At 47.8% G+C, this 120,472-nt stretch overlaps 1 protein-coding gene across 1 annotated transcript; it reads right to left on the reverse strand.

Moving 5' to 3' along the window:
* Nucleotides 1–21,678: 21,678 nt before the first annotated feature.
* On the reverse strand, nt 21,679–107,808 carry LOC141074916 (C-type lectin domain family 2 member G-like; the record flags this gene model as incomplete). Its single annotated transcript, XM_073562225.1, has 4 exons — nt 21,679–21,860; nt 83,860–83,963; nt 89,480–89,628; nt 107,755–107,808. Coding segments are annotated over 4 exons (416 nt in total), but the record flags the coding sequence as incomplete, so codon positions are not given.
* Between the last annotated feature and the right edge of the window lie 12,664 nt (nt 107,809–120,472).

A 120,472-nucleotide genomic window follows, 5' to 3' on the forward strand; every position in this document is an offset into this window, starting at 1 on the left:
TTTACCAACCAATTAGCCAAACTGCGCTTCTGTGTCTCCATCACCCCACCTCTTCTGGGATCATTGAAGGTCTCAATGAACGCAAGTAGAGATCATGGTAATTGTGAGAATTTGGTACAAATATAGATAGAGTAACATGCGATAGACATAATAAAGTATGACCTCAAGTAACCCGCGATAGTAGCCATGGAGAGAAAAAAAAGGTTCTGTGTCCAAAGTCGTAAAGTTCCCCAATAATCAGATCCCAGCAGGCGCCGATCTCTCACTTCCTCCAGGTGTGGACATTTCAGTCTCTGGAGCTGATAATCCAGAACTTATGCAGAGATGTACAGTGAAGACAACATGGGTCTTTCATTCTGGTAACAACGAAAACCTAGGATCCATGCGCAGAATGGGAGAAGATGAAGTGGATGCAGGAGAGCAGAGGTAGAAGCAAAGTCTGCAGACTACACCGTCACCGAAAACATAAATGCTGCAGATCGGCTGTTACATCCGCTGATTGTGCATCTATGGAGCTTTTCCAATGGATCCGTCCACATCCCAAGCATTTAGAGAGATTAATCCACCTCCCGAGCATCCAGGGAGATCCGTCCACAACCCGAGCATCAATGGAGATCTGTCCACAACCCAAGCATCCAAAGAAATCCGTCCACCTCCCGAGCATCCATGGAGATCCGTCCACCTCCCAAACAGCACAGAATATATCCAATCCCCAAGTGTAAGAATAGTGTAAGTTTTGGCTGCAGGCCTCACAGTTTAGCGATATCACCCGCTGTCATGACACAGTGGGTACGGAAAGTATTCAGACCAATATAAAATTTTCACTCTTTTTTTCATTGCAGCCATTTGGTAAATTCAAAAAAAGTTAATCTTGCACCCCATCTTGACTGAAAATCCCAGAAATGTAGAAATTTTTGCAAATTTATTAAAAAAGAAAAACTGAAATCTCACATGGTCATAAGTATTCAGCCCCTTTGCTCAGTGTTGAGTAGACGCACCTTTTGAACTAGTACAGCCATGAGTCTTCTTGGGAATGATGCCACAAGTTTCTCACCCCTGGATTTGGGGATCCTCTGCCATTCTTCCTTGCAGATCCTCTCCAGTTTCGTCAGGTTGGATGGTGAACGTTGGTGGACAGCCATTTTCAGGTCTCTCCAGAGATGCTCCATTGGGTTTAGGTCAGGGCTCTGGCTGGGCCAATCAGGAATGGTCACAGAGTTGTTCTGAAGCCGCTCCCTTGTTATTTTAGCTGTGTGCTTAGGGTCACTGTCTTATTGGAAGGTGAACAGTGATAAGCGAGTATACTTGTTGCTCGGGTTTTCCCGAGCATGCTCGGGTGTCCTCCCGAGTATTTTGGCATGCTCGGCGATTTAGTTTTCGTCGTCTAATCTGCATGACTTGTAGACAGGCTGAATACATGTGGTGATTCCCTAACAAACAGGCATTCCACACATGTATTCAAGCTGTCTAGCAGTCGCAAATCATGCAGATGAGACGACGAAAACTAAATCTCCTAGCACGCCAAAATACTCGGAGGACACCCGAGCAATGAGTATACTCGCTCATCACTAAAGGTGAACCTTCAGCCACGTCTGAGGTCCAGAGCACTCTGGAAGAGATTTTCATCTAGGATATCTTTGTACTTGGCCGCATTCATGTTTCCTTCAATTGCAACCAGTCATCCTGTCCCAGCAGCTGAAAATCACCCCCATAGCATGATGCTACCACCATGTTTCACTGTTGGGATTGTATTGGGCAGGTGATGAGCAGTGCCTGGTTTTCTCCACACACACCACTTAGAATTATCACCAAAAACTTCTATCTTCGTCTCATCAGACCAAAGAATCTCATTTCTCATAGTATAGAGAGGAGGAGAGGACGTGATAGAAGCTATGGACCATGTGTGCGTAGTTTATAGAGAGGAAGAGAAGACATGATGGAAGCTATGGACCGTTTGTGCTTTAATGCATAGAGAGGAGGAAAGGACATTTTGGAAGCTATGGACCATGTGTGCTCTGGTGTATAGAGAAGAGAAGACATGGTGGAAGCTATGGACCTTGTGTGCTCTGTGTATAGACAGGAGGAGAGGACATGGTGGAAGCTATGGACCATGTGTGCGCTAGTTTATAGAGAGGAAGAGAAGACATGATGGAAGCTATGGACCGTTTGTGCTTTAATGCATAGAGAGGAGGAGAGGACATGATGGAAGCTATGGACCATGTGTGCTCTGGTATATAGAGAAGAGAGGACATGGTGGAAGCTATGGACCGTGTGTGTTCTGTGTATAGAGAGGAGGCGAGGACATGATAGAAGCTATGGACCATGTGTGCTCTGTTTATAGAGAGGAGAGGACATGATAGAAGCTATGGACCGTGTATGCTCTGTGTATAGAGAGGAGGAGAGGACATGATGGAAGCTATGGACCGTGTATGCTCTGTGTATAGAGAGAAGAGAGAACATGGTGGAAGCTATGGACCGTGTGTGCTCTGTGTATAGAGAGGAGGAGAGGACATGGTGGAAGCTATGGACCGTGTATGCTCTGTGTATAGAGAGAAGAGAGGACATGTTGGAAGCTATAGACCGTGTGTGCTCTGTGTATAGAGAGGAGGCAAGGACACGATGGAAGCTATGGGACGTGTGTGCTCTGTGTATAGAGAGGAGGAGAGGACATGATGGAAGCTATGGACGTGGGTGCTCTGGTATATAGAGAAGAGAGGACATAGAATCGTAGAGTTGGAAGGGACCTCCTGGGCCATCTGGTCCAACCCCCTGCTCAAAGCAGGATTCGCTAAATCATCCCAATCAGATGTCTGTCCAGCCTCTGTTTGAAGACTTCCATTGAAGGAGAACTCACTGCTTCTCGTGGCAGCTTGTTTCACTCATTGATCACTCTAACTGTCAAAAAGTTTTTTCTAATATCTAATCTGTGTCTCCTCCCATTCAGTTTCATCCCATTGCTTCTAGTCTTTCCTTGTGCAAATGAGAATAAATACATGGTGGAAGCTATGTACTGTGTGTGCTCTGTGTATAGAGAGGAGAGGACATGGTGGAAGCTATGGACCATGTGTGCTCTGTGTATAGAGAGGAGGCGAGGACACGATGGAAGCTATGGACCATGTGTGCTCTGTGTATAGAGAGGAGGCGAGGACACGATGGAAGCTATGGACAATGTGTGCTCTGGTGTATAGAGGGGAGGAGAGAAGATGGTGGAAGCTATGGACAATGTGTACTCTGGTGTATAGAGAGGAGGAGAGAACATGGTGGAAGCTATGGACAATGTGTACTCTGGTGTATAGAGAGGAGGAGAGAACATGGTGGAAGCTATGGACAATGTGTACTCTGGTGTATAGAGGGGAGGAGAGAACATGGTGGAAGCTATGGACAATGTGTACTCTGGTGTATAGAGAGGAGGAGAGAACATGGTGGAAGCTATGGACCGTGTGTGCTCTGTGTATAGAGAGGAGGCGAGGACACGATGGAAGCTATGGACAATGTGTGCTCTGGTGTATAGAGAGGAGAGAAAATGGTGGAAGCTATGGACAATGTGTACTCTGGTGTTGTGATGTACAATGTCTGCAAGATATGTTTTCTGTTGCAATGTGCTAACAAATCCTCCATTTTGTGGGAAGCTGCCTGCCAGTGTCTCAGTTACATTGCACACTGCAGCAGCTTCCCTTCCCCCGAGTGCCATAAACCAATTTCCTGTCACCCCATTTGGCTTCTCTCAGCCTCAGCTGAAAGAGGGAAAAAAAGTGCGGGAAAGGAAAAAGGTCTTTGTTTGAAATAAAGGTTAGAAGTAACCCTTTAAGAGCCTGCCCTGCGAAAACCGTACCAAGTAGAGATATGGAAATCATATTTTTGTAACCTGAGCGGTCCCAGCTTCGATACCGCGTATCTTTCGAAGTTCTACCCTGTCCAGAACATGAGATAGGATTTGCGCCCAAATGGACGGTCATATCGCATAGATGTTTGATGTTTTCTTGATAGGCTCATTACGCTGGGAAACATGATACCACTGATGAGTCCATACCAGCTTCTCCCATAAAGTTATAGCTAATCTAAGTTTTGTAGCCAAAACATAACTTGGATAAGAGAGGTGGGATCAACCCAGAATGCACCTCTCCGTGATGTCACATAGGAAAATCTATAAGGCATTCCCTGGGCAAACCAGCTCAGAAGAGCTCGAATCCTCGTGCTGAGCAGAACCCAGATGAGTGGAGACGTGCAGCTCCGCCTCCACCCCCCTTAAAGCCACATGGGATGCCTAACAACAATTGACTAAATGTGAGTGTACCTTCTTCTTTCATCCACTTTGCTTTATACTTGTCTAATGTACATATTTTATGTCTCAATTTTATAGCAACTTTTATCTGTAATCACTGTCCTCTTTCGGAAAATAAATGATATAATTATTTAGATCTGTCTCCATGCTCTAAGAATCGAACTATACGCCTTTGATAGATAATCGCTACTAATTCAAGGGGTTTGCCACGGACCCTCTTAATTTAACACTGTGAATTAAGTAACCGTGACTGGTGGCAGCGCGTTGTGTACAGCTATTGCGGCTTGCTGGCAGTTTAGAAGGGTCTTATGTAGCTGAATGAGGGGCTGCGGCCACAGCATTGATTATTCCCTTACTGCAGAAGCCTGATTGCCGGTTCACAACAGGCAGCTCGTCCGGCGACTAATTATCCTAGGTGCAGTTCCCTGACTGACCTGAGGGTAAGGGGGCGCCGGAGAGCTGCGAGTTCCAAAGTGGAACTGAGAAAGTGGGATATACATAAATCCCCGCAGTACTTGGAAGATTGATAGCAGTGGCGGGGCATCCAAATTAAACCCCCCTGCGGCAAATTGTAGAGCGAGAGTAGCTTGCTGGATATTTTGGTCACATGGTGCCAGTGGTGGGATAACTAAGATAAGCCCCAACTGTGCCTGTGATAGCCGTGTGCCGGCAGTGTGTCTCGTCCCTCCGTCCGCTGATACACCCGTGTCAGTGGTGGGACTGTGACAGTGGTGACACAGGGTCCGCTGTCCGTCGCGTTTTGGTGGCAGCGGGACCCCCGTTAGTCGCCCGTAAGTAGACGAACGGCCGTGGGCTGTTCGTCACATATTGGTGGCAGCGCGGTGGGATAATCCTGGAGCATTAGTGATTTGGTTTGAGCAATCATTCCTCTCACTAAAAACCTGCACGGTTCCTGCGGGAATCCTGCATCATAGGTTTTGGAGAACAGACTCAGTGGTTACTAGTTCTGAGACATTTGTGTGTACGTACAAGTATTCCCTCCCATTTCTTCGTTTTTCTTTTCTATCTTTTATTTGGCAACTATGGCTACGTGGGGAGAATCTGTGCACGTCAAAGCAGATAGATGTCGCCGACAAGACCAAAACCCAGTTGGTCGCGGCTCTAGTGCAATGGGAAGAGAGCCAGGGCGCAGAAGGCAGCACCAATGCCGATGGTGCAGCCGCAGGGGTCCAGATGGTGCAGACCGCCAGCCGGGAAGTCCTGGACCCCTATCTGCAATTGGCTCTACAGCATCTCCCTGCCGAAGACCATGTTGGATGTCTGCAGCTGATCCAGCAAGCTCAGGAGAGAGCTGAGCGCCAAAGAGAGGCTGGGAGAGCCGAACGCCAGGCGCAGAGGGCCCATGAACTGGAGGTACTCCAGCGGGGTGGGAATGCCCCCACAGCCCGAAGCCGTGAGCCCAGCAGCGTCCAGACTCCTAAACCCCGGCCAGAGCATTTTCCCGTGATGGAAAAGGATGGGGACTTGGACATGTTTCTGCGAGCCTTTGAGAAAGCCTGCAGACAGTACCGACTGCCCGAAGACCAATGGGCCAGGTACTTGACCCCAGGGCTAAAAGGCAAAGCTCTGGAGGCGTTTGCTTCTCTTCCGCAAGCGCATGATGATGACTATGACGCCATAAAGCAGGCGCTGATCGCCAAATACCGGCTGACACCTGAGGTATACCGAAAGAAGTTCAGGCACCTCCAACGTGGCCCACACGATAGCTACAGTGATGTGGTGCAAGGACTCAGGACCCACTTTGACCAGTGGATCCATGGACTGTCCGTTGAAACCTTTGAGCAGTTACGGGACCTGATGATCAAAGACCAGTTCCTGCATCTCTGCCCAGCTGAGGTCCGACAGTTCATCCTGGACCGCGAACCAACGAACGCGGACAAAGCGGCGCAGATTGCCGACAACTACGAGGCCAACCGGAAGCCAGAGACGCGGAGGCCAGTCACCACCAGCTGGAGAGGGGGTAAGCCTGCACCCAACCCCAATGCCCCAGCTAGCCGTCCCTCCGGAGGCCCTGTCCCTGTTGCCAACAACAGGCCGGCTACTGACAGTCGCCTGTGTCACCACTGCAAGCGGCCTGGTCACTTCTCTTACACCTGTCCGAATAGGCTGAAGAACCCCCCCAGCCAAGGGCCCCGGGCCCAACGCCTCTGTTCTTTTGGTGGGAGGTGTGGTTGGGAGGGCTGAACGAACCCTCATCCGTCCTGGACTGGCGGCCCCTGAAGAGTTTGTTGAGGGGAAAACCCTGACTGTCACGGGGATTGGAGGCACCCGTTGTCCCTTGCCAGTGGCACGAGTTTTTCTTGACTGGGGTGCCGGGAGCGGGTTGAGGGAGGTGGGAGTGTCTGAAAACCTGCCCACTGATGTTTTATTGGGGACTGACTTGGGGCGGATGGTTGCATACTACGTCCCTGACACCCTTCCCCAAACTGATAATAAGGGTAACGTTAACCCTGATGATGATGATGATGATGAGGGGAAACTGAATGTGTTTGTGACGGGGTATACGACAGAGCAAGGAGGGACAACAGGCCTGGGAACGATCCAACAGATTTATTGACCAGAAAACAGGAACAACACGAAGGTAATTTGCAGAGTCCCAAAATAAGTCCACAGGAAACTGATTCGGGGGCACCTCCCGACAATCCTTGTGCCAGATCACAAAACCATAGTCCTTTAAGAGTCCCAGAAATCCACCACGATCACACAGAGGCTGAGGCTTCCTCAGACAGCCTCATCCTTCTCTTTTAGCATCCAACTCACATCTGCTGGGTCACACATAGGTCCATTGTCTTGGGCTCCTGGGATCAGCCCAAGTGTAGGGGAGTAGAAGTTCCCACCTCCTAGTCAAAGGTTTGGTCCATCGCACGGCTCCGAGGTGTCTACAAGGATGTGTATTGTGAGTCCTCCCCCTGCTGAGGAGAACAATGGTGATTCCCCTAGCTGTGTTGACCCAAGCCTGAATTCAATTATGGTCTAGATACACAAGTCTTGTGGAAAGGAGACAGGTTACTTACATTATAGTCCCAGGTATACACAAGACATTGCAAAGTATTGGGGAAAAATACATATCATGACAATCCCTTCCCCTCCTAATTTGTGTACGTACTAGGGACCTCTACAGGTCACTGGTTAAGTACACACAGGCATGGCGTAACTTACATGTGGCTTCATGCAGCCACGAATTGGCATCGTAGCTTTCCCACATCATTTCTCAGGAGAACAGCTGCAGGCAGACCACCCATCACCCCAACCAAACATCGCCTGACCCCAAAACCAAAGTTCAGATCCACAGTGGCTGTGGGAATAGTCCTCCATTGTCCACCAGCCAGTTCAATGACAATCCCAGGTCCTCTATGGATTGCCTCAGGCCGAACCACTCGGGGATCAGCCAGCGTGAGGAAAGCCCCTGAGTCACAAAATCCAACAAGTCTTTGTCCATCCAGCACGACCTCCTGCAAGTGCTTACCTCGATGAGCTGAAGTCGTCATAGCTGCGGGTCGCACACCATAAACTCCTAGTGGTGCAACATGGGTGGGTGAGGCACTAGGCCAGTCCTCACGTAGTGGTGACACGTCTTCCTCCATGGCACTTGGCTGTACATAATTAATAATATGATTGGGTACAGGATCAATCCTCATTTGAACAGCTGGGCAGGAGGCTTGCAGATGCCCCGGCTGCCCACATCGATAGCATCTGTGCTGTGTCTCACTCCATCCAATGCGTCCTCTTGGGCGAGGAGTAAGGGAACCTGCCGGTCGGGTCCCACCTGAAGGTGCTGTAGGGGTTTGAGGACGATTCCTCCATGGACTGGCTGGACATGAGGCCTGCAGATGCCCCGGATGCCCACAACCATAACACCTGCGCTCTGCTACTTCCTCTCCTCGTCGTATTCCAGAAAACGCAGTGGAAGCAACAGGAGGCACATTAACACAGGTATCAACACGAGGTGGTGGCTCAGAGGAATGGGGAACAATGGGGACAGAAGAACTGGGGGCCACCGGTGTTGTGGAGCTGGTAGGCCTCTCTCCATCCTCCAACAGAACTCTCCACCGAGGCTTGATGGTGAGAGCCTCATCAGCGAGAGATGCAGCTTCTTCCACTGTAGCAGGTTTCCTCTCACGCACCCATTCCCTGATCTCAGCGGGGCACTGGGCAAAAAATTGTTCTTTTAGGATAACCTGGAGACAGGTGTTCCAGGTTAAGGCCTCCTCTGCCTCCAGCCAGCGATTACATATTTGTTTGAGTCTGTGGGCATACATCTTGAAAGACACTTCCTCATTACAGGCTAAAGTACGAAACTGGGTCCTGTAAGTGTCTGGGGTCACAGCATAATGTTCTAGAACAGTCCGTTTAATCTCTGCATACTCACAGTTCCACCGAGGGTCCATAGCTCTATAGGCTGCGGCAGCTCCACCCTCTAAGAGCCCCACAAGATGTCGGACGCGCTCCCTTTCCGGGACTTCCATTAATCGACACTGATGCTCAAAGTCCAGGAAGAAGCCCTCAATGTCACCGGAAGCCTCATTAAACGGCTTGAAGTCTTTGCTGGACACTCTGGGGAGTTCCCTCATGGGGGATGCTGTGGGTACAGTCTGTCTGGAGCTTCTCGCTGCCTCCAAAGCGATCTCCCTCTCCAGCATTGCCCTCTCCTCCATCCTGCGCTGCCTCTCCTTGGCTGTGCGCATGACCTCCCTCTTATCTTCTATGGTAGCCTCTTCTCCCAGCAAGGCCATCTCCTCCTCGTACCACACAACCCACTGACTTTTTTGGGTATTTACCTCCGACTGCCGCCTTTCCTCTCTTTGCTGTGAGGATCCTTCCTCAGCATCATCTTGCAGGCGAACTGCTTCCAAAGCTTCAATCAGCTGCTCCTTGGAGAGTCCCTTGCAGCTGACTCCCAGTTCACGGGCCTTTGTTTGTAGGTTCTTTGCAGTCCAGTTCTTGTACTCTGAGGCTCTGGTTCCAGAAGTTGATGGGCCGTTGTCCTCCATTTCTTCTGCTCTGATCCCACCGCTGCCAACCAGTTTGTGACGGGGTATACGACAGAGCAAGGAGGGACAACAGGCCTGGGAACGATCCAACAGATTTATTGACCAGAAAACAGGAACAACACGAAGGTAATTTGCAGAGTCCCAAAATAAGTCCACAGGAAACTGATTCGGGGGCACCTCCCGACAATCCTTGTGCCAGATCACAAAACCATAGTCCTTTAAGAGTCCCAGAAATCCACCACGATCACACAGAGGCTGAGGCTTCCTCAGACAGCCTCATCCTTCTCTTTTAGCATCCAACTCACATCTGCTGGGTCACACATAAGTCCATTGTCTTGGGCTCCTGGGATCAGCCCAAGTGTAGGGGAGTAGAAGTTCCCACCTCCTAGTCAAAGGTTTGGTCCATCGCACGGCTCCGAGGTGTCTACAAGGATGTGTATTGTGAGTCCTCCCCCTGCTGAGGAGAACAATGGTGATTCCCCTAGCTGTGTTGACCCAAGCCTGAATTCAATTATGGTCTAGATACACAAGTCTTGTGGAAAGGAGACAGGTTACTTACATAATTACATTATAGTCCCAGAGACACAGGCAATGGGGAAAGGAAACATATTGTTACAGGTATACACAAGACATTGCAAAGTATTGGGGAAAAATACATATCATGACAGTGTTACCTGCTAATGCCTTGATGAGTATTGATGCAACAAACAACCATTCTTTCCCCAGGTATGATGCTGATGTGAATGTGCCAAAGCAAACTGATAACCATTCTTCTCCTAGGAAGGATGATGATGATGTTGATGTATCTGTGCCGACTGAGCCCGTTAACCCTTTCTTTGAAGCGGTAGATGTGTCCACAGGTACCGAAGTGCTCAGCCCGGCCACTCTGCGGAGTGAGACGGCTGAGGAACCCCTGGCAGGAGCAAGCAACGGTGCTCAAGGAAATGGGGAGGTGCATGGGGACCATGAGGAAGGTAATGCCATGCAACTGACCAGTGCCACCGAGGAAGGTAACTGGCCCATAAGTAGCACTGCTCCTGAAGTGTTGGGGGTGGATGGGGAGGTAGAGCCCAGGGCAGCACCGGCTGGTGGGTCTGTAGAAATCCCCAGGGAGACAGCATACATAGCAGCTGTCACACACAGTCAGAGTGCCCAGATCGCAGGTAACACACTGTCTTCTGGACCCTCTGCTGCTACAGGAGAGACTGAACCAGAGGTGAACCCAGAGCCGGTTCCAGAGGGTCCCAGTAAAGGAGGTACCCTGACGTCACTTCTGGCAGCCTCCAGCATGGAGTTCCAGGCTGCTCTGCACTCAGATGCCAGCCTGGAGAAATTGAGAGGTCTCGCCGAGACGCCCACCTCCGAGTCTGTTAAGGAGCGGATGTTCTGGGAACGAGGAAGGTTGTACCGGGAGACAGTACCCGGAGATCCTAAAAAGGAGTGGTTGAGGGAAAGGCAGTTGGTCGTCCCCTATCAGTTCAGAACTGAGTTGTTGCGGATTGCCCATGAGATTCCACTCGCTGGACACTTGGGGATCGGCAAAACAAAGGCACGGCTGTCTCAACACTTCTATTGGCCCAAGATGGGGACAGATGTAACACACTACTGCCGCTCCTGCGCCACCTGTCAAAAAGTGGGTAAGGCGGGGCCTGCTCTTAAGGCTCCCCTTATTCCTTTGCCGGTGATAGAGGAGCCTTTCCAGAGAATCACGGTGGACATTGTAGGACCGCTGTCCGTCCCCAGCAGCTCCGGAAAGCGATACATTCTCACCGTGGTAGACTACGTTACCCGGTACCCAGAGGCAGTAGCTCTGTCTTCAACCAGGGCAGATAAGGTGGCTGACGCTCTGGTGACCATCTTTTCAAGGGTAGGATTTCCCAGGGAGATGCTAACCGATCAAGGGCCCCAATTCATGTCTCGCCTAATGGAGGCTCTCTGTGAGAAAATGCAGGTGACGCACCTGGTATCGAGTCCGTATCACCCACAGACTAATGGTTTGTGTGAACGCTTCAACGGTACCCTCAAACAGATGCTCCGCATACTGGTTGAGACCCAAGGGCGCGACTGGGAGCGGTACCTCCCACACCTGCTGTTCGCTTACAGAGAAGTTCCGCAGGCCTCGACCGGGTTCTCCCCCTTCGAGCTCCTGTATGGCAGGCGAGTCCGGGGACCCCTTGGGTTGATAAGAGAATCCTGGGAAGATGAGCCAAACCCCACAGAAGTGTCCATCGTGGATTATGTCATGCGCTTCCGTGACAAGATGCAGACCGTGACGCAGTTGGTGCATGACAACATGACGCAGGCTCAGGCTGACCAGAAGCGCTGGTACGACCAGAACGCCCGGGAGCGGACCTACCAGGTGGGTCAAAAGGTGTGGGTGCTGGTCCCTGTACCAACGGATAAGCTTCAGGCAGCCTGGGAAGGCCCATACATCGTCCACCAACAGCTCAACCCGGTCACCTACGTGGTCACGCTTGACCATGCTCGGGGTAGGTGCAAGGCCTTTCACGTCAACATGCTGAAGGCGCACTACGAACGTGAAGCTTGCGTCCTACCGGTCTGCAATCTGCCAGAGGATGGGGAGGAAGATCCCCTCCTGGACACGCTGGCCCAGGCCAAGGCCGATGGGTCCATTGAGGACATGGAGATAAGTGGTTTGCTAACCGTACCCCAGCGGTTGCAGTTGATGGCCACCCTGGAACCCTTCCGGGCCGTGTTCACCAACCAACCGGGGAGGACGGAGTTAGCGGTTCATGAGGTGGACACCGGGAATCACGCCCCATTACGGCGAACACCTTATCGGATCTCTGAGACGGTGCAACAAGTCATGCGCCAAGAGATCGATGAGATGTTAAGGCTGGGGGTGATTCGACGGTCAAAAAGCGCGTGGGCTTCACCTGTAGTCCTCGTGCCTAAAAAGGATCGAACCACGCGGTTCTGTGTGGACTACAGGGGGCTCAACGCCATCACAACCTCTGATGCCCACCCGATGCCGCGCATCGAGGATCTGCTCGAGCGGTTGACAAACGCCAACTACATATCCATCATGGATTTGAGTCGGGGATACTGGCAGATTCCCCTGAGCCCTGAGGCGCAGGAGAAATCTGCCTTTATCACCCCCTTTGGACTGTACGAGTCCACGGTCATGCCCTTCGGCATGAAGAATGCCCCTGCCACTTTCCAGCGGATGGTCAACCACCTGCTTCGGGGACTGGAGGAGTACGCGGTGGCGTACTTAGACGATATTGCCGTCTTCAGTTCCACCTGGGAGGAACACCTTCAGCACCTCCAGGAGGTGCTCAAGCGTCTTCACCAGGCAGGCCTGACCATCAAGCCGGGGAAGTGCCAGATAGGCATGCGCAAGGTCCACTACCTGGGGCACCGGGTAGGCGGGGGTTCCATGAGTCCGGAGCCAGAAAAAGTGGACGCAATCATGTCCTGGCCCACCCCCAGGACCAAGAAACAGGTGAAGTCCTTCTTGGGCACTGCAGGATACTATAGGCGGTTTGTACAGGACTATAGCGCCCTTGCCAAACCCTTGACTGACCTCACCAAGCAGAGGCTACCCCAAAGAGTCAACTGGACAGATGACTGTGAGGCGGCTTTCCAAGCTTTGAAAGCAGCCCTGTGCAACTCTCCAGTGTTGAGAGCAGTCGACAGCAGTCGCCCGTTTCTGGTACAGACCGACGCCAGCGAGTTTGGCCTCGGTGCTGTGCTTAGCCAGGTCGATTCGGGGGACCAAGAGCACCCCGTGTTGTATCTGAGCCAGAAACTTTTGCCGAGGGAAGTGGCATACTCGACCATCGAGAAGGAGTGTCTGGCCATGGTGTGGGCACTGCAGCGTTTGCAGCCCTACCTGTACGGGCGCGCCTTCACGGTGGTAACTGACCACAACCCTCTGAGCTGGTTGCACACAGTGTCCAGAACCAATGGAAGGTTGCTCCGCTGGAGCCTTGCCCTTCAACAGTACGACTTTACTGTAAAACACAGGAAGGGCAGTGAAAACGGCAATGCCGATGGGTTGTCCCGCCGGGGCGAACCCGCTGAGGTGCGCATGGCCGATTACCGAGAGGTAATGCCTCCTTAGCGCCCTCTTAAGGGGGGAGGTGTGATGTACAATGTCTGCAAGATATGTTTTCTGTTGCAATGTGCTAACAAATCCTCCATTTTGTGGGAAGCTGCCTGCCAGTGTCTCAGTTACATTGCACACTGCAGCAGCTTCCCTTCCCCCGAGTGCCATAAACAAATTTCCTGTCACCCCATTTGGCTTCTCTCAGCCTCAGCTGAAAGAGGGAAAAAAAGTGCGGGAAAGGAAAAAGGTCTTTGTTTGAAATAAAGGTTAGAAGTAGCCCTTTAAGAGCCTGCCCTGTGAAAACCGTACCAAGTAGAGATATGGAAATCATATTTTTGTAACCTGAGCGGTCCCAGCTTCGATACCCCGTATCTTTCGAAGTTCTACCCTGTCCAGAACATGATATAGGATTTGCGCCCAAATGGACGGTCATATCGCATAGATGTTTGATGTTTTCTTGATAGGCTCATTACGCTGGGAAGCATGATACCACTGATGAGTCCATACCAGCTTCTCCCATAAAGTTATAGCTAATCTAAGTTTTGTAGCCAAAACATAACTTGGATAAGAGAGGTGGGATCAACCCAGAATGCACCTCTCCGTGATGTCACATAGGAAAGTCTATAAGGCATTCCCTGGGCAAACCAGCTCAGAAGAGCTCGAATCCTCGTGCTGAGCAGAACCCAGATGAGTGGAGACGTGCAGCTCCGCCTCCACCCCTCTTAAAGCCACATGGGATGCCTAACAACAATTGACTAAATGTGAGTGTACCTTCTTCTTTCATCCACTTTGCTTTATACTTGTCTAATGTACATATTTTATGTCTCAATTTTATAGCAACTTTTATCTGTAATCACTGTCCTCTTTTGGAAAATAAATGATATAATTATTTAGATCTGTCTCCATGCTCTTAGATCTGTCTCCATGCTCCATGCACCAAAATGTACCTTTCAGGTTATCCCTCAAGTACCCTCACTTGTCTTCCCTTCTTTTGAGGTCCATGCCGTCAGACTCTACACCCCCTTCTCCATGCGAGTGGCGGTGGTATATCGTCCTCCCGGCCCCTCCCATCAGTTCCTGGATCATTTTGCCACTTGGCTTCCACATTTTCTCTCCTGTGACATCCCTACCCTCATCATGGGAGATTTCAACATCCCCATTGCTCTTCCCCTCTCACCATCTGCTACTCACCTTTTATCTCTAACCTCCTCATTTGGCCTTTCGCAGCTTACTAATTCTCCAACGCATGAAGACGGAAACTCCCTCGACTTGGTCTTCTCTCGGCTTTGTGCAGTGGATGATTTTGCAAACTCCCCTCTCCCGCTCTCTGACCACAATCTTCTTTCATTCTCTATAAAGAACTGCCAGGCTGCTCAGGTCACCCCCACTGTCCAGACTTATAGAAACACACAGGCCATTAACACCCAGAAACTTCTGAAGAACTTGCAGTCTTCATTGGCCCCTATCTCCTCCCTCTCATGTCCTGATTCTGCATTGAAGCATTACAATGAAACACTTCAAACTGCCCTGGATGAATTTGCACCCCCTATAAATAGAACACCACAACGCAGACGGCGACAACCCTGGCACACGGTGCAAACACGTTTCCTGCAGCGGTGCTCCAGGTGCGCCGAACGTCTGTGGAGAAAATCCAATCTACACGAAGATTTCATCCATTTTAAGTTTATGCTTAGAACATACAACACTGCCCTTCACCTCTCCAAACAAACCTATTTCAACACCCTCATCATCTCACTGTCCAATAACCCGAAACGTCTCTTTGACACTTTTCATTCTCTACTCAATCCAAGAGTACAGGCCCCAACCACTGAGCTCCGAGCTGACGATCTGGCCAATTACTTCAAAGAAAAAATTGACCAGATCCGACAGGAAATTATCTCCAAATCCCCTCATACCATGCACTGTCCTCCCTCCCCCACTGCATCTAACTCACTCTCTGATTTTGAACCAGTCACAGAAGAAGAAGTAAGCAGGCTTCTTGCATCTTCTCGCCCAACTACTTGCACCAGTGACCCATTTCCGTCACATCTCCTCCAGTCCCTTTCCCCTGCTGTCACCCCTCACCTAACTAAAATATTTAACCTCTCTCTCTCTTCTGGTATTTTTCCCTCCTCATTTAAGCATGCCATCATACATCCACTACTTAAAAAACCATCCCTCGACCAAAACTGTGCCGCTAACTATAGACCTGTCTCTAATCTTCCCTTCATCTCTAAACTCCTGGAACGCCTGGTCCACTCCCGTCTTATCCGCTATCTCTCAGAAAACTCTGTTCTCGACCCTCTCCAATCCGGTTTCCGCTCTTTACACTCCACTGAAACTGCCCTCACTAAAGTCTCTAATGATCTGCTAACAGCTAAATCAAATGGTCATTACTCCATGCTAATTCTCTAGGATCTCTATGCAGCATTCGACACTGTGGATCATCAGCTCCTCCTCACTATGCTCCATTCCATTGGCCTCAAGGACACCGTTCTCTCCTGGTTCTCCTCCTATCTCTCCGACCGCTCCTTTACTGTTTCTTTTGCCGGTTCCTCCTCCTCTCACCTTCCCCTTACTGTTGGGGTTCCTCAAGGATCGGTTCTAGGCCCCCTCCTCTTCTCCTTGTACACTGCCCCTATTGGTCAAACAATCAGTAGATTTGGTTTCCAGTACCATCTCTATGCTGATAACACCCAATTATACGCTTCTTCTCCTGACATCACGCCAGCCTTTCTAGAAAACACTGGCGATTGTCTAAACGCTGTGTCTAATATCATGTCCTCACTATATCTGAAACTGAACCTGTCAAAGACTGAACTCCTTGTGTTTCCTCCCGCTACTAATGTACCTACACCTGACATTGCCATTTCCGTCTGTGGTTCCACTATTACTCCCCAGCAACATGCCCGCTGTCTTGGGGTCATACTTGATTCCGAGCTTTCCTTTGCCCCCCACATTCGATCACTGGCTCGCTCTTGTCATCTGCACCTCAAAAACATTTCTAGAATTCGACCTTTTCTTACTTTTGACTCTGCAAAAACTCTTACTGTTTCTCTTATTCATTCTCGTCTCGACTATTGTAACTCTCTTCTAATCGGTCTCCCTCTTACAAAACTCTCCCCTCTCCAATCTGTCTTGAATGCTGCAGCCAGGATCATATTCCTCACCAATCGTTACACCGATGCCTCTACCTTGTGCCAGTCATTACACTGGCTACCCATCCACTCCAGAATTCAGTATAAACTTATTACCCTCACCCACAAAGCCCTCCATGGCTCAGCACCACCCTACATCTCCTCCCTTGTTTCAGTATACCACCCTACCCGCGCCCTCCGTTCTGCTGATGACCTGAGGTTAGTATCCTCAATAGTCAGAACCTCCCACTCCCGTCTCCAAGACTTTACACGTGCCGCGCCAATTCTTTGGAATGCACTTCCCAGGTCAATACGATTAGTCCCCAATCCCCACAATTTTAAGCGTGTCCTGAAAACGCATTTATTCAGACTGGCCTATCGCCTCAACACATTAACCTAACCTATCCCTGTGTGGCAGAGCCAAAAATTTTACCATAACCAGGTTCCCAGCATCATGTTCCCACATGCTTTATGCATCCATTAGCCCTCTGTGTCTGTACTGTTACACACTTAACATTATGGCTGGTCCATACAATCAGGGCAACTGTTACCACCCACCTTTCGTGTCTACCTCTTTCCTCATAGACTGTAAGCTTGCGAGCAGGGCCCTCACTCCTCTTGGTATTTGTTATAATCTACTGTATGTGATTATTGTTATGCTGTAATGTCTATTGTCTGTACAAATCCCCTCTGAAATGTAAAGTGCTGCGGAATATGTCGGCGCTATAAAAATAAAATTTATTATTATTATTATTATTATTATTATATGCTCTAAGAATCGAACTATACGCCTTTGATAGATAATCGCTACTAATTCAAGGGGTTTGCCACGGACCCTCTTAATTTAACACTGTGAATTAAGTAACCGTGACTGGTGGCAGCGCGTTGTGTACGGCTATTGCGGCTTGCTGGCAGTTTAGAAGGGTCTTATATAGCTGAATGAGGGGCTGCGGCCACAGCATTGATAATTCCCTTACTGCAGAAGCCTGATTGCCGGTTCACAACAGGCAGCCCGTCCGGCAACTAATTATCCTAGGTGCAGTTCCCTGACTGACCTGAGGGTAAGGGGGGCGCCGGAGAGCTGCGAGTTCCAAAGTGGAACTGAGAAAATGGGATATACATAAAGCCCTGCAGTACTTGGAAGATTGATAGCAGTGGCGGGGCATCCAAATTAAACCCCCCCTGCGGCAAATTGTAGAGCGAGAGTAGCTTGCTGGATATTTTGGTCACATGGTGCCAGTGGTGGGATAACTAAGATAAGCCCCAACTGTGCCTGTGATAGCCGTGTGCCGGCAGTGTGTCTCGTCCCTCCGTCCGCTGATACACCCGTGTCAGTGGTGGGACTGTGAGATAGTGGTAACACAGGGTCCGCTGTCCGTCGCGTTTTGGTGGCAGCGGGACCCCCGTTAGTCGCCCGTAAGTGGACGAACGGCCGTGGGCTGTTCGTCACAGGTGTATAGAGAGGAGGAGAGAACATGGTGGAAGCTATGGACCGTGTGTGCTCTGGAGTATGGAGAGGACACGATGGAAGCTATGGACAATGTGTGCTCTGGTGTATAGGGAGGAGGAGAGGACATGGTGGAAGCTATGGACCGTGTCTGCTCTGGAGTAAGGAGAGGACACGATGGAAACTATGGACCGTGTGTGCTCTGGTGTATAGGGAGGAGAGGACACGATGGAAGCTATGGTCCGTGTGTGCTCTGGTATATAGAGAAGAGGACATGGTGGAAGCTATGGACTGTGTGTGCTCTGGTGTATAGAGAGGAGGAGAGGACACAATGGAAGCTATGGACAATGTGTGCTCAGGTGTATAGCGAGGAGGAGAGGACATGGTGGAAGCTATGGACCGTGTGTGCTCTGGTATATAGAGAAGAGAGGACATGGTGGAAGCTATGGACAATGTGTGCACTGGTGTATAGAGAGGAGGAGATGACATGATGGAAGCTATGGACCGTGTGTGCTCAGGAGTATAGAGAGGAGGAGAGAACACGATGGAAGCTATGGACAATGTGTGCTCTGGTGTATAGAGAATAGAGGACATGATGGAAGCTATGAACTGTGTGCGCTCAGGAGTATAGAGAGGAGGAGAGGACACAATGGAAGCTATGGACCGTGTGTGCTGTGTATAGAGAGGCGGAGAGGACACAATGGAAGCTATAGACCATGTGTGCTCTGGTGTCTAGAAAGGAGGAGAGGACACGATGGAAGCTATAGACCGTGTGTGCTCTGGTGTCTAGAAAGGAGGAGAGGACACGATGGAAGCTATAGACCGTGTGTGCTCAGGAGTATAGAGAGGAGGAGAGGACATGAAGGAAGCTATGGATCGTGTGTGCTCTGTGTATAGAGAGGAGAGGACACTATGGAAGCTATGGACCGTGTGTGCTCAGGAGTATAGAGAGGAGGAGAGGACACGATGGAAGCTTTGGACCGTATGTGCTCTGGAGTATAGAGAGGAGGAGAGGACACGATGGAAGCTATGGACAATGTGTGCTCTGGTGTATAGAGAATAGAGGACATGATGGAAGCTATGAACTGTGTGCGCTCTGTGTATAGAGAGGAGAGGACATGATGAAAGCTATAGACCGTGTGTGCTCTGGTGTCTAGAAAGGAGGAGAGGACACGATGGAAGCTATAGACCGTGTGTGCTCAGGAGTATAGAGAGGAGGAGAGGACATGATGGAAGCTATGGACTGTGTGTGCTCTGTGTTTAGAGAGGAGGAGAGGACACGATGGAAGCTATAGACCGTGTGTGCTCAGGAGTATAGAGAGGAGGAGAGGACATGATGGAAGCTATGGACCGTGTGTGCTCTGTGTATAGAGAGGAGAGGACACTATGGAAGCTATGGACCGTGTGTGCTCAGGAGTATAGAGAGGAGGAGAGGACACGATGGAAGCTTTGGACCGTATGTGCTCTGGAGTATAGAGAGGAGGAGAGGACACGATGGAAGCTATGGACAATGTGTGCTCTGGTGTATAGAGAATAGAGGACATGATGGAAGCTATGAACTGTGTGCGCTCTGTGTATAGAGAGGAGAGGACATGATGGAAGCTATAGACCGTGTGTGCTCTGGTGTCTAGAAAGGAGGAGAGGACACGATGGAAGCTATAGACCGTGTGTGCTCAGGAGTATAGAGAGGAGGAGAGGACATGATGGAAGCTATGGACTGTGTGTGCTCTGTGTTTAGAGAGGAGGAGAGGACACGATGGAAGCTATAGACCGTGTGTGCTCAGGAGTATAGAGAGGAGGAGAGGACATGATGGAAGCTATGGACCGTGTGTGCTCTGTGTATAGAGAGGAGAGGACACAATGGAAGCTATAGACCATGTGTGCTCAGGACTATAGAGAGGAGGAGAGGACACGATGGAAGCTATAGACCGTGTGTGTTCAGGAGTATAGAGAGGAGGAGAGGACACAATGGAAGCTATAGACCGTGTGTGCTCAGGAGTATAGAGAGGAGGAGAGGACACGATGGAAGCTATAGACCGTGTGTGCTCAGGAGTATAGAGAGGAGGAGAGGACACGATGGATCTATAGACCGTGTGTGTTCAGGAGTATAGAGAGGAGAGGACACGATGGAAGCTATGGACCGTGTGTGCTCAGGAGTATAGAGAGGAGGAGAGGACATGGTGGCAGCTATGGACCGTGTGTGCTCAGGAGTATAGAGAGGAGGAGAGGACACGATGGAAGCTATAGACCGTGTGTGTTCAGGAGTATAGAGAGGAGGACAGGACACGATGGAAGCTATGGACCGTGTGTGCTCAGGAGTATAGAGAGGAGAAGAAGACACGATGGAAGCTATGGACCGTGTATGCTCAGGAGTATAGAGAGGAGGAGAGGACACGATGGAAGCTATGGACAATGTGTGCTCTGGTGTATAGAGAATAGAGGACATGATGGAAGCTATGAACTGTGTGCGCTCTGTGTATAGAGAGGAGAGGACATGATGGAAGCTATAGACCGTGTGTGCTCTGGTGTCTAGAATGGAGGAGAGGACACGATGGAAGCTATAGACCGTGTGTGCTCAGGAGTATAGAGAGGAGGAGAGGACATGATGGAAGCTATGGACCGTGTGTGCTCTGTGTATAGAGAGGAGGAGAGGACACGATGGAAGCTATAGACCGTGTGTGCTCAGGAGTATAGAGAGGAGGAGAGGACATGATGGAAGCTATGGACCGTGTGTGCTCTGTGTATAGAGAGGAGAGGACACAATGGAAGCTATAGACCGTGTGTGCTCAGGACTATAGAGAGGAGGAGAGGACACAATGGAAGCTATAGACCGTGTGTGTTCAGGAGTATAGAGAGGAGGAGAGGACACAATGGAAGCTATAGACCGTGTGTGCTCAGGAGTATAGAGAGGAGGAGAGGACACGATGGAAGCTATAGACCGTGTGTGCTCAGGAGTATAGAGAGGAGGAGAGGACACGATGGAAGCTATAGACCGTGTGTGTTCAAGAGTATAAGAGAGGAGAGGACACGATGGAAGCTATGGACCGTGTGTGCTCAGGAGTATAGAGAGGAGGAGAGGACATGGTGGCAGCTATGGACCGTGTGTGCTCAGGAGTATAGAGAGGAGGAGAGGACACGATGGAAGCTATAGACCGTGTGTGTTCAGGAGTATAGAGAGGAGGAGAGGACACGATGGAAGCTATGGACCGTGTGTGCTCAGGAGTATAGAGAGGAGAAGAAGACACGATGGAAGCTATGGACCGTGTATGCTCAGGAGTATAGAGAGGAGGAGAGGACACGATGGAAGCTATGGACCGTGTGTGCTCAGGAGTATAGAGAGGAGGAGAGGACACGATGGAAGCTTTGGACCGTATGTGCTCTGGAGTATAGAGAGGAGGAGAGGACACGATGGAAGCTATGGACAATGTGTGCTCTGGTGTATAGAGAATAGAGGACATGATGGAAGCTATGAACTGTGTGCGCTCTGTGTATAGAGAGGAGAGGACATGATGGAAGCTATAGACCGTGTGTGCTCTGGTGTCTAGAAAGGAGGAGAGGACACGATGGAAGCTATAGACCGTGTGTGCTCAGGAGTATAGAGAGGAAGAGAGGACATGATGGAAGCTATGGACCGTGTGTGCTCAGGAGTATAGAGAGGAGGAGAGGACATGGTGGAAGCTATGGACCGTGTGTGCTCAGGAGTATAGAGAGGAGGAGAGGACACGGTGGAAGCTATACATTGCACTTTTATTATCTTCATGCATGATGACAGTCTGGAGGGATGTAATCAATGTGTTGATCTTATTGAGGCTTCTTCTCGCAGATCCAGTGCAGTTCCTGAAGGCAGCTGTCTAAGATGAGTTTGCCACCACTGAACTTTGCGCAGGATCCTCGTCCTTCAGTGACAGTTCTACATAAGACAAGAGTCAGAGACGTTTCATCAGAGCAATGTGAACACAGAATAGTCAGATAAGAAGACATTTTTAGTATGAAACAACAGACTCTAGATCTGGGGTGCACAACCCGCAGCATGCGCTGCTGCTGGAGTCATCCCACCAATGTGCAGGTGCTGCACAGAAAGAACGCCGATCACATTGGTGATCGATCAGCTGTGTCCGTGTGATGATCGCTGCGCCCGTGTGATGATCGCTGCATCTGTATGACGATTTCTGTGCTGGCAGCTCCTGTACTCTTCTGTATCCATTACTGCTTTTCTTCTCTGAGTGCAGTGAGTTCTCCTCCTGCTCACATCACTGTATTACTGCAGCTGAAGACACTTATCTCGCTAAACGCTGCACACAATATACAGTGGGTACGGAAAGTATTCAGACCCCTTTAAATTTTTCACTCTTTCATTGCAGCCATTTGGTAAATTCAAAAAAGATCATTTGTTTCTCATTAATGTACACTCTGCACCCCATCTGGACTGAAAAAAACAGAAATGTAGAAAATTTAGCAAATTTATTAAAAAAGAAAAAACGAAATCTCACATGGCCATAAGTATTCAGACCCGTTGCTCAGACACTCATATGTAAGTCACATGCTGTCCATTTCCTTGTGATCCTCCTGGAGATGGGTCTACTTCTTCATTGGAGTCCAGCTGTGTGTAATTACACTGATTGCCTTTACAAATCAAGTCCTCACACCTGTGTATATAAGACCTCACAGCTCATAGTGCTTGTCAGACCAAATGAGAATCATGAGGCCAAAGGAACTGGCCAAGGAGCTCAGAGACAGAATTGTGGCGTGGCAAGGCACAGATCTGGCCAAGATTACAAAAGAATTTCTGCAGTACTCAAGGTTACTAAGAGCACAATGGCCTCTATAATCCTTACATGGGAGACGTTTGGAACCACCAGAAGTCTTCCTAGACCTGGCCGTCCAGCCAAACTGAGCAATCATGGGAAAAGAGCCTTGGTGAGAGAGGTAAAGAAGAACCCCAAGATCACTGTGGCTGAGCTCCACAGATGCAGTAGGGAGATGGGCGAAAGTTCCACAAAGTCAACAATCACTGCAGCCCTCCACCAGCCGGGCCTTTATGGCAGAGTGGCCCGAAGGAAGCCTCTCCTCAGTGCCAGACATATGAAAGCCCCATAGTTTGCTAAAAATCACATGAAGGACTCCCAGACTATGAGAAATAAGATTATATGGTCTGATGAGACGACGATAGAACTTTTTGGTGATAATTCTAAGTGGTATCTGTGCTCATCACCTGCCCAATACAATCCCAACAGTGAAACATGGTGGTGGCAGCATCATGCTATGGGGGTGTTTTTCAGCTGCAGGGACAGGTCGACTGGTTGCAATTGAAGGAGACATGAATGCGGCCAAGTACAGAGAAATCCTGGATGAAAACCTCTTCCAGAGGGCTCTGGACCTCAGACTTGGCCGAAGGTTCACCTTCCAACAAGACAGTGACCCTAAGCACACAGCTAAAATAAAGGAGCGGCTTCAGAACAACTCTGTGACCATTCCTGACTGGCCCAGCCAGAGCCGTGACCTAAACCCAATGGAGCATCTCTGGAGAGACCTGAAAATGGCTGTCCACCAACGTTCACCATCCAACCTGACGAAACTGGAGAGGATCTGCAAGGAAGAATGGCCGAGGATCCCCAAATCCAGGGGTGAAAGACTTGTGGCATCATTCCCAAGAAGACTCATGGCTGTACTAGCTCAAAAGGTGCTTCTCCTCAATACTGAGCAAAGGGGCTGAATACTTATGACATGGGAGAGTTCAGTTTTTCTTTTTTTTAATACATTTCCAAAAATTTCTACATTTCTGTTTTTTTTTCAGTCAAGATGGGGTGCAGAGTGCACATTAACCTCTTCGTGACCGCCCATGGTAGATATACGTCGGCACTAGCAGGACTTTGCGCAGCACCGACGTTTGTCTACGGTGGATGGTCTCGCAGCGCTCAGGACCCCCAGGGTCCTGCAAGCGCTGCGATTTATGTGCAGAGCCGTTGCTCTGACAGTTGACATGATCGGGACCTGATTAGATGAGGTCCCAATGATGTTAACCCTTTGCTATCTTCCAGATGCCGCGTTCGCGGCATTTATAGGATAACAGTAGGAGGAGACCCCTGCTATATTCACCTCTCCAACGCCCCCCGTGATCAGATCTACGTTGTCCTGGCAGCCGGAGGTCACATGATGTCCTCCGGGTCTGTCAGCTATGGTGGCTTGTTAGGCTCAGCCTGCAGGTGAGGCTAACAAGCGATCTGCCTGTGCAGCACTGACCGGTCTCTTGCAATGCAATACATATGTATTGCATTGTAAGAGACCAATGATCAGACAAATAAAAATTGAAGTTCCATACAGGGACTAAGTAAAAAATGTAAAAAAAAAAAAAAAGGAAAAAAAAATTGTAAAACTATTTAAAAAAAAAATAAATCACAAAATATTAAACCAATAAATACATATACAGTATAGATTTTTAAAAACAAAAAAAAGTACACATTTGGTATCGCCGCGTCCGGAACGAGCCAACCTATAAAATGGTCACACTTGTTCACGCCTTCGGTGCACATCGTAAAAAAAAAAAAAAAAAAGAGGAAAAACCTTTGCTTTTTCATGTTGCCAAAAAAAAGTAGAATACAACGCGATCAAAAAGTCATATCAAAATAAAAATGGTAGCAATGAAAACGACATCTTGTCCCGCAAAAAAACAAGCCGCCATACAGCGTCATCAGCGGAAAAAAAAAAAAGATTATAGCTTTCAGAATAAAGTGATGCAAAAACAATTTTTTTTCTATAAAATAGTTTTTATTGCGAAAAAGCGGCAAAACGTAAAAAAAATATAAATGTGCTATTACTGTAATAATACTGACCCGAAGAATAAAGCAGCCTTATTAATTTTACCACACACAGAACGTCATTAAAAAAAAAAATCCTGAATTCCTGGTGTTTGATCATTCTGTCTCCCAAAAATCGGAATAGAAAGCGATCAAAAGTTTTCATGTGCTCGAAAATGGTACCAATAAAAACGTCAGCTCGTCCCGCAAAAAACAAGCCATCACATGACTCGGTGGGTCAAAATATGGAAAAATTATAGCTCTCAAAATGTGGTGATGCAAAAACTATTATTTGCAGTAAAAAGCGTCTTTTAGTGTGTGACAGCTGCCAAACATAAAAACCTGATATATCTGGTATCGCTGTAATCGCATCGACCCAAAGAATAACGTCACCTAATCGCTTATACCGCATGAGGAACGGTATAAAAAATAAATAAAACTAATTCTACTCATGCTATTGGTTTTTTCATTCTGCCTCCCAAAGATCGCAGTAAGGATCGGCGCACATTTATCCTGCGCTCTGCACTGAGCGCTTCCACCGGGGTTTCTGTGTAAATCTCTGAAATACGTGATTCAGACGGAACCCCCGGCGGAAGATTCCCTAAAATGAGGCAAATGGAAACACTATGGACGCCATTAGACCTGTGATCTGGCGGTGTCAGTCTTTTTAGTCATACAAAAAAGCGCAGTCAGCTAGTTTTGTGCACCTCTGAAAAGAAGGACACCTCTGTACAGAGGCCAGACGGAGTCCAGAGTAACTCTGCTGCCTTATTATAGTGAATGGATCCCTCGGGGGTTTCATCTGTCACGTCACTCAGAGATTTAGATGGAAACCCCAAAGTAAGTGCTCAGCGTAGAGCGCCGGATAACTGTGATCCCAAACATTATGTAAAATGTTCCCAATAAAAGCTTCAACTCAATCCACAAAAAAAGGAAGTCCCCATTCAGGTCTGTCATCTGTTAGCGGAAATATAGGAGGCTTCCACGTTACTAGGAGCACAAAGTCTCTGGAAAAGCTAAATGGCTCCTCATCCGCCAAAAGAAATTCTGCCCTCCCAAATTCAAATGCCCCCCTCCCTTCTGAGCCCCATCTAATATATAAAGCTCAAAGTGTGTATGTGTGTATGTGTGTGTGTGTGTATGTTTGTTTGTATGTCCGGGATAGGTATCCGCACCGTCGCAGCTACACCCACAAAATTTGGCACAGTCACACGTCTGGACCCTGAGAGCGTCCTAAGCTATGTTGTGAAGCGAAATTTTAACCCCGCACGTTCCAATTCACCAAACAATTTTGCCCCTATCTACATACTGGGGGGAAAAGTGTGTGCACGTCAAGCCCCGCCCCTCATTGTGATGTCACAATGCCCCTATTTGCATACTGGGGAAGCAGTGTGTGCGTATCAAGCCCCGCCCCTCATTATGATGTCACAATGGTTGCCATGGCGACGCTGATGTCATCAAAGGATGCAAGCCCTGCCGCCGCTCATTATGATGTCATAATGGTTGACTATGAGATGGAGGATGTGTGATGAGTATATGGGCACCGGACTATGGGATGGAGGATATGTATATGGGCAAGGGACTATGGGATGCAGGATATGTATGATGGGTATATGGGCACGGGACTATGGGATGGAGAATATGTATGATGGGTATATGGGCATGGGACTATGGGATGGAGGATGTGTGATGGGTATATGGGCACTCGACTATGGGATGGAGGATATGTATGATGGGTATATGGGCATGGGACTATGGGATGGAGGATATGTATGATGGGTATATGGGCATGGGACTATGGGATGGAGAATATGTATGATGGGTATATGGGCATGGGACTATGGGATGGAGGATGTGTGATGGGTATATGGGCACTCGACTATGGGATGGAGGATATGTGTGATGGGTATATGGGCACGGGACTATGGGATGGAGGATAATTATAATTTGTTATAACTAACCACAGTTAGTTACTATGCCTGGGCAGCGCCGGGCTCTTCAGCTAGTTGTACCTAAACGACATATATCATCCACATTTGGCATTTCTGTAGTCATGAGAGCCCTCCTAATTTATGGGTGCATGTATCCAGAAGCACGGGCTGGGCATAATGTACTTGTCACTGCAGCGTACTGGGCACTACAGCGTATTGGTCACTACAACGGCAGTTTGCATTTTTCACTAGGCAACATCCACTGCTGCTTGTTTCTGGAAAACACCCATGGAGTCAAAATCATCACTACATCTGTAGATAAATTCCTAAAGGGGTGTAATTTCCAAACTGGGGTCACTTGAGGGGGGATTCTGCTTTTCTGGCATTTAGGGGCTCTTTATATAGTTTGGAAACTAATTTGTTCTCCAAGAGTCAAGTAGCGCTCCTTCCCTCCAGAGCCTCTCTGTATGGCTAAGCAGTACTGTACAGCCACGTATGGGGTATTGCCAAGTTCAGAAGAAATTGTGTAACACATTTTGGAACTATTTTTACCCATTTCCCGGTGCAAAAATGTAAAATCTGGGGCTAAAACAATTTTTTTTGTGTTAAAAATGTAATTATTTTATCTTCACTGCCCAATGGTATCAAATTCTGTGACTCACCTGTGGTGTCAGTATATCACTGCACCCCTAGATGAACTCACTGAGAGGTGTAGTTTGTAAAATGGGGTCACTAAAGCCTCTTTCACACTTCCGTTTTTGACCATCAGTCAAAATCCGCCAGGTTTTGAAAAAAACGGATCCGCCATTTTTTTATGAGGAACTGTTTTTTTCCCCATTGAGTTGCATTACTGGCGGATCTTGACGGATGGCCATCCGTTGGATCCGTTTTTGTGAGGATTTGCCACATTTTTAACGTCCGCCGGCATGCCTGGACGGACCCTGCAACTTTTTTTGGTTGTAGGATCTGCATTTTCCATTGCGCATGCCCGGAGAAAGGCATCCGTTCACATCAGTTAGCAACGGATCCGCTTTTCCGCCTTTTTGGCGGATTTTATCTGACACAAAAAACTGAAGTGTGAAAGAGGCCTTATGAGGGTTTCTGCTGTTCTGGCACCTCAGGGGCTCTGCCATTGTGACATGGTCCCCTCAAACCAATGCAGCAAAACCTGCACTGTAATATGGCGCTCCTTCCCTTTCATGGCCTGCCGTGCTCCCAGACAGTAGTTTTCCAAAACATACTGGGTATTGGCATACTCGAGAAATTCCACAACAAATTTTGGGGTCCATTTTTTCTTGCTACCCTTATGAAAATAAAAAAGTGGGGGGCTAAAATATCATTTTTGTGGTAAAAATATTTTCTTTTTTAATTTTGATGGCTCAATATTATCAAATTCTTTCAAGTCCCTGGGGTCTAGTTTCCAAAATGGGGTCACTGTTTAAGCACATCAGGGGCTCTACAAAATCAACATGTCGTCCGCTATCGATTCCAGCCAATTTTGCATTCCAAAAGTGAAATGGCGCTCCTTCCCTTCAGAGCTCTGCCATGCGCCCAAACAGTAGTATTCTCCCACATATGGGGTATCGGCGTGCTCAGGAGAAATTGCTCAATAATTGTGTGGAGCAATTTCTCCTGTTACCCTAATTTAAATGCGAAATATGGAGCTAAAACAATTTATATGTGAAAAATGTTTTTTTTTTTTAATTTTCACGGCTTTGCGTTATAAACTTCTGTGAGACACCTGTGAGTTCAAGGTGCTCAATACACATCTAGATAAGTTCCCTAAGGGGTCTAGTTTCCAAAATTGTGTCACTTGTTGGGGGTTTCCACTGTTTAGGCACACAGGGCTCTCCAAACGTGATATGGCACCCGATGTCAAATCTAGCCAATTTTGCATCAAACGGCGCTCCTTCCCTTCAGAGCTCTGCCATGCGCCCAAACAGTGGTCTACCCCCACATATGGGGTATTGGCATGCTCAGGAGAAATTGCAAAACAAAATGTATGGCCCATTTTCTCCAGTTACCCTTGCGAAAGTAAAAAAAAATTAGGTCTAAAGGAAAATTTTTGTGAAAGAAAAGTAAATGTTTATTTTTTTCCTTCCACATTCCATTAATTCCTGTGAAGCACCTGAAGGGTTAATAAACCTCTTGAATGTGGTTTTGAGCACCTTCAGGGGTGCAGTTTGTAGAATGGTGTCACTTTTGGGTATTTTCTATCATATAGACCCCTCAAAGTGGCTTCAAATATGATGTGGTCCCTAACAAAATGGTGTTGTAAAAATGAGAAATCGCTGGTCAACTTTTAACCCTTATTACTTCCTAACAAAAAAAAAATTGTTTCCAAAATTGTGCAGATGTAAAGTAGACATGTGGGAAATGTTATTTATTAACTATGAGGTGCGATATAACTCTCTGATTTAAGGGCATAAAAATTAAGAGTTTGAAAATTGCGAAAATTTCAAAATTTTCGCCAAATTTCCATTTTTTTAACCAATAAATGCAAGTCATATCAAAGAAATGTTCCCACTAGCATGAAGTCCAATATGTCAGGAGAAAACAATGTCAGAATTACCGGGATCTGTTGATGTGTTCTAGAGTTAAAACAGGCTCTGGTGCGAAAGGGTTAATGAGAAAAAAAATGAACTTTTTTGAATTTACCAAATGGCTGCAATGAAACAAAAAGTGAAAAATGTAAAGGGGTGTGAATACTTTCCGTACCCATTGTAAGGCCAGTGACGTAATGGAGCCGTTCACATCATTGGTCGCGATGGGAATTATCGGCACATTCTCTATTAACCTCTTGCATGCCACACAACTGAGGGCTATTCCAATGTATGAACAAAAACTCTGGGGTCAGGCTACTGCAAGCACACTGACTAGATCACACAGCTTAGCACAGCAGAGCTTAACACATCACAGTACGGCATAGCACAATTTTGAGCAGCACAGCAGAGCACAGCGTGGACTCAGTTACAATCTCTCCTTCAACCTCTGCAGAACCAATATTTTCATGAGTGATTCAGGCGGCCATCATGGCTGCTGAGCCACTGTCTGCATGGTCACCAGAAACGGACAAGGTGAATGGACACTATGGAGGAGAATGTTATGATCCCATCTATAGGTGGAGACACAGTGATTGACACACTCTAGGGGGTTCATTATAGTATTATTTCATGGCAGCCAAACTGGCTGACACCATTCGGGTAGCTCAGTGCTGTGCTAGTGAATTTTATCCAAAATGTACAGGAAATGTAAGACTTGCTCCAGCTAAAAAGCCGCCGTGTCCTGAGAATCTCAGATCTAGAGAAGACATCCCAGAAGAGCCTGGAAACCTCCGCGATGGCCGACATGCTCGCTCCATTCCTCCCTCTGCTCTGGACTCCATGATTCCGTCACATCATTATTTCTATTTGATCTATGGACCCTTTTTATTGGATTAATTCGAATAGTACAGAGGCGAATTGTTCCCACTGCCCCAGAGACGGTTCTGTTCCTTTAGTCATCATCATCATGCTTCCGCTAGCCGCCTTTATCGGGTATAAACAAAATGGCAGACGAAGCTAAGATCCAGCCAGAACATTAGGTGTAACTGCCCATGTCAGAGTATGGGTGTATCCAACTAGGGGTTAATAGCGCCTCCTACGCCAGCTGTGTCTATACCTATATACTCCATGCTCTCTGGGATCATGGGTCACTCCACCCAAGTCACATGCCTCTATTCCATCACGTTTTCCACATTGCTCTATATTATAGGGGAATGTTCTCTTGGACCACTTGTCATTTTGTCTTCTTATTTGGGGTTGTCCCGTCACCTGAGTTGGTGGTGCGTGTGAGCGCCATGCGGCCTGGGGTCTTTATGCCTCCTGCATATGACCGACGGCTGTGACTTGTTCGCGCCCCTTGTGCATGCGTGCTAATGCTTGATGACTGTGGCCGTGCTTGCTGGAGTCGGAGGGTGCGGCGCGCGCATGTGCAATTAGAGCCACCTTATAGGTCCATATGGACCATGTGACCGGTCACCTTACCGGCTGCCGTGGAAACAAAAAGGTCCTATTGGTTACCGCTACTGCATTCCCCTTGAGAAAGCGGAGTCCAACACACAAAACGCTCATTGCCAGCCTCAGTCTCCTTTATCTTTGGTCAATGGAGCAGATCTGTATTCTTTCAGCCGGGGCCCTGGTCCCCTAAGCTGGCATCCTGTAGAATGTCAAATCTGTGTCCCTTGTCATGAAGTCATGATCTGACAGCTAGAGTGTTCCTGGCAGTGGTTTTGTAAAGAGTCTCTGGTTCTGAGAGTACGAGGTGTACGCAGCGGAGCAGCATGTGTACGAGGTGTACGGAGCGGAGCAGCATGTGTACGAGGTGTATGGAGCGGAGCCGCGTGTGTAAGAGGTGTACGGAGCAGAGCAGTGTGTGTACGAGGTGTACGGAGTGGAGCCGCGTGTGTACGAGGTGTACGGAGCGGAGCCGCGTGTGTACGAGGTGTACGGAGAGGAGCAGCGTGTGTACGAAGTGGAGCCGCGTGTGTGTACGAGGTGTACGAAGCGGAGCCGCGTGTGTACAAGGTGTACGGGCGGAGCCGCGTGTCTACGAGGTGTACGGAGCGGAGCAGCGTGTGTACAAGGTGTACAGAGCGGAGCAGCGTGTGTACGAGGTGTATGGAGCGGAGCCGCGTGTGTATGAGGTGTACGGAGCGGAGCAGCATGTGTACGAGGTGTACGGAGCGGAGCCGCGTGTGTACGAAGTGTATGGAGCGGAGCAGCGTGTGTACGAGGTGTACAGAGCGGAGCAGCGTGTGTACGAGGTGTACGAAGCGGAGCAGCGTGTGTACGAGGTGTACGAAGCGGAGCAGCATGTGTAAGAGGTGTACGGAGCAGAGCAGTGTGTGTACGAGGTGTACGGAGCAGAGCAGTGTGTGTACGAGGTGTACGGAGTGGAGCCGCGTGTGTACGAGGTGTACGGAGCGGAGTCGCGTGTGTACGAGGTGTACGGGCGGAGCCGCGTGTCTACGAGGTGTACAAAGCGGAGCCGCGTGTGTACGAGGTGTACAAAGCGGAGCAGCGTGTGTACGAGGTGTACGAAGCGGAGCAGCATGTGTAGGAGGAGTACGGAGCGGAACGGCGTGTGTACAAGGTGTACGGAGCGGAGCTGCATGTGTACGAGGTGTACAGAGCGGAGCCGCGTGTGTACGAGGTGCACAGAGCGGAGCAGCGTGTGTACAAGGTGTACGGAGTGGAGCAGAATGTGTACGAGGTGTACGGAGATGCATGTGTACGAGGTGTACAGAGCGGAGCCGCGTGTGTATGAGGTGTACAGAGCGGAGCAGCGTGTGTACGAGGTGTACAGAGCAGAGCATCGTGTGTACAAGGTGTTACGGAGCGGAGCTGCGTGTGTACAAGGTGTATGGAGCGGAGCAGCGTGTGTACGAGGTGAACGGAGCAGAGCTGCGTGTGTACGAGGTCTACGGAGCAGAGCCGCGTGTGTACGAGGTGTACAGAGCGGAGCTGCGTGTGTATGAGGTTTACGGAGCGGAGCCGTGTGTGTACGAGGTGTACGGAGTGGAACTGCATGTGTACGAGGTGTACAGAGCAGAGCCGTGTGTGTACGAGGTGTACAGAGCGGAGCAGCGTGTGTACAAGGTGTACAGAGCGGAGCCGCGTGTGTACGAGGTGTACTGAGCAGAGCCATGTGTGTACGAGATGTATGGAGCAGAGCTGCGTGTGTACGAGGTGTACGGAGCGGAGCTGCATGTGTACGAGGTGTACAGAGCGGAGCCATGTGTGTACGAGATGTACGAACCAGTGCCGCTTGTGTACGAGGTGTACGGAGCAGAGCTGCGTGTATGAGGTGTATGGAGCGGCGCAGCATGGGTACGAGGTGTACGGAGCGGAGCAGCGTGTGTACGAGGTGTACGGAGCGGAGCTGCGTGTGTACGAGGTGTACAGAGCGGAGCTGCGTGTGTACGAGGTGTACAGAGCGGAGCTGCATGTGTACGAGGTGTACAGAGCGGAGCCGTGTGTGTACGAGGTGCACAGAGCGGAGCAGCGTGTGTACAAGGTGTACGGAGCGGAGCAGCATGTGTACGAAGCGGAGCCGCGTGTGTACGAGGGGTACGGAGCGGAGCTGCATGTGTACGAGGTGTACAGAGCGGAGCCGTGTGTGTATGAGGTGTACAGAGCGGAGCAGCGTGTGTACAAGGTGTTACAGAGCGGAGCAGCGTGTGTACGAGGTGTACGGAGCGGAGCCACACGTGTACGAGGTGTCTCAGTACACCTCGTACACACGCGGCTCCACTTCGTACACCTCTTATACACATGGCTCCGCTCAGTACACCTCGTACACACGCTGCTCCGCTCAGTACACCTCGTACACACGCGGCTCCGCTCAGTACACCTCGTACACACGCTGCTCCGCTCAGTACACCTCGTACACACGCTGTTCCGCTCCGTACACCTCATACACACGCTGTTCCGCTCCGTACACCTCGTACACACGCTGCTCCGCTCCATACACCTCGTACACACGCGACTGAGCAAAGCCATGTGTGTACGAGGTGTACGGAGCAGAGCTGCGTGTGTACGAGGTGTACGGAGCGGAGCCGCATGTGTACGAGGTGTACTGAGCGGAGCCACGTGTGTACGAGGTGTACGGAGCGGAGCCGCGTGTGTACGAGGTGCACAGAGCGGAGCAGCGTGTGTACAAGGTGTTACGGAGCCGAGCAGCGTTTGTACGAGGTGTACGGAGCGGAGCAGTGTGTGTACGAGGGTTACGGAGCGGAGCAGTGTGTGTACGAGGTGTACGGAGCGGAGCAGCGTGTGTACGAGGTGTACGGAGCGGAGCAGCGTGTGTACGAGGTGTACGGAGCGGAGCAGCGTGTGTACGAGGTGTACGGAGCGGAGCTGCGTGTGTACGAGGTGTACAGAGCGGAGCTGCGTGTGTACGAGGTGTACTGAGCGGAGCCATGTGTGTACGAGATGTACGAACCAGTGCCGCTTGTGTACGAGGTGTACGGAGCAGAGCTGCGTGTGTACGAGGTGTACGGAGCAGAGCTGCAAGTGTACGAGGTGTACAGAGCGGAGCCGTGTGTGTAAGAGGTGTACGGAGCGGAACTGCATGTGCACGAGGTGCACAGAGCAGAGCCGTGTGTGTACGAGGTGTACAGAGCGGAGCAGCGCGTGTACGGGGCAGAGCAGCGTGTTTACGAGGTGTACGAAGCGGAGCAGCATGTGTACGAGTTGTACGGAGCGGAGCCGCGTGTGTACGAGGTGTACGGAGAGAAGCCGCGTGTGTACGAGGTGTACGGAGAGAAGCCGCGTGTGTACGAGGTGTACGGAGAGAAGCCGCCTGTGTACGAGGTGTACGGAGAGAAGCCGCGTGTGTACGAGGTGTACGGAGAGAAGCCGCCTGTGTACGAGGTGTGCGGAGTGGAGCCGCGTGTGTAAGAGGTGTATGGAGCGGAGCCGTGTGTGTACGAGGTGTATGGAGAGAAGCCACGTGTGTACGAAGTGTACGGAGAGAAGCCGCGTGTGTAAGAGGTGTTTGGAGCGGAGCCGCATGGGTAAGAGGTGTATGGAGCGGAGCCGTGTGTGTACGAGGTGTACGGAGAGAAGCCGTGTGTGTACGAGGTGTACGAAGGGAAGCCGCGTGTGTACGAGGTGTACGGAGAGAAGCCGCGTGTGTACGAGGTGTGAGAAGCGGAGCAGCGTGTGTACGAGGTGCACGGAGCAGAGCCGCGTGTGTATGAGGTGTACGGAGAGAAGCCGCGTGTGTACAAGGTGCACGGAGCAGAGCCATGTGTGTATGAGGTGTACGGAGCGGAGCCGTGTGTGTACGAGGTGTACGGAGCGGAGCCGTGTGTGTACAAGGTGTACGGAGCAGAGCCGCGTGTGTATGAGGTGTACGGAGAAAAGCCGCGTGTGTACGAGGTGTACGGAGTGGAGCCGCGTGTGTACGAGGTGTACGGAGCGGAGCCGTGTGTGTACGATGTGTACGGAGAGAAGCCACGTGTGTACGAAGTGTACGGAGCGGAACCACATGTACGAGGTGTACGGGGCAGAGCAGCGTGTTTACGAGGTGTACGAAGCGGAGCAGCATGTGTACGGAGCGGAGCCGCGTGTGTACGAGGTGTATGGAGAGAAGTCACGTGTGTACGAGGTGTACGGAGCAGAGTCGTGTGTGTACAAGGTGTACGGAGCAGAGCCGCGTGTGTATGAGGTGTACGGAGAGAAGCCGCGTGTGTACGAGGTGTACGGAGAGAAGCCGCCTGTGTACGAAGCGGAGCAGCGTGTGTACGAGGTGAACGGAGCAGAGCCGTGTGTGTACGAGGTGTACGGAGCGGAACCGTGTGTGTACGAGGTGTACGGAGCGGAACCGTGTGTGTACGAGGTGTACGGAGCGGAGCCGTGTGTGTACGAGGTGTACGGAGCAGAGCCGTGTGTGTACGAGGTGTACGGAGCAGAGCCGTGTGTGTACGAGGTGTACGGAGCGGAGCCCCGTGTGTACGAGGTGTACGGAGCGGAGCCGCGTGTGTACGAGGTGTACGGAGCGGAGCCGCGTGTGTACGAGGTGTACGGAGCGGAGCCGCGTGTGTACGAGGTGTACGGAGAGAAGCCGCGTGTGTACGAGGTGTACGAAGAGAAGCCGCGTGTGTACGAGGTGTACGGAGAGAAGCCGCGTGTGTACGAGGTGTGAGAAGCGGAGCAGCGTGTGTACGAGGTGCACGGAGCAGAGCCGCGTGTGTATGAGGTGCACGGAGAGAAGCCGCGTGTGTACGAGGTGTACGGAGAGAAGCCGCGTGTGTACGAGGTGTACGAAGCGGAGCAGCGTGTGTACGAGGTGCACGGAGCAGAGCCGCGTGTGTACGAGGTGTACGGAGAGAAGCCGCGTGTGTACGAGGTGTGAGAAGCGGAGCAGCGTGTGTACGAGGTGCACGGAGCAGAGCCGTGTGTACGAGGTGTACGGAGCGGAGCCGTGTGTGTACGAGGTGTACGGAGCGGAGCCGTGTGTGTACGAGGTGTACGGAGCGGAGCCGTGTGTGTACGAGGTGTACGGAGCGGAGCCGTGTGTGTACGAGGTGTACGGAGCAGAGCCGCGTGTGTACGAGGTGTACGGAGAAAAGCCGCGTGTGTACGAGGTGTACGGAGTGGAGCCACGTGTGTACGAGGTGTACGGAGTGGAGCCGCGTGTGTACGAGGTGTACGGAGTGGAGCCGCGTGTGTACGAGGTGTACGGAGCGGAGCCGCGTGTGTACGAGGTGTACGGAGAGAAGCCGTGTGTGTACGAGGTGTACGGAGAGAAGCCGTGTGTGTACGAGGTGTACGGAGAGAAGCCACGTGTGTACGAAGTGTACAGAGCGGAACCACGTGTACGAGGTGTACGGGGCAGAGCAGCGTGTTTACGAGGTGTACGAAGCGGAGCAGCATGTGTACGGAGCGGAGCCACGTGTGTACGAGGTGTACGGAGAGAAGCCACATGTGTACGAGGTGTACGGAGAGAAGTCACGTGTGTACGAGGTGTACGGAGCAGAGCCGTGTGTGTACAAGGTGTACGAAGCGGAGCCGCGTGTGTACGAGGTGTATGGAGCGGAGCCGCATGTGTACAAGGTGTACGGAGCAGAGCCGCGTGTGTATGAGGTGTACGGAGAAAAGCCGCGTGTGTACGAGGTGTACGGAGAGAAGCCGCCTGTGTACGAAGCGGAGCAGCGTGTGTACGAGGTGCACGGAGCAGAGCCGTGTGTGTACGAGGTGTACGGAGCGGAGCCGTGTGTGTACGATGTGTACGGAGAGAAGCCGTGTGTGTACGAGGTGTACGGAGAGAAGCCACGTGTGTACGAAGTGTACGGAGCGGAACCACGTGTACGAGGTGCACTGAGCAGAGCCGTGTGTGTACGAGGTGTATGGAGCAGAGCCGTGTGTGTACGAGGTGTACGGAGCGGAGCCGTGTGTGTACGAGGTGTACGGAGCGGAGCCGTGTGTGTACGAGGTGTACGGAGCGGAGCCGTGTGTGTACGAGGTGTACGGAGCAGAGCCGCGTGTGTACGAGGTGTACGGAGAAAAGCCGCGTGTGTACGAGGTGTACGGAGTGGAGCCGCGTGTGTACGAGGTGTACGGAGATGAGCCGTGTGTATACGATGTGTACGGAGAGAAGCCGTGTGTGTACGAGGTGTACGGAGAGAAGCCACGTGTGTACGAAGTGTACGGAGCGGAACCACGTGTACGAGGTGTACGGGGCAGAGCAGCGTGTTTACGAGGTGTACGAAGCGGAGCAGCATGTGTACGGAGCGGAGCCGCGTGTGTACGAGGTGTACGGAGAGAAGCCACATGTGTACGAGGTGTACGGAGAGAAGTCACGTGTGTACGAGGTGTACGGAGCAGAGCCGTGTGTGTACAAGGTGTACGAAGCGGAGCCGCATGTGTACGAGCTGTATGGAGCGGAGCCGCGTGTGTACAAGGTGTACGGAGCAGAGCCGCGTGTGTATGAGGTGTACGGAGAGAAGCCGCGTGTGTATGAGGTGTACGGAGAGAAGCCGCGTGTGTACGAGGTGTACGGAGAGAAGCCGCCTGTGTACGAAGCGGAGCAGCGTGTGTACGAGGTGCACGGAGCAGAGCCATGTGTGTACGAGGTGTACGGAGCGGAGCCGTGTGTGTACGAGGTGTACGGAGCGGAGCCGTGTGTGTACGAGGTGTACGGAGCAGAGCCGCGTGTGTACGAGGTGTACGGAGAAAAGCCGCGTGTGTACGAGGTGTACGGAGTGGAGCCGTGTGTGTAAGAGGTGTACGGAGCGGAACTGCATGTGCACGAGGTGCACAGAGCAGAGCCGTGTGTGTATGAGGTGTACAGAGCGGAGCAGCGCGTGTACGGGGCAGAGCAGCGTGTTTACGAGGTGTACGAAGCGGAGCAGCATGTGTACGAGTTGTACGGAGCGGAGCCGCGTGTGTACGAGGTGTACGGAGAGAAGCCGCGTGTGTACGAGGTGTACGGAGAGAAGCCGCCTGTGTACGAGGTGTGCGGAGTGGAGCCGCATGTGTAAGAGGTGTATGGAGCGGAGCCGTGTGTGTATGAGGTGTACGGAGAGAAGCCGTGTGTGTACGAGGTGTACGGAGCGGAGCCGTGTGTGTACGAGGTGTACGGAGCGGAGCCGTGTGTGTACGAGGTGTACGGAGCAGAGCCGTGTGTGTACGAGGTGTACGGAGCAGAGCCGCGTGTGTACGAGGTGTACGGAGAAAAGCCGCGTGTGTACGAGGTGTACGGAGTGGAGCCGTGTGTGTAAGAGGTGTACGGAGCGGAACTGCATGTGCACGAGGTGCACAGAGCAGAGCCGTGTGTGTACGAGGTGTACAGAGCGGAGCAGCGCGTGTACGGGGCAGAGCAGCGTGTTTACGAGGTGTACGAAGCGGAGCAGCATGTGTACGAGTTGTACGGAGCGGAGCCGCGTGTGTACGAGGTGTACGGAGAGAAGCCGCGTGTGTACGAGGTGTACGGAGAGAAGCCGCCTGTGTACGAGGTGTGCGGAGTGGAGCCGCATGTGTAAGAGGTGTATGGAGCGGAGCCGTGTGTGTATGAGGTGTACGGAGAGAAGCCGTGTGTGTACGAGGTGTACGGAGAGAAGCCACGTGTGTACGAGGTGTACGGAGCGGAGCCGTGTGTGTACGAGGTGTACGGAGCAGAGCCGCGTGTGTACGAAGTGTACGGAGAAAAGCCGCGTGTGTACGAGGTGTACGGAGTGGAGCCGCATGGGTAAGAGGTGTATGGAGCGGAGCCGCGTGTGTACGAGGTGTACGGAGAGAAGCCGTGTGTGTACGAGGTGTACGAAGGGAAGCCGCGTGTGTACGAGGTGTACGGAGAGAAGCCGCGTGTGTACGAGGTGTAAGGAGAGAAGCCGCGTGTGTACGAGGTGTGAGAAGCGGAGCAGCGTGTGTACGAGGTGCACGGAGCAGAGCCGCGTGTGTATGAGGTGTACGGAGAGAAGCCGCGTGTGTACAAGGTGTACGAAGCGGAGCAGCATGTGTACGAGGTGCACGGAGCAGAGCCGTGTGTGTACGAGGTGTACGGAGCGGAGCCGTGTGTGTACGAGGTGTACGGAGCGGAGCCGTGTGTGTACAAGGTGTACGGAGCAGAGCCGCGTGTGTACAGGTGTACGGAGAAAAGCCGCGTGTGTACGAGGTGTACGGAGTGGAGCCGCGTGTGTACGAGGTGTACGGAGCGGAGCCGTGTGTGTACGATGTGTACGGAGAGAAGCCGTGTGTGTACGAGGTGTACGGAGAGAAGCCACGTGTGTACGAAGTGTACGGAGCGGAACCACGTGTACGAGGTGTACGGGGCAGATCAGCGTGTTTACTAGGTGTACGAAGCGGAGCAGCATGTGTACGGAGCGGAGCCACGTGTGTACGAGGTGTACGGAGAGAAGCCACATGTGTACGAGGTGCACGGAGAGAAGTCACGTGTGTACGAGGTGTACGGAGCAGAGCCGCGTGTGTATGAGGTGTACGGAGAGAAGCCACGTGTGTACGAGGTGTACGGAGAGAAGCCGCCTGTGTACGAAGTGGAGCAGCGTGTGTACGAGGTGCACGGAGCAGAGCCGTGTGTGTACGAGGTGTACGGAGCGGAGCCGTGTGTGTACGAGGTGTACGGAGCGGAGCCGTGTGTGTACGAGGTGTACGGAGCGGAGCCGCGTGTGTACGAGGTGTACGGAGAAAAGCCGCGTGTGTACGAGGTGTACGGAGTGGAGCAGCATGTGTACGAGGTGTACGGAGCGGAGCCGTGTGTGTACGATGTGTACGGAGAGAAGCCGTGTGTGTACGAGGTGTACGAAGAGAAGCCGCGTGTGTACGAGGTGTACGGAGAGAAGCCGCGTGTGTACGAGGTGTGAGAAGCGGAGCAGCGTGTGTACGAGGTGCACGGAGCAGAGCCGCGTGTGTATGAGGTGTACGGAGAGAAGCCGCGTGTGTACAAGGTGTACGAAGCGGAGCAGCGTGTGTACGAGGTGCACGGAGCAGAGCCGTGTGTGTACGAGGTGTACGGAGCGGAGCCGTGTGTGTACGAGGTGTACGGAGCGGAGCCGTGTGTACGAGGTGTACGGAGGGGAGCCGTGTGTGTACGAGGTGTACGGAGCGGAGCCGTGTGTGTACGAGGTGTACGGAGCAGAGCCGCGTGTGTACGAGGTGTACGGAGAAAAGCCGCGTGTGTACGAGGTGTATGGAGTGGAGCCGCGTGTGTACGAGGTGTACGGAGCAGAGCCGCGTGTGTACGAGGTGTACGGAGAAAAGCCGAGTGTGTACGAGGTGTATGTAGTGGAGCCGCGTGTGTACGAGGTGTACGGAGCGGAGCCGCGTGTGTACGAGGTGTACGGAGAGAAGCCGTGTGTGTACGAGGTGTACGGAGAGAAGCCACGTGTGTACGAAGTGTACAGAGCGGAACCACGTGTACGAGGTGTATGGGGCAGAGCAGCGTGTTTACGAGGTGTACGAAGCGGATCAGCATGTGTACGGAGCGGAGCCGCGTGTGTACGAGGTGTACGGAGAGAAGCCACATGTGTACGAGGTGTACGGAGAGAAGTCACGTGTGTACGAGGTGTACGGAGCAGAGCCGTGTGTGTACAAGGTGTACGAAGCGGAGCCGCGTGTGTACGAGGTGTATGGAGCGGAGCCGCATGTGTACAAGGTGTACGGAGCAGAGCCGCGTGTGTATGAGGTGTACGGAGAAAAGCCACATGTGTACGAGGTGTACGGAGAGAAGTCGCCTGTGTACGAAGCGGAGCAGCGTGTGTACGAGGTGCACGGAGCAGAGCCGTGTGTGTACGAGGTGTACGGTGTACGGAGCGGAGCCGTGTGTGTACGATGTGTACGTAGAGAAGCCGCGTGTGTACGATGTGTATGTAGAGAAGCCGCGTGTGTACGAGGTGTACGGAGAGAAGCCACGTGTGTACGAAGTGTACGGAGCGGAACCACGTGTACGAGGTGCACGGAGCAGAGCCGTGTGTGTACGAGGTGTACGGAGCAGAGCCGTGTGTGTACGAGGTGTACGGAGCGGAGCCGTGTGTGTACGAGGTGTACGGAGCGGAGCCGTGTGTGTACGAGGTGTACGGAGCGGAGCCGTGTGTGTACGAGGTGTACGGAGCAGAGCCGCGTGTGTACGAGGTGTACGGAGTGGAGCCGCGTGTGTACGAGGTGTACGGAGCTGAGCCGTGTGTGTACGATGTGTACGGAGAGAAGCCACGTGTGTACGAAGTGTACGGAGCGGAACCACGTGTACGAGGTGTACGGGGCAGAGCAGCGTGTTTACGAGGTGTACAAAGCGGAGCAGCATGTGTACGGAGCGGAGCCGCGTGTGTACGAGGTGTACGGAGAGAAGCCACATGTGTACGAGGTGTACGGAGAGAAGTCACGTGTGTACGAGGTGTACGGAGCAGAGCCGTGTGTGTACAAGGTGTACGAAGCGGAGCCGCGTGTGTACGAGGTGTATGGAGCGGAGCCGCGTGTGTACAAGGTGTACGGAGCAGAGCCGCGTGTGTATGAGGTGTACGGAGAGAAGCCGCGTGTGTATGAGGTGTACGGAGAGAAGCCGCGTGTGTACGAGGTGTACGGAGAGAAGCCGCGTGTGTACGAGGTGTACGGAGAGAAGCCGCCTGTGTACGAAGCGGAGCAGCGTGTGTACGAGGTGCACGGAGCAGAGCCGTGTGTGTACGAGGTGTACGGAGCGGAGCCGTGTGTGTACGAGGTGTACGGAGTGGAGCCGTGTGTGTACGAGGTGTACGGAGCGGAGCCGTGTGTGTACGAGGTGTACGGAGCAGAGCCGCGTGTGTACGAGGTGTACGGAGAAAAGCCGCGTGTGTACGAGGTGTACGGAGTGGAGCCGCATGTGTACGAGGTGTACGGAGCGGAGCCGTGTGTGTACGATGTGTACGGAGAGAAGCCACGTGTGTACGAGGTGTACGGAGCGGAACTGCGTGTACGAGGTGTACGGGGCAGAGCAGCATGTTTACGAGGTGTACAAAGCGGAGCAGCATGTGTACGAGTTGTATGGAGCGGAGCCGCGTGTGTACGAGGTGTACGGAGAGAAGCCGCATGTGTACGAGGTGTACGGAGAGAAGTCACGTGTGTACGAGGTGTACGGAGCGGAGCCGTGTGTGTACAAGGTGTACGAAGCGGAGCGGCGTGTGTACGAGGTGTATGGAGCAGAGCCACGTGTGTACAAGGTGTACGGAGCGGAGCCACGTGTGTGCGAGGTGTCCAGAACGGAGCCGCGTGTGTGCGAGGTGTACGGAGAGAAGCCGTGTGTGTACGAAGTATACAGAGAGAAGCCACGTGTGTACGAGGTTTACAGAGCTGAGCCGTGTGTGTACGAGGTGTACGGAGAGAAGCCGCGTGTGTACGAAGTGGAGCCGCATGTGTATGAGGTGGACGGAGAGGAGCCGTGTGTGTACGGTGTGTATGGAGCGGAGCCGCGCGTGTATGAGGTGTACAGAGCGGAGATGTGCGTGTATTTTGGCATTGGGAGGGGCCCATTTGAAAGTTCGCACTGGGGCCCATAACTTTGTAGTTATGCCACTGCTTCCGGGTCAGGTCCTGCCACGTCAACTCCGCCCCTCCTGCTGGCGCAACCTTACTACCGACACAGAGGGACGGAGAGACACGGTAGAGGTCCTTCACTGCAGTTTTGGATTGCGCTGATCAGTCCAACGGAACGATGAGCGCGCCCTCCACCTGCATCATTCTTGTAGCAATAGAAAGCTAGTAACTGTACTAATCACCATCCATACACCATCACCCCGAATCATTCTCCAAACAGCGAATAAAGCTTAGACATTAACAGCCCCAGTCCTCCCATACACATCCCATAAAATAGAATATAATTATATAATCCCACCTTCCATGTTTAACAGCACACTTAACTAACAGTGTTACAGCTAAATCACCACCCATTGACCCCCCCTTTTTTTTAAAGATATTAATGACCCCAAAAAACCCAAAAGCCATAGCGGACGTAGGCATAGATGCTGCAGGTCCTCCCCATCCTCCTCTGATGATTCCTGCTATCATTCCCGCTGTCCCTCTAAATGACGTTCCTCCCATTACCACCGCAGACACCGCTCACATAGGAACCACCACAAATCTCGGTCCTCTGGATGGCATCCCCCATCCAGATCTGAGTGGTACGACGCATCACAGAGTCCCATTAAACAGCCTCGGGCACACGATAAATGGCATTCACCTGCTACATCAGGGGCTGCAGGCCGGAGAGTCCCAATTCCATCTCCCAGGGCCTCCAGCCAAGTCGACCACCTGGCCAACGCCCAAAAAGGAGCCGGAGTTCCACCATCACTTGGTTTCACTCAGGCTCGAGCGCACGACATTTGACAGCGGTCACGTGCTCCAACTTTGCCTATCAGCCGGGGAGACGCTTCCCAATCTCCCAGGGATTCCGGCCAACACAATAACCAGACCAATGCCCTAGCGGGAACTGGAGGTCCTCCATCCTGGGATATCACTCCTCCTGTGTCAGCGGGAGCCGGGGTTCCTCCAGCATCAGTTGTCACTCCTCCTGCATCACACAGCGATGAGTGTTCCAAAGCCAATGATGAATCAATGAGGAACGGGGTTAGCACAAGGGAGAATGAGCTAGCCCCAGCGATTAAGGAGTTAATTCAACACTTAACGCAACTATGCGGTCCCAACTGAAGCATTCAGAATGCTGCTTCAAGATCTGATATTTAATTCGCATACATCGCATGGCGATTTTGCCTAGCAGCGGTATGACGAGGAGTTCCGCAGGCGCCTGACCCTGCAGCCCGATCTTGGCTGGGGGTAAAGGCAACAGATGTGGTGTATGGTCAGCTATGCTGAGGTGGACTCAGTGGATGGTGGAATATAGGTCCCTGAGGAAGAGCTCAGAAGACAGAAAAATGAGATTATTAATGGTTTGGGGAGATAAAGCGTCAGATGTGTGGCTACAACTGATGCTGTCACAAAAGGAGCCCCCCCTTTACATCTACAACCACTCGAAGTCTCAAAACCCCGGCATGGCAATTACACTCCTGCTTTACGGATGGTTTTCTTATCCCCTTCAAATTCAGTTGAACACCAGCCCTGACGGATAACCTAAAACCCGCTCGCGAATCGCCCGCAATATTGCACCAAAAAAAAAAAATCGAAAAGAAAGTTGATCTAGGTAGAATAGCAGGCCTCTTTCAATCGTGGCCATTCCAAAATATCAGAATCTTGTTATTAGGCATTATTCCAAAATAGGAATCGGAAAAAATATAATTTAACTAGCTGAAGAGCCCGGCGCTTCCCAGGCACAGTAACTAACTGTGGTTAGTTATAGCAAATTATAATTATCCTCCATCCCATAGGCCCGTGCCCATGTACCCATCACACATCCTCCATCCCATAGGCCCGTGCCCATATACCCATCACACATCCTCCATCCCATAGTCCCATGCCCATATACCCATCATACATATTTGCCATGCCATAGTCGAGTGCCCATATACCCATCACACATCCTCCATCCATAGTCCCGTGCCCATATACCCATCACACATCCTCCATCCCATAGTCCCGTGCCCATATACCCGTCATACATATCCTCCATCCCATAGTCCAGTGCCCATATACCCATCATACATCCTCCATCCCATAGTCCCGTGCCCATATACCCATCATACATATCCTCCATCCCATAGTCCAGTGCCCATATACCCATCACACATCCTCCATCCCATAGTCAACCATTATAACATCATAATGAGCGGCGGGGCTTGCAACCTATGATGACATCAGCGTCGCCATGGCAACCATTGTGACATCATAATGAGGGGCGGGGCTTGATACGCACACACTGTTTCCCCAGTATGCAAATAGGGGCATTATGACATCATAATGAGGGGCGAGGCTTGACACGCACACACTTTTTCCCCAGTATGTAGACAGGGGCAACATTTTTGGTGAATTGGAACGCGCGGGGTTAAAATTTCGCCTTACAACATAGCCTGGGACACTTTCGGGGTCCAGACGTGTGACTGTGCCAAATTTTGTGGCTGTAGCTGCGACGGTGCGGATGCCTATCCCGGACATACTCACATACACACACACACACACACACCACACACACACACATACATACACACACATACCACACACACACACATACATACACACACATACCACACACACACACATACATACATACATACATACACATACACACACACATACATACACACACACACCACACACATACATACACACACACACACACACACACACACCACACACACATACATACATACACATACACACACACATATACATACACACACACCACACACACACATACATACATACATACACATACACACACACACATACATACACACACACCACACACACACACACATACATACATACACATACACACACACACATACATACACACACACCACACACACACACACATACATACACACCACACACACATACATACATACACACACACACACACACATACATACACACCACACACACATACATACATACATACACATACACACTTGAGCTTTATATATTAGATACATCATTTGTCACACTCAAAAGGCGAATCGGTTACCGACACTATACCCCCAGAGGAAGCTTCCGTCACATACGCGTGGTTTGACAAGGCGGTAGAATTTGTCCGTACAGCTGGGCCCGGTCCCCTGCTAGCAAAATCTGACATAGGTGGAATGCCGACTCTATTACCAGTACACCCCGAATGCTTCCAACTATCAGTTTGCAAGGTGGACCAGCACTATTATTTTGATATGTGCCGGCCCATGGAATGTTTCATTTCATGTCACTATTTCAAGCTATTTAGTACTTTCCTGAACTGGGTAGTCTGTTATTAAACAGGCAGCAATTCGCTAATTCACTACCTCGACGATTTTTGTTAGTCAGCCCCCCAAAAATTCTAAACTCTGCTCCTTCCTCCTCAAAAAATACCCTCCAACAGATGCAGTCCCTGCTGGGTCGGCTGACATTCGCTAGCCGTGTTATGCCGGTCGGCAGAGCCTTCTCTCACTGATTATCGTTGACAACAAAGGGCATTTCCCAGCCGGGCCATAGAATTAGGTTTAATCGCTCGTTGATGGCAGACTTATTAGTCCGTAAAACATTCCTTCAATCCAACAATAGCCATACCTGCGTCATGTCAAAAGAGATGACAGACAAGGACCTAGGGCTCTCAGTAGGAGAACGTATCAAATACGGTTTGGTAACCTAATCTAATCTAAAAAAACAATGGTGCAAAGGCAGCTGGTCGGAGCTATAGATCACAGCAGCTAGGGGCGCGATCTAGCCCTGTTAGGGACTTTTGCAATAGTATCATCAGTGGAGCTATGGTTTACACAGCTGGAAAACGCAAACACTCAATTTCGAAAGAAAAATCCTGAAACCGCAAAGGGTTTAAACCATATGTCTTCTGCATCCCTGCCCTTACTTTCTCTCTGACGCCGGCTAGCACTACTATGCCTAAAACACAACATCTGGTGTCGAGCCATATTATTGGCAGATGTAGACGATAATCTCGGTAACTCCCTGTTATCTTCCGATTTAGCAGGCTTTCAGAGACCTTCTCCCCAATGCACAACCATCCGGTATCTAGTGTCCTCCATCCCTATGGGACACAGTGCCAAATCATCGAGGCCATTAATCTGCGTCTCCACAGCTTAGTTAGTAACAGAAGACCTTCAGAAGAACCTCCATCAAAGCTCGCACACACCACTCGTTCTTGATAGATTTTCTAACATCAAATGAAAAACCTATCTGTTGCACCCATATAATCCTGATAGCTTAGCTAACTAGGAGGTTTATGATAAGATTTGGCAGGAGTGGTGCACCGTAATTCATAGTAGGCCCATCGATAAGTGCGACCGAGCGAGATGCGAAGTGTCTACGGAATTTTTAATTTGGCTCAAAGAGGCACATCGGGTTAATCGGTGCAACGGCATTTATTGGGACTAGCCTTTTTCTTTCAGCTAAAGGGGCGGGTGGACGTTGCCAAGTTCTTTTTCATCAAAAAAGCCATTAAAGGCTGGAAGAGGCTTCAACAGAGTCAGGAATGTCGATGCCCCATTTAGTTGAAATTATTACTTGACATGATTTCAATATCCCCATCGGTATGCCGGTAAAGTGCATCCTTCAGACATTAGAGGGGGGCACCTTAGTATTGTAGTTCTCATAGCTAAGGGTATGGCCTCTTTCACACATCAGGTTTTCGCCGTCAGGCGCGATCCGGCGCTTTTGACAGAAACCGGATCCGGCGAAATGCAATGCCGGATCCGGTTTCCCCCCATTGACTTGCATTTGCGCCGGATCGCGCCGGATGGCCATGCGTTTCATCTGGTTTTCGCCGGATCCGGCAATGTGTCGCGATCCGGCGTCTGGAAAAAACGGTGACTGTAACGTTTTTTGTCTCCGGCGAAAAAGCCGGACACGCCGGATCCGGCGCGTCTGGCTTTTTCACACAATGAAAGCCTATGAGCGCCGCAATGCGCCGGATCCGGCGAAAGCCGGATCCGGCGGCCGGATCCGGTTTTTTGGTCTGAGCATGCTCAGTAGCTCTGCCCACAAGACATATATAAAAGCAAGACAGTGGGACCCACAGCCACACCCAACATGCCACCCAAGACAGCAACCAGGCGCAGGAGAAGGCAGGAGACCACTGCAGCACCATCAGCACCACCACCACCCCAAATGGAGCAGCAAATAGAACATGCTGAGGAGGGGAGGCCAGCAGCAGATGAGAGACGGTAATTATCAAATAACCCATTCCTCCAAACTAGGACCATGGAATATCAAGATATTCATTGGCCCTTTGTTTCTCTTTATTCAACAGTCGCCCAATAGATGCAGCAGCAGCAGCAGCAGCAATGGCAGCAGCTGGAACACCACCCACAGGCATGGAGTGTGGCCACCAGGAAGACAGCACATCATCTTCTGGGAGCCCTCCCTCGCATCGTCAGCGTTTGACGGTAAGTTTTTATTTCCAAAATCCATCTTCTCTGTAATATATGTCTATTCATTGCCTTTTATTTCAAAACAGGAATCACAAGATGAAGAGGAGCTCCCAGAAGAAGAAGGAAGGGGTGGACAGACACCTGGAGTGGGCTCACAATTGGTAAGTTTTTTGCATCAAACGCAGAAACACAACATCACACTACACACAACACATAGAAAACAATGTTCTGCAGACCACACACAGCAAACAAATGCCTACATCCAAAGACATAACATTTTTTGTTTTCTTCTCTAGTCTTCCCAATCTGGTGCTTGGCCAAGAGGTCCTCGCAGTGCCTCCCAGGGTCGTCGGCGACAGCAACGCGGCGGTCACCAGCGTGTAAGTATAAATATTTTTGCTTTGTTTTTTTGCACTTTTTATTTCATTTCTTTTGTGGAGGCTAATTATGTTATTTTTGTCTTTTTCTTTAACAGCCTTCACAGCGTGCTCCCGACTCTGACGGTGAGGATGGAGGGATTGATGTGGACCGCCTCATCGATCTCGTCAGAGAAAGGGAGCCTCTCTGGAATATGGCTGACCGCCGCCACGCTGACCTGATTGTTACCCAACGACTCTGGGAGGAAATCTGTTCGCTCCTTGTGGGCCGCTGGGAGGACCTCAAAGCTCGGGCCCAGATTAAAGAGCGTAAGTATATACAGTACCGGTTGCTTGATGTAAACCAGTGTTTCCCGAACTCCAGTCCTCGTGGTCCCCACGGATCTTGTGTTCAGGATTTCTATTTACTATAGAAATCCTGAAAACATGACCCCTGGGGACCATGAGGACTGGAGTTTGGGAAACACTGATGTTGTATACTAACCACTCCTTTCTCGTTTCAGGGAACAGAATTGTGAATCGGTGGCGGTCTGTGAGGGATCGTTTCAAGAAGGAGTTCAATAAAGAGATGCGGGCCCCGAGTGGATCTGGAGGACGCAGGAGCAAGTACAAGTACGCAGAAGCCCTGTCGTTCCTCCGGGAAACAATGGTCACCAGAAGGTAAATATTACACACCACATGTGAAAAAAAATGTTATATGTAAATTTTTTTTTCAGCCAGGGCCATACCATGTCAGTATTTTAATTGTTTTTTTTTCTCTTTATTCCACAGCACAGTGAGCAGCACTCGGGAGCCGGCACGATTGGACCCTTCTGAGGCGATCCCTGAGGAGACCGGCACCGAGGGACACTTCGACCGCCCCGGTACATCTGCACCTTCCCAGCCTTCCCACACATTCGACCCATCTGTCCCATCCACCAGCACAGGAGCATCGTGGCCGCCTACATTACATGAAGCTGCTGGTGAGGAGATCGCTTTCCCTTTACCCCACCCTTCTGCCCCTGCCACCTCTAGTACACCTGCGGGTACTGGGCGGCAGCGGCAGAGGGGTCAGGAAAAGACTTATGCGCCAGAGTTCTTGCATCTGAATGCATCTTTCCAGAACTGTCTAAAAGTCTTGTCAGAGCAAATCTCCGCAGGCTATCAGCAGATCAACTCCAGCATTCTGGAGGTGAAGACACTTCTGCAAACCATGCATTCAGAAGCAAGATCTTCGCCAAACCACACCTTTTTCAGGTCTGTTGTGGAGCGCATGGAAACGCTCTCTCCTGCCCAGCAGATGCATGTAATGCATTCATGCCACGCTGCTCTCCAGCAAGTTACCTCCCAACCTCCTCCTCCTCCCACCACAGTAGTTCCTCCACCTGCACCCCCTCCAGCCACTTTCCATCCTCCCCCTCCTATTACATCTACACCCCCTCCAGCCACTTTCCATCCTCCCCCTCCTATCACATCTACACCCCCTCCAGCCACTTTCCATCCTCCCCCTCCTATTACATACCATCCACCTCCAGCCACTTTCCATCCTCCCCCTCCTATTACATACCATCCACCTCCCCAGCACCATCCACCTCCCCAGCACCATCCACCTCCCCAGCACCATCCACCTCCCCAGCACCATCCACCTCCCCAGCACCAGCAACCTCCCCAGCACCAGCAACCTCACCAGTACCAGCAACCTCCACAGTACCTGCAAACTCCCCAGTACCAGCAACCTCCCCAGTACCAGACATCTCCCCACTTCCAGCAACCTGCCCCGTACCAGACATCTCCCCACTTCCAGCAACCTGCCCCGTACCAGACATCTCCCCACTTCCAGCAACCTGCCCCGTACCAGACATCTCCCCACTTCCAGCAACCTGCCCCGTACCAGACATCTCCCCACTTCCAGCAACCTGCCCCGTACCAAACTCCTTCCCCATACAACTTGCCATCAACATCATCTGCTCCTACAGTCCCTGCCCAACCCTCCACTCCACCACCCACCACCTCTTCTGCTTCCCACATGTCCACCCATTCTGTATTTTTTTCCACACCTTCACCTCTAACTGTTCCTTCCCCACCACGATCCCAGTCCTCTCTCCACACTCCCAGTGTCGAAGTGTCCCGCAGCCCCTACAGCAGTATTTCCACCACACACTACACAGAATTATAATGTGTGTATTTAAATAAAAATGACCAGTTTTATGGTTTCAGTTTTATAGTTTCAAAGTTTTATTAAACAAGTTTATTAAAATTTTAAAAAAGTTTACTAAAAAAAACATTTTTCAATAAAAGTTAAATTATTTTACACTGGTTGTCTGTCATTTCTTTCTGCGGCGAAAAAGGTTAAATACAGGGTATTTAAAAGGTAAAAAGGTATTCAAAACCAGGTATATAACTGTGGGTAAATTTTAGCTTTTTGCCACAGTTGTGTTCCTGGTTGTGTTTGAAGCAAAGTATTTCACCTAAAAAGTTGTGTTTATTGTTGGTGATTTCCTAACAATGTACACAACTTTTGTTAAAAGGTGAAATACCTTGCATAAAACACAACCAGGTACACACCTGTGGCCTAAAGGTAAAAATAGAGACCATGACAAGATAGCCAACTTTGGTTGGCAAAGGTATATACTGTTGGTACAGAAGGTACACAAGTTTGGTTGGGCACAAATCTTTCACACTCTGTCATCCTGCCAGTGTACTCTGCCTTGAAGTGACATAAAGTATAGTGCAAAATTGTCCCTCATTACTGAAACCGTCACAGAACTTCTAGTGGTAATGTCATGGTAATCTTGCAAGGTGGTTTCTTCAGCGGTGTCCTCAATGGAAATGGGTTCCTTGCAGATAACAAAATTGTGGAGTACCACGCACGCTTTGATCACCTCGTCCACAGTTTCTGTCTTGAGGTTGATCGCAGTCAATAGGACCCGCCATTTGGCTGTCAGAATACCAAAGGTACATTCAACCATTCTTCTTGCTCTTGTGAGGCGGTAATTAAAAATGCGTTTTGGTCTTGTCAATCCTCTGCTAGAGTACGGTTTCAAAAGGTGTTCTGACAGCTGGAAGGCTTCATCCCCTACACAGACAAATGGCATAGGTGGCCAGATGTTTGCGGCAGCGGTCTAGGTGGTGGGAACTGGAAGGTGTTTCCATACAGTTTACGCCCCATGGCAGACAGTTTGAAAACTTGAGAGTCATTGGAGCGGCCATAGGCCCCAATATCAACAGCAATAAATTTGTATTCCGCGTCAGCGATGGCCATGAGGACAATTGAAAAATATTTCTTGTAATTGAAATATTCCGATCCCGATCCAGCTGGCTTTACAATGCGGATATGTTTCCCGTCCACAGCGCCCAAGCAGTTGGGAAACTGACATATCTGTTGAAACTTGTCAGCAATTTCAATCCACCTCTCTGTTGTGGGCTCTGGTAAAAACTCTTCAGCTAAGGAGTCCCACAGTGCACGGCATGTGTACTTCACAATTCTAGATATGGTGGAAATCCCGAGTCTGTACTGGAAATGCAGTGACGAAAGGGATTCTCCAGTTGCAAGAAATCTGTGGGGAATTAAAAAACAATAAATTAGTTTTAAATCACAGCATTACATACCAAAACTCAGCTATAACACTTGGAGATACAAATTACCACCAACAAGATTGCAGTGAAAGTGTGCTCTGATGCGATCATATCCAATAAATGTGGCTTACCTTAAAGTCACCATCAGACGCTCTGCGGGTGAAACAGAGAAGCGGCAATAGGTGTCCGCTTTTCTTATGAGGTGTGCAATGCGTTCCACCAAGTAATCAAAATTCTCCATTTTCATCCTAACATATCCAAAAAATTTATCCGGGTTTCGTCGAAGGTCCATTCATAGTGTAGAATAGACCCCACGCGTCATTCTCTTGGCTGTGATGGGGTGGATCCACAAACGTCATCTACGATGCCTGATGCGCTGCTGTCTCGCTCTCTCCTTCTCCAGAACAATCACCCTCAAACGATTTGCCTCCGCTGTAAAATCCGCCAAATTCTTCAAAATATTTCCAATGACAACATCCATCTTCGCCAGTAACTTGCTCTTCTCTCCAACCTGCACTTTCTCCTCTACAACCTGTCAAAGAAGGGCTGTAGGAACACTCTATATATAGTTTTTCAGTAGCCAATCCCGTTCGGAAGGCCACAAGGGTCAATTTTAAAAACCGGATCCGGCGTAATCCGTCGAAAAAAACGGATAAAAAAGCGGATGAACCGGATGAGACGGATCCGGTTTTGTCTGTCCAGAAAAAGACGGATCCGGAAGAAAACCGGATCCGTCACATCCGGTTTTACGAAACATTTGCCGGATCCGGCGTTCCGGCACGACGCCGGATCGCGCCTGACGCCGAAAACCTGATGTGTGAAAGTAGCCTAAGTGTAGTTTCTTTGGGGGCAACAAGTGAATTCCATGATGTGCCAACTGTGGATGTAACGTGTGACGTACCAAGTAAAGAGAATGTTCAAGTTATCCTGGACTGTGTCTCCGTTACTGGGGGTCGCCTGGAAGATGGGCCGTCACCGCCTGGGAAATGCCCGGGGGGACCTGAATGTCAGGAACACCGCACTGCACTTGCTCACTGAGCCAGTGCGTGTGTCCTGAGTACAAAAACAGTGCTCAAAGATACCTGTGGAGCAGGGGAGCAGCGGTGACGATGCGTGCTTCAGACTATCAGGACCTGAAGCACGTGACTGCTGGGGGCGTGGCCTAAGCGCCATAGAGCTAGGAGCTGCAGGGAAACTCCTAGAAAGGTAACTACAGGACAATGTTACCAAGGGGCATAGATGGAGACAGAAACCAGATCAAGCCGGGTCAAAGCACGAGATAGCAATACAGTACCAAAGGGTTAGACAGAATGGATAGACAAGACGTAGCAATAGATCAGAAAACCAGAACAGGCAATGGACGGTACAATAAGGACAAACTGTAATGGAGTAATGATAGCCAAGCCAGGAGGTCAGAACCAGAAAAGACAATAGTACCAAAATGAGAGACGGAGCACAGAGTGAAGGAACAGACCGGGTCATACACGGGAAGCAAACAAGCAACGCAGAATACACGCACACCAGGGGTCAGACACACCAGAACAACAGTATAGCTGACAGAGAACCCTGGTAAAGAGTGAGTATAAATACCCCTCCCAGATCCAGAAAGAGGCCACGAACACTTAACCCTTTGAGTGCAGGGCAAGAACCCTGTTCAAACCATGACAGTACCGCCCTCTTAACGGGGGGCCACTGGACCCCCAGGCTTGTCTGGGTATCTGGCGTGGAAAGCCCGCACCAGACGATCGGCATGTACTGAACTGGCTGGAACCCATGACCGATCCTCCAGAGAGTACCCCTTCCAGTGTATCAGATACTGGAGTCTCCGGCGCACCCACCGGGAGTCGACAATGCACCCAACTTCATACTCCAGCTGCCCCTCTACCAGCACTGGTGGAGCATTTGATGAGGGATCCTCTCTCACCGTCCCCACAGGCTTTAACAGGGACCTGTGGAAGACAGAAATTTTAAAGGAGGTGGGCAGCTGCAGTCGGTAGGCTACTGGGTTAACAACCTCCACAACTTTGTATGAGCCAATAAACTTGGGGCCCAGCTTTATAGAAGGTATCTTAAGCTTGATATTGCGGGTGGATAGCCACACCTTCCCCCCTACTGCAAATGCTGGACCTGGCCCCTCCTCCTGTCAGCAAACCGCTTATAGTTTTCCTGGGCCTTGGAAATATTCCTCTAAACCTCCCTCCAAAGAATTCTAAGACGTTGTGTCGCACCCTCAGCTCCAGGACAACCTGAATCCATACGGGAAAACTCTCCAAAATGTGGGTTAAACCCATAGTTGATCTGAAAGGGAGACTTCCAAGTAGATTGACTCACACGACCGTTGAATGCAAACTCTGCCATGGGCAATACTTCACACAAGTCCTCCTGCCTGGAAGAGGCCAAACATCTCAGAATCTGCTCCAACGATTGGTTCGTGCGCTCCGTCTGTCCATTAGACTCTGGGTGGTAGGCAGAGGAGAAGGACAACGAAATCCCCAGCTTTTTGCAAAAAGCCCTCCAGAACCTGGATACAAACTGTACCCCTCTGTCTGACACCACATTCATAGGCACTCCATGCAACCGAATTATATGCTGCATAAATAAGCGGGCCAGGGTTTCAGCAGATAGTAACGCGGGGAGAGGTACAAAGTGAGCTTGTTTTGAAAACCTATCCACCACCACCCATATCACCGAGTTGCCCCTGGAAGGAGGAAGATTTGTGATAAAATCCATGGACAAATGTGTCCATGGTCTATCCGGAATTGGCAAAGGCACCAACTCCCCGGCTGGCCGGACCTAAGAACTTTTAGAACGAGCGCACACCCCACATGCAGTCACAAACTTTTTAATATCTGTTACAATAGAGGGCCACCAGAAACCCCTCGCAATTGCCCCCCGGGTAGCTGCAATCCCAGGGTGAGCACTCAACATAGAATCGTGAAATTCTTGCATAAGTCCGAGATGGAAACGTGCCGGTACAAACAATTTACCCGGGGGTTTACCACCCGGAGCCTGAGCCTGGGCCTCCAAAATCTCTCTCTGTAACTCAGATGAGATTTCGGCCACCACTACTCCTGGCTGAAGAATGGAGGAGGGAGGTTCTGGAGGGGACACCGAATCAAAGCTTCGGGATAAGGCATCAGCCTTGATGTTTTTAGATCCTGGGTGGAATGTGATGGTAAACTGAAATCGAGAAAAAAAAAGCTCCCACCGAGCCTGTCTGGGGGTCAATCTCTTGGCAGACTCGATATAGGCCAAATTTTTGTGATCAGTGATGACTGTAATGGGATGAACGGCCCCCTCCAGGAAATGCCTCCATTCTTCAAAAGCCAACTTTACCGCCAACAACTCTCTATTGCCGACATCGTAATTTCTCTCGGCAGAGGAAAATTTTTTAGAGAAGAAGGCGCAAGGCCTCAGATTAGTAAGGGTAGGAGGGCCTTGAGACCAAACTGCCCACACCCCTACTTCTGAGGCGTCAACCTCCACGATAAAAGGTCATGACGGGTCGGGTTGTACCAATACAGGGGCTGAAGAAAAGCACTTTTTTAATGTCATGAAAGAATTTTTTGCAGCTACAGACCAATTTTTTACATCAGCTCCCTTGAGAGTGAGGTCCGTTAGAGGCTTTACCACCTGCGAGAAGCCCTTAATAAATTTCCTATAAAAGTTAGCAAAGCCTAAAAATCGCTGCTACCCTTTCAAGTCATGAGGCTGCACCCAATCTGTAACAGCCTGGACCTTCTTAGGATCCATGCGGAACCCTTCTCCTGACACAATGAACCCCAGAAAGGATATTTCTTGCATGAAAAATGAGCATTTTTCCAACTTGGCATACAAATGATTCTCCCTCAGTCTCATGAGAACCATCCGCAAATGGTGCAAGTGAGATTGACTGTCCACCGAGTACACCAGAATGTCATCCAAATAGATAACCACAAAACGACCGATTAAATCAGAGAAAATTACATTAATAAAATTCTGAAAAACAGCAGGAGCGTTGGTGAGACCAAAGGGCATAACCAAGTTTTCGAACAGCCCTTCAGTCGTCAGGAATGCTGTTTTCCATTCGTCCCCTTCCTGGACTCTTATAAGGTTGTATGCCCCACGTAAATACAGTTTAGAGAACCACTTGGCCCCGGTGAGTTGGTTACATAGGTCAGGAATTAGGGGGAGAGAGTATGTATTTTTCACAGTAATTTTGTTTAATTCCCGAAAGTCGAGGCACGGCCTCAAACCACCATCTTTGCCCTTTGCAGAGACTCTCGGTAATGTATTCCTTCATGGCTAGACGTTCAGGCCGGGACAAATTGAACAGGCGAGCCTTGGGTAACTTGGCTCCAGGGACTAGATTAATGGCACAATCAAAGGGTCTATGTGGTGGTAGCGCCTCAGCCTCACTTTCAGAAAATACATCTTCAAAATCTTTCAGGTACTCCGGAATACCTTCCAGATCGACAGACGACACTGACACAGATTTTACTGGGGTGACAAGAGTTGTCAAGTTACAACATAGACCGTTAGCCATACAACCCCACTGAATGATCTCTCCCGTGACCCAGTCAATAGTAGGATTGTGCGAGGGGAAGAGGGGAAGAATTCCTTACTGTGTGATGAGGGCTTCTTCATGTGGACGGGGAGGGCCTGTAGCTATGGAGGGTGGGGTTGTTGCTATAGAGGGCATGTTTGGAGTAGAGTAGGAGGTTACGACTAGTTCTCATTTCAATGCCATAACACCCCCCCCATTGGACGTTCTGTTCAGAATATCTAGAAAACCGTGCAAACTAGTGACAAAAAATAAATTACTTATTGTCATAATTCTGCAGCCCAGATATGTACTGAGATTATGTGAAAAGCCTGGACAACCCCTTTAACCCTGTGAGTGCAGGGCAAGAACCCTGTTCAAACCATGACACTGAACCTGGAAATGCAGGTACGCTGAGAAGTGGAATACAGTTTTCTGTGAGGGAAGGTCGGGACACAGATGCTTCAGTGACTCTGGCCATGACTACAGTCCTGGACTCCCTTTACATTGGTCATAAACCTGATCTTCCTTGGCGGAAGATGTGGAGGAGGGCAAAGGTTTGTAACCGCTCATTGGCCTGCTCAGGGCCGCCATCACGGCATGACAGGCATTACACCTGTATGGGGCCCCGGTGATCAGGGGGGCCCGCCCGGGCCCGGCGGCCACGGCGGCGCCTGAGCAAGCTGGGCGCTGCAGCCTGGTTTGCGCTCGCCGCTCAGGTCCTGGCCGGGCCCCCCCTACAATTATTTCAGCGGTTCGGGCCCCCATTCTCCCGCTCAGCCTGCTCTGCCTGTGTCGGATGGTCACTGCAGCTCCGCCCCCGGCTCACGTGATGTGACGTCACACATTGCCTCTTCACTTCCTCATTCCTGAGAAAGCTGAAGAGCGGTGTGCACGTGGCATCGGTGTGGGAGCGGCTGCAGGCCTGCAGCAGAGCAGAAGACGTTGGGCCCCTGGGCTGGGTGGCAGTCTGACGGTGCTGTGGAGGTAAGTGAATTCTTTTTATGTCTGTATGTCTGGCTGCAGCCTTCTGATCATGGGGATGGGGACATTGGGCCGAGGGCCTGTTGTCTCAGTCTGATTATGGGGGTGAGTCTCTGGGGGCCCCGGCGCCTGGGGCTGGTTGCTGTCTGAACATGGGGGGGAAGTCTGGGGGCCCTGGCGCCGTAGGCTGGTTGTCTGATCACAGGGGGGGGAGTCTGGGGGCCCGAGGGGGCTGGTTGTGTCTTATCATGGGGACATTGGGGGGCCTGGGGGACCCAGGGGCCCAACTGATGATGGGGGGACCCAGGGGCCCGGCTGTCCGTGGGTGGTCACCCAGGGGCCCGCCCGGCTGTTCGTATGGGATCACCCAGGGGCCCACCTGGCTGTCCGTGGTGGGTCACCCAGGGGCCCGCCCGGCTGTCCGTGGGGGGGTCTGGGAGAGCCAGGGGCCCAGCTGATGATGGGGGGGCCTGGCTGTTCACGGGGGGGTCTGAGGGGCCCGGCTGATGGGGGGGTCTGAGTGGCCCAGCTGATGGGGGGGCCCAGGAGGCCCGGCTGATGGGGTGAGCCAGGGCCCAGGGGGACAGATCTCCAGTGCCAAGATTAGTAGGCACATTGTCTCCACCTGCAGCTCAGCCCGTAGTCCTATCCTTTTAGTTATCACAGACTGTGCTGACCAGTACCAGCATGTTGACTGTCTCCTCCTGCAGCTCAGCCCATAGTCCTATCCTTTCCGTCAGCACAGACTGTGCTGCACATGCACAGTACCAGCATGTTGACTGTCTCCACCTGCATCTCAGCCTGTAGTCCTATCCTTTTAGTCAGCATAGACTGTGCTTACTAGTACCAGCATGTTGACTGTGTCCACCTGCAGCTCAGCCCGTAGTCCTATCCTTTTCATCAGCAGACTGTGCTGCACATGCACAGTACCAGCATGTTGACTGTCTCCACCTGCAGCTCAGCCCGTAGTCCTTTCTGTCAGCACAGACTGTGCTGCACATGCACAGTACCAGCATGTTGACTGTCTCCACCTGCAGCTCAGCCTGTAGTCCTATCCTTTTAGTCAGCATAGACTGTGCTTACTAGTACCAGCATGTTGACTGTCTCCACCTGCAGCTCAGCCTGTAGTCCTATCCTTTTAGTCAGCATAGACTGTGCTGACCAGTACCAGCATGTTGACTGTCTCCACCTGCAGCTCAGCCCGTAGTCCTATCCTTTCCGTCAGCACAGACTGTGCTGCACATGCACAGTACCAGCATGTTGACTGTCTCCACCTGCAGCTCAGCCTGTAGTCCTATCCTTTTAGTCAGCATAGACTGTGCTGACCAGTACCAGCATGTTGACTGTCTCCATCTGCAGCTCAGCCTGTGGTCCTATATGGGGTATCAGCCTACTCAGGACAAATTGCACAACTACTGTTAGGGTCCAATTTCTCATGTTACACTTGGGGAAAAACAAACATTGGGGGTGAAAAGATCATTTTTGTTAAAATAAAATTAGATTTTAGATTGGCGCCTAATAAAAACCAAATACAAGCGGTTAGTATGTTAATCAAAAGCCCAAGACAATAGAAAAGGCCGCTTTGTAAACAGGGTTAAAGTTAGAGTAGAAAAAAAGGGGTTACTAGAAATACTAGGGTCAATGAAAATACCCTTTTCTTATGAAAAGTGACTTCTTCCACTCCTGATGAAGTCACGTTAGTGACGAAACGCGTCGAGTAACAAGAGTGGCATCCCGTTCCTGGGACCAGGGCATTCATTATGGCTCGTCATGTTCAGTGAGCATGTCTTTGTTCTGCTAGTAGCAAGGGTGGCTTATCATAAGAAAAGGGTATTACAAAGTGGCCTTTTCTATTGTCTTGGGCTTTTGATTAACATACTATCTGCTTGTATCTGGTTTTTATTAGGTGCCAATCCTATTGCTAACATGGCTGTTTGTTATTTATAAGGTGGCTTGTTGTAATATCATCAATATTTCTTGTTTACAATCATAAAAGTCTTATGCTTAGAGTTATTTGAAATTCGGAGGATTTCATTGGCCACAACTAATACACTGAATATATGTGTTTATTATGTACTTGTAGCTCTGGCATGCTACATAGAATACGGAACTTTGATTGAATATTGTTGTACATTTATATATTGCCCAGGACCGTCTAGCCGCTCCCTTATATACAGGTCACGTTTGGTGACACCTGCATATATTTTAAATGTTTTTATCATTTGTGGTGTTTTTCTGCACATCTATATGTACTAAAAATTATCTTTATAAGGGTGATCCCTGCATGTGTGTATGTCTACTATGCTTTCTTTTTTTCTATTTGGATCTACTTTTTGACATACAGCGGTTGGATCCCCGATATATTTGGTCTGATTGAGGGCATGGTGAAGTTTTTCGATGAAAGCGCGGAGGGATTTTGGAAGGTTCGCATGGTGAAGGAGGAGCTAGGGTGGAGCCTGGGCGGAGTCTCAAGGGGGCCCCATAAATTTTGCCAGTATGGGGCCCCGAAATTCCTAGTGGCAGCCCTGGGCCTGCTCGACTGTCGATCGCAGACAGGACCTTCGGCTATGAGCCCGTTATGAAATGTAATTGCCTTTCTCTGCTTAAGAAATTAATAAACTGTGACCGACCTGTTTGAACCCATCTAGGCCTGTCTGTGTTTCATTACGGGATTGGTGGGACGAGGGAAGGCGCTGTTTTAGACATATGGGTCTCCGCAGTCTTACCCTATAAGGCAATACTGAATGAAAGTCACAAGGAGAGAGCCAGAGATTCAGCCAAGACATCAAAACATCCAAACGACCAGAGACAGGACAGCAGCCATTTTGTATCATGGCTCCATCAAGAGGGACACGGATCTTTCATTCTATAGGAAACAACCTAGGGGATTTCGGATTTGGGTCATCTGGCCTTGTACCTGAATGGACTTTCATCTCCCTATGTTTGTCGTTACCTCCTCTCTGTGTGTCCCACAGGTGGTGTAGTGAACCCTGGAAGCTCTGACATAACAATTGCCATTATCTGTTATTCAGTGGAAGGGTGAGATTCTGTAATGTGCACCATCTTGGGGTATTTTGCGCGGACTGTTCTACGTGTTATTTGCATGTTTTGTGGTTCAATAAAGCACTGCCACACTGTTTTACCTTCATCCTGTGTTGTCTGAGTAGTGTTTTGCCTGTGTCCCTGGTCCATGCAGTTCTGGCTAGCGAACCGGGGCACCCGCCGACCCCCCGTGTCTCCACAATTATATATAGAGAGATTATAGCTACCACACAGTAACTGTCAGCAATTCATACAGCTTATGCTTTGTGCGGCCCCATAATGTAGAAAAACACAACAATGTGGCCCTTGGTCTAAAGAAAGGTTTTGCACCCGTTGTAGATAATGCAATAAAAATGTGTAGGAAATAACAATGGAGGGGCCAGTATTGGCCTCTATAGATAACACTGTTCCAGTATATCCACTGTACACCAGTATACACCACTGGACTATCATACAGCAGTCACACATGGTGGGAGATGGCTGCTATCAATAGGACCATGTGGTCATTACTGAGGGGTCAGGAGACATGAGGCAATATTCTATGGAGGAGCCTGTAGTGGCCTCTATAGATAACACTAGTCCAGTTTATCCACTGTACACCAGTATACACCACTGGACTATCATACCTCTGTCACACATGGTGGGAGACGGCTGCTATCATTAGGACCATGTGGCCATTACTGAGGGGTCAGGAGACATAAAATATTGTGCTATGGAGGAGCCAGTAGTGGCCTCTATAGATAACACCGGTCCAGTTTATACACTGTAAACCAGTATACACCACTGGACTATCATACAGCAGTCACACATGGTGGGAGAGGGCTGCTATCATTAGGACCATGTGGTCATTACTGAGGGGTCAGGAGACATGAGGCAATATTCTATGGAGGAGCCAGTAGTGACCTCTATAGATAACACTGGTCCAGTTTACCCACTGTACTCCAGTATACACCACTAGACTATCATACAGCAGTCACACATGGTGGGGGAAGGCTACTATCATTAGCACCTTGTGGTCATTACTGAGGGGTCAAGAGACATGAGGCAATATTCTATGGAGTGGCCAGTAGTGGCCTCTATAGATAACACCGGTCCAGATTATCCACTGTACACCAGTATACACCACTAGACTATCATACAGCAGTCACACATGTTGGGGGACGGCTGCTATCAATAGGACCATGTAGCCATTACTGAGGGGCCAGGAGATATGAGGCAATATTCTATGGAGTGGCCAGTAGTGACCTCTATAGATAACACTGTTCCAGTATATCCACTGTACACCAGTATACACCACTAGTCTATCAAACAGCAGTCACACATGGTGGGAGATGGCTGCTATCATTAGGACTATGTGGCCATTACTGAGGGGCCAGGAGACATGAGACATTGTGCTATGGAGGGGCCAGTAGTGACCTCTATAGATAACACTGTTCCAGTATATCCACTATACACCCTATATAATCCTGAATGCTATCTATGTGTTTTCAACTCTGCAAGCTTATATCTGGTAACCAGCTTTTCCAATCTCTGCTCTGAATCCACTCCTGTGTCTCCATTCAATGTCAGCAAGCAGTTAATCCTGAATGCTATCTATGTGTTTTCAACTCTGCAAGCTTATATCTGGTATATAGTTTTTTTCAACTTACTCTGCTTGTCCCCTTATGTTGTGAGGTCAAGAAACTTTTCAAAGTGCTTTATGATCCATGTAGTGCTGGACATGTGTTTATTTGACCACAACATTTTATTGGGTCCTGGTGTCTCAATTTAGTGTGATTGATTAACGAGCAGAGAGAGCCACAAAAAAAAAAAACTTAGCCTTAACCTCCTATATATTCAGACCTAGCTAGGGGGAGCATTTATGCAGGGGTGGCATTTATGCACATGTAATCTAAGTACATGTATCAAAGTACTTCTGGCAGTTATAACATGGCAGTTAAAAGTACTACTGGCAGTTATAACATGGCAGTTAGACAGGGCAGGAGACAGGTTAGACATTTATATACATCTACTCCCTGTACATTAGGAGTACAACAAATATATACCATATGCATTTGTGTAATTTTTATCCTGGCCGCTGCATTCACACACATCCACCGCCCTGGCATTAACTCTCTACACTCCATCCATATTGGCCCCTCGCTCCTTTCCTCTCCTATGTATAGCACTCACGCTCTTTTCACATTGTTAAATTGCACAGATCCAGTCAGTCCCACCATTCAACACCAGAGACGCTCTCACAAATCACTTAACCATCTGCTCACTCTTTCTATCCTCCTTCTCCTACTTGCAGGAGACATTGCTCCCAACCCTGGTCCCCCATGTTATAGAAAGTCAAACCCCCCCACTGCTACACTCAGAAACCCCTCTAATCTTATTAATATTCCCTGCATGCCATCTCTCTCTCTTAATTGTGCACTTTGGAATTCTCGCTCAGTGTGTAACAAACTCTCCTTCATTCATGACTTCTTCCTTTCTAATTCTCTTAACCTCCTGGCTCTTACTGAAACCTGGATCCAGCAGTCAGATACTACCGCTGCTGCTGCTCTTTCATACGGGGGGCTACACTTCTCTCATACCCCAAGATCAGACAATAGAGCTGGTGGAGGCGTTGGTCTGCTCCTATCACCAAAATGTACCTTTCAGGTTATCCCTCAAGTACCCACACTTGTCTTCCCTTCTTTTGAGGTACATGCCGTCAGACTCTACACCCCCTTCTCCATGCGAGTGGCGGTGGTGTATCGTCCTCCCGGCCCCTCCCATCAGTTCCTGGATCATTTTGCCACTTGGCTTCCACATTTTCTCTCCTGTGACATCCCTACCCTCATCATGGGTGATTTCAACATCCCCATTGCTCTTCCCCTCTCCCCATCTGCTACTCACCTTTTATCTCTAACCTCCTCATTTGGCCTTTCGCAGCTTACTAATTCTCCAACGCATGAAGACGGAAACTCCCTCGACTTGGTCTTCTCTCGGCTCTGTGCAGTGGATGATTTTGCAAACTCCCCTCTCCCGCTCTCTGACCACAATTTTCTTTCATTCTCTATAAAGAACTGCCAGGCTGCTCAGGTCACCCCCACTGTCCAGACTTATAGAAACATACAGGCCATTAACACCCAGAAACTTCTGAAGAACTTGCAGTCTTCATTGGCCCCTATCTCCTCCCTCTCATGTCCTGATTCTGCATTGAAGCATTACAATGAAACACTTCAAAGTGCCCTGGATGAATTTGCACCCCCTATGAATAGAACACCACAACGCAGACGGCGACAACCCTGGCACACGGTGCAAACACGTTTCCTGCAGCGGTGCTCCAGGTGCGCCGAACGTCTGTGGAGAAAATCCAATCTACACGAAGATTTCATCCATTTTAAGTTTATGCTTAGAACATACAACACTGCCCTTCACCTCTCCAAACAAACCTATTTCAACTCCCTCATCATCTCACTGTCCAATAACCCGAAACGTCTCTTTGACACTTTTCATTCTCTACTCAATCCAAGAGTACAGGCCCCAACCACGGAGCTCCGAGCTGACGATCTGGCCAATTACTTCAAAGAAAAAATTGACCAGATCCGACAGGAAATTATCTCCAAATCCCCTCATACCATGCACTGTCCTCCCTCCCCCACTGCATCTAACTCACTCTCTGATTTTGAACCAGTCACAGAAGAAGAAGTAAGCAGGCTCCTTGCATCTTCTCGCCCAACTACTTGCACCAGTGACCCATTTCCGTCACATCTCCTCCAGTCCCTTTCCCCTGCTGTCACCCCTCACCTAACTAAAATATTTAACCTCTCTCTCTCTTCTGGTATTTTTCCCTCCTCATTTAAGCATGCCATCATACATCCACTACTTAAAAAACCATCCCTCGACCAAAACTGTGCCGCTAACTATAGACCTGTCTCTAATCTTCCCTTCATCTCTAAACTCCTGGAACGCCTGGTCCACTCCCGTCTTATCCGCTATCTCTCAGAAAACTCTGTTCTCGACCCTCTCCAATCCGGTTTCCGCTCTTTACACTCCACTGAAACTGCCCTCACTAAAGTCTCTAATGATCTGCTAACAGCTAAATCAAATGGTCATTACTCCATGCTAATTCTCTTGGATCTCTCTGCAGCATTCGACACTGTGGATCATCAGCTCCTCCTCACTATGCTCCATTCCATTGGCCTCAAGGACACCGTTCTCTCCTGGTTCTCCTCCTATCTCTCCGACCGCTCCTTTACTGTTTCTTTTGCCGGTTCCTCCTCCTCTCACCTTCCCCTTACTGTTGGGGTTCCTCAAGGATCGGTTCTAGGCCCCTTCCTCTTCTCCTTGTACACTGCCCCTATTGGTCAAACAATCAGTAGATTTGGTTTCCAGTACCATCTCTATGCTGATGACACCCAATTATACGCTTCTTCTCCTGACATCACGCCAGCCTTTCTAGAAAACACTGGCGATTGTCTAAACGCTGTGTCTAATATCATGTCCTCACTATATCTGAAACTGAACCTGTCAAAGACTGAACTCCTGGTGTTTCCTCCCGCTACTAATGTACCTACACCCGACATTGCCATTTCCGTCTGTGGTTCCACTATTACTCCCCAGCAACATGCCCGCTGTCTTGGGGTCATACTTGATTCCGAGCTTTCCTTTGCCCCCCACATTCGATCACTGGCTCGCTCTTGTCATCTGCACCTCAAAAACATTTCTAGAATTCGACCTTTTCTTACTTTTGACTCTGCAAAAACTCTTACTGTTTCTCTTATTCATTCTCGTCTCGACTATTGTAACTCTCTTCTAATCGGTCTCCCTCTTACAAAACTCTCCCCTCTCCAATCTGTCTTGAATGCTGCAGCCAGGATCATATTCCTCACCAATCGTTACACCGATGCCTCTACCTTGTGCAAGTCATTACACTGTTTACCCATCCACTCCAGAATTCAGTATAAACTTATTACCCTCACCCACAAAGCCCTCCATGGCTCAGCACCACCCTACATCTCCTCCCTTGTTTCAGTATACCACCCTACCCGCGCCCTCCGTTCTGCTGATGACCTGAGGTTAGTATCCTCAATAGTCAGAACCTCCCACTCCCGTCTCCAAGACTTTACACGTGCCGCGCCAATTCTTTGGAATGCACTTCCCAGGTCAATACGATTAGTCCCCAATCCCCACAATTTTAAGCGTGTCCTGAAAACGCATTTATTCAGACTGGCCTATCGCCTCAACACATTAACCTAACCTATCCCTGTGTGGCAGAGCCAAAAGTTTTACCATAACCAGGTTCCCAGCATCATGTTCCCACATGCTTTATGCATCCATTAGCCCTCTGTGTCTGTACTGTTACACACTTAACATTATGGCTGGTCCATACAATCAGGGCAACTGTTACCACCCACCTTTCGTGTCTACCTCTTTCCTCATAGACTGTAAGCTTGCGAGCAGGGCAGTCACTCCTCTTGGTATTTGTTATAATCTACTGTATGTGATTATTGTTATGCTGTAATGTCTATTGTCTGTACAAATCCCCTCTGAAATGTAAAGTGCTGCGGAATATGTCGGCGCTATAAAAATAAAATTTATTATTATTATTATTATTATTATTATACACCAGTATACAGCACTAGTCTATCATACAGCAGTCACACATGGTGGGAGACGGCTACTATCATTAGCACCTTGTGGTCATTACTGAGAGGTCAGGAGACATGAGGCAATATTCTATGGAGTGGCCAGTAGTGGCCTCTATAGATAACACCGGTCCAGATTATCCACTGTACACCAGTATACACCACTAGACTATCATACAGCAGTCACACATGTTTGGGGACGGCTGCTATCAATAGGACCATGTGGCCATTACTGAGGGGCCAGGAGATATGAGGCAATATTCTTTGGAGGGGCCAGTAGTGACCTCTATAGATAACACTGGTTCAGTTTATCCACTGTACACCAGTATACACCACTAGTCTATCATACAGCAGTCACACATGGTGGGAGATGGCTGCTATCATTAGGACCATGTGGCCATTACTGAGGGGCCAGGAGACATGAGACATTGTGCTATGGAGGACCAGTAGTGGCCTCTATAGATAACACTAGTCCAGTTTATCCACTGTGCAGCAGTATACACCACTAGTCTATCATACAGCAGTCACACATGGTGGAGGACATCTGCTATCATTAGGACCATGTGGCCATTAATGAGGGGCCAGGAGACATGAAATATTGTGCTATGGAGGAGCCAGTATTGGCCTCTATAGATAACACTGGTCCAGTTTATCCACTGTAAACCAGTATACACCACTGGACTATCATACAGCAGTCACACATTGTGGGAGAGGGCTGCTATCATTAAGACCATGTGGTCATTACTGAGGGGTCAGGAGACATGAGGCAATATTCTATGGAGGGGCCAGTAGTGACCTCTATAGATAACACTGGTTCAGTTTATCCACTGTACACCAGTATACACCACTAGTCTATCATACAGCAGTCACACATGGTGGAGGACTGCTGCTAACATTAGGACTTTGTGGCCATTACTGAGGGGCCAGGAGACATAAAAAATTGTGCTATGGAGGACCAGTAGTGGCCTCTATAGATAACACTAGTCCAGTTTATCCACTGTGCAGCAGTATACACCACTAGTCTATCATACAGCAGTCACACATGGTGGAGGACAGCTGCTATCATTAGGACCATGTGGCCATTAATGAGGGGCCAGGAGACATGAAATATTGTGCTATGGAGGAGTCAGTATTGGCCTCTATAGATAACACTGGTCCAGTTTATCCACTGTAAACCAGTATACACCACTGGACTATCATACAGCAGTCACACATTGTGGGAGAGGGCTGCTATCATTAAGACCATGTGGTCATTACTGAGGGGTCAGGAGACATGAGGCAATATTCTATGGAGGGGCCAGTAGTGACCTCTATAGATAACACTGGTTCAGTTTATCCACTGTACACCAGTATACACCACTAGTCTATCATACAGCAGTCACACATGGTGGAGGACTGCTGCTAACATTAGGACTTTGTGGTCATTACTGAGGGGCCAGGAGACATAAAAAATTGTGCTATGGAGGACCAGTAGTGGCCTCTATAGATAACACTAGTCCAGTTTATCCACTGTGCAGCAGTATACACCACTAGTCTATCATACAGCAGTCACACATGGTGGAGGACAGCTGCTATCATTAGGACCATGTGGCCATTAATGAGGGGCCAGGAGACATGAAATATTGTGCTATGGAGGAGCCAGTATTGGCCTCTATAGATAACACTGGTCCAGTTTATCCACTGTAAACCAGTATACACCACTGGACTATCATACAGCAGTCACACATTGTGGGAGAGGGCTGCTATCATTAAGACCATGTGGTCATTACTGAGGGGTCAGGAGACATGAGGCAATATTCTATGGAGGGGCCAGTAGTGACCTCTATAGATAACACTGGTTCAGTTTATCCACTGTACACCAGTATACACCTCTAGTCTATCATACAGCAGTCACACATGGTGGAGGACTGCTGCTAACATTAGGACTTTGTGGCCATTACTGAGGGGCCAGGAGACATGAAATATTGTGCTATGGAGGACCAGTAGTGGCCTCTATAGATAACACTAGTCCAGTTTATCCACTGTGCAGCAGTATACACCACTAGTCTATCATACAGCAGTCACACATGGTGGAGGACAGCTGCTATCATTAGGACCATGTGGCCATTAATGAGGGGCCAGGAGACATGAAATATTGTGCTATGGAGGAGCCAGTATTGGCCTCTATAGATAACACCGGTCCAGTTTATCCACTGTACACCAGTATACACCACTCGACTATCATAGAGCAGTCACACATGGTGGGGGGCGGCTACTATCATTAGCACCTTGTGGTCATTACTGAGGGGTCAGGAGACATGAGGCAATATTCTATGGAGGGGCCAGTAGTGACCTCTATAGATAACACCGGTCCAGTTTATCCATTGGACACCAGTATACACCACTAGACTATCATACAGCAGTCACACATGGTGGGAGACGGCTGCTATCATTAGGACCATGTGGCCATTACTGAGGGGTCAGGAGACATATGAGGCAATATTCTATAGAGGGGTCAGTAGTGACCTCTATAGATAACACTGGTCCAGTTTATCCACTGTACACCAGTATACACCACTGGACTATCATACAGCAGTCACACATGGTGGGAGAGGGCTGCTATCATTAGGACCATGTGGTCATTACTGAGGGGTCAGGAGACATGAGGCAATATTCTATGGAGGGGCCAGTAGTGACCTCTATAGATAACACTGGTTCAGTTTATCCACTGTACACCAGTATACACCACTAGTCTATCATACAGCAGTCACACATGGTGGGAGATGGCTGCTATCATTATGACCTTGTGGCCATTACTGAGGGGCCAGGAGACATGAAACATTGTGCTATGGAGGGGCCAGTAGTGACCTCTATAGATAACACCGGTCCAGTTTATCCACTGTACACCAGTATACACCACTAGACTATCATAGAGCAGTCACACATGGTGGGGGGCGGCTACTATCATTAGCACCTTGTGGTCATTACTGAGGGGCCAGGAGACATGAGGCAATATTCTATGGAGGGGCCAGTATTGGCCTCTATAGATAACACTGGTCCAGTTTATCCACTGTACACCAGTACACACCACTAGACTATCATACAGCAGTCACACATGGTGGGAGACGGCTGCTATCATTAGGACCATGTGGCCATTACTGAGGGGTCAGGAGACATGAGGCAATATTCTACGGAGGGGCCAGTAGTGGCCTCTATAGATAACACTGGTCCAAGTTATCCACTGTACACCAGTATACACCACTAGACTGTTATGATTGAGTCACCGTAGGAGGCAGACACAAAAATAGAAGCTACGTCCAGAAAACTAGAGAAGTTGGCAACTCTCAGATTGCAGACCCCTGAACCTATCAACACAACTAGCAGTAGCCGTGGGGGGTTCCTACGGTGCCCTAGACCCCTTGATCACAGCCGGAGAGCTAAATAGCCTAAAGACAGAAAAGGAAATCTAAACTGCCCCAGAGCAGACCCCAAAGTAAAAGGCAGCCCCCAACATATAATGACGGTGAAGCAAGATGAAAAAACACTCACACAGACAGAAAGATAGGCTGAGCAAACGATGGGGCCCAAGCTAACTAAACAGAACAGGAAAGGAAGGTTGCTGTCTGCAATCTGCCAAAACCCTATCAAAGACATAAGCCAACAAGCTGATATGGAAAAAGACCCTGAAGCAGCTAGGCTTCAAAAACTAAATCAGCACTCAGGTATTTTCAGAAGACAGAGCTAAAGGAATTCACCTCACCCCAGCAGGGAATGGCAGAAATCCAGAAAAACAAAGCAAAACAAAGTCAAAGCACAAATGCAAAAAGCCGAGCAGAAAACTTAGCTTTAGAAGAGCAGGAATTCAGACTGGTCTCCAAGGATCCCACAGAGAAATCACCCACAGGGCAGAAGGGCGTTGGCAGCCTTATATCCAGTCAGTAACTCCACTCAGCCAGTCATCATTATTAGGCTCAGGTGTTTGATAATCAGGCTCACTACCTTTCTTTACCAGAAGAGGGAGTTCCTCGGGCCTCAGTAATGAAGGGGAAAATGAACTCAGAACAGTACCTCCCCCTTGAGGAGGGGTCACCGAACCCTCAACCACGCCACCAGGGCGATCAGGGTGAGCCCGATGAAAGGCACGCACCAATCTTTTGGCATGAATATCAGAGGCAGAGACCCAGGAATTATCCTCCTGACCTTAACCCTTCCACTTAACCAAATACTGGAGTCTCCGTCTAGCCAGACGGGAATCCAGTACTTTCTCTACCTCATATTCCATGTTACCTTCAACCAATACAGGGTCTGGAGGTGCCACCCCCGGAACAACAGGTTCAACAAACCTTTTCAACAAAGATTTATGGAACACATGGATTTTAAATGTGACAGGAAGAGCCAAACGAAAAGAGACTGGATTAATAATCTCCAAAATCTTGTAAGGTCCAATAAATCTAGGCTTAAACTTAGGAGAAGCCACCTTCATAGCAATATTTTTTGATGATAACCACACCATATCACCAACCTTAAACTGGGGACCAATGGTCCTATGTCGGTTGGAAAACCGCTGGGCCTTTTCCTGGGAGAGAGATAACTTATCCACCACTTGGTCCCAGATCTGGTGCATTCTCTCCACCACAGTGTCAACACCTGGGCAGGCAGAGAGCTCCACCTGCCTGAAGAAAATCGAGGATGAAACCCAAAGTTACAAAAAAAAGGTGACATCAAAGTGGCAGAACTAGCTCTATTATTTAAAGCAAATTCGGCCAAGGGCAAAAATGAAACCCAATCATCCTGATCAGCGGAAATAAAACATCTCAAATACGACTCCAAGGTCTGGTTTGTTCTCTCTGTCTGCCCATTGGTCTGAGGGTGAAAAGCAGAGGAGAAGGACAACTGAATTCCCAGCTTGGAACAGAAAGTTCTCCAAAATCTAGACACAAACTGAACTCCTCTGTCAGATACAATGTTCTCAGGAATCCCGTGCAAGCAAACCACCTGTTGCAAAAACAGGGGCACCAACTCAGAGGAAGACGGCAACTTAGGGAGTGGTACAAGATGAACCATCTTAGAGAACCTATCACAAATCACCCAAATAACAGTCATCCTTTGAGAGACAGGCATATCAGAGATGAAATCCATTGAAATATGGGTCCATGGCCCCTTGGGGACAGGCAAAGGCATCAACAACCCACTAGAGCGAGAACATGATTTAGACCGGGAGCACGCCCCACAGGACTGCACAAAATTCCTGACATCACGAGACAAGGAGGGCCACCAAAAAGACCGACTCACCAGATCTCTAGTACCAAAAATACCTGGATGACCAGCCAAAGCAGAGCAATGAACTTCAGACATCACTCTCTTCTTCCACTGGTCAGGAACATACAACTTTCCACTGGGACAACGTTCAGGTTTGTCCTCCTGGAACTCTTCCAGAGCACGTCTCAAATCGGGCGAGATGGCAGAAAGAACTACCCCTTCGCCTAAGATGGTAGCAGGCTTGGTCACCACAGGAGAATCAGCAAAGAAGCTCCTAGAGAGGGCGTCTGCCTTGACATTCTAAGGCTACTTTCACACATCAGGTTTTCAGCGTCAGGCGCGATCCGGCGTCGTGCCGGAATGCCGGATCCGGCAAATGTTTTGTAAAACCTGAAGTGCCGGATCTGGTTTTCTGCCGGATCCGTCTTGTTCTTGACAGACAAAACCGGATCCGTCTCATCCGGTTCATCCGTTTTTCTATCCGTTTTTCTATCCGTTTTTCGACGGATTACGCCGGATCCGGTTTTTAAAATTGACCCTTGTGGCCTTCCGAACGGGATTGGCTACTGGAAAACTAGATATAGCATGTTCCTACAGCCCTTCTTTGACAGGTTGTAGAGAAGAAAGTGCAGGTTGGAGAGAAGAGCAAGTTACTGGCGAAGATGGATGTTGTCATTGGAAATATTACCACTAGAAGTTCTGTGACTGTTTCAGGGACAATTTTCCACTATACTTTATGTCACCTCAAGGCAGAGTACACTGGGATGACAGAGTGTGAGAGATTTTTGCCCTAAACTTGTGTACCTTCTGGACCAACAGTATATACCTTTGCCAACCAAAGTTGGCTATCTTGTCATGGTCTTACTATTTTTACCTTTAGGCCACAGGTGTGTACCTGGTTGTGTTTTATGCAAAGTATTTCACCTTTTAACAAAAGTTGTGTACATTGGTAGGAAATCACCAACAATAAACACAACTTTTTAGGTGAAATACTTTGCTTCAAACACAACCAGGAACACAACTGTGGCAAAAAGCTAAAATTTACCCACAGTTATATACCTGGTTTTGAATACCTTTTTACCTTTGAAATACCCTGTATTTAACCTTTTTTTAAAACATAGTTCGCCGCAGAAAGAAATGACAGACAACCATTGTGAAACGATAATTTAACTTTTATTTAAATTTTTTTTTTTTGTAAAATGTTTTTAAAGTGCAAAAAACTTTTTTAATAAAGGTTTTAAACCCAATGGGCATTTTTATTACAAAAAACACACATTACAATTCTGTGTACTGTGGGGTGGAAATACTGCTGGAGGGGCTGCGGGACACTTCGACACTGGGTGTCCGCATTGTAAAGCCAGCTGGATCGGGATCGGAATATTTCAATTACAAGAAATATTTTTCAATTGTCCTCATGGCCATCGCTGACGCGGAATACAAATTTATTGCGGTTGATATTGGGGCCTATGGCCGCTCCAATGACTCTCAAGTTTTCAAACTGTCTGCCATGGGGCGTAAACTGTATGGAAACACCTTCCAGTTCCCACCACCTAGACCGCTGCCGCAAACATCTGGCCACCTATGCCATTTGTCTGTGTAGGGGATGAAGCCTTCCAGCTGTCAGAACACCTTTTGAAACCGTACTCTAGCAGAGGATTGACAAGACCAAAACGCATTTTTAATTACCGCCTCACAAGAGCAAGAAGAATGGTTGAATGTACCTTTGGTATTCTGACAGCCAAATGGCGGGTCCTATTGACTGCGATCAACCTCAAGACAGAAACTGTGGACGAGGTGATCAAAGCGTGCGTGGTACTCCACAATTTTGTTATCTGCAAGGAACCCATTTCCATTGAGGACACCGCTGAAGAAACCACCTTGCAAGATTACCATGACATTACCACTAGAAGTTCTGTGACGGTTTCAGTAATGAGGGACAATTTTGCACTATACTTTATGTCACCTCAAGGCAGAGTACACTGGCAGGATGACAGAGTGTGAAAGATTTGTGCCCTAACCAAACTTGTGTACCTTCTGTACCAACAGTATATACCTTTGCCAACCAAAGTTGGCTATCTTGTCATGGTCTTACTATTTTTACCTTTAGGCCACAGGTGTGTACCTGGTTGTGTTTTATGCAAAGTATTTCACCTTTTAACAAAAGTTGTGTACATTGTTAGGAAATCACCAACAATAAACACAACTTTTTAGGTGAAATACTTTGCTTCAAACACAACCAGGAACACAACTGTGGCAAAAAGCTAAAATTTACCCACAGTTATATACCTGGTTTTGAATACCTTTTTACCTTTGAAATACCCTGTATTTAACCTTTTTTTAAAACATAGTTCGCCGCAGAAAGAAATGACAGACAACCATTGTGAAACGATAATTTAACTTTTATTTAAATTTTTTTTTTTTGTAAAATGTTTTTAAAGTGCAAAAAACTTTTTTAATAAAGGTTTTAAACCCAATGGGCATTTTTATTACAAAAAACACACATTACAATTCTGTGTACTGTGGGGTGGAAATACTGCTGGAGGGGCTGCGGGACACTTCGACACTGGGTGTGTGGAGAGAGGACTGGGATCGTGGTGGGGAAGGAACAGTTAGAGGTGAAGGTGTGGAAAAAACTACAGAATGGGTGGACATGTGGGAAGCAGAAGAGGTGGTGGGTGGTGGAGTGGAGGGTTGGGCAGGGACTGTAGGAGCAGATGATGTTGATGGAAAGTTGTATGGGGAAGGAGTTTGGTACGGGGAAGGAGTTTGGTACGGGGAAGGAGTTTGGTACGGGGCAGGTTGCTGGAAGTGGGGAGATGTCTGGTACTGGGGAGGTTGCTGGTACTGGGAAGGTTGCTGGTATGTAGTAGGAGGGGGAGGATGGAAAGTGGCTGGAGGGGGTGCAGATGTAATAGGAGGGGGAGGATGGAAAGTGGCTGGAGGGGGTGCAGGTGGAGGAACTACAGTGGTGGGAGGTGGAGGTTGGGAGGTAACTTGCTGGAGAGCAGCGTGGCATGAATGCATTACATGCATCTGCTGGGTAGGAGATAGTGTTGCCATGCGCTCCACAACAGACCTGAAAAAGGTGTGGTTTGGCGAAGATCTTGCTTTTGAATGCATGGTTTGCAGAAGTGTCTTCACCTCCAGAATGCTGGAGTTGATCTGCTGAAAGCCTGCGGAGATTTGCTCTGACAAGACTTTGAGACAGTTCTGGAAAGATGCATTCAGATGCAAGAACTCTGGCGCATAAGTCTTTTCCTGACCCCTCTGCCGCTGCCGCCCAGTACCCGCAGGTGTACTAGAGGTGGCAGGGGCAGAAGGGTGGGGTAAAGGGAAAGCGATCTCCTCACCAGCAGCTTCATGTAATGTAGGCGGCCACGATGCTCCTGTGCTGGTGGATGGGACAGATGGGTCGAATGTGTGGGAAGGCTGGGAAGGTGTAGATGTACCGTGGCGGTCGAAGTGTCCCTCGGTGCCGGTCTCCTCAGGGATCGCCTCAGAAGGGTCCAATCGTGCCGGCTCCCGAGTGCTGCTCACCGTGCTGTGGAATAAAGAGAAAAAAAAACAATTAAAATACTGACATGGTATGGCCCTGGCTGAAAAAAAAAAGTTACATCTAACATTTTTTTTCACATGTGGTGTGTAATATTTACCTTCTAGTGACCATTATTTCCCGGAGGAACGACAGGGCTTGTGCGTACTTGTACTTGCTCCTGCGTCCTCCAGATCCACTCGGGGCCCGCATCTCTTTATTGAACTCCTTCTTGAAACGATCCCTCACAGACCGCCACCGATTCACAATTCTGTTCCCTGAAACGAGAAAGGAGTGGTTAGTATACAACATCAGTGTTTCACAAACTCCAGTCCTCATGGTCCCCAGGGGTCATGTTTTCAGGATTTCCATAGTAAATAGAAATCCTGAACACATGATCCGTGGGGACCACGAGGACTGGAGTTCGGGAAACACTGGTTTACATCAAGCAACCGGTACTGTATATACTTACGCTCTTTAATCTGGGCCCGAGCTTCGAGGTCCTCCCAGCGGCCCACAAGGAGCGAACAGATTTCCTCCCAGAGTCGTCGGGTAACGATCAGGTCAGCATGGCGGCGGTCAGCCATATTCCAGAGCGGCTCCCTTTCTCTGACGAGATCGATGAGGTGGTCCACATCAATCCCTCCATCCTCACCGTCAGAGTCGGGAGCACGCTGTGAAGGCTGTTAAAGAAAAAGACAAAAATAACATAATTAGCCTCCACAAAAGAAATGAAATAAAAAGTGCAAAAAAACAAAGCAAAAATATTTATACTTACACGCTGGTGACCGCCGCGTTGCTGTCGCCGACGACCCTGGGAGGCACTGCGAGGACCTCTTGGCCAAGCACCAGATTGGGAAGACTAGAGAAGAAAACAAAAAATGTTATGTCTTTGGATGTAGGCATTTGTTTGCTGTGTGTGGTCTGCAGAACATTGTTTTCTATGTGTTGTGTGTAGTGTGATGTTGTGTTTCTGCGTTTGATGCAAAAAACTTACCAATTGTGAGCCCACTCCAGGTGTCTGTCCACCCCTTCCTTCTTCTTCTGGGAGCTCCTCTTCATCTTGTGATTCCTGTTTTGAAATAAAAGGCAATGAATACACATATATTACAGAGATGATGGATTTTGGAAATAAAAACTTACCGTCAAACGCTGACGATGCGAGGGAGGGCTCCCAGAAGAAGATGTGCTGTCCTGTTGATGGCCAGACTCCATGGCTGTGGGTATTGCTGCTGCCAGTGATGCCATTTCTGCTGCTGCTGCTGCATCTCTTTGGTGGCTGTTGAATAAAGAGAAACAAAGGGCCAATGAATATCTTGATATTCCATGGTCCTAGTTTGGAGGAATGGGGGATTTGATAATTACCGTCTCTCATCTGCTTCTGGACTCCCCTCCCGTTCAGCATGCTGCTCCATTTGGGGTGGTGCTGATGGTGCTGCTGCTGCAGATGTCTGCTGCCTTCTCCTGCTCCTGGTTCTTGGCTTGGGTGGCATGTTGGGTGTGGCTGAGGGTCCCATTGTCTTGCTTTTATATATCTCCTGTGGGCAGAGCTACTGAGCATGCTCAGACCAAAAAAACCGGATCCGGCCACCGGATCCGGCTTTCGCTGGATCCGGCGCATTGCGGCGCTCATAGGCTTTCATTGTGTGAAAAAGCCGGACGCGCCGGATCCGGCGGGTACGGCTTTTTCGCCGGAGACAAAAAACGTTACAGTAGACGTTTTTTCCAGACGCCGGATTGCGACACATTGCGACACATTGCCGGATCCGGCGAAAACCGGATGAAACGCATGGCCATCCGGCGCGATCCGGCGCAAATGCAAGTCAATGGGGGGGAACCGGATCCGGCATTGCATTTCGCCGGATCCGGTTTCTGTCAAAAGCGCCGGATCGCGCCTGACGGCGAAAACCTGATGTGTGAAAGAGGCCTTAGTTCCAGGAAGAAAAGAAACCACAAAATCAAAACGTGTAAAAAACAAGGCCCACCTAGCCTGTCTAGGGTTCAAGCGCTTAGCCGACTATAGGTAAATCAAATTCTTGTGGTCAGTGAGGACCACGACTTGATGCTTAGCTCCTTCCAACCAATGTCTCCACTCCTGAAATGCCCATTTCATGGCCAACAGTTCCCGATTTCCCACATCATAGTTACGTTCAGATGGAAAGAACTTTCGGAAAAAGAAAGCACAGGGATTCATTTTAGATGTTACAGGATCCTTTTGGGACAAAACAGCTCCTGCACCAATCTCAGAAGCATCCACCTCTACCTGGAACGGAAGTGAGATATCAGGTTGCCGCAAAACCGGGGCGGAGGTGAATCTTCGCTTCAGCTCCTGAAAGGAAGAAACAGCCTCCGGAGACCAATTTAACACATCAGCACCCTTCTTAGTCAGATCAGTCAATGGCTTGGCAATACTAGAAAATTTTGCTATAAATTTCCGATAAAAATTAGCAAAACCCAAAAACTTCTGGAGGGCCTTCAAAGAAGTGGGCTGAACCCAATCATTAATGGCCTGTACCTTGGCCGGGTCCATTTCAATAGTTGACGGGGACAAAATAAATCCCAAAAAAGAAATCCGCTGTACTCCCAAAAGGCGTTTAGATCCTTTGACATACAGGGAATTCTCCCTCAAGATCCGGAACACAGTCCGAATATGTTCCACATGAGAATCCCAATCCTTGGAGAAGATCAAAATATCATCCAGATAGATAATCAAAAATTTATCGACAAAATCTCAGAAAATATCGTTCATGAAGCACTGGAAGACAGAAGGGGCATTAGTGAGCCCAAAAGGCATCACCAGGTACTCAAAATGTCCCTCCGGAGTATTAAACGCCGTCTTCCATTCATCCCCATGCTTAATGCGAATAAGATTATACGCCCCCCTGAGGTCAAGCTTGGTAAACCAGCAAGCACCTTTAACTCTGGAGAATAGATCAGAAATCAGGGGTAACGAATACTGATATTTAACAGTAATTTTGTTGAGGGCACGATAATCAATACAAGGTCTTAATGATCCATCCTTTTTGGCTACAAAAAAAAACCCGGCACCTAAGGGTGACGAGGATGGTCTAATATGACCCTTCTCCAACGCCTCCTTAATATAGGATCGCATAGCCTCGTGCTCGGGTACAGATAAATTGAAGAGCCGACCCTTGGGAAATTTACACCCCGGGCTCAGTTCAATTGCACAGTCATAACTCCTATGAGGAGGCAGAGACGCAGACTCATTCTCACTAAATACATCATAAAAGTCCGCCAAATAATCAGGGACATCATGCGACTGAGGAGAGGTGGAAAACACCGGAGCCTCACTAAAGGCACACCGACAACCCCAACTCACCACAGACACAGATTTCCAATCCAAAACTGGATTATGAATTTGTAACCAGGGAAACCCCAGAACAATAGTATCATGCAGATTATGCAACACCAAAAATCTGCAATTTTCTTGATGGTCTGGGGCGACCCTCATTACCACCTGGGTCCAAAACTGAGGTTTATTTTTAGCCAATGGAGTAGCATCAATCCCCCTCAAAGGGATAGGTGTCTGCAGAGGTGTCATCGGAAATCCACAACGTTTAGCAAAATCCAAGTCCATCAGGTTTAGGGCTGCTCCCGAATCCACAAAAGCATTGGCGGAAAATGTGGACCGGGAGCAGATCAGCGTAATAGCCAGAAGAAACTTAGGTTGAACACCACCAACAGAAAACGTGTGTGCAAAGCGTTTCTCTCGTTTAGGATAGACAGAAATAATATGCGAGGCATCTCCACAGAAAAAACACAACTTATTACGCCTTCTGAACTCCTGACACTGCTCTCTGGACAAAACTCTATCACATTGCATAGGTTCAGACATTTGTTCAACAGGTGGCAACACCTCTCGTGCAGCTTTGCGTTCGCGCAAACGCCGATCAACCTGAATGGCTAATGACATAGAATCGTCAAGACCAGAGGGAACAGGAAATCCCACCATAGTATCTTTTACGGCTTCTGACAACCCCTTCCAAAAGAGAGCAGCCAAGGCATTATCATTCCAGGTAGTAAGTACTACCCACTTTTGGAATTTTTGACAGTACAATTCTGCAGAATCTCGACCCTGGTTCAATGCCAGCAGGGTCTTTTCAGCCTGATCAATGGCATTAGGTTCGTCATACAACAACCCCAAGGCCTGAAAAAATGCGTTCACATTAGTCAGAATAGGATGATCTGGTTTCAAAGAAAACGCCCAATCCTGGGGATCGCCACGCAGCAAAGAGATGACAATTTTAACCTGCTGCGCGGAGCTCCCTGACGAGTTAGGCTTCAAGGCAAAAAATAATTTACAATTATTCTTGAAATTGAAAAATTTAGACCGATCCCCAAAAAATACATCAGGTGTAGGAATCTTTGGTTCAGCAGCATGTGAATGAGCAAGGTAGGCGGAAATTCCCCGCACTTCCGCAGCGAGCTGCTCCACACGATCAGACAATTGCTTTATCTCCATTGAGAGAAAAAAAAATTCCCCCTACGGCCTCAGAGATATAGAGGAAAAAATATACACTTTTTTTTTTTTTTTTTTTTATACAATTCTTCCCTGCTATTGAGTACCCTAGGATCTGCGGTATGGCGGGTGATTCTGTTATGATTGAGTCACCGTAGGAGGCAGACACAAAAATTGAAGCTACGTCCAGAAAACTAGAGAAGTTGGCAACTATCAGATTGCAGACCCCTGAACCTATCAACACAACTAGCAGTAGCCGCGGGGGTTCCTACGGTGCCCTAGACCCCTCGATCACAGCCCGAGAGCTAAATAGCCTAAAGACAGAAAAGGAAATCTAAACTGCCCCAGAGCAGACCCCAAAGTAAAAGGCAGCCCCCAACATATAATGACGGTGAAGCAAGATGAAAAAACACTCACACAGATAGAAAGATAGGCTGAGCAAACGATGGGGCCCAAGCTAACTAAAGAGAACAGGAAAGGAAGGTTGCTGTCTGCAATCTGCCAAAACCCTATCAAAGACATAAGCCAACAAGCTGATATGGAAAAAGACCCTGAAGCAGCTAGGCTTCAAAAACTAAATCAGCACTCAGGTATTTTCAGAAGACAGAGCTAAAGGAATTCAGCTCACCCCAGCAGGGAATGGCAGAAATCCAGAAAAACAAAGCAAAACAAAGTCAAAGCACAAATGCAAAAAGCCGAGCAGAAAACTTAGCTTTAGAAGAGCAGGAATTCAGACTGGTCTCCAAGGATCCCACAGAGAAATCACCCGCAGGGCAGAAGGGCGTTGGCAGCCTTATATCCAGTCAGTAACTCCACTCAGCCAGTCATCATCATTAGGCTCAGGTATTTGATAATCAGGCTCACTACATTTCTTTACCAGAAGAGGGAGTTCCTCGGGCCTCAGTAGTGAAGGGGAAAATGAACTCACAACACTAGACATGGTGGGAGAGATGGCTGCTATCATTAGGACCATGTGGCAATTACTGAGGGGCCAGGAGACATGAGACATTGTGCATGGAGGACCAGTAGTGGCCTCTATAGATAACACTAGTCCAGTTTATCCACTGTGCAGCAGTATACACCACTAGTCTATCATGCAGCAGTCACACATGGTGGAGGACAGCTGCTATCATTAGGACCATGTGGCCATTAATGAGGGGCCAGGAGACATGAAATATTGTGCTATGGAGGAGCCAGTAGTGGCCTCTATAGATAACACTGGTCCAGTTTATCCACTGTAAACCAGTATACACCACTGGACTATCATACAGCAGTAACACATGGTGGGAGAGGGCTGCTATCATTAGGACCATGTGGTCATAGAATCATAGAATCGTAGAGTTGGAAGGGACCTCCTGGGCCATCTGGTCCAACCCCCTGCTCAAAGCAGGATTCGCTAAATCATCCCAGTCATATGTCTGTCCAGCCTCTGTTTGAAGACTTCCATTGAAGGAGAACTCACCACTTCTCATGGCAGCTTGTTCCACTCATTGATCACTCTAACTGTCAAAAAGTTTTTTCTAATATCTAATCTGTGTCTCCTCCCATTCAGTTTCATCCCATTGCTTCTAGTCTTTCCTTGTGCAAATGAGAATAAAGTTGATCCTTCTACAATGTGACAGCCCTTTAGATATTTGTAGACAGCTATTAAGTCTCCTCTCAGTCTTCTCTTTTGCAAACTAAACAATCCCAAAGACTGCAACCTTTCCTCATAAGACAGTCATTACTGAGGGGTCAGGAGACATGAGGCAATATTCTATGGAGGGGCCAGTAGTGATCTCTATAGATAACACCGGTCCAGTTTACCCACTGTACACCAGTATACACTACTAGATTATCATACAGCAGTCACACATGGTGGGGGGCGGCTACTATCATTAGCACCTTGTGGTCATTACTGAGGGGTCAGGAGACATGGCAATATTCTATGGAGGGGCCAGTAGTGACCTCTATAGATAACACCGGTCCAGTTTATCCATTGTACACCAGTATACACCACTAGACTATCATACAGCAGTCACACATGGTGGGAGACGGCTGCTATCATTAGGACCATGTGGCCATTACTGAGGGGTCAGGAGACATGAGACAATATTCTATGGAGGGGCCAGTATTGGCCTCTATAGTTTACACTGGTCCAGTTTATCCACTGTACACCAGTACACACCACTAGACTATCATACAGCAGTCACACATGGTGGGAGATGGCTGCTATCATTAGGACCTTGTGGCCATTACTGAGGGGCCAGGAGACATGAAACATTGTGCTATGGAGGGGCCAGTAGTGATCTCTATAGATAACACCGGTCCAGTTTATCCACTATACACCAGTATACACCACTAGACTATCATACAGCAGTCACACATGGTGGGAGAGGGCTGCTATCATTAGGACCATGTGGTCATTACTGAGGGGCCAGGAGACATGAGGCAATATTCTATGGAGGAGCCAGTAGGGACCTCTATAGATAACACTGGTCCAGTTTATCCACTGTACACCAGTATACACCACTAGACTATCATACAGCAGTCACACATGGTGGGAAACGGCTGCTATCATTAGGACCATGTGGCCATTACTGAGGGGTCAGGAGACATGAAACATTGTGCTATGGAGGGGCCAGTATTGGCCTCTATAGATAACATTGGTCCAGTTTATCCACTGTACTCCAGTACACACCACTAGACTATGATACAGCAGTCACACATGGTGGGAGACGGCTACTATCATTAGCACCTTGTAGTCATTACTGAGGTGTCAGGAGACATGAGGCAATATTCTATGGAGGGGCCAGTAGTGACCTCTAAAGAAAACACCGGTCCAGATAATCCACTGTACACCAGTATACACCACTAGACTATCATACAGCAGTCACACATGGTGGGAAACGGCTGCTATCATTAGGACCATGTGGCCATTACTGAGGGGTCAGGAGACATGAGGCAATATTCTGTAGAGGGGCCAGTAGTGGCCTCTATAGTTTACACTGGTCCAGTTTATCCACTGTACACCAGTACACACCACTAGACTATCATACAGCAGTCACACATGGTGGGAGATGGCTGCTATCATTAGGACCTTGTGGCCATTACTGAGGGGCCAGGAGACATGAAACATTGTGCTATGGAGGGGCCAGTAGTGATCTCTATAGATAACACCGGTCCAGTTTATCCACTATACACCAGTATACACCAATAGACTATCATACAGCAGTCACACATGGTGGGAGACGGCTGCTATCATTAGGACCATGTGGCCATTACTGAGGGGTCAGGAGACATGAGGCAATATTCTATGGAGGGGCCAGTAGTGACATCTATAGATAACACTGGTCCAGTTTATCCACTGTACACCAGTATACACCACTAGACTATCATACAGCAGTCACACATGGTGGGAGAGGGCTGCTATCATTAGGACCATGTGGTCATTACTGAGGGGCCAGGAGACATGAGGCAATATTCCATGGAGGAGCCAGTAGTGACCTCTATAGATAACACCGGTCCAGTTTATCCACTGTACACCAGTATACACCACTAGACTATCATACAGCAGTCACACATGGTGGGAGAGGGCTGCTATCATTAGGACCATGTGGTCATTACTGAGGGGCCAGGAGACATGAGGCAATATTCCATGGAGGAGCCAGTAGTGACCTCTATAGATAACACCGGTCCAGTTTATCCACTGTACACCAGTATACACCACTAGACTATCATACAGCAGTCACACATGGTGGGAAACGGCTGCTATCATTAGGACCATGTGGCCATTACTGAGGGGTCAGGAGACATGAAACATTGTGCTATGGAGGGGCCAGTATTGGCCTCTATAGATAACATTGGTCCAGTTTATCCACTGTACTCCAGTACACACCACTAGACTATGATACAGCAGTCACACATGGTGGGAGACGGCTACTATCATTAGCACCTTGTAGTCATTACTGAGGTGTCAGGAGACTTGAGGCAATATTCTATGGAGGGGCCAGTAATGACCTCTAAAGAAAACACCGGTCCAGATAATCCACTGTACACCAGTATACACCACTAGACTATCATACAGCAGTCACACATGGTGGGAAACGGCTGCTATCATTAGGACCATGTGGCCATTAATGAGGGGTCAGGAGACATGAGGCAATATTCTGTAGAGGGGCCAGTAGTGGCCTCTATAGTTTACACTGGTCCAGTTTATCCACTGTACACCAGTACACACCACTAGACTATCATACAGCAGTCACACATGGTGGGAGATGGCTGCTATCATTAGGACCTTGTGGCCATTACTGAGGGGCCAGGAGACATGAAACATTGTGCTATGGAGGGGCCAGTAGTGATCTCTATAGATAACACCGGTCCAGTTTATCCACTATACACCAGTATACACCAATAGACTATCATACAGCAGTCACACATGGTGGGAGACGGCTGCTATCATTAGGACCATGTGGCCATTACTGAGGGGTCAGGAGACATGAGGCAATATTCTATGGAGGGGCCAGTAGTGACATCTATAGATAACACTGGTCCAGTTTATCCACTGTACACCAGTATACACCACTAGACTATCATACAGCAGTCACACATGGTGGGAGAGGGCTGCTATCATTAGGACCATGTGGTCATTACTGAGGGGCCAGGAGACATGAGGCAATATTCCATGGAGGGGCCAGTAGTGACCTCTATAGATAACACCGGTCCAGTTTATCCACTGTACACCAGTATACACCACCAGACTATCATACAGCAGTCACACATGGTGGGAGATGGCTACTATCATTAGCACCTTGTGGTCATTACTGAGGGGCCATAACTCTACATTGGACACAAGTATCACTTACATGATGGCCTCATCGTCCCATTTCCCCGTCCATTCTCCTTGGTGTTCAGTGCCACGACTCGTTAGCCCAATCCAGAAATCCTGCTTAGTGGTGTTCAACAGCTTCTGTATGAAACGATATTGAGGAGACCGGTGTAATATAGGGATACCGTTACTTATATGATGCACACATAGTCTGCAGCGCTGTACAATAAGACCCAGCATACACTGATGGTTACAACCAGATACAGTTGTATTTTAGAGGCACCATCTATATATCAGTGAGGGCTCAATGACTACACATCAATTATAGCAGAAGGACAAAAAAGGAAAAAGACATGTAGACATGTTATATAACTATATAATATATTATATGCATATATATACACTCTACCTGCCCCTGATGAAGCCACATTGGTAGCGGCGATACGAGTGGGGGAATAGTCCTATGTTTCTCATGGCTTTGAATATGAAAAACCCATTGGTCGTGCCAGTATAGTACATTTATCTAGAAATGACATGACACGAGTCTCGTTCTTTTTTGCTGAATATCTATGTGCTGATACTCGCTCTCTGCACTTTAAGATGAATTAATGGCATTTTCCAGTTCTATAATTTATTGATGGTGCGTTATGTGCAGAGGGGTCTATCCCACGTATATATAACATACGGACCACCCGAGAAGGTCACGTAGTGCGATAATTATATAGGAGGTGATGGCGGCACTTGCACGCTGTGTAATATCTAGTGCACTACTGGGGTTGTAATTTACTGTTATATCATGCATGTATACTAAAAGATTGCCAGTTGGGGATCACAGGACTGGGACACCAGTTCTTTACATAGACCAGCTTGGTGGTTGTTGTATTATAGCCAATGTTATGCTTTTTAAATGTTGTTAAAGGGAACCTGTCAGCTGTTTTGGTGGATATAAGATGTGGCCGCCGCCTTTCAGGGCTGATATAAAGCATTCTATAATGCTATAGATAAGCTCCCAGTCTGACCTGCAAGAGAAGAAAAATAAGTTTTATTATACTCACCTGGGGGGGGGGCGGTCCGATGCGGTCCGATGGGCGTCACAAGTCCGGGTATGGCACCACCCATCTTCTTGCGATGCCGTCCTCCTGCTTGCTTCATGGTCGCTGGTATCGTGGTCCTGCGCAGGTGCCAGGACAGGTCAGAGAGGCCCAGCGCCTGTGCACTCAACAGGACAGAGAAGTACGCCTGCGCAGGAGTGCGATGCCGGGCAGCCATGAAGCCAGCAGGAGGGTGGTGATCATAAGAAGATGGGAGGTCCTGGACCCGGACCTGCGACACCCATCAGACCGGAACCCCCCTGGGACAGTGTAATAAAACTTATTTTTCTTATCTTTAAGGGTATAAATTTTGTCTTTCCATGTGATCGCCGCACACGTCAAATCGCCGCATACGGATGCATCCGCATACAAAGCATGTTCCTGCGTACCCACTGTTAAGGATGGGTACGCAGGGAAACGCTGGGTGCATGCGACAGTAGGCGGAGCATGGGCGGAGCTTCACGGAGGAAGAAAGGAGGAAGTAGGCCACCATCCGCAGCCCTCCTCATCGCAAGTCTGAAACCAGCCTAATTTCCTAACAAGTCTACTGTCCATCATGTTCCACGTTCTCCAGGCTCAGTCTCCTTGGTATCCATTGTCCTCTGTCCACACTGTCCTCCTCGTCTACTCTCCCCTATATTCACTGTCCTCTATGTCCGCAGTGTCCTCCTCGTCTACTCTCCCCCATATTCCCTGTCCTCTATGTCCGCACTGTCCTTCTCATCTACATTCCCCCATATTCCCTGTCCTCTGTCCACACTGTCCTTCTCGTCTACTCTCCCCCATATTCCCTGTCCTCTGTCCACACTCCTCCTCGTCTACTCTCCCCCATATTCCCTGTCCCCTGTCCACACTGCCCTTCTCGTCTACTCTCCCCCATATTCCCTGTCCTCTGTCCACACTGTCCTTCTCGTCTACTCTCCCCCATATTCCCTGTCCTCTATGTCCGCAGTGTCCTTCTCGACTACTCTCCCCCATATTCCCTGTCCACACTGTCCTCCTCGTCTACTCTTCCCCATATTCCCTGTCCTCTGTCCACACTGTCCTTCTCGTCTACTCTCCCCCATATTCCCTGTCCTCTGTCCACACTGTCCTTCTCGTCTACTCTTCCCCATATTCCCTGTCCTCTGTCCACCTCCTCCTCGTCTACTCTCCCCCATATTCCCTGTCCTCTGTCCGCACTGTCCTTCTCGTCTACTCTCCCCCATATTCCCTGTCCTCTGTCCGCACTGTCCTTCTCGTCTACTCTCCCCCATATTCCCTGTCCTCTGTCCATACTGTCCTTCTCGTCTACTCTCCCCCATATTCCCTGTCCTCTGTCCACACTGTCCTCCTCGTCTACTCTCCCCCATATTCCCTGTCCTCTGTCCACACTCCTCCTCGTCTACTCTCCCCCATATTCCCTGTCCTCTGTCCGCACTGTCCTTCTCATCTACTCTCCCCCATATTCCCTGTCCTCTGTCCACAGTCCTTCTCGTCTACTCTCCCCCATATTCCCTGTCCTCTATGTCCGCAGTGTCCTTCTCGACTACTCTCCCCCATATTCCCTGTCCTCTGTCCACACTGTCCTCCTCGTCTACTCTCCCCCATATTCCCTGTCCTCTGTCCACACTCCTCCTCGTCTACTCTCCCCCATATTCCCTGTCCTCTGTCCACACTGTCCTCCTCGTCTACTCTTCCCCATATTCCCTGTCCTCTGTCCACACTGTCCTTCTCGTCTACTCTCCCCCATATTCCCTGTCCTCTGTCCACACTGTCCTCCTCGTCTACTCTCCCCCATATTCCCTGTCCTCTGTCCACCTCCTCCTTGTCTACTCTCCCCCATATTCCCTGTCCTCTGTCCACACTGTCCTCCTCGTCTACTCTCCCCCATATTCCCTGTCCTCTGTCCACACTCCTCCTCGTCTACTCTCCCCCTTTTTCCCTGTCCTCTGTCCGCACTGTCCTCCTCCTCTACTCTCCCCCATATTCACTGTCCTCTGTCCACACTGTCCTCCTCGTCTACTCTCCCCATATTCCCTGTCCTCTATGTCCGCACTGTCCTTCTCGTCTACTCTCCCCCATATTCCCTGTCCTCTGTCCTCCTCGTCTACTCTCCCCCATATTCCCTGTCCTCTGTCCACACTCCTCCTTGTCTACTCTCCCCCATATTCCCTGTCCTCTATGTCCGCACTGTCCTCCTCGTCTACTCTCCCCCTTTTTCCCTGTCCTCTGTCCGCACTGTCCTCCTCGTCTACTCTCCCCCATATTCCCTGTCCTCTGTCCACACTGTCCTCCTCGTCTACTCTCCCCCATATTCCCTGTCCTCTATGTCCGCACTGTCCTCCTCGTCTACTCTCCCCCATATTCCCTGTCCTCTGTCCACACTGTCCTCCTCGTCTATGCTCCCCCATATTCCCTGTCCTCTATGCCCGCACTGTCCTTCTCGTCTACTCTCCCCCATATTCCCTGTCCTCTGTCCACACTGTCCTCCTCGTCTACTCTCCCCTATATTCACTGTCCTCTATGTCTGCACTTTCCTTCTCGTCTACTCTCCCCCATATTCCCTGTCCTCTGTCCACACTGTCCTCCTCGTCTACTCTCCCCCATATTCCCTGTCCTCTGTCCACACTCCTCCTCGTCTACTCTCCCCCATATTCCCTGTCTTCTGTCCACACTGTCCTCCTCGTCTACTCTCCCCCATATTCCCTGTCCTCTGTCCACACTCCTCCTTGTCTACTCTCCCCCTTATTCCCTGTCCTCTGTCCACACTGTCCTCCTCGTCTACTCTCCCCCATATTCCCTGTCCTCTGTCCACACTCCTTCTCGTCTACTCTCCCCCATATTCCCTGTCCTCTGTCCACACTCCTCCTCGTCTACTCTCCCCCATATTCCCTGTCCTCTGTCCACACTCCTCCTCGTCTACTCTCCCCCATATTCCCTGTCCTCTGTCCACCTCGTCTACTCTCCCCCATATTACCTGTCCTCTGTCCACACTGCTCCTTTTCTACTCCCCCCCATATTCCCTGTCCTCTGTCCACACTGTCCTTCTCGTCTACTCTCCCCCATATTCCCTGTCCTCTGTCCACACTCCTCCTCGTCTACTCTCCCCCATATTCCCTGTCCTCTATGTCCGCACTGTCCTTCTCGTCTACTCTCCCCCATATTCCCTGTCCTCCATGTCCGCACAGTCCTTCTCGTCTACTCTCCCACATATTCCCTGTCCTCTGTCCGCACTGTCCTTCTCGTCTACTCTCCCCCATATTCCCTGTCCTCTGTCCACACTGTCCTCCTCGTCTACTCTCCCCCATATTCCCTGTCCTCTGTCCTCCTCGTCTACTCTCCCCCATATTCCCTGTCCTCTGTCCACACTCCTCCTTGTCTACTCTCCCCCATATTCCCTGTCCTCTATGTCCGCACTGTCCTCCTCGTCTACTCTCCCCCTTTTTCCCTGTCCTCTGTCCGCACTGTCCTCCTCGTCTACTCTCCCCCATATTCCCTGTCCTCTGTCTACACTGTCCTCCTCGTCTACTCTCCCCCATATTCCCTGTCCTCTATGTCCGCACTGTCCTCCTCGTCTACTCTCCCCCATATTCCCTGTCCTCTGTCCACACTGTCCTCCTCGTCTACGCTCCCCCATATTCCCTGTCCTCTATGTCCGCACTGTCCTTCTCGTCTACTCTCCCCCATATTCCCTGTCCTCTGTCCACACTGTCCTCCTCGTCTACTCTCCCCTATATTCACTGTCCTCTATGTCTGCACTGTCCTTCTCATCTACTCTCCCCCATATTCCCTGTCCTCTGTCCACACTGTCCTCCTCGTCTACTCTCCCCCATATTCCCTGTCCTCTGTCCACACTCCTCCTCGTCTACTCTCCCCCATATTCCCTGTCTTCTGTCCACACTGTCCTCCTCGTCTACTCTCCCCCATATTCCCTGTCCTCTGTCCACACTCCTCCTTGTCTACTCTCCCCCTTATTCCCTGTCCTCTGTCCACACTGTCCTCCTCGTCTACTCTCCCCCATATTCCCTGTCCTCTGTCCACACTCCTTCTCGTCTACTCTCCCCCATATTCCCTGTCCTCTGTCCACACTCCTCCTCGTCTACTCTCCCCCATATTCCCTGTCCTCTGTCCACACTCCTCCTCGTCTACTCTCCCCCATATTCCCTGTCCTCTGTCCACCTCGTCTACTCTCCCCCATATTACCTGTCCTCTGTCCACACTGCTCCTTTTCTACTCCCCCCCATATTCCCTGTCCTCTGTCCACACTGTCCTTCTCGTCTACTCTCCCCCATATTCCCTGTCCTCTGTCCACACTCCTCCTCGTCTACTCTCCCCCATATTCCCTGTCCTCTATGTCCGCACTGTCCTTCTCGTCTACTCTCCCCCATATTCCCTGTCCTCCATGTCCGCACAGTCCTTCTCGTCTACTCTCCCACATATTCCCTGTCCTCTGTCCGCACTGTCCTTCTCGTCTACTCTCCCCCATATTCCCTGTCCTCTGTCCACACTGTCCTCCTCGTCTACTCTCCCCCATATTCCCTGTCCTCTATGTCCGCAGTACTCAGCTCATTCTCCATCACTGACCAGTATCCTTCCGTTCTTCACCGTTGCCAGTTTGGCGTCCTGCCTCTTGCACTCATTCTCACTTTCCTTCTGGCTCTTCAGTTTTTCAGAGAAGAGATAACACTTGTTAGTAATAAGAATCCAGGAATCAGGACACGGAAAGAACGAGTCTACGAAACAAAAGAATGGGATCAGTCATTATTACCATGATGGAAACAAGTATGTGCCCCCTCGGTGCCTCCCGGTTCTGAATATTTGTTAGTGACTTCAGGAGAAAAATGGAATCACCTTGCCCTTGATCCACAAGAGATAACTCATCAGAGCCAGGAATAAGGACGGTGGCATGGTACACTGCGAAGCGGGGTACTGCTCTATGGTCACACGCCGTGCAACAGTCAGCCAGCTGATCCATGCTGCCCGCTCCATGGTATCAGGGACTGGCTGTACGATCTCAGCCCGGTATGTCTGACTCTAATGCTAAGATGTGTCAGGGAAAAACATTCTGACTGGTGTTGTGAGTTCATTTTCCCCTTCACCATTGAGGTCTGATGAACTCCCTCTTCTGGTGAAGGAAGGTAGTGAGGCTGATTACCAAGCACCTGAGCAGGATGATGATGACTGGGTGACTGGAATTGCTGACTGGATATAAGGCAGCCAACGCCCTTCTGCCTTGCTGGTGATTTCTCAGAGGGATTCTAGGAGACCAGTCTGATTCCTGCTCCTCAAAAGCTAAGTTTTCTGCTCTGCCTTTTGCATTTGTGTTTTGGTTTTGTTTTGCCTTGTTTTTCTGGATTTCTGCCATTCCCTGCTGGGGTGAGCTGAATTCCTTTTTGCTCTGTCTTCAGAAAATACCTGAGTACTGATATAGTCTTTTTGAAGCCTAGTGTCTTCAGGGCTTTTTTCCCTATCATTCTGTTGGCTCTTGTTTTGATAGGGTTTTGGTGGATTACAGACAGCAGCTTTTCTATCCTGTCCTATTTAGTTAGCTTGGGCCCCATCATTTGCTCAGCCTATCATTCTATCTGTGTGAGTGTTTTTTATCTTGCTTCACCGTCATTATATGTTGGGGGCTGCCTATTGCTTTGGGGTCTGCTCTGGGGCAGTTTAGATTTCCCTTTCTGTCTTTAGGCTATTTAGTTCTCCGGCTGTGATCGAGGGGTCTAGGGCACCGTAGGAACCCCCCACGGCTACTGCTAGTTGTTGATAGGTTCAGGGGTCTGCAATCCGATAGCTGCCAACTTCTCTGATTTTCTGGACTTAGTTAGTATTTCTGTTTTTGCCTCCTACGGTGACTCATTCATAACAGACTGGTCTCTAGCAGCTTCTCTCCCCCCCTGATCCCTTGGAGTGATGCACTAAATGCAGCGGGGAGTGAGAAGCCGCTGAGGATCCCACCTGTCCAACTAGTCTCTTGTGTTGCTGTGAAAATATGTTTCTCACTGAAAGGTCACAGCACTGGAGTCAGACATATCGGGCTGTGGTCATATAGCCAGTGCCTGACACATGCCGTGCACAGATCGCACCACTGGTGTCTGATACATGCCTCCTGCAGATCACGCAACCAGTGCTGGATACAGGCTGCACACGGATTGTACCACTGGTGTCTGATACATGCCTCCTGCAGATCACGCAACCAGTGCTGGATACAGGCTGCACACGGATTGTATCACTGGTGTCTGATACATGCCTCCTGCAGATCACGCAACCAGTGCTGGATACAGGCTGAACACGGATTGTACCACTGGTATCTGATACATGCCTCCTGCAGATCACGCAACCAGTGCTGGATACAGGCTGCACACGGATTGTATCACTGGTGTTTGATACATGCCTCCTGCAGATCACGCAACCAGTGCTGGATACAGGCTGCACACGGATTGTATCACTGGTGTCTGATACATGCCTCCTGCAGATCACGCAACCAGTGCTGGATACAGGCTGCACACGGATTGTATCACTGGTGTCTGATACATGCCTCCTGCAGATCACGCAACCAGTGCTGGATACAGGCTGCACACGGATTGTACCACTGGTGTCTGATACATGCCTCCTGCAGATCACGCAACCAGTGCTGGATACAGGCTGAACACGGATTGTATCACTGGTGTCTGATACATGCCTCCTGCAGATCACGCAACCAGTGCTGGATACAGGCTGCACACGGATTGTATCACTGGTGTCTGATACATGCCTCCTGCAGATCACGCAACCAGTGCTGAATACAGGCTGCACACGGATTGTACCACTGGTGTCTGATACATGCCTCCTGCAGATCACGCAACCAGTGCTGGATACAGGCTGCACACGGATTGTACCACTGGTGTCTGATACATGCCTCCTGCTGATCACGCAACCAGTGCTGAATACAGGCTGCACACGGATTGTACCACTGGTGTCTGATACATGCCTCCTGCAGATCACGCAACCAGTGCTGGATACAGGCTGCACACGGATTGTACCACTGGTGTCTGATACATGCCTCCTGCTGATCACGCATCCAGTGCTGGATACAGGCTGCACACGGATTGTACCACTGGTGTCTGATACATGCCTCCTGCAGATCACGCAACCAGTGCTGGATACAGGCTGCACACGGATTGTACCACTGGTGTCTGATACATGCCTCCTGCAGATCACGCAACCAGTGCTGGATACAGGCTGCACACGGATTGTACCACTGGTGTCTGATACATGCCTTCCAGAGATCATACCACTGGTGCCGGATGTAGAGACACAGCATTGTATCTTAATTAACCAGACATCTATTTTTAGCAAACCAAGAATAGACTGTTATCTATATGTTGGCTTTTGAATTTAAGCAGTTCTTTCTGGCTGATCCAGAAAACAGACTTTTCTTTGTGTAAGTCTGTAATATTGACTTGTAAGCTGATATGTGATATAACATAGTGTGCTCTTATCCGTGATAACTAGAGTCAAACGGGTCGGTCATATTCATAAGTCGGCGACTTTCGCTGAAGTCGGCTTTCATGAAACGAAACCCGACCATAGCGTGAGGTCGGCCACGAGGTCGGCGACCAGAGCGCCAAAGTCGCGTTTCAAATGATGCTTCCAGCGCCCTTTTTCAGCCAATGATGGAGGACGCACACTGTGGGCAACGCGATGACATGGGCATCGGTCGCCACCATCTTTGAGAAGGGCATGCAAGTGATTGGCTGGCTTTGTGTGGCGTCACAGGGCCTATAAAAGGGCGTGAACACCGACCGCCATGCAGTGCAAGGGGAGGCTCTATTTTGGTGCATCAGCTCTGTTGGTTATTAGGCTGCCTGATAGCTGCACTGCTGTTTGCACACTGCTGTACAAACTGCTTTTTTAAAAGCAAAAATACTTTTCTTCCTCTTTTCTGCACAGTTACCAAGCGTTCATTTTCCACCCTTTTGTGTGTGCAGCAGTCCTGCTTATTAGGCTGCCTGCGTCCATACTTGGACTGAGAACATCATTGTCAGCCTCCTAAAATCTCTAGGGAGCTTCCAATTCTCCCCATACTATATACACACCTTGTACTTTGTCATACACCAGCCAATTTCAGCCTGTTACATTGAGGTGTAATCTCTCCTGGGCCTGAGACAATTGTGGTGCCACTGAGGGTTCAGTTGCCACAGAGGTACTGCACCTCCTCCTGAGATGTGGTACCCCACCATTCAGGTAAGGTGGGGACACCTGACCACACTCCAACACCTGCATCCCACGCGGTAAGAGGGAGACCGATTAGAAGGGAGTTACAATAGTCGAGACGAGAATGAATAAGAGAAACAGTAAGAGTTTTTGCAGAGTCAAAAGTAAGAAAAGGTCGAATTCTAGAAATGTTTTTGAGGTGCAGATGACAAGAGCGAGCCAGTGATCGTATGTGGGGGGCAAAGGAAAGCTCGGAATCAAGTATGACCCCAAGACAGCGGGCATGTTGCTGGGGAGTAATAGTGGAACCACACACGGAAATGGCAATGTCGGGTATAGGTACATTAGTAGCGGGAGGAAACACCAGGAGTTCAGTCTTTGACAGGTTCAGTTTCAGATATAGTGAGGACATGATATTAGACACAGCGTTTAGACAATCGCCGGTGTTTTCTAGAAAGGCTGGCGTGATGTCAGGAGAAGAAGCGTATAATTGGGTGTCATCAGCATAGAGATGGTACTGGAAACCAAATCTACTGATTGTTTGACCAATAGGGGCAGTGTACAAGGAGAAGAGGAAGGGGCCTAGAACCGATCCTTGAGGAACCCCAACAGTAAGGGGAAGGTGAGAGGAGGAGGAATCGGCAAAAGAAACAGTAAAGGAGCGGTCAGAGAGATAGGAGGGAAAACTAGGAGAGAACGGTGTCCTTGAGGCCAATGGAACAATCTCATCATGCTGGGATTTCTCTCACATGTAGAATACGGGCAAGAAAAAAAAACGGTGACGGGAGCTGCCCATAGATGAGTACTGGTATGAGTGCTATGCAATGTTTTATCTCCTCGCTAGTGTGACGCCGGCCTAAAGGAGAGAAAATTGGCAGTGACGACATCTCCTCCTTCCCGGATTACTCTGCGGAAACCCAGAAGCGTAGAGCCCAAGTCCTGGATGTGAAGCATCATCTCGGCAAAGTGCAGATCTCCTACTCCATGCTGTACCCAGCGAGGCCAAGAGCGATGACTGGATCTCTGGATCTCTGGGGAAAACCTGTTTTAACCCTCCTAAAGGGACTCTAAAGAGATAGGATGACCTCAATGGGCAACGACTGTCTCCATCCACAGCAGTGGTTACATACAACAAGGGCTGTGTTCACATGTCCAGTAATCGTCAGGTAGAATGGATCCGGCAGCGATCAGTGACTTGTGCAGACACCGCTTTGTTGGTGAGCACGGTGGGCTATCGTCTTCTTGGTAATGGTGGACCTTTAGGGGTGATGATAAGCCTTTCATTCAGTGTTCAGCTCGCTCAGTGTGCGGTTACAGGGAGGACTATTATTTGTATTGGGTTTAGTTCTTTGTCCTCCATGTGCCTCACGGTACCAGACGCAGTGCCGATAATGTACGTGCTTTATAATTCTGCCGGTTCTGTCACCAACTGCTGGTACACAGAGGGAATCTATCATGACTCCTAATGCTATTATCCTGCAAATACAGGGTTAATCTACAGGTAAATACGATGCTGTCCGGCCGCCGCACTCAGAGACAGTTTTACACAAAGTGGGGCCCTGGGCAAAAGTTTACAGTGGGGCCCCAACAGTGGCGTAGCTACTGTTTGTGGCGCCCGGGGCGGTCGAAAAATTTGCCGCCCCTTTGGTCGTTGATAATCTGGAAGCATCCGAAGAGCCCACACTACACTCAAAGATCTAATTTTTAGTCTGCTACTAACTCTGCTGTTATTATTTCTAGACTTTCATCTTCTTGCAGTTCTCTCTATATATGTATGTATTAGCTTGATGATGCTGGATGAAGACCTAATGGCTTTTTTAATAATAATTTTTAATGATGTGACAGACCTTACATATTGGATTATATAGAGCCCTGTTTTTTATTACATACCGTCCTGTCTTGTTAGCTGTATAATGCAATGATGGCTGATGGAGCATGGGAAAGCTTCCTTTCTAATGGAGGAGCTGATGGACTGGTCGTCTGGTCACCGGCTCCTCGATCAGCAGTCATTTTATATCTAAAAAGAGAGGGGGCTATGTAATAAAAGAGGGCGCTGTGAATAACAAAATTAACAAGAATACACTATGTAAGAGACAGCACTATACATAACAGTAGAGGAAGCTATATAACAAGGGACGGCACCATATATAACTAGAGAGGATGGTACGTAATAAGGGATGGTGTTATACATAATAAAAGAGGAAACTATGTAACTAAGGATGGTGTTATACAGAATTAGTGAGTACACTATATACTAAGGGACTGTGTTAGACATAGTGAGTACACTATATACTAAGGGACTGTGTTAGACATAGTGAGTACACTATATACTAAGGGACTGTGTTAGACATAGTGAGTACACTATATACTAAGGGACTGTGTTAGACATAGTGAGTACACTATATACTAAGGGACTGTGTTAGACATAATAAACGATAATGTCTTCCTCCACCTCCCCCTGTTCCTAAGGCCATTATAAGTCCCCCTTCCTCCCATCCCAATCCCCCTCACCCCTCATTGTCCTCCTCCCCTCACATCCCATTATTGTCCTCTCCCCCACCCCATCATTGCCCTCTTCACCACCACATCATTTTCTTCTCCCCCACCACCCACATTTATTGCCCATTCCACCACCACCATCACTGCATTCTCTCCCACCATCATTTATTTTTCCCCCACCACCCCATCATTGCCCTCTCCATCACCCCCATCATTGCCTTCTCCCCATCATCCCCACCCTTGCCTTCTCCCCATCATTGCCTTCTCCTTCACCCCATCACTCCCATCATTGCCTGCTCCATCACCCCATCATTGTCTTCTCCCCATCACTCCCATCATTGCCTTCTCCATCACCCCATCACTGCCTTCTCCCCATGACTCCCATCATTGCCTTCTCCATCACCCCATCACTCCCATCATTGCCTGCTCCATCACCCCATCACTCCCATCATTGTCTGCTCCATCACCCCCATCATTGCCTTCTCCTTCACCCCATCACTGCCTTCTCCCCATCACTCCCATCATTGCTTGCTCCATCATCCCATCATTGTCTTCTCCCCATCATTGCCTTCTCCATCACCTCATCACTGCCTTATCCCCATCATTCCCATCATTGCCTGCTCCATCACTCCCATCATTGTCTGCTCCATCACCCCCATTATTGCCTGCTCCATCACTCCCATCATTGCCTTCTCTGCATCACCCCCCTCATGGCCTTCTCCCATTACCCCCTCATGGCCTTCTCCCATTACCCCCTCATGGCCTTCTCCCATCACCCCAGGCATTATGGCCTTCTCTCCCCATCATGGTCTTCTCATGTCCCAATCTCCTCCAGGGCCAGGCTAACCTACACACACACACACACACACAGATACACACAAATACATTACACACAGACATACATACATACATACACACACAGACAGACACACACACACACATACATACAGACATACACACACAGACATACAAACACACAGACACCACCTCTCTCCTCTCACCTGTCCGCATCGCCCGCACTTCCTCGCTCACACAGCAGCGGCCGCTGAATGATGATGTCATTCAGCGGCGCTTCTCTGTGTCAAACAGGAAGCGCGGGCGGCGGGCAGGAAGCAGGACGGGTCCTTGCAGCTCTTCTCCTGTTATTCCCTCTTGCAGGCAGCGGAGCTGCTGTGATTGCTCCCTGCCTGCCGCTGCACTGCACTGTGCCTCACTGCCTCCGCGCTTCTCCCACAGAGAGGAATTGCTGCTGCTGCCGCGCTGCCTCCACACATGTGCCGCCTGGGGCGGACCGCCCCCCACGCCCACCCCACGCTACGCCACTGGGCCCCAAATGCTCACATATTGCTCAATCACGCAAATATTTCTGTTGTAGTTACATGCGCTGAGTTGAGGCCACTAAATGAGCGCGATCGACAACATTGAAGTTGTTTGACGCTTGTTTCCCGGCCTCTTTACTCCAGCTGAGGAAGAATGATGGGGAGAGATAGTCCTCGATACAGTATAATGCAGGTCCCATATAGTACATATGGTATAATGACTGACCATGGTCCTTAATAGAGTATAATGCAGCCCCTCTTATAGTATACTGCTACTGCAGTCCCCTCAGACTATAATGCAGCCCCCTTCAGAGTACACTCCAGCCCCCTCAGAGTATTCTGCAGCTCCTTCAGAGTATACTGTAGCCCCTTCAGAGCATACTGCAGCCCCCTCAGTATAATGCATCTCCCTCCTCACAGTATAATGCAGCCCCCTTCACAGTATAATGCAGCCCCCCTCACAGTATAATGCAGCACCACACAAACAGTATAATGTAGCCCCCTCAGAGCATAATTCAGCCCCCTCAGAGTGTACTGCAGCTCCTTCAGGGTATAATGCAGCCCCCTCAGAACATACTGCAGCCCCCTCAGAGTATAGTGCAGTCTCCTCAGAGTATAATGCAGCCTTCCTCAGAGTATATTACAGACCCTTCAGAATATAATGAACCCCCCCACACACAGTATAATTCAGCACCCCCAAACACACACAGTATAGTGCAGCCCCCACATACACAGTATAATGCAGCCCCCCACATAGTATAGAATCATAGAATCGTAGAGTTGGAAGGGACCTCCTGGGCCATCTGGTCCAACCCCCTGCTCAAAGAAAGATTCGCTAAATCATCCCAGTCAGATGTCTGTCCAGCCTCTATTTGAAGACTTCCATTGAAGGAGAACTCACCACTTCTCGTGTCAGCCTGTTCCACTCATTGATCACTCTGTCAAAAGTTTTTTCTAATATCTAATCTGTGTCTCCTCCCATTCAGTTTCATACCATTGCTTCTAGTCTTTCCTTGTGCAAATGAGAATAAAGATGATCCTTCTACAATGTGACAGCCCTTTAGATATTTGTAGACAGCTATTAAGTCTCCTCTCAGTCTTCTCTTTTGCAAACTAAACATTCCCAAATCCTGCAACCTTTCCTAATAAGACAGGGTTTGCAGACCGGTCACCATTCTGGTCTCTCTTTTCTGAACTTGCTCCAGTTTGTTGATGTCTTTTTTAAAATGTAGTGCCCAAAACTGGACACAATACTCCAGATGAGGTCTGACCAAAGAGGAATAGAGGGAAATAATGACTTCACGTGATCTAGACTGTATGCTTCTGTTAATACATCCTAGAATTGCATTTGCCTTTTTTGCTGCTGCATCACACTGTTGACTCATGTTCAGTCTGTGATCTATTAGTATACCCAAGCGTCTGTCACATTGGTGAACCATATGTTTTTTATGCATCTATTCTGTTTTTAATCATTTTTTTGGAATAAAGTCTTTTGATTTTAACCATCCTTTGGTCGAAGTTGCTGGAACATCTCCCAAGTATTGTTGACTCATGTTCAGTCTGTGATCTATTAGTATACCCAAGTCTTTTTCACATGTGCTGTTGCTTAGCCCTATTCCTCCCATTCTGTATATGCTTTTTTCATTTTTATTGCCCAGATGTAGTACTTTGCATTTTTCCCTGTTAAAAACCATTCTGTTAGTTGCTGCCCACTGCTCCAGTTTATTTATATCTTTTTGAATCCTCTCTCTCTCTTCTCTAGTATTAGCTAGCTTTGTGTCATCAGCAAATTTAATCAGTTTACCCTCAATTCCTTCATCTAAATCGTTGATAAAGATGTTGAACAATACAGGGCCCAGGACAGAGCCCTGTGGTACCCCACTTGAGTCATTCTTCCAACTGGATGTGCAGCCATTTACGACCACTCTTTGGGTCCGATCACTAAGCCAGTTATGAATCCACCTTTGCCTTGTCCATTCCATACTTAGTCATTTTTTCAATAAGGATTGTATGAGAGACTTTGTCAAATGCTTTGCTGAAGTCAAGATATACTATATCTACAACATTTCCTTGATCCACCCAATCAGTGATTCCGTCATAGAATGAAATTAAGTTAGTCTGACATGACTTATTAGTTACAAACCCATGCTGACTCTGTTTAATCACTTCATTCTTATCCAGGTACTGACATACATGTCGTTTAATAATTTGTTCAAAGATCTTTCCTGGTATAGAAGTCAGACTCACCGGCCTATAGTTGCCTGGGTCCATCTTCTTCCCCTTTTTGAAGATAGGAACAACATTTGCTCTTCTCCAGTCTTCTGGGACTTCTCCTGTTCTCCAAGAAATTTCAAAGATTATGGAGAGGGGTTCAAAAATTTCTTCTGCCATCTTCTTCAGTACTCTGGGGTCTAATTCATCTGGACCTGGAGACTTGAATTCATTTAGGTTAGCTAAGTGTTTCCTCACTATCTTTCTGTTTATAGATATCCTGGATTGTTCTATTCCCTTAATAGGACAGTGAAGAACAGTTGATGTTACATTTCCTTTCTGAGAGAAAACAGATGCAAAATAGGAATTTAAAAGTTCGGCCTTCTCAACATCCTGTCTTACCATTTCATCATTTTCATCCTGTAAAAATCCTATAGCATCTTTGACTTTTCTTTTACTTTTGACATATCCCCAAAATCCTTTATTATTGCTTTTGACATCTCTTGCAAGCCTCAATTCATTGTCAGCTTTAATTATCTGATTTGTGCCCTGCAGGTTCTGCAGACAGCATTATATTCTTCTTTAGATATGCCTCCCTCTTTCCATTGTATAAACATTTCTTTCTTCCTTTTTAGCATGTGCTTAAGTTCTATGTTCATCCATCCTGCTTTCCTTAAATGCTTCCTATTCTTCCCTCTTTTCGGAATTGTTAACAATTGTGCTTTGAGAATTTCATTTTTCAAGATTTCCCATCCTTCCTGGACATTTTTGTCCTTAAGGATATCCAGCCATTAGATCCCTCCAATTCTCTTTCTGAAACCCTTAAAATCTGCCTTTCTGAAATCTAATCTTGAAGTCTGAGTCTTCACAGGTCTTCCTCCTCTAGCTCTCCAAAATTCTAAAAAATAGCATGGTCGCTACCTCCTAGGGTCCCAGCCACTTTTACCTCCTCAACCATTTCCTCCCTGTTTATAAGGATTAGATCCAAGGTAGCAGTTCCCCTTGTTTTCTCCCCTACCTTTTGGAAGATAAAGTTGTCAGCAAGAGAGGATAAGAATTTCCTTGACCTGTTAGTTTTGCCCTGAGAGAGATTCCCAACAAATGTCTGGATAGTTGAAATCTCCCATGAGCACTATGTCATATTTTTTGGAGAACTTGGCCATTTGATGCATAAAGAGTTCATCCATATCTTCAGCTTGCACAGGCGGCCTGTAGTAAATGCCTACAATGGTGTCCTTTCCATTGTTCTGTCCTTGTATTCTTACCCAAACAGTTTCCACAGAACTCCCAGTCTCTGAAGCTTGGATCTCTGTGCAGATATACGCGTTTCTAACATACAATGTGACACCCCCTCCTCGTTTATCAAGTCTGTTTCTTGCAGATAAGTTGTATCCTTCTAGTCTTGTATTCCAATCATGTGTATTGTCCCACCAAGTTTCAGTGATTCCAATGACATCATATTTCTTTTCCTGTGTTAGTAGTTCCAATTCTCTTTGTTTGTTGCCCATGCTTTGTGCATTAGTATAGAAACATTTTAGTTTGTGATTGGTTTCTCTTTCTCCAATATTTTTATTATTTAGATTCTTTTGTCTTTGTTCTTCCTTTCCACTTCTAATAGCAGAGTTCTCAATAGCATTTGTCAGGTGTATGGCTTTTTCTGGTCTTTTGCTTCCCTTCCCATGTTGTTCTAGTTTAAAGCTCTCCTTACAAGTGTAGCAAGGCGACTTCCAAATACATGCTTTCCAGTTTTTGTAAGGTGCACCCCATCTCTAGCAAGTAGTCCATCGTATAGGTAATTCACTCCGTGATCCAGAAATCCAAATCGTTGCTGATGGCACCATCGACGTAGCCAGTTGTTCACCTGCAGAATCTTATTCCACCTCCTTGTTCCATGGCCATCCACTGGGAGGATGGAAGAGAAGACCACCTGCGCTCCCAGTTCTTTCACTTTCTTGCCTAAGTCTTCAAAGTCTCTGCAGATGTTTCCAGGTCGTTTCTTGCGGTGTCATTTGTCCCCACATGTAGTAGCAGGAATGGGTAGTCATCTGTAGGTCTGAAGAGTCCTGATATCCTGTCAGACACATCTTTAATTTTTGCACCTGGAAGACAGCACATTTCTCTTGAAGTTATATCCGGTCTGCAGATAGCGGCCTCTGTTCCTCTCAACAGGGAATCCCCCATGACCACCACTCTCCGTTTCTTCTTCACAACATTTTTCTTTCTCCATCCAGGAGGACTCTGAAGGCGTACAAGGCTGCTGTTTGTGGGTAAAGTCTTATCCTGATGTATTTCTTCATCGTTTTCCTGCGTGAGAGCCTGGTACTGGTTCCTCAGCAGTATGGGTGCTGACTGCCTCCTGATCCTCCTGCTTCTCTGGGTCACATGTCTCCATTCCTCTGTTTCTTCAGGTGCACTTCGAATTTCTTCTCTTTCTGTAACATGAAGAGATAATTCTGCTCTAAGAACTCTTCACCTTCCTTAATGATCTTCAACGTAGCTAACCTCTCTTCGAGATTTTGCAACTTTTCCTCCAACAGGGACACAAGCTTGCATTTGTGGCATGTGAAGTTTGGCTTTTCCACTGGTAAGTCTGTGAACATGTAGCAAGAAATGCAGCTCACCAAATGGCTCCTGGCCTCTTCCATATTGAGATTTCCTAAAAACGATGAAAGATGTCGGCGCGCAGTTTTCCGATTTCCTCTTTTCAGCTGCAACGGCCAAAACCTAGTGATCGTTGAGCTCGCGGAGACTCTTCACTTATCCCAGAAGGCACTGGGAATATGCAAATGATCTCCTCAGCCCCTGCTCACAGTATAAAGCAGCCCCCACACAGAATAGTGCAGGGACCCCAAACACACAGTATAATGCAGCCCTCCACACAGTATAATGCAGCCTCCCACTCACAGTATACTTGCAGCCCTCACAAACATAGTATATTGCAGCCCCCACACACCGTATACTGCAGCCCTCAACACAGTATAGTGCAGCCCCCCACACAGTATAATTCATCCCCCAAAGTATAATGCAGCCCCCACAAACACTGTATAGCACAGTCACCCTACACACAGTATAGTGCAGCCCCCCTCAGAGTATAATGCAGCACCATCACAGTATAATGCAGCCCCCTCAGAGTATAATGCAGCACCCAGAGTATAATTCAGCCTCCTCACAGTAAAATGCACCCTCCTCACAGTATAATGCTGCCCCCCTCAGAGTATAATGCAGCACCACACAAACACAGTATAGCACAGTTACCCTACATACAGTATAATGCTGCCCCCCTCAGAGTATAATGCAGCACCATCACAGTATAATGCAACCCCCTCAGAGTATAATGCAGCACCCATCAGAGTATAATTCAGCCTCCTCACAGTAAAATGCACCCTCCTCACAGTATAATGCAGCCCCCCTCAGAGTATAATGCAGCACCACACAAACAGTATAATGTAGCCCCCTCATAGAGCATAATTCAGCCTCTCAGAGTAAAATGCAGCCCCCTCAGAGTATAATGCAGCCCCCACAGAGTATAATGCAGCCGTCTCAGAGTATAATGCAGCCCCCCTCACACACACTAGTATCCGGCTCACGTCCTCTCTCCTCTGGAGCCGATCACTCACTGCGGACTCCTCTCACCAGGCAGTAATCAGTTCCATCTGCCTGGCCGCTGATGTAAGGGGTGTGGACTGGACTGCTGCATTCTTGCTCCTGAAGACACCAATAACCTTGTATGGTGCATAATGTGTGTAGTGTCATATTGTGTGGTTATGTGATATAATGTGACTGGCAATGTATTGTGATATATATTATGCATTACCATATCACATTGTATAAGTTAATGTATGATGTTGGTAGTGTGCAGTGCAGAATAAGTATAGGGCTTAGGATGCAAGATAGGTAGGATAAGGTAGTTGACTGTAATTAGATAGTGACGTGGGGTAAATGTTAATGTTCGGGACTAGCCCATAGTGGTAGGGACAAATGGACACTGCTTACTATTTGAAGGGAGTTCATTAGCTAGTGAGATAAGGTCAAGTTCAAGGTGTGGTTGGGCTGATAGCAAGAGTGAATACATATTGTACTGGGTGGTACAAGGCCTTTTAAAAAGTCCCTGTGGGCATTCTTGTAAAGTTTGGAGATCAAGGATCTATTTGGTTGCTATGGCGAGCACAATAACCCCTTCTGTTCCAAGGAAGATGCACATGGAACCAAGTGTGGAGAGGTAATGAACCTCGGACGTACTGCGGATCTGGACTGGCAATCCGTACGGCTGACAGGATCAGTGAACATAGGGACAGTCCAGGTAAAAGGGAAAGAAATGCTGGAAATGTAGTGTACTATGGAAGCAAGAAATGGAAAGTGCAGTGCCCGATGTAATGAGTGTTACCCTCTGATACACCGGGCTGTCGCGTATCCTTCCGTGTTGTAATGAACTGGCTGTCCCCTGATTCATGGGCGGCAGCTCCTGAAATTAAAGACTTGGCTGAGGTCTGCGGCTGACAGCTGAGTGCAGCGCACCATTCACATGACCGTACGTCTGATCTGGGATGGGATGTTCCTGTAAAGTGACGTGGGGTCACCTCGTCTGTTGAAACAACAACGCTTTCTTATGAATCCCAAATTTGGTGCCGTCCCCTGTTTACAGTGTGCGCAGTGCAATAATGTCCTGAGGGGCAATTCTTTTCATCATCCCTATAGGGGCAAAAAGTACAGCATTAAAGAATACTTCACCCGCAATACATTGTTTGTAGAGTATTTCGTTAAATGCCCCGGCGGACTTCTTTATGTGGGAGAGACCACACAACACTTAAGGAATCGCATCTCTAAACACAAGTAACCATCTCCTACTTCCGATCCCTTTCCAGCACATCACCGCGGGCTGCAGTATTGCCCAATTCAAATTTCAAGTATGAGCAAATTCAATCACCACGCAGGGGTGGCAACCGTGTCAACCCTCTCAAAAGAAGGGAGGCGTATTGGATCCACGAGCTCAATACACTGGCACCCAAGGGGTTACACAGGGATTATGATGCTCCGTCAGTGTTAGTGCTATCATAATGCGATCTCGTCATGCTCTGGATTATTCCTGTATATTGCCTTTCTAGTTTGGCATGACTTATAACTCAACACTATTTGTGTTACAGAACCTACAGCATTAGTTCTATGGTATTTTGGCATGTCTTATAATTCAATGCAAACACCATCTATAGTTAGAACCTACAACACTGAATGATGTGAGCCGGTATTCCTTGAGCGTGGATTTTCTTGGATCACACTGCCTTTCTTGAATACAGCGTCCCATTCCTCTCTCCTGTCACGTCTGGCACTGTGGAATGTACAATGATGGGCCTGGAACGCACGCGCCCTCTTTTTACTCCTTTCCAGCCGTGTGGAAAGCAATATGGTGCCGCTGGAACGCACGCACTTCCGGGTAACACCTTCCGGTTAGCCACCATTTTATTCTCTTCTATAAACACTCACTGGCACTCGGGACAAGCGGTGGATACCGCGTCATTACTCAAGAGTAACTCTTTTCTACCAGACTGGTAAGCACTTGTGCGCCTCCCCTTGGCTACCATAGCGGCCCTTCTGATCATAGATCAATAACGGCACCATCTCACTCCACAGATATTTGGTCCCAAGATACTTCTCTGCTACCTAAGGGTACGAACAACACTGACTGCTTCCCAGTATATGCATGGCTGGTGCTAGTTCACGCACTGTATACATCATATATCTTCTCCTTTAGGATATTTCGCCCTATCACAAGCTCACAGTACATTCCTCGGGTGCTTCTTTATGCGATTTCACATGATCTCCAGGATTGCTTGAAATCTGTGTATTATTAGATGTATCTTTAGCTATAATGTTAATGATGTATTGGGCATTGATTTCCTTAATCATGACTGTACCCAGATTATTTGTCTGTAAATATTTTGGTTCATTTTGCACCTATTGATTTTATGCTCAGTGCATTGCTGAAGGTCACTGAGATGGAAACGTCTGCTGTATGTATATTCTCCCTGGATTCCTGTGTGTGTGCCAAGTTCCTTTATAGATCCTACCTGAGCACCACTGATTTAGAGTTGTGCCCGCGTTCTACGTACAACGTTTCTGTGCCCAGCCTCTACATCGTTACGTTCACTTTCCCAACAGGGATCATTTTTGCTCCATCTTGTGTGCAGATGGCACGGCTTCTTCCATCTGCACCACCTGAGTATAAACGCCAGCAATGTCGGCATCTGCCTCAAAAAGGGGAACAATTTCTATCATATAAGGCTACTTTCACACTTGCTTTGTTTTGCAGCTCGTTTTTCCCGCAAAAAAACGCATAGAAAAAACGCATACAAGCGCATACAAATGCTGCGTTTTTTCAAGCATTTTTATGAGCATGCATGAAAAAAACGCAGCGTTTTTATGCGTTTGTATGCATTTTTAGTGCGTTTTTACCGCGTTTGCGTTTTTTTTCCAACATTTAGCTTGCCCCTCACAATAACCCAAACCATGACTTTACTAACCCTAACCCTAACCCTGACCCTAACCCTTAACCAAACTATACTAATCCTAACCCTTAACCAAACCCTAACCCTAACCCCTAACTAACCCTAAACCCTAACCCTTAACCAAACCATACTAACCCTAACCCAAACCCTAACCCTAACCCTAACCCCCCTTAACTAACCCTAACTCTAACACAAACCCCCAAATTCCATTGTCTAACTAATGGTCAACAAAAAGGATGCATTTTGTGCGCCCGAGCGCACACCACAAAAAAACACATGGACGGAAAAACGCATACAAACGCATGTGTATGCGCACATAAGCGCATCCCATGCAAAATATAGGAAAAAAAAACGCATGCGTTTTTTAGCGCTAAAATACAACGCAAAAAAACGCGAGTGTGAAACCAGCCTAAGTAGACTAAAAAGTCTGATCCTGCAGTGTGTCATTAACAGCCCATTTACCACTGGTTACCATCCATTTTCCTCTAGAGGCTTAGGTCCCTTGCACATCAATAAGGCTGTATTTAAATGAAAGAGCTTAAAATTAGTTCAGTTCAGCCCTAGGAAACATCCGAGCATCAAATTTGTTGCAAATCAAATTTATTCAAAATGAACGGCGGGTGCAGTGGGCGGGCACTGCACTTACAGATCTCCTCCCCTCTCTTAATCTCCACCCATTGCCTCCTGTCTCATGTTTCAGTGACGTGTCAGAGACAGGAGGCAGTGGGTGGGGAATAGTGACAACACAGGAGATCTGTAAGTGCAGCGCTTGCCCACTGCACCAGCGTGTTATTAGCTACAATCTCAATTATGGATGTCTCTAAATCAGCAACACAGATTAACATAAGAAAGAAGGGTATTTACTCCTCACGAAGGCTCCTTCACATCCCTGCCACTAGTGTGGGGTATAAAATCCTGGATGTGTGCCGTATCACTGTCATTCTGCAGGAGACGTCACGGTATTCTGGGTAGTCTCACCATTAGTGGTAAGATGATGACGTCATGAGACGAGATCCCATGAATGTGCCAAGACTACTGGACCCGGCTGATGTCAATCATATAAGAAGGATGCACCAATGAACCAACGGTGAGAAGGAGCGACACTGGTAGATGTTACCGTACATGAGAGAGATGATAGAAGTCTCATAGCCCCTGAAAACACAGCTGTGGCGAAACATGTTCTGAAAGGTATGGGGGGAACAATCTGTGGGAGCAGCTGACAAAAACAATCCTGAGCTGATTTACACTGCACGAATACGCAAATTCCATGCTAAGAAATGTGATCGCCAGCAGTCATGTCATAGCAGCAATGTTCCACCAGACGGCTGGCTAATGATTCATAAAGGATCTGTGTTGAATGTGGCAGTCTGATGGCGCCATGTCGATGTAGGATCCACCGATCAGCACTGATTAGTGTAACAGATGATTGAGGCAGATAATTCCCATCGTTTGCCCTCAGCATCGGCTGCTTTGTTGTTGGTTGGTGATTAAAGCTCGACATTAGTAAATCTGTCGATAGAAGTGAGGAAACTTTACTCCAAAAGGAGAAAGTACAGCTGGGAATTGTTATATAAGGAAACGTCTGAATATGCTGTATATCACTTGTAGCATTACCCCATGTGCGCCAGTCTTATGCCGGGAACCTTGGTGGTTCTGTCGTTACATGGTGCGGCCTGGATTCTGCTCTTCAGCCATTTATCCATCACATTTGGTGCTTGGTCTGATACAAAAGGGTGCAGAGACTTTCTCACATGGATCATACGAGAGGAATAACTTCCCTCAGTGTAAGAACACTGCCGTCATATATTGTGTACAGTGTGGGAAATCCTGCGCTGGGTCTTACACTGGACAATTCTTCAGATGAGAGGAGCAGTTCTATGTGATGAGTTGTGTGGTTGGTGATCGCCTGGGCTGTGGCAACCAAAAATTTAAATTGAGCAATGGAGCAATAATAGAGGACATCTAGAAGGGGAGAAAATACTTTTCCAAATCCCTTGTTACCACCAACGAATATGAGAGGTTTCGTCAGAACACCAGCATCATCAGTAATGCAGCTGACAACCTGTGACCATAACTCCCCTGAACATGACATCTACCTGCTCATCGGGGGTCAGGTGGCTCATGTGGACTGTACCTGCTGCCGATGACCCAGCGGATCCATTTCCAGGCCGGGTGGAAGCTCCTGCACCTAGAAATGAGAGAGAGCACAGCCAGCATCACAGAGATATACAAGCTCTATACACAGAGATATACAAGCTCTATACACACAGATGTAACTGCTCTATTCACATAGATGTAACTGCTCTATTCACACAGATGTAACTGCTCTATACACAGATGTAACTGCTCTATTCACACAGATGTAACTGCTCTATACACACAGATGTAACTGCTCTATTCACACAGATGTAACTGCTCTATACACATAGATGTAACTGCTCTATTCACACAGATGTAACTGCTCTATACACAGATGTAACTGCTCTATTCACACAGATGTAACTGCTCTATACACAGATGTAACTGCTCTATTCACACAGATGTAACTGCTCTATACACACAGATGTAACTGCTCTATACACACAGATGTAACTGCTCTATACACATAGATGTAACTGCTCTATACACACAGATGTAACTGCTCTATTCACACAGATGTAACTGCTCTATACACACAGATGTAACTGCTCTATACACACAGATGTAACTGCTCTATACACACAGATGTAACTGCTCTATACACACAGATGTAACTGCTCTATTCACACAGATGTAACTGCTCTATTCACATAGATGTAACTGCTCTATACACATAGATGTAACTGCTCTATACACATAGATGTAACTGCTCTATTCACACAGATGTAACTGCTCTATTCACACAGATGTAACTGCTCTATTCACACAGATGTAACTGCTCTATTCACACAGATGTAACTGCTCTATACACAGATGTAACTGCTCTATTCACACAGATGTAACTGCTCTATTCACACAGATGTAACTGCTCTATACACATAGATGTAACTGCTCTATTCACACAGATGTAACTGCTCTATACACAGATGTAACTGCTCTATACACATAGATGTAACTGCTCTATTCACACAGATGTAACTGCTCTATACACATAGATGTAACTGCTCTATTCACACAGATGTAACTGCTCTATACACAGATGTAACTGCTCTATACACAGATGTAACTGCTCTATTCACACAGATGTAACTGCTCTATTCACACAGATGTAACTGCTCTATACACATAGATGTAACTGCTCTATACACATAGATGTAACTGCTCTACACACACAGATGTAACTGCTCTATTCACACAGATGTAACTGCTCTATTCACACAGATGTAACTGCTCTATACACAGATGTAACTGCTCTATACACAGATGTAACTGCTCTATTCACACAGATGTAACTGCTCTATACACAGATGTAACTGCTCTATACACAGATGTAACTGCTCTATTCACACAGATGTAACTGCTCTATACACATAGATGTAACTGCTCTATTCACACAGATGTAACTGCTCTATACACAGATGTAACTGCTCTATACACATAGATGTAACTGCTCTATTCACACAGATGTAACTGCTCTATACACATAGATGTAACTGCTCTATACACATAGATGTAACTGCTCTATTCACACAGATGTAACTGCTCTATACACAGATGTAACTGCTCTATACACAGATGTAACTGCTCTATTCACACAGATGTAACTGCTCTATACACATAGATGTAACTGCTCTATTCACACAGATGTAACTGCTCTATACACAGATGTAACTGCTCTATACACATAGATGTAACTGCTCTATTCACACAGATGTAACTGCTCTATACACATAGATGTAACTGCTCTATTCACACAGATGTAACTGCTCTATACACAGATGTAACTGCTCTATTCACACAGATGTAACTGCTCTATACACAGATGTAACTGCTCTATTCACACAGATGTAACTGCTCTATTCACACAGATGTAACTGCTCTATTCACACAGATGTAACTGCTCTATTCACACAGATGTAACTGCTCTATTCACACAGATGTAACTGCTCTATTCACACAGATGTAACTGCTCTATACACATAGATGTAACTGCTCTATTCACACAGATGTAACTGCTCTATACACAGATGTAACTGCTCTATACACATAGATGTAACTGCTCTATTCACACAGATGTAACTGCTCTATACACATAGATGTAACTGCTCTATTCACACAGATGTAACTGCTCTATACACAGATGTAACTGCTCTATTCACACAGATGTAACTGCTCTATACATAGATGTAACTGCTCTATACACATAGATGTAACTGCTCTATTCACACAGATGTAACTGCTCTATACACAGATGTAACTGCTCTATTCACACAGATGTAACTGCTCTATACATAGATGTAACTGCTCTATACACATAGATGTAACTGCTCTATTCACACAGATGTAACTGCTCTATACACAGATGTAACTGCTCTATACACATAGATGTAACTGCTCTATACACATAGATGTAACTGCTCTATACACATAGATGTAACTGCTCTATTCACACAGATGTAACTGCTCTATTCACACAGATGTAACTGCTCTATTCACACAGATGTAACTGCTCTATACACATAGATGTAACTGCTCTATACACATAGATGTAACTGCTCTATACACATAGATGTAACTGCTCTATTCACACAGATGTAACTGCTCTATTCACACAGATGTAACTGCTCTATTCACACAGATGTAACTGCTCTATTCACACAGATGTAACTGCTCTATTCACATAGATGTAACTGCTCTATACACATAGATGTAACTGCTCTATTCACACAGATGTAACTGCTCTATTCACACAGATGTAACTGCTCTATTCACACAGATGTAACTGCTCTATTCACACAGATGTAACTGCTCTATACACAGATGTAACTGCTCTATTCACACAGATGTAACTGCTCTATTCACACAGATGTAACTGCTCTATACACATAGATGTAACTGCTCTATTCACACAGATGTAACTGCTCTATACACAGATGTAACTGCTCTATACACATAGATGTAACTGCTCTATTCACACAGATGTAACTGCTCTATACACATAGATGTAACTGCTCTATTCACACAGATGTAACTGCTCTATACACAGATGTAACTGCTCTATTCACACAGATGTAACTGCTCTATACACAGATGTAACTGCTCTATTCACACAGATGTAACTGCTCTATTCACACAGATGTAACTGCTCTATTCACATAGATGTAACTGCTCTATACACAGATGTAACTGCTCTATTCACACAGATGTAACTGCTCTATACACAGATGTAACTGCTCTATTCACACAGATGTAACTGCTCTATACACAGATGTAACTGCTCTATTCACACAGATGTAACTGCTCTATTCACACAGATGTAACTGCTCTATACACATAGATGTAACTGCTCTATTCACACAGATGTAACTGCTCTATACACAGATGTAACTGCTCTATACACAGATGTAACTGCTCTATTCACACAGATGTAACTGCTCTATTCACACAGATGTAACTGCTCTACACACACAGATGTAACTGCTCTATTCACACAGATGTAACTGCTCTATTCACACAGATGTAACTGCTCTATTCACACAGATGTAACTGCTCTATTCACACAGATGTAACTGCTCTATACACATAGATGTAACTGCTCTATTCACACAGATGTAACTGCTCTATACACATAGATGTAACTGCTCTATACACACAGATGTAACTGCTCTACACACACAGATGTAACTGCTCTATTCACACAGATGTAACTGCTCTATTCACACAGATGTAACTGCTCTATACACATAGATGTAACTGCTCTATTCACACAGATGTAACTGCTCTATTCACACAGATGTAACTGCTCTATTCACACAGATGTAACTGCTCTATACACAGATGTAACTGCTCTATTCACACAGATGTAACTGCTCTATACACAGATGTAACTGCTCTATTCACACAGATGTAACTGCTCTATACACACAGATGTAACTGCTCTATACACACAGATGTAACTGCTCTATACACATAGATGTAACTGCTCTATACACACAGATGTAACTGCTCTATTCACACAGATGTAACTGCTCTATACACACAGATGTAACTGCTCTATACACACAGATGTAACTGCTCTATACACACAGATGTAACTGCTCTATACACACAGATGTAACTGCTCTATTCACACAGATGTAACTGCTCTATACACATAGATGTAACTGCTCTATACACATAGATGTAACTGCTCTATTCACACAGATGTAACTGCTCTATTCACACAGATGTAACTGCTCTATTCACACAGATGTAACTGCTCTATTCACACAGATGTAACTGCTCTATACACAGATGTAACTGCTCTATTCACACAGATGTAACTGCTCTATTCACACAGATGTAACTGCTCTATACACATAGATGTAACTGCTCTATTCACACAGATGTAACTGCTCTATACACAGATGTAACTGCTCTATACACATAGATGTAACTGCTCTATTCACACAGATGTAACTGCTCTATACACATAGATGTAACTGCTCTATTCACACAGATGTAACTGCTCTATACACAGATGTAACTGCTCTATACACAGATGTAACTGCTCTATTCACACAGATGTAACTGCTCTATTCACACAGATGTAACTGCTCTATACACATAGATGTAACTGCTCTATACACATAGATGTAACTGCTCTACACACACAGATGTAACTGCTCTATTCACACAGATGTAACTGCTCTATTCACACAGATGTAACTGCTCTATACACATAGATGTAACTGCTCTATTCACACAGATGTAACTGCTCTATACACAGATGTAACTGCTCTATACACAGATGTAACTGCTCTATTCACACAGATGTAACTGCTCTATACACATAGATGTAACTGCTCTATTCACACAGATGTAACTGCTCTATACACAGATGTAACTGCTCTATACACATAGATGTAACTGCTCTATTCACACAGATGTAACTGCTCTATACACATAGATGTAACTGCTCTATTCACACAGATGTAACTGCTCTATACACAGATGTAACTGCTCTATTCACACAGATGTAACTGCTCTATACACAGATGTAACTGCTCTATTCACACAGATGTAACTGCTCTATTCACACAGATGTAACTGCTCTATTCACACAGATGTAACTGCTCTATTCACACAGATGTAACTGCTCTATTCACACAGATGTAACTGCTCTATTCACACAGATGTAACTGCTCTATACACATAGATGTAACTGCTCTATTCACACAGATGTAACTGCTCTATACACAGATGTAACTGCTCTATACACATAGATGTAACTGCTCTATTCACACAGATGTAACTGCTCTATACACATAGATGTAACTGCTCTATTCACACAGATGTAACTGCTCTATACACAGATGTAACTGCTCTATTCACACAGATGTAACTGCTCTATACATAGATGTAACTGCTCTATACACATAGATGTAACTGCTCTATTCACACAGATGTAACTGCTCTATACACAGATGTAACTGCTCTATACACATAGATGTAACTGCTCTATTCACACAGATGTAACTGCTCTATACACATAGATGTAACTGCTCTATTCACACAGATGTAACTGCTCTATTCACACAGATGTAACTGCTCTATTCACACAGATGTAACTGCTCTATTCACATAGATGTAACTGCTCTATACACATAGATGTAACTGCTCTATACACATAGATGTAACTGCTCTATTCACACAGATGTAACTGCTCTATTCACACAGATGTAACTGCTCTATTCACACAGATGTAACTGCTCTATTCACACAGATGTAACTGCTCTATACACAGATGTAACTGCTCTATTCACACAGATGTAACTGCTCTATTCACACAGATGTAACTGCTCTATACACATAGATGTAACTGCTCTATTCACACAGATGTAACTGCTCTATACACAGATGTAACTGCTCTATACACATAGATGTAACTGCTCTATTCACACAGATGTAACTGCTCTATACACATAGATGTAACTGCTCTATTCACACAGATGTAACTGCTCTATACACAGATGTAACTGCTCTATTCACACAGATGTAACTGCTCTATACACAGATGTAACTGCTCTATTCACACAGATGTAACTGCTCTATTCACACAGATGTAACTGCTCTATTCACATAGATGTAACTGCTCTATACACAGATGTAACTGCTCTATTCACACAGATGTAACTGCTCTATACACAGATGTAACTGCTCTATTCACACAGATGTAACTGCTCTATACACAGATGTAACTGCTCTATTCACACAGATGTAACTGCTCTATTCACACAGATGTAACTGCTCTATACACATAGATGTAACTGCTCTATTCACACAGATGTAACTGCTCTATACACAGATGTAACTGCTCTATACACAGATGTAACTGCTCTATTCACACAGATGTAACTGCTCTATTCACACAGATGTAACTGCTCTACACACACAGATGTAACTGCTCTATTCACACAGATGTAACTGCTCTATTCACACAGATGTAACTGCTCTATTCACACAGATGTAACTGCTCTATTCACACAGATGTAACTGCTCTATACACATAGATGTAACTGCTCTATTCACACAGATGTAACTGCTCTATACACATAGATGTAACTGCTCTATACACACAGATGTAACTGCTCTATACACACAGATGTAACTGCTCTATTCACACAGATGTAACTGCTCTATTCACACAGATGTAACTGCTCTATACACATAGATGTAACTGCTCTATTCACACAGATGTAACTGCTCTATTCACACAGATGTAACTGCTCTATTCACACAGATGTAACTGCTCTATACACAGATGTAACTGCTCTATTCACACAGATGTAACTGCTCTATACACAGATGTAACTGCTCTATTCACACAGATGTAACTGCTCTATACACAGATGTAACTGCTCTATTCACATAGATGTAACTGCTCTATTCACACAGATGTAACTGCTCTATACACAGATGTAACTGCTCTATTCACACAGATGTAACTGCTCTATACACAGATGTAACTGCTCTATTCACACAGATGTAACTGCTCTATTCACACAGATGTAACTGCTCTATACACAGATGTAACTGCTCTATACACATAGATGTAACTGCTCTATACACATAGATGTAACTGCTCTATTCACACAGATGTAACTGCTCTATACACAGATGTAACTGCTCTATTCACACAGATGTAACTGCTCTATACACAGATGTAACTGCTCTATTCACACAGATGTAACTGCTCTATTCACACAGATGTAACTGCTCTATTCACATAGATGTAACTGCTCTATACACATAGATGTAACTGCTCTATACACATAGATGTAACTGCTCTATTCACACAGATGTAACTGCTCTATTCACACAGATGTAACTGCTCTATTCACACAGATGTAACTGCTCTATTCACACAGATGTAACTGCTCTATACACAGATGTAACTGCTCTATTCACACAGATGTAACTGCTCTATACACATAGATGTAACTGCTCTATTCACACAGATGTAACTGCTCTATACACAGATGTAACTGCTCTATACACATAGATGTAACTGCTCTATTCACACAGATGTAACTGCTCTATACACATAGATGTAACTGCTCTATTCACACAGATGTAACTGCTCTATACACAGATGTAACTGCTCTATTCACACAGATGTAACTGCTCTATTCACACAGATGTAACTGCTCTATACACATAGATGTAACTGCTCTATTCACACAGATGTAACTGCTCTATACACAGATGTAACTGCTCTATACACAGATGTAACTGCTCTATTCACACAGATGTAACTGCTCTATTCACACAGATGTAACTGCTCTATACACATAGATGTAACTGCTCTATACACACAGATGTAACTGCTCTATACACACAGATGTAACTGCTCTATTCACACAGATGTAACTGCTCTATTCACACAGATGTAACTGCTCTATACACATAGATGTAACTGCTCTATTCACACAGATGTAACTGCTCTATACACATAGATGTAACTGCTCTATTCACACAGATGTAACTGCTCTATACACAGATGTAACTGCTCTATTCACACAGATGTAACTGCTCTATACACAGATGTAACTGCTCTATTCACACAGATGTAACTGCTCTATTCACACAGATGTAACTGCTCTATACACACAGATGTAACTGCTCTATACACATAGATGTAACTGCTCTATTCACACAGATGTAACTGCTCTATACACAGATGTAACTGCTCTATTCACACAGATGTAACTGCTCTATACACAGATGTAACTGCTCTATTCACACAGATGTAACTGCTCTATTCACACAGATGTAACTGCTCTATACACATAGATGTAACTGCTCTATACACACAGATGTAACTGCTCTATTCACACAGATGTAACTGCTCTATACACAGATGTAACTGCTCTATTCACACAGATGTAACTGCTCTATACACAGATGTAACTGCTCTATACACAGATGTAACTGCTCTATTCACACAGATGTAACTGCTCTATTCACACAGATGTAACTGCTCTATTCACACAGATGTAACTGCTCTATACACATAGATGTAACTGCTCTATACACACAGATGTAACTGCTCTATTCACACAGATGTAACTGCTCTATACACAGATGTAACTGCTCTATTCACACAGATGTAACTGCTCTATACACAGATGTAACTGCTCTATTCACACAGATGTAACTGCTCTATACACATAGATGTAACTGCTCTATTCACACAGATGTAACTGCTCTATTCACACAGATGTAACTGCTCTATACACAGATGTAACTGCTCTATACACATAGATGTAACTGCTCTATTCACACAGATGTAACTGCTCTATTCACATAGATGTAACTGCTCTATACACATAGATGTAACTGCTCTATTCACACAGATGTAACTGCTCTATTCACACAGATGTAACTGCTCTATACACAGATGTAACTGCTCTATACACATAGATGTAACTGCTCTATACACAGATGTAACTGCTCTATACACATAGATGTAACTGCTCTATTCACACAGATGTAACTGCTCTATACACATAGATGTAACTGCTCTATTCACACAGATGTAACTGCTCTATACACAGATGTAACTGCTCTATTCACACAGATGTAACTGCTCTATACACAGATGTAACTGCTCTATTCACACAGATGTAACTGCTCTATTCACACAGATGTAACTGCTCTATACACAGATGTAACTGCTCTATTCACACAGATGTAACTGCTCTATTCACACAGATGTAACTGCTCTATTCACACAGATGTAACTGCTCTATACACACAGATGTAACTGCTCTATTCACACAGATGTAACTGCTCTATTCACACAGATGTAACTGCTCTATTCACACAGATGTAACTGCTCTATTCACACAGATGTAACTGCTCTATTCACACAGATGTAACTGCTCTATACACACAGATGTAACTGCTCTATTCACACAGATGTAACTGCTCTATACACACAGATGTAACTGCTCTATTCACACAGATGTAACTGCTCTATTCACACAGATGTAACTGCTCTATTCACACAGATGTAACTGCTCTATACACAGATGTAACTGCTCTATTCACACAGATGTAACTGCTCTATTCACACAGATGTAACTGCTCTATACACACAGATGTAACTGCTCTATACACACAGATGTAACTGCTCTATACACATAGATGTAACTGCTCTATACACAGATGTAACTGCTCTATTCACACAGATGTAACTGCTCTATTCACACAGATGTAACTGCTCTATCACACAGATGTAACTGCTCTATACACACAGATGTAACTGCTCTATTCACACAGATGTAACTGCTCTATTCACACAGATGTAACTGCTCTATTCACACAGATGTAACTGCTCTATTCACACAGATGTAACTGCTCTATTCACACAGATGTAACTGCTCTATACACACAGATGTAACTGCTCTATACACACAGATGTAACTGCTCTATACACACAGATGTAACTGCTCTATTCACACAGATGTAACTGCTCTATTCACACAGATGTAACTGCTCTATTCACACAGATGTAACTGCTCTATTCACACAGATGTAACTGCTCTATTCACACAGATGTAACTGCTCTATACACACAGATGTAACTGCTCTATTCACACAGATGTAACTGCTCTATACACACAGATGTAACTGCTCTATTCACACAGATGTAACTGCTCTATACACACAGATGTAACTGCTCTATTCACACAGATGTAACTGCTCTATACACACAGATGTAACTGCTCTATTCACACAGATGTAACTGCTCTATTCACACAGATGTAACTGCTCTATACACACAGATGTAACTGCTCTATACACACAGATGTAACTGCTCTATACACACAGATGTAACTGCTCTATACACAGATGTAACTGCTCTATTCACACAGATGTAACTGCTCTATTCACACAGATGTAACTGCTCTATACACACAGATGTAACTGCTCTATTCACACAGATGTAACTGCTCTATACACACAGATGTAACTGCTCTATTCACACAGATGTAACTGCTCTATACACACAGATGTAACTGCTCTATTCACACAGATGTAACTGCTCTATTCACACAGATGTAACTGCTCTATACACACAGATGTAACTGCTCTATACACACAGATGTAACTGCTCTATTCACACAGATGTAACTGCTCTATACACAGATGTAACTGCTCTATTCACACAGATGTAACTGCTCTATTCACACAGATGTAACTGCTCTATTCACACAGATGTAACTGCTCTATACACACAGATGTAACTGCTCTATTCACACAGATGTAACTGCTCTATTCACACAGATGTAACTGCTCTATTCACACAGATGTAACTGCTCTATACACACAGATGTAACTGCTCTATTCACACAGATGTAACTGCTCTATTCACACAGATGTAACTGCTCTATTCACACAGATGTAACTGCTCTATACACAGATGTAACTGCTCTATTCACACAGATGTAACTGCTCTATTCACACAGATGTAACTGCTCTATTCACACAGATGTAACTGCTCTATACACACAGATGTAACTGCTCTATACACACAGATGTAACTGCTCTATTCACACAGATGTAACTGCTCTATTCACACAGATGTAACTGCTCTATACACACAGATGTAACTGCTCTATTCACACAGATGTAACTGCTCTATTCACACAGATGTAACTGCTCTATTCACACAGATGTAACTGCTCTATACACACAGATGTAACTGCTCTATTCACACAGATGTAACTGCTCTATTCACACAGATGTAACTGCTCTATTCACACAGATGTAACTGCTCTATACACACAGATGTAACTGCTCTATTCACACAGATGTAACTGCTCTATTCACACAGATGTAACTGCTCTATCACACAGATGTAACTGCTCTATTCACACAGATGTAACTGCTCTATACACACAGATGTAACTGCTCTATTCACACAGATGTAACTGCTCTATACACAGATGTAACTGCTCTATTCACACAGATGTAACTGCTCTATACACACAGATGTAACTGCTCTATTCACACAGATGTAACTGCTCTATACACACAGATGTAACTGCTCTATTCACACAGATGTAACTGCTCTATTCACACAGATGTAACTGCTCTATACACACAGATGTAACTGCTCTATTCACACAGATGTAACTGCTCTATACACAGATGTAACTGCTCTATTCACACAGATGTAACTGCTCTATACACACAGATGTAACTGCTCTATTCACACAGATGTAACTGCTCTATTCACACAGATGTAACTGCTCTATTCACACAGATGTAACTGCTCTATTCACACAGATGTAACTGCTCTATACACACAGATGTAACTGCTCTATTCACACAGATGTAACTGCTCTATACACAGATGTAACTGCTCTATTCACACAGATGTAACTGCTCTATACACAGATGTAACTGCTCTATTCACACAGATGTAACTGCTCTATTCACACAGATGTAACTGCTCTATTCACACAGATGTAACTGCTCTATTCACACAGATGTAACTGCTCTATACACATAGATGTAACTGCTCTATTCACACAGATGTAACTGCTCTATTCACACAGATGTAACTGCTCTATACACACAGATGTAACTGCTCTATTCACACAGATGTAACTGCTCTATACACAGATGTAACTGCTCTATACACATAGATGTAACTGCTCTATTCACACAGATGTAACTGCTCTATTCACACAGATGTAACTGCTCTATACACACAGATGTAACTGCTCTATTCACACAGATGTAACTGCTCTATACACATAGATGTAACTGCTCTATTCACACAGATGTAACTGCTCTATTCACACAGATGTAACTGCTCTATACACATAGATGTAACTGCTCTATTCACACAGATGTAACTGCTCTATTCACACAGATGTAACTGCTCTATACACACAGATGTAACTGCTCTATTCACACAGATGTAACTGCTCTATTCACACAGATGTAACTGCTCTATACACATAGATGTAACTGCTCTATTCACACAGATGTAACTGCTCTATACACAGATGTAACTGCTCTATACACATAGATGTAACTGCTCTATTCACACAGATGTAACTGCTCTATTCACACAGATGTAACTGCTCTATTCACATAGATGTAACTGCTCTATTCACACAGATGTAACTGCTCTATTCACACAGATGTAACTG

Source organism: Dendrobates tinctorius, unplaced genomic scaffold (genome assembly GCF_039654945.1).
Source record: "Dendrobates tinctorius isolate UK_male_01 unplaced genomic scaffold, ASM3965494v1 ptg000342l, whole genome shotgun sequence".
Classification (NCBI taxonomy): domain Eukaryota; kingdom Metazoa; phylum Chordata; class Amphibia; order Anura; family Dendrobatidae; genus Dendrobates; species Dendrobates tinctorius.